This window comes from Apis mellifera, linkage group LG8 (assembly GCF_003254395.2).
Source record: "Apis mellifera strain DH4 linkage group LG8, Amel_HAv3.1, whole genome shotgun sequence".
In the NCBI taxonomy this organism is placed as follows: Eukaryota; Metazoa; Arthropoda; class Insecta; order Hymenoptera; family Apidae; genus Apis; species Apis mellifera.
This window is the reverse complement of record NC_037645.1, coordinates 8,191,506-8,313,401: the sequence shown is the minus strand read 5'-3', so window position 1 is coordinate 8,313,401 and position 121,896 is coordinate 8,191,506. Positions and strand designations below refer to the sequence as shown.

General features: G+C 29.3%; 16 protein-coding genes across 28 annotated transcripts; 8 read left to right on the top strand and 8 right to left on the bottom strand.

The window, feature by feature from the left end:
- The first annotated feature begins 994 nt into the window (after positions 1 to 994).
- LOC408970 (flocculation protein FLO11) lies at positions 995 to 11,860 on the top strand. 2 transcript variants are annotated; one of them, XM_006564615.2, is made up of 10 exons: positions 995 to 1,706; positions 5,527 to 5,597; positions 5,683 to 6,046; positions 7,105 to 7,285; positions 7,484 to 7,521; positions 7,612 to 7,800; positions 7,906 to 8,224; positions 8,638 to 9,227; positions 9,363 to 10,014; positions 10,611 to 11,860. In XM_006564615.2, exons 1-10 carry the CDS (start codon positions 1,684 to 1,686, stop codon positions 10,980 to 10,982), a joined length of 2,799 nt encoding a protein of 932 aa, XP_006564678.2. In that variant the 5' UTR covers positions 995 to 1,683; the 3' UTR covers positions 10,983 to 11,860. The 2 variants fall into 2 exon arrangements, with proteins under 2 accessions (XP_006564678.2, XP_392499.4); XM_392499.5 differs by having other exon boundaries at positions 7,484 to 7,800.
- A 5,051-nt stretch (positions 11,861 to 16,911) lies between these two features.
- Positions 16,912 to 35,239, bottom strand: LOC411276 (hybrid signal transduction histidine kinase D). Of its 4 annotated transcripts, XM_016913724.2 has the most exons (5): positions 34,216 to 35,235; positions 28,993 to 29,161; positions 19,908 to 20,211; positions 18,912 to 19,769; positions 16,912 to 18,329 (listed from the first exon to the last, which is right to left on the bottom strand). In XM_016913724.2, exons 3-5 carry the CDS (start codon positions 20,201 to 20,203, stop codon positions 17,660 to 17,662), a joined length of 1,824 nt encoding a protein of 607 aa, XP_016769213.2. In that variant the 5' UTR covers positions 20,204 to 20,211; positions 28,993 to 29,161; positions 34,216 to 35,235; the 3' UTR covers positions 16,912 to 17,659. The 4 variants fall into 4 exon arrangements, with proteins under 4 accessions (XP_016769213.2, XP_026297935.1, XP_016769212.2 ...); XM_026442150.1 differs by lacking the exon at positions 28,993 to 29,161 and having other exon boundaries at positions 18,912 to 19,748; positions 34,216 to 35,239; XM_016913723.2 differs by lacking the exon at positions 28,993 to 29,161.
- Positions 35,240 to 35,464: 225 nt separating this feature from the next.
- Positions 35,465 to 38,984, bottom strand: LOC408969 (aminoacylase-1). The gene is made up of 5 exons (XM_392498.7): positions 38,826 to 38,984; positions 37,647 to 37,816; positions 36,820 to 37,323; positions 36,218 to 36,508; positions 35,465 to 36,147 (listed from the first exon to the last, which is right to left on the bottom strand). Exons 1-5 carry the CDS (start codon positions 38,920 to 38,922, stop codon positions 36,004 to 36,006), a joined length of 1,206 nt encoding a protein of 401 aa, XP_392498.1. The 5' UTR covers positions 38,923 to 38,984; the 3' UTR covers positions 35,465 to 36,003.
- A 2,417-nt stretch (positions 38,985 to 41,401) lies between these two features.
- Positions 41,402 to 63,870, bottom strand: LOC100577280. The gene is made up of 13 exons (XM_026442522.1): positions 63,622 to 63,870; positions 51,617 to 54,155; positions 51,403 to 51,490; positions 51,121 to 51,271; positions 50,898 to 51,042; positions 50,785 to 50,832; positions 50,061 to 50,709; positions 48,027 to 49,979; positions 46,994 to 47,939; positions 46,152 to 46,756; positions 45,824 to 46,064; positions 45,589 to 45,726; positions 41,402 to 45,521 (listed from the first exon to the last, which is right to left on the bottom strand). Exons 2-13 carry the CDS (start codon positions 53,845 to 53,847, stop codon positions 45,064 to 45,066), a joined length of 7,653 nt encoding a protein of 2,550 aa, XP_026298307.1. The 5' UTR covers positions 53,848 to 54,155; positions 63,622 to 63,870; the 3' UTR covers positions 41,402 to 45,063.
- Positions 63,871 to 64,174: 304 nt separating this feature from the next.
- On the top strand, positions 64,175 to 65,384 carry LOC100577727 (protein MANBAL). Of its 3 annotated transcripts, none has more exons than XM_006564613.3 (3): positions 64,175 to 64,231; positions 64,964 to 65,143; positions 65,228 to 65,384. In XM_006564613.3, the coding sequence occupies exons 2-3, from the start codon at positions 64,973 to 64,975 to the stop codon at positions 65,324 to 65,326; spliced, it is 270 nt and encodes an 89-aa protein (XP_006564676.1). In that variant the 5' UTR covers positions 64,175 to 64,231; positions 64,964 to 64,972; the 3' UTR covers positions 65,327 to 65,384. The 3 variants fall into 3 exon arrangements, with proteins under 3 accessions (XP_006564676.1, XP_006564675.1, XP_003250487.1); XM_006564612.3 differs by having other exon boundaries at positions 64,210 to 64,443; XM_003250439.4 differs by lacking the exon at positions 64,175 to 64,231 and adding an exon at positions 64,238 to 64,554.
- Positions 65,385 to 65,931: 547 nt separating this feature from the next.
- Positions 65,932 to 69,851, top strand: LOC413625 (integrator complex subunit 5). Of its 2 annotated transcripts, none has more exons than XM_006564610.2 (11): positions 65,932 to 66,446; positions 66,526 to 66,655; positions 66,717 to 67,126; positions 67,213 to 67,348; positions 67,408 to 68,077; positions 68,140 to 68,387; positions 68,457 to 68,662; positions 68,737 to 68,883; positions 68,956 to 69,096; positions 69,184 to 69,444; positions 69,518 to 69,851. In XM_006564610.2, the coding sequence occupies exons 1-11, from the start codon at positions 66,225 to 66,227 to the stop codon at positions 69,737 to 69,739; spliced, it is 2,793 nt and encodes a 930-aa protein (XP_006564673.2). In that variant the 5' UTR covers positions 65,932 to 66,224; the 3' UTR covers positions 69,740 to 69,851. The 2 variants fall into 2 exon arrangements, with proteins under 2 accessions (XP_006564673.2, XP_006564674.2); XM_006564611.2 differs by having other exon boundaries at positions 65,959 to 66,450.
- Positions 69,852 to 69,909: 58 nt separating this feature from the next.
- On the bottom strand, positions 69,910 to 73,552 carry LOC725571 (protein transport protein Sec61 subunit alpha). Its single transcript, XM_006564609.3, has 8 exons — positions 73,361 to 73,552; positions 73,094 to 73,161; positions 72,819 to 72,884; positions 72,514 to 72,724; positions 72,176 to 72,433; positions 71,943 to 72,109; positions 71,459 to 71,848; positions 69,910 to 71,392 (listed from the first exon to the last, which is right to left on the bottom strand). Exons 1-8 carry the CDS (start codon positions 73,365 to 73,367, stop codon positions 71,129 to 71,131), a joined length of 1,431 nt encoding a protein of 476 aa, XP_006564672.2. The 5' UTR covers positions 73,368 to 73,552; the 3' UTR covers positions 69,910 to 71,128.
- Positions 73,553 to 74,530: 978 nt separating this feature from the next.
- On the top strand, positions 74,531 to 78,360 carry LOC413627. Its single transcript, XM_026442253.1, has 12 exons — positions 74,531 to 74,741; positions 75,044 to 75,228; positions 75,317 to 75,526; positions 75,618 to 75,830; positions 75,913 to 76,025; positions 76,100 to 76,327; positions 76,846 to 76,853; positions 77,040 to 77,203; positions 77,287 to 77,496; positions 77,594 to 77,806; positions 77,880 to 77,992; positions 78,103 to 78,360. The coding sequence occupies exons 1-12, from the start codon at positions 74,680 to 74,682 to the stop codon at positions 78,346 to 78,348; spliced, it is 1,965 nt and encodes a 654-aa protein (XP_026298038.1). The 5' UTR covers positions 74,531 to 74,679; the 3' UTR covers positions 78,349 to 78,360.
- Positions 78,361 to 79,114: 754 nt separating this feature from the next.
- Positions 79,115 to 92,919, bottom strand: LOC412746 (calcineurin-binding protein cabin-1). The gene is made up of 14 exons (XM_006564606.3): positions 92,822 to 92,919; positions 90,512 to 90,609; positions 88,581 to 90,103; positions 88,326 to 88,490; positions 88,076 to 88,264; positions 87,863 to 88,003; positions 87,607 to 87,787; positions 86,155 to 87,539; positions 85,707 to 86,082; positions 84,212 to 85,633; positions 81,682 to 81,845; positions 81,276 to 81,543; positions 81,048 to 81,191; positions 79,115 to 80,966 (listed from the first exon to the last, which is right to left on the bottom strand). The coding sequence occupies exons 2-14, from the start codon at positions 90,593 to 90,595 to the stop codon at positions 79,296 to 79,298; spliced, it is 7,713 nt and encodes a 2,570-aa protein (XP_006564669.2). The 5' UTR covers positions 90,596 to 90,609; positions 92,822 to 92,919; the 3' UTR covers positions 79,115 to 79,295.
- LOC107964838 (probable uridine nucleosidase 2) lies at positions 81,801 to 84,221 on the top strand. The gene is made up of 6 exons (XM_016913496.2): positions 81,801 to 81,961; positions 82,045 to 82,123; positions 83,014 to 83,200; positions 83,266 to 83,440; positions 83,517 to 83,770; positions 83,832 to 84,221. Exons 2-6 carry the CDS (start codon positions 82,053 to 82,055, stop codon positions 84,141 to 84,143), a joined length of 999 nt encoding a protein of 332 aa, XP_016768985.2. The 5' UTR covers positions 81,801 to 81,961; positions 82,045 to 82,052; the 3' UTR covers positions 84,144 to 84,221.
- Positions 91,081 to 92,793, top strand: LOC725370. Of its 2 annotated transcripts, XM_006564608.2 has the most exons (4): positions 91,081 to 91,284; positions 92,042 to 92,176; positions 92,299 to 92,387; positions 92,471 to 92,793. In XM_006564608.2, the coding sequence occupies exons 1-4, from the start codon at positions 91,269 to 91,271 to the stop codon at positions 92,582 to 92,584; spliced, it is 354 nt and encodes a 117-aa protein (XP_006564671.1). In that variant the 5' UTR covers positions 91,081 to 91,268; the 3' UTR covers positions 92,585 to 92,793. The 2 variants fall into 2 exon arrangements, with proteins under 2 accessions (XP_006564671.1, XP_006564670.1); XM_006564607.1 differs by lacking the exon at positions 91,081 to 91,284 and having other exon boundaries at positions 91,923 to 92,176.
- LOC725332 (nuclear pore complex protein Nup160 homolog) lies at positions 92,480 to 98,689 on the bottom strand. Its single transcript, XM_026442376.1, has 9 exons — positions 98,471 to 98,689; positions 97,913 to 98,226; positions 97,701 to 97,830; positions 97,089 to 97,615; positions 95,555 to 97,014; positions 94,745 to 95,427; positions 93,978 to 94,675; positions 93,676 to 93,909; positions 92,480 to 92,925 (listed from the first exon to the last, which is right to left on the bottom strand). Exons 1-9 carry the CDS (start codon positions 98,553 to 98,555, stop codon positions 92,824 to 92,826), a joined length of 4,233 nt encoding a protein of 1,410 aa, XP_026298161.1. The 5' UTR covers positions 98,556 to 98,689; the 3' UTR covers positions 92,480 to 92,823.
- A 1,412-nt stretch (positions 98,690 to 100,101) lies between these two features.
- On the top strand, positions 100,102 to 101,849 carry LOC409544 (ruvB-like 1). Its single transcript, XM_393051.7, has 3 exons — positions 100,102 to 100,351; positions 100,523 to 101,198; positions 101,295 to 101,849. The coding sequence occupies exons 1-3, from the start codon at positions 100,211 to 100,213 to the stop codon at positions 101,846 to 101,848; spliced, it is 1,371 nt and encodes a 456-aa protein (XP_393051.1). The 5' UTR covers positions 100,102 to 100,210; the 3' UTR covers position 101,849.
- A 472-nt stretch (positions 101,850 to 102,321) lies between these two features.
- LOC100577053 (glycine dehydrogenase (decarboxylating), mitochondrial) lies at positions 102,322 to 106,469 on the top strand. 3 transcript variants are annotated; one of them, XM_026442311.1, is made up of 10 exons: positions 102,322 to 102,539; positions 102,630 to 102,708; positions 103,164 to 103,299; positions 103,367 to 103,757; positions 103,822 to 104,342; positions 104,413 to 104,692; positions 104,773 to 105,422; positions 105,504 to 105,967; positions 106,045 to 106,190; positions 106,256 to 106,469. In XM_026442311.1, the coding sequence occupies exons 1-10, from the start codon at positions 102,339 to 102,341 to the stop codon at positions 106,364 to 106,366; spliced, it is 2,979 nt and encodes a 992-aa protein (XP_026298096.1). In that variant the 5' UTR covers positions 102,322 to 102,338; the 3' UTR covers positions 106,367 to 106,469. The 3 variants fall into 3 exon arrangements, with proteins under 3 accessions (XP_026298096.1, XP_026298097.1, XP_026298098.1); XM_026442312.1 differs by lacking the exon at positions 102,322 to 102,539 and having other exon boundaries at positions 103,136 to 103,299; XM_026442313.1 differs by lacking the exons at positions 102,322 to 102,539; positions 102,630 to 102,708 and adding an exon at positions 103,054 to 103,077.
- Positions 106,345 to 109,240, bottom strand: LOC409240 (HMG box-containing protein 4). Of its 3 annotated transcripts, none has more exons than XM_392763.6 (5): positions 108,978 to 109,240; positions 107,732 to 108,273; positions 107,599 to 107,674; positions 107,326 to 107,511; positions 106,345 to 107,060 (listed from the first exon to the last, which is right to left on the bottom strand). In XM_392763.6, exons 1-5 carry the CDS (start codon positions 109,096 to 109,098, stop codon positions 106,648 to 106,650), a joined length of 1,338 nt encoding a protein of 445 aa, XP_392763.3. In that variant the 5' UTR covers positions 109,099 to 109,240; the 3' UTR covers positions 106,345 to 106,647. The 3 variants fall into 3 exon arrangements, with proteins under 3 accessions (XP_392763.3, XP_006564665.1, XP_006564664.1); XM_006564602.3 differs by having other exon boundaries at positions 106,345 to 106,991; XM_006564601.3 differs by having other exon boundaries at positions 107,732 to 108,267; positions 108,978 to 109,239.
- Positions 109,224 to 110,549, bottom strand: LOC411856 (U3 small nucleolar ribonucleoprotein protein IMP4). Its single transcript, XM_395323.6, has 2 exons — positions 109,409 to 110,549; positions 109,224 to 109,330 (listed from the first exon to the last, which is right to left on the bottom strand). Exon 1 carries the CDS (start codon positions 110,388 to 110,390, stop codon positions 109,455 to 109,457), a length of 936 nt encoding a protein of 311 aa, XP_395323.2. The 5' UTR covers positions 110,391 to 110,549; the 3' UTR covers positions 109,224 to 109,330; positions 109,409 to 109,454.
- Positions 110,550 to 121,896: the final 11,347 nt, after the last annotated feature.

Below are 121,896 nucleotides of genomic sequence, written 5' to 3'. Positions count from 1 at the left end.
TTACGGAACTCGAAGCAGGGCCTTGACACCTACGATACGCCAATCTCGTGCCATCGACTTCGATCGCAAAGTTTGGACAAAGAAGAAAATATGATCTGATATGGATCGATCGATCCTCGAAATTTCTGTCAACGTTTCTCGATCGAAAAAAATCGATCGATTCGAAGCAAAAGAAGATGCAAGTTTAAGAAAATTTATTATTTTTTTTGTATTTTACGAAGAAAATCATTGTTGTGGATCAATAGCGCGGACGGTATGCGTGATTCACGCGATTCGTGAAAGCGAAGTTACGAGAACAAAAAAAAGAAAAAATCGATTCCTTGGAATTCCCGCGCGATTTCCGATCCTCGAAACGTGAGAAATTCTGAATCTGATGAATCCTTGCGAGAATGGACTTGGGAAAATGAACTTGAACGAAAATGAAAGGAGAGAGGGGTGGAGGGAGGAGAAATGAAAGTCAATGGTCTTTCTTTCTTCCTTTCTTTTCTTTTCTTTCCTTCTCGAGAGAAAGATCTATGAATGACTAACTCCTCCACTGACAACGCTTCCTTCCTTTCCATCGTTCACTAATTACTTCTTCGTGACTGTACAATTACTTCCCATCTACCTCTCTCTCTCTCTCTCTAACAGCAAGTAACATAACTCTTATCGTCTCTCTTTAAAATTCCATTTCGAAAATAACCATAAATTCTAAATAAAAATATATATATATATATTCATAAAAATCTACATTTAAATCCAAAATAATTTAATTTACCATTTCACGAATCGCAATTTGTGATTGAATTTGAACCTAAGAAAAGGAAAGAAGAATAAAGATCGAAAGCATCGAGCAGCTCAACCGATTCTCTGTAATAGAATGGCAAACTGGGTGAACCAACGGCAGCTACAGCAGCAGAAGAAGAAGAAGAAGAAGAAGAAGAAAGAACTGGAGGGAGCGACGAAATAGCAGTCGGAGTATATCTCGAGTTGCTCGAGAGCCGGCATACGTATATCGAGTCGGGTTCGACTACGTGGTGTCCAGTTTTCCACGGGCTGGTGGGGTGTGCTCCAGGTGGCCGTGGTGGGTGGCGTATAAGTAGAGGCCTGCATTCGCCGCCGTTCTCATACCCTCACCACGTCCTTCGACTACCTCTTACTTTTACTACAAACCGGTGTGTGCGTCTTTTCCGCTTCTCTCTCTCTCTTTCCTTTCCTTTTCTTTCTTTCTTTTTTTTTTTCTTCTTCTTCTTCTTCTCTCTTTCACGTCCCTCCGGAGAGTCGGAGAGCAGAGAGAGTTGGCCGCTCGAACGGGGAAGAGAGGGAAGAAAGGGAGCAAAAGGAAATCGATTCGTGATCGCGCGTGAAACTCGCGAAACTGTCGAAGGTAGGAATCAGTGATTCGAGCCCCGGCTCCAGCCTCCTTTCTCGAGCATCGGCCGCAGCTGGAAGAGGACGTGTGTCGCCCCTGAGAGGAGAGGGCGACGATGATCGCGAGTGTCCGGTGACGAAACGTGTATAATAACGCAGAAATATATTCGTACTTTATACTCGTCCTTTGTATAACGCAACACCCTCCTTCGAGGAACGAGGTTGAGTCAACGGAGCTTGGACCGTCCAGCTGTTCGTATCCCTTCGTATCTTGGAGGAGGAGGAGGAGAAAGAGGAAGAAGAAGAAAGAGGAAGAAGAGAGGAGTCGTCGACATGTGGTTGAAAGTCGCCTTGTTGTAAGTAATATCTTAAGTACATCGATTTGTAAGGATTCTTTACTAGGAGGATGAGCAAAGATTTGGCGTTTTCTGAGGAAAAAAATAAAAATATGCATAATTTTTATCCATTTGTGTAATTTTCTTTTTTTTTTGATAATTGGAGCGAGATAGGATCGTGTGGATAAAAGATCGAGGATATTTTTAAAGAAATTTTTATCGACGATCGATAATATTGATTAATTTTGGAGTCTATTGCAAATTGAAAAAAATTTCATTTTTCTTGAAAGTAGAGTTGGATGTAGATTGTTGAGAAAAGAATCATCCCGGTTACTTTCATTTTTTTTTTTTTTTTTTTTTTCCTTTAACGATGTCCCCGAGGAACGATAATTAACGTTGAATCGTGGCCTGGAAAGAATCTGCATTGCGATGCACAATTTAAATGGCAGATTTCTCTTTCTCAATCGTGACAAACTTCTCCTATCTAAAATTATCTTTCAACGTTAAACGAAGGGGGAAAAAAAATTTCTTTCGTCGCAAATTTAAACTCAAATTCGAATTTCGATCGATGCTCGTAGAATTATTATATATCGAAGATAATCGAAACTATTATTCTTATCGAATAATTAGAATTACGCATTCAAAAATTCGATCGGAATGAAAGCGGTGTGAAACACAATTGCATCGTAACAATCTCATCCATAAAAAATTCAAATTTTCGACTCTCACCTTCGATCTAATCGAAGGGAGTGGGAGAGTGAAGATGGTCGATGAATCGAGATAGGAGTGAAGATGCTCGAGCGTGGGGACCGTAAACTTTCGCAAACAGATTTTTACAAAATCCGTTGTAAATGTTAAAACATTTCCTCTTCTTTTTTATCTTTATCCTCTGCATCGTATATTTCGCATCCCGCGCAATCATATTTGCGCAACGGAGGGGGGAACAGGTTAAATAGAAAGTTTTCTCGAGATTGCATCTTCGCACATTTGCGAATATACTTAACAAGCTTCGTAAAGTTACGTTGTTTTAGGTAAGACAAAAAAAAAATAATATATATATATATACGTATATATACATATACACGTATGTATATTTGCTTATATTTTCGAATAGGCTTTCACGGTAATGTTGTGAGGTTATGTAACGGCGAGTGTCTGTCTCGTGCCAGTGGAGATACACCCTGTATATGTACACGCTTACGTAGATACGGTTGTGAGCCGAGACAGCTTTCTCCATATGGAATCACGATAAATTCCATCATTATGCTTGCGTATCGAGACTCAACCTTCGAATTCCTTGGGCGAAAATTTATCTTGATCGTTCGTTGCTTCTGTTCTGTACGTATATTTTCATCTTCATTGCTTTCTTTCTTTTTTTCTCTCTTTCGTATAACCTCTGAGAAATAAGTTTCAGTACAATGTGTATAGACTTTAGAAATCTTCTCGAATGTTTTTTCTAAGTTAAGCAGCACCTTTTTTTTTGTCTAATATTTAAATAATTTGAAATTTCTCATTCTTTTCTAATCGAGGTAAAGAAAAATTTATAAAATTAATGAGGCATTGTTTTTGAACGAAGCAGTGTGAAGATCATCGTGTGATATACGTTGTAGAAAGTGATAATGCAATTACGTTAAAATAAATAAGTGTTAGACATCGTTATAACGAATAGATTAGAAATTATTGTCTACTTTTTTATATGCCATTAACCTTCATAAGTTATATGGAATATCTATAGAAAAATCTTTCGAATTATTGTAACTATTTTCAAAAGATAGAATTACGATCCTTTCGTGCTTAAAGTATTAACCTCTTAAAGGAAAAATTTATTAAGGTTAAGGAAAGATAATTAAATAAAGATAATTTCCATTTTTATAAATATAAAATGCGTGAAAATACCATCCAGCTTCGTCTTTTAAGAAAATTGAGGTTAAATATTGGCCAAATGCACTTCGATCGAATAATTTCACAAAGCAAAAATAAATCGAATACGAAATATAATTTTTTTTTTGTTCTTTCTTTTTTGAAAAATTGAGTTTAAATCGACAGACATTCATTTTTCGTGATAAATTATCTGAATTCACAAACTTTCGAATTCGAAAACAAAGCTTCAAACGAGAAAATGTTATTCCACATTTTTTTATTTATTATCTCTATTCATTCTATCTCACAATTTTCTGTTTCACTTCTATTCATTCATTAGGAATCGAATAAGTGTATATATAGTACAAAAAAAATTATTCAAAAAAAAATGGTATTTTTCTTTTCCATGTTTCGATTTATATAATCTTGTACATCCATATATATATTATTCCTTTCAATCGAAAATGTCGCCATGTGGTGTAAAGCCTTTCGACTTTCTATCGGACTGCGCACAATAAAAAAAATATCGCCAACATTTCGCACGATCACGGCTCATTTTGCTCCGTGAAAAGACAGGATATGAAATCGTCGTGTATATCTTCCGATGTGCAACAAGCCCCCGATACCTGCTTTTAATTTTACAGTAGCCGGTCTCCTTCATCGACAGAGGTAATCGATCGTAACCGATCGACCTTGCTGGACAACTCGTTTCCTCGTATAACTGCTCCTCCATCTTTTCTTTTCTTCTCCTCTTTTTCTCCCTCGTCTCTCGCGTGAAATTCTCACGCAAAAATCGATCGACTCGTACAAATCGTATATATTATTACATATTCGTGGAATATCATTAAAAATCAAAACAAATTAATATATACACAAATTGGTATACAAAAATATGTTGATCGGTTGATGATAATTTAAGTTTAATCTTTTTTGCATAAAGAGATATATATATATATATATATATATATATATATAATTATAAATTTAAATCGCTCACAATTCAATAAATAAACTTCAACATTCTTGCGTACACCAATACTTTTGCTTTGCCATCTAGAATCAAATCAACAAAACTATTTCTCAGATACGTTGATACATTTTGCGATCGTTTGAAGAAAATCGCAATGGCGTCGCGTAGGTTTTTCATCTTCCTCAATTTTCGGATCTTTCCCTGAATCTGATCGAACAACCTTGAGCCAAAGGAGGACGAGGTCGCGCTCGTATTCCCAAGCACGCTAGTAGACGGCCTTGACTTTTTCTTTCGAGATTAAATTATTCTCGCGTCACGAAAAAAAAAAAATCGATCCCCTCGAAAATATCGATTTTTGGGATCGGTTTTTTCGAAATCGGTTAAGAGGAAAAAAATTTTTTTTCTCCTCTTTCCTTTCCTCGAACCTCGACCACCATTTGACTTTTATGGAAACCCATAAGTTGGAAAAAAAAAAAAGGGAAAGAGGGGGCGAAAATTTAACGGGTGCGAATTTTGGACAAATGGAATGCCGTCCAAGTCTTCTTCGCGGTTGAATTAATCATCGGGCGCGAGCTTAGCTCGAAAGTTTTTAAACATCGAATATGATCACCGCTTGAAAGAGAACGCGAGGCAAGTTGTTTGTGGCGGGTCGCAGCTTCCAGCTCACCGGTCAGACACGAACTTTCACCATACAGCGTTTGCTCGCGGTAGAATCTGTGCACACGTTTCTCGACGAGAGATAATTTCGTTGCTATTTTAATTCTACTCTCGTTTCCCTCCCTTTTTTTTTTTTTCATGCAATGAATATCAAAATTCAATTCGATACCATTAATCATTAATATAAAAAAAAAAGAGAGAAACATAGAAATTAATTAGATAATGAAAAATATTTCTTTCACTTTCATCAGATTCTCAGAAAAAACTCATCCATATAGAAAGCACATAATTTTTTATATTCTTGATAATAACGATGAAAATAAATAAATAATAATAATTCAATTTTTTTATCAGGATATCTTGCGCTGTAGCAAATATACTCGCAGACGATGATGCAACCGGAAGTAAAGCCTTGTCGAAGGAAGGTAAACTATCTATCTCCCTTTAAACCCTTCAAATTTCTCTCTTTCTCTTTATTTTTCCTTTTTTAAATAATCGTATTTCACGCAGAATTTGTCACGTCTCACAAAGTGCCGGAGGACGTAGCCCGGCCGTCCGACTACGATGATGATGGGGACGACGACGTTGTGGACGTGGAGAGAAAGGCCATCACGAAGAATGGGAAACACGGGAAGAAGGTTGTGGCGAAGTTCGAGAGTTTTGACAAAAAGTTGACCGACCTCGACCCGATCAGACGTTTCGATTTCGTGGACGAAGACAAAACGGGTGACACGGCGAAGCGGCAGGTCCGCGTCGAATTGGAAAACTTTGGGGATATCGGGATCCTTCAAGAAGACGGGGTTCGAAGAAGCGACACGCACAAATCCCGCGTCGAGAGCCACAAAGACTCGGTGATTCCCGGGGTGCACGTTAGGTAGAAACGTCTTCAGAGCTTTAAGAAAAGTGGAGAGTTTAGACAGAGTTTGAAACTAAGAAAGAACCGTTAAGAAAGTAGCTGGTTAAAATTATTTTACCAAGTAATAATTTAAAAACGTTTGTTCGTAACATTATGATGATTGATTGGTTCTTCGTATAATCTCAGATTATCTTACAATTATTTGTATTGTTTAGTTAAAGTATTTTTTAAATTGCATTGAAACATTTTAAATTAGAAAGTCAAGTCTATGTGATTTGTAAAACTATAAAAAACTATATTATAATTCAAAGTCCGGGTACTTTCTTATTTTCTATGAAGTGTAATTTGAATTTGGAAAAAAAAATTATGTTAATTTCATTATTTTCTCTATTTTAATTGTTAATTGTTATGTGTATATAAAAGTGACACGATAAAATTTATTTTTAAGTAAAAATATCTAAAAATTATCTTTTATGAATGAAAATATAATAATATAATTTCATACAAATGCTCGATGCTGTTTGAGAAACTTTTGTGAAAGTGTTAAGAAGAAATGTGAAAAGAAATTATCATAAAAAATAAGGAAACTAATCGAAAGATTATTACATTTCAAATTTAATTAATAATAAACGTATATGTGTAGCTAATAAGTAATTTTGAAAAAGTAATTTTTAAAAAAATAATAAAAAATTAATATTAGTTACGATAATAAATATTTAAATAATATTTATGCATATTAAATTTCCCAAGTATCCGGATACTTTTGAACGATAATGTAGATCTGATTTATTTTTTAACGTAGTTATTTTTAATTCAAGCCAAAAAAAATGAAATAAAAAAAACTACTTGCTTCGCTTTTTATCTTATATAATTTTAAATATAATATAAATATTTTTACAAAAATAATTTAAATTAAACCTTAATTGTTAACTGTTTAATAAACACAATATATGTATATATGTATATATGTATTATTAATACATAATTTAATTCTCTCACAGACGTTAAATGAAAATTAAATGATCTTGGTATATTGAATATAGAGAGAAACGAGAAAATTTCTTCCATTGTTTCAGTAACGAGTATCCGACAACCATGATGCCAGTTCTGACGACACCACGTGAGGCGCGTTCTTTTGATTTTGTTCCTGTTAATATAATCCACGACGACGGCAAAGAAACATCTTTTCGAGAACGCAATTTTGGCGATTTCAGCGACGTCAGTTTAATCCCTGCCGGCACAAATTCGCGTATCCAGGTAAAAATTAACTATATATTTCTCATTTAATAGACGGATATCTTCTTTTAATTCCCATATTATTATTTGTTTCTACTTAAATGAACATAAAAATTTCCAAATAATTATAATAGTTTAAACGAGAAATACTATTATTGTTAAAAATTTTTTTATCCGTTAAAAAATGATCGGAAATTTATTTACACAATTGAATAACAGGTAAAGAAAGGGCCAAACGGGAAGGATTACGAATACGAGTACGTATATTATTACTATGACGAGGAGGATGAGAATAAGGCGGGTTCAGCGGACTCGGCGGTCACCAATTCTTACGACGTTCCTTCTAGAACCACGTCCGCTCCTAAGCGTGGCTCCAACAGAAACAAGTACAACACCGTGGAAAGATCGAGCACCGTGGAACCAGCCAGCAACGAAGTGATTCCAAACAGAAATGGCAACAACAGAGGCAGACAATTGGTCGAAGCTGAAGACGTATCCGAGGAAAGGTTACCGACCAATACCAGATTTCCACCAAGGTGCACATCACACGTAACATTTTACTCTTCCTTTTTTTTTTCCATCTCGCTTCTTTCTGCCGCTTCTATTCGAGTAATATAGCTATTAAATTCGTCCAACGACAGGTCACGATCGAATCACAACACTGGAACCACGGAATCAACTCGAACTCGTGGAAATCGTCCAAGACCTGGTTTGGATCTGGTCGATTCCAGCAGCTTTCGTACCCATCAAGAGGGACCTGAATTTCCCCAAGTATTGCCCAAAGGGCCTGTCCGATTTTTGGGTGTCACACCGAATGAAGAAAATGGGGAAGAGAGAACGGTGAACAGAGGAAGAGGAAGGCCGCAACGTGTTCAAGAACCTGCTCCTGTTGAAGAGATAATTGAAGAAGTGCCCATTCCTACGACCAGGAGAAGACCTATCACTGCCCTTTCGACAGAAGTAATTATCCTTTTAAAATAATGTAATAATGATTGTATAAGAATTCTTGGATAAATTTCGATTAACTTGTGCATTCATTAACATAACATAATTTATGATTTATATTAATCTTTATATTAATATGCAAATATGTTTTTTGTATGTTTTTTTAAAAGATTGATTGTCATTGGTTAATTAATTTATAATTTCAAGATTAGAATTTTATTAGGAAACGTTATTGAAATCAGAAGATCAGAAAATAAGTTGATATAAAGAATGATATCATATTTAATAACACTACAATGTGTTAAATTCAATCATAATATGGATAAATTGTTTACAAAATCAAAATCTACATTTAATATGATAAATTATCAGGGCGATGAACAAAAGATCTTTAATTGAAATGATTTTCTTTTTATCATTTGTTTTAGATTCCTCCTGAATCGAACAAAGGTCAATCCTTGCATGTAAGCGAGGAAAAAGATGATTCCAAAGAAGAAAGTTCATTATCGGAGAAGAACAAAGATAAGCAAACATTTTTGGAGAACAAACAAGACTATGAAGAATCGGATTCATCTTCCACAACATCAGCTAGTATTGCTTCGACCACGACTGAAAGTGCAACGACGGAATATCCATGTTCGATGGACAAAGTCGCGTTAGATTTGTATGCTTTTGTGCAACAGGGTCAAAATAATTTGGTAGATGCATCGAGCGAAGCTACAGATTCCTCTTCAGATAGAACGACACTTTCCAGTGACGAAGCTATTACCGATTTGACAGCGACGACTGAATTGTCAGCAACTACTCTGGAATCAACGACGATAACCAATGTAGCAAGTCTTGCAACAGAACCAGTAATTACCACAACTGCTGCAACCACTACTACTAGCACTACTACTACTACTACCACAACTACGACTACGGAACCACCTACCACTACTACTCAAGCTCCAGCTGGAAGAGGAAAATTCAGAAGACCTGGTATTGGTGGAACTGGTAATGGAGGTACTCGAAACAGGTAAAAATAGATTTATTGAAAAAATGTTACAAAAAATTCAATAAAAAATTTTTGAATTTCTTAAGTATCATTATTATGTTTATGTTATTCTATCTCTTAATTAATATTCATTTAAAAAAAAAAATTTTTTTGAAGATTCAAATCAAATGGAAGTACAACGACGACCGAAGCACCTGCGGAACCTACACAACGCACGCGAAACCGTTTCGGTAGCAACGGTTCTAACGGTGGTGGTTTCAAAAGAAGTCGACCTGGACAAAAGCAATCCAATCCAATTGAGGAGGACGCGGTACAAAAAGAGAGTTCGAGCTCTGTTCACGCAGAACGGCCTTCTTCCACTACTCGCGGCAGATTCCGTGGATCTGGAGCAACGAGATCCATCTCAACGACAACATCGGCACCGTCGAACGGTGGTTCAACTGCATCTTCTAATGGGCCGTCAGGAATATCGAGACCGTCTTTCAATAAATTGAATATCAACCGACGACGTGGAAGACCGACCACCACCGCTCCGAACGGTAGCGAGGAGAGCCAAGAGTTTATTCGTTCAGAGACACCTAAGGAAACTAGTCAAGAACCCAGTACATCAGCACCGAAATCGACCGTTCGTTCAAGACTTCCGACAACAGGGACAAGACCGGTTATTAAACCTGGAGCTAGAATAAATTTGAGACCGAAACCGGGTCAATCGACGACCACAACTACGACACCGCTTCCTTCGGAAAACGCAGAGGAATCGTCAATAGATGAACCAGCTGGAGAAGGAACTGAGGAAGAAACTCATGAGGTAAAATTTTTTAAATAAAAGAATTATAAAATTACGGATTTGAAAAAATGGATGAGATCGATCAATATCATAGTATTTCAATTTATCTTTGATGCTTAATTAATGCTAAATATTTATACATTTTTGAGGTTATTCAAAAATAAATTAGAACATTATTCTATATTTAAATAATGTACGTATAAATATATATAAAATAAGCATCTATATTTGAAAATCAGTTATTTATAAAGCATTTAAAATCAATCATTTTCGAATATTATCAAGATGAGTCAAAGTCATGATCAAATATATAATTCTCGTTCCGAAATAATACAACACTATGTATGTCTCATATTCTGATTGAATTCACTTTAAAATTCTCAAGTTATAGAATGCGATCCCATGATTCCTTACGAAATCTCGTGTCTTTATAACGCATTTTTCAAAACGTATGGCCTCAGTAAAGCTTCTCTTTGGACTTCGCTTTCACTTTCATTTGCCCTTTTGCAAAATGTCACATGCCAGACATGCTTTGACACTAACTCGCGTCTATTTCTCGTCTTTCGACAACCGTGTTGTCACGTACACGCGACTTTCACGCAAAATGTTCATTTCAGGCACCTGCAGAAACTAGCCCGCCTCCGGCACGTTCCACAACTGTCAATCCTCTGAATAAATTACGTAATCGAAATAGACTACAGGTGCATCCTAAAACAACCACTAGAACACCAGTGCCTCTAGCATCTAGAAGATCGCCGTTGTTACCGCGTCGTAAAGTGACTGAGGCACCGATTGCCCAAACTAGCCAAGAAGAAATATCTGAAGAACCAGATGTTTCCAGCGAAACAGAACCGTCCGAAACAGCTTCCGCAGAGACTAGTACAGCCGCAAGCACGAAACATGAAGAAACTAGAGGTCTCAGTGGACTTTTGGCCCCAAGGCGTAGGATAGCACCGCGGCGACCTGGACAAATAATTTCGAGGGAATAGAGTGAATAAAAAAAATCTCTTAAAAAAAATCTTTCGATCCATCAAATCCCGTTTGTATTCCTCGTCGAGAAAGATCAAAGTGATTTTAGAAACGTGTATTAAAGAGAAATCGAGAGAAGGGGCGCTTTCGTCGAGAAAGTAAGGCGAAAATTCGACAAGAAAGAGGTTCTACAAAACGCGTGACCAATGGTCGGAATTGCATCGTTCTTGAACTTTGAATTATTCGTGCTCGATAGTTGCATGAATCTTTTATTTTAGATTTTCGAGAAAATATTTAAATAGATCATCAAGCCACGTGTCGATTGATTTTTTAATCGGGAACGAATAATTGGAACAATGAATGACAAACGGCGTGAAAGTAAACATGTTATTATCGCGATTATTAGAATTAAATTGCAGAAGTATGTGTGCATATCTGTGTGTAATTAAACGAATATATGTATATTCACGGTGAAAGTTGCTAATATCTTTTGAATGTTACTTCTAAACCGCGTTTCTACATATGTATTGCAACACGTATCGGTTATAATCGCGATGCCATAGTCGTCTGAAAACATATCCTATGCCCGTTCTATATGTATGTATATATCAATGTTTTCGAAAATTTTTATTAAACGTGAGTGCGAGAATATTTATACGAGCACACAATTGGAAATACGATATGATTTCTTGCAGTTATTTAATAATTACGCGACTCTTGTAGAAAGATATCACAAGATACTATTTGCGAACGATAATACGAATCGTATTTTACTATTTACTTGTAGAACGAAATACGACTCTATATCGTATCGTAAAATAATATTTTTGTAATTACAATGTTCCATAATATGCTGTAAATATGTTATTGCAATTAAAGATGTATAAATTTAATCATATTCTCTTTGACTTATGTTTCTAATTTTGATTAATATCTATTTAAGTAATTAGTATTATGAAATATTTAACGTAATTTATGATTAACGATTATAATTGAAATATATTTTAATACTAATAGTGATTAATAATTATATTTTCATTGAAAAAAAATATAAATTACATAAAAGAATAGAAGTTTTGTGATTGCTATTTTTTATAAAAAGTTACTAAACCATTGATAAATTAGATCATATATTTATCCATCTATAATAAAATTACTTAAATTCGCTACTTTTAAAATTATTTAATTATCATATATATCTGAAATATTTTTTTAATATTATTATAAATGAATGATATATATTATTAAATGATTCATTTTCTTTTTAAATTTTTAAACTCTCTAGAATTACAAAAATTATAAAAAAAATATTCATGTTATCGATAAAGATAATAATAAAAAAAAGTGATAGAAAAAAGATAAATATATAAAATATATATGTAAAATTAAGAAATTGCTAAAAAAAATGTTCAAAAGATAAAAAAGTAAAATCTACAACAAATATGCAAATAATTTCGTAGATATATGTAAAATTTCATAAAAATTTACAAATATATAGTAGACCAGAAAAACAAATAATGCGAAGAGAGATATAAATAAGCTAAAAATTGAACAATTAGTGCCATCTTTAGAATATCATAGGTAAAATATAAATTATATTAATAAACAAGGATAGTAAATAGGGAAGGATAAACATAAAATAAGAATTGATGGTTAACGCCATCTTTTGAATATCACAAATATCTCTTTAAAAATAAGATAAAGTAATTGAAAATTAGTACCATCTCTTGAGTATTTTTAGAATAATGTTTTTTCCTAATCTTTTCCAAAAGATGACGCTAAGAGTCTAATTCTTATTTTGTTTCTATTTGCTTTGTCAATCTAGTTTCATTTATAACAACATTTTAATGATCTCTCAAAAAAAAACACATAATTAAATATTAGATCTTTTCTGTATCTAATCTATGATATAATATTTATTTATATATAATAATTTATTACAATAATAAAACATAATGATTGATAGATGATTTTTGCTAATGGCATGAAAAATGATTTTTATATCATATTTACATTATATTTTAAAATTTTATAAAAATATAATAAATATATAATAATCCATGCACAAGAAAGACTTATCGTTTGTAGATAAAACACTGATATAATTTCTTTTCTATTCATAATGAAAAAATATATTTACAAATAAATGCATAATATAAACATATTTTAAATTATACCCATAATCAAAAATATATAACATATCATATATCTTATTTATATTAGCATCTGCATTCGTTAGAAAATCAAGTGAAAAATATAATATACATCAATATTATTATAAACTTTGTAGAAATAGAAAATAATAATTTATATATTAATTAAATATTTATTTTACAAAAATAAATATATAGATAAAAAATATTTCTTATTTTATATATTTTTGGATATTTTATGATCAAGGCATCCATAAAAAGAAATAATAAAAATAAATATAATAAGTTAGTATAAAAATATTTAAAATGAGTATTAATATTAATATAATATAAGAATAAATAATTTTATTTCAAATATAGTAATAATATAAAAAATTTAACATTAGATATTTAGAGAAAGAAAAATCTTTAGAATAAGATAAAATTATTATTACAAGGACTTTATTTCAATTATTCAGTTTAAGATCAATTTCAATATTATATTATTATTTAGGAAAATGTAAAAAAAAAAGGATACTTATTTGTAAGTATACTATTATTTGTAAAATATACTATAAACTGTAAAATGCATTTCTCAACATGTTATTATTGAATCTTCTCATTGCACATATACATTATTGTTACAAATTACTCTGCATCTACACGAGTGTTACATGTACTAATAATATCGTATAGAAATATTACAAACAGGTACAAAAGCTAAACTACTTTCTTAACATATGTTTCCTTAGTTAATTTTTTATGGATTATAAATATAATCATTCACTAGAATTTAATTCTTTATTCATAAATAACTTTTAAAATTAAAAAATACTATTATGTTATTTAATTATTTTGTTTCATTATATGGAAAAGTGGAAGAAATTTCCTAAATTAAGAGAATAGTCATTGTAATTTTTAATAACTTTAAAATGCTTTTATATATTTTATATTTTTTTTATGAAAAATAAAGGATTAGAAATTTTTTCAAATGGAATGCAGATTCTGCACAAATAATTTTTTAATAATAGGATTATTATATATTCATCACAATGGATATATTATTTGTATGTATGTACAGTGTTCGTTTCATTTTTTAATTTAAAAATTTCATTATTATTCTCCAGCTGTTAGAAATAATTAATTTTTTTAAAAATTTATTTTAGGGGTAAAATATTTTATTATTTTTATAAATTTGCTACTCAGCTGGTGAATCATAATACTTTCTAAGTTATGTAAAAAAAACTTGATCAATCAGATCTCTAATTTATCATATATGTATATATAAATATATATATATTATCAATTGTGCAAAGAGATCGTTAAAACAGTGGTTAAGATTCTGTAATACTTTAACCACTAATTGGCAGTGATATTTTGGATTTTTTATATTTCTCACTGATCGCAAAAAGAATAATACAATATAAATTTTAAAGAAAATTATTTTTCACAACCAAAAACGCGCAAGCACAATTTTTATACTACAAATATTAATTTATGTCATATTACAATGTATTTTTATTTGTATTATAAAGATTTTACATTTCAACTGAAGTTTAATTAAAGTTTAAGAAAAAAATAAAAATTTACAATTTTTATTTTTAATTTCCTCATATAAAAAACTTAAATTATTGATTTTACCATCATTAAAAATTTTTCTACTAAAAATTTGATGATAAAATAATTTCTATTCAATTTAAAAAAATATTGAACAATTCTGTTATATAAAGTTTAACCATATACTATTTCTTACAATCAATGAGAATACTTTTGCAATAATACTAAGTTTTTTAAATGTGGATTAGTTCAAGAAGATTATATTATTTATATGCGCGTGTACAAAGTTTAATTACAAAGAGTCTAAAAAACTGACTTATAGATGTTTTTATTTATATCATTCGATTCTCACAGCACCTACCGCTGAAAATGCATTAAAAAAATACATCCATTGTTATTATGGCATTCTTCAAGGTGTACATGAGCCAAAAAATAATATTTAACATAAGATTTTTTTTTTTTTTAAGAGTAATATTTACCCGTCTGTCGAGATCAGATTGTGTATTAAATTAGATCATTTAACTTTAGTTAAATGATTAACTAAAATAACGAAATAATTCTATATTGACTTAAAGTATTAAGTCTATATAAGACTTAAAAATATTGAAAAAATGAAGTGATGAATTTATATTAAATATTTTAATATTAATTTCTACAAAACGTTCATTTTCTTGTTAAAAACTTAGAAATCTATTTTCTATTATGTTTTTCTCTCTTTAAGGAAATTCATGCTGTTATAAATCATGTAGCTCGATCGAAATCCATTCAATAATCATTTGTTACAAATAAAAAGAAAAATATTTACAGTAACTGTACAAAAATATGTTCATGAAGTAAATTTTTTACAATCAACAGAAAAAAGTACATACAAGTTAAATATAAGTTTAGATAGATTCTAATACGATTGGTCCCATGTATCGAATTCTTATCGTTTTTTCTTTTTTCTCTTTTATTTTCTTTTTTTTTTTTTTTTTTTGCAGAAAAAAAATAAAGCCTTTGTACACCTTAAAGTAACATCTTACAATATCTTCGTGAGACGAAGCCATTTGTGTAAAACTAGTTTGTAAAAAGACGATATTCGTCATTATTTACAGGTTTCGATCGAATCTACTTGAAACATTTAAGACTTATATAAATAAAATTTTTTAATTTGTTATACGTTTATATCATTTTTTTTTTATAAATTCATAAAAATGTAAAAACAAATTTCTGTATTTATAAAACACACCTGAGATAAACGTAAATTTTATAAATCACTTACTAATATCATTTAACTGGATATTAGTTCAAAGATATATTAAAATTCAAAGAATACATCAAATGAAACACACATGATAATATTATCTAATTAATGCTAATTAGATTTACAAACCTAAATTATTTTAATATATTTTACTAATTTTTTAATGTAGCTATATATATATATATGAAATATATATGTCCTAAATATAATTTATATTCCATCTTTTATATTTTCTCTGGTGTGTTTTTATAATCATATAATATCAAAATTTAGTGACTTGCGCGCAATACTTAAAACAACGAATGATAGAAATATGTTTTGTATATTAAATTTTACAGAGAAAAAAAGAAACGAGCACAATTAAGTAAGATATTTCCCTTTCTATTCTTGAATGACTAAAAAATATATATATAGTCATTACTTAAAAAAATAATTACACGTTCGACGTGAAAGTTACCTAGTTCCACTGGCCTAAAACTGAATATCAAGGAACGTTTCAATACTAAACTTAGATTAAAAAAAAAAAATACATATATATATATATATGTACATATATATATACATATATATATATATATAGAAGCAATGAATAAGATGAAAGAAAAAACACGATATTTTGTCGAGAAACTTAAGATACTGAATCAGGTATACGATTTCCAACTGTTTCTACATATGCTACAAAATTTTACAAATCCAAATCCTCCTATAGCTGTCTCATCTTTGTACTCTACCTGGTTATGCGAATCTAAGTAACTTCATATTTGTCAGGTATACAATTGCGTAAAAATTTACAATTATTACTTAGTCCAGCAATGTATAAAAAAGTATAATACATCAGTCTGGCCACTTGCTGACCAAAATACTTATCGATCTATACTGTTATCTAACGCCTTATTTTTTCTTTCTTTTTTCTCTCCCTTTCTCTCTATTTGCTTGTATTTACTCATTTGTATTTACTCACAAATCAATTATACATATTATTAAAATTGTTCGAAAAATCATACATATTTGTATCTACTTCGCATATTAACAAAAAAAAAAAAAAAAAAAAAAAAAAAATATTATATACTACGAGTCATCAAATTCTACAATTGTGATGAATGTAATTGTCATCGATCGCTATCAGTAGAAAATATTTGAAGTTATTTTTCAAAAATTTTTCTTTGTTTCAAAACACTGAGAAAATTTTAGATATTATTAAATATTATTAAATTAGGTGAAATAACGTAAGAAAAACCAGATAATGTATAAATGAATATATAGAAAGTATTATTTATTTTTAAAGGGCTTGTGTATTATCGATCTAGGGAATTGTCTAGAAGTGAAGATTTTTAATGTAAAAATTATGATCATGATTGTTACATAATAGCAATCGAGCATTAGTAGAAAAATAGAAAAAGATGTGACTTATAAAATAAATTCTTTAGATCATAGGACTTCTCGACAATTCCCTTAATAATCATTATTATAATACAAAAGTCATTTAATCTTATAGTATTATTTAACCCTAATATTCTATTGAAAATCTATTTTCACTCATTTATAAACTTATTTTATAAATAAATGAAAACATTTACATAAAATAGAATATCAGGGTTATTAAAGGTCTTAAGAAAAATTATACAAAAATAAAATAAGTTAAATAGAGAATTTTTTGTGACTTTTTGTCAAATATTTTCTCTCTGAAGCATTATATTTGTCGATTTATCTATAGCTATAGATACGTATAAAATTGGTAATTTATAATTAGATGATAAATCTAAACTTAATCGATTTTAAGAAATGAGCTGTTTCCTGCACCAGCTCGTACAAGAAGAGGTGTTTTTCTTCGTGAAGTAGTCACAGGTTGGTACACGTAATTTCCTTGTATTGCACCGGTTAACGTTTTTTGTCTTTTCGTACCGGAATTAAGCTCGTATTCAAATGGTTCTTGTTTTGAAATGTTTAAATGCATGTGTAATGCTTCTTTATTGTCCTCGATATCTATCTCATCATATAAATGCTCATGAATGTCTATATCACAATCCTGACTGCTCTCATCATAACTATCTGTCACTGAATTCGCAGTTATGTGACCGTGAATAGATTCTTCATACGTTGTGCTTTCTTCAACTGCTTCATCACCTGAACTTTCTGTTTCTTCAGATACATCACCACTGCCTGCATATTTCATCTCACCTCTTTCAAGCAATTCCAAATGGTCTGGATATATCATTGCTTTTTTGATAGCTAAAGGATCTTTTCTGGACCATTTTTGTACTTCTTCATCCATCTTTGCTACTTTTGCTGGATTAATAGCCCACAAGCATCCTTTTCTCTGATTTCCATTTCCAGCAGGCTTTTCGATTTTTTCAAAGCACTTGTTTAATGATAAATTGTGTCTAACTGAATTCTTCCAACCATTTGGTGCAGTCTTGAAATATGGAAAATGCTCGCTGAAATGAAATATAGACTAAATTATTATAAGTAATTTTGTAATTTCTTTAAAAACATTTTTAAATGATTTTATTATTATATTTTATTATTAATATTATAAATAAAATAAATATTTGAAAAAAAAATTGTTAACATCAAAGTATTATTATAACAATAATATAATACACGAATTAGAAGAAGGAAGAATAAAAACTTGTTAAACAAGGAACAAAATTTACATTTTCTATGGGGACTGTACCCTAGCACGCACCTGGTGCTCCAGGGGCCCCATACAAAATGGCAGCTTCCCCCTTGTGTAACCTGGGAATAAAGAAGGGAGGACAATTCTTTTTCCCCTCATGGGTTAAGCACCAGAGGGGTTTCAACCAGCCCTTATCCTTCCGGCCAAATGGTCGAAAATAAGCGGCTGGCGATACATCGTTTGTTACAAAAAAAAATCTATTCTATTATATTTTACAAAAAAAAAATGTTAATGCTCGAATTTTATCAAACCAGTCTCCTTCTTTTTTTTTTTATAAATCTCTCCCTCTCTCCAAATTTATTTTATTGAGTAAAATAATATAGTCCCAATTTTAACTTACCACATAAAATTGTAAATTTCTGAGACCGGTAGAGAGCCTGTCTGGCTATTTTTTAACGCCATCGCAATCAGGCAAGAGTAAGAGTAAGCCGGTTTAGGATACGGTTTGTCATCATAGTCTGATAGATCGAATTCTTTCTCCCTTTTCACTGTACCGATAGTGGTGGATCCTTGATTGATGTGCACGTTGTTATTGTAGATCTGTTTCCGCACGTGTTGCGGCATCTGGTTGGAACTCTGTAACACTTTGAAGTTCTGGATCCTGATGCCAGACATACCGTTTATTTTCGGGGTGGTCTGTGCCTTCGTATATTGCGGGGATGTCATTTTAGCAGCTGATATTGAGATCGTTTTCGACTTGGACGGTGTCACCGACTTCGACACTTCCTGCTCATCCTCGGAATCCTCCTCGTCGGTTTCCGTTATATCGTTTTCATATTGTTCCGTCTCGGTATCGTTCTCGATTTCGTTCTCTTGTTCATTTTCATTTTCGTTTTCATTCTCGTTCTCATTCTCATTTTCGATCTCATTCTCATTCTCGTTCTCGTTCTCGTTCTCGTTCTCATTCTCGTTCTCATTCTCGTTCTCGTTCTCGTTCTCATTCTCGTTCTCGTTCTCATTCTCGTTCTCGTTCTCGTTCTCGTTCTCATTCTCGTTCTCGTTCCTTCTGTAACGTCCTCTACCTTCTATCTCTTCTTCGAAATCAATTTTCTCTTTCATATCTCTTTTCGGTGAAAATGAAAAGAGTCGTTTGTTATTATTCGGAGTAGGACTTCGAAGCGCCATGTGCGGCATCACCGAGTTAGGATTTACCATAATGGAGGCAGCGTCGCTCCCGCTAAGGTCAAGATTGAAATTACTGAAATTAAGAAGAAAGTCATACCAATCTTTTAGAAAAAATTGTTTCTCTTTTTTTTTTTTTTTTTTTTTTTCTTGAAAGAAACGTTATCACATTCTTATATTATATCTCTGACTTGACTATAGAAAATTACAACACCTGTTCGAGCTATTGCTGTTCCCGTTAAGCAAACTGGTGGATCCGAACCATCCGCTAAGATCATTTTGACACCCAATAGGATCATCGTCCATTTCCAGAGCGGACATGTCGGTGAAATTGAAGCCCAGCTCCGTGTGCCCGCCGATAACGCCCTCGATTTCGCATTTGATATCGACATCGAGCATCTCTTGCAACGATAAACTATCCGTACCGAGATAGTAATCCATCGTGAGCCAAGGGTCCCGCGTCGGTCCCTGAACCAGCTCAGTACCGTGTCTGCTCTCCGTATCCAACATTCACCTGACTAAAATATAAAAAAAAATTACTAATTTTTATAATTGATAACATGCTTATGAATATCATTCAATCAATTTTTCTTCGAGAAGAGAAAAATCGAGAATTAATCGATCATAAAAAATTGCTTTATATCGATTTCATCCTGATGAATGCCCGTCTTAATTCCATCGATATCCTTTACATATATATTATATTTAATAAAATTATATTTCAAATGAAAAGCTCGTCGAAAAATAAATCAAGAGGGTACATTCATCTTTAGTTTTTTCTAGAACGACGAGAATGAATCCAAAATACCGTGGATAATATTTTGACAAAAGAAGCGAATAAATAAATTTCGACGATTTTATCAGATCTAAGGATCATCCTCACGATCTGTTGTGAGCAAGGCCAATAGATTCTCGACCGTGTCCGTACCCGCGTGACCTCGCGTGTGCGCGTTTGTGTGTGTGTGTGTGTGCTATGGTGTACACAGTGTGTACGAGCGTGCAACGAGGATCTTGAACCCACAACCGGCTTGTGGGTGTGACTGACTCATAGTACTATAGTCGATTTACTATAGAACGCGTGGACTCGTAGTATATGTCCCCTGTGCCCGCTGCTCTCTTCACCCAGCCCCACTCTTGCTCATTTAACTATTCCACTCACAATCAACCCCTCTTTGTTAGCTTCGTTCCGCGCCGTCGAGCTCTCTCTCTCTCTCTCTCTCTCCCTCTCCCTATTCTCGTCCATTCTTTCTCTGTCCCTCAGTTCTCTATCCTCCTCAATTAACTCGTTCTATCTCTATCTAGTTCGAGACTCGAAGGAACCCGGTTCGTTGTAGTATTTGATCCTTCTTCGTTCACCAGTTCTCTCATTTCATTTATTTATTTAGGATCCTAACCTTTCCTCGATTATTATTAATTATTTTTTTTTATATAATTTTAAACTAATTTTCCTAATGAAATTATGCATTTCAATGTATATATATGTATTATTAATGTTTGTGTTAATTATCATCAATATCTTCATTTCCTTTTCCTTCCCGTGTATTTAATATTTCTTTACCGAGAACTTTCATCCTCCTCTACTCGCACGTCTCTTTTCAATCTGTGCTGCCTCGACGAGCAACAAAGAAACAAAGCTCGAACGTGGCCCAACGAACAAACTAAGTAAGTATTTATATTAACTCGAGTTCGCGTGCAAAATTCTTCAATCCACTGCTCTAAAAGTAACCAAATTATCGTCGGTTAACGACAGTTAACGAACTGTACGAGTAAATCGATATATATAATACGAGGAGTATCTGTTAAAATAAGGAAAGATTATAAAATAATTAAATTTTGAACGCGTTTACAAATTGGTCGAATCGAATCGAAAAATTCGTTTCGAAAAAAATACTTTCTGCGCGCAAAGTGAAAAGAGTTGGCCGGTTGGATTATCGGCCGTGGGTAAAAAAGAAAAGAAGCGAAAAGAAAAACAAACAGAGAACTGACCCTGCTCGATGTAACTCCCATCGTGGAGTGGCCTTTACGCGGCACGAGACATTCAAGTCTCTACGTGACTGAACGATATATTCTTAGACGTGGAAGTGTAATGGAACTTTGCTCGATATATACTTTATATACGCCGCGGCTCGCGGGTATAAAGAAGCTTCTGAACCAACACCTACATTTTCCTATTAATAATCCGTTCGCTCGCTCGCGTGGAAATAAATATACAAAAAAATCGAAAATATTCAAGAGAGAAAAATTAGAGGAATAGAGGAACGTTCGTTCTTCAACTTTCTCGTTCTTCTGTGAACTGAAGAAATCGAATGCATGAGAAAATACTGTAAATACCGCGATCCATTTATAAACGTTATTACGAACGTTTACGTTTTCGAACGTTTGGAATTCCATAAAATCTAAAATATAATCACGATATTTGAGAAATTCCTCGAACCGAAAACGAATTGTTATTTTTATCGTTTTATTATTTTCTTGTTGAAGAGTATAATTTCTTCAAGTATATCGCTATAAATATGAGAAAAATACTTAAAGGAAAAAAAAAAACGTTAAATTTTGCAACGATTGCGAGCGAAAGAATTTCAACAGCACTATATATATATGTGTTCGCGGTCTGGTAACAAAATTTCCACGTATCTCGCGGTTCTGAAGCTAGTCTGGTCGATGAGAAAATGGAGCTGGGAAATGGGAAAAGAAGATGAGCAAACGTCAGACGTAGGTCATCGACCTGTCGAGAGCAACAAACGGCAGCATTTATAAAACGATAAGTTAATCTCTCTCTCTGAATGAGAGTTATTTCGAGGAAAAAAAAAGTTTTAAAATTCTAAAACAAGAGGAGATTTATTGCACAGCGTTCCACACATCTGTTCGAGATTGAAACGAGTTTTCATTCAAAAAACTCTTGTTTTAAAATTAGCTTACAAAAAGGAATTCTTTTGTAAATGCAAATGAAAAAAAAAAAATGTTAATTTTACTTAATTACACGAGATATCTTATCGAGGAGATACGCATTACACGCGATAATCGTTCGGATCGTAGTCTTTTTTAACGCGCCGGAGATAAATTAATTTCTGAATGGAAATTCCTGAGAGAGGGGGGGAGAGGGAGAGGAAAAAGAGGAGAAATCATGAAAGAGACGGAAAGAAAAACGAGGCAGACACGTTTGACACGCAATCAGACGATGGCGATGGGCGCCACATGTCGAGTGCATCGAACATTTTAGGCAGTAACACAACAGACTTCAAAATCGACGAGATTAAAACGGTCAAGGACCCAAGATTATTACGCGTCGAGGTCGTAAGGGTAAAAAGATCGATTTCTCTCAAATGTTATCTTCTCATCTTTAAATTTTTATCATTATAAATATAGAATAAAATCGATGACGTTTTACAGAAGAAAAAAAAAAAACAACTAAAGACAAATTTGATTGAGAGATTGAGAGATGGGTTAAAATTAATGGTAAATATCTCGATCGTTAATAAATATAATCTTGGTCACTCCTCAGTGTCCCTGATATAAAAAGAAAGATATAATGGAAATATAATCTTGAAAAAAAAAACGCTTGCTTGCGTAATAATAACATCAAGTATCAAATAATCGTTCCACTAACAGTTGAACAACAGAAAGAATTCGACGATTAATCATCATATGTTTTAAGAAATAAATATACCGGTGTGTGCAGAGATATAACGTGGACATAAATTATCATATTATATTATAGCGGAACAAATGATGCCACGATAACATTTTTTTTTTTTTTTTTATTTTTCACCGACATTCTGCATTCGAAACATTTTTAATTTTTGAGAGATTGAATTTGCTAGATTTGAATTTATAATCTATAATATATTTCTTTCTAGACTATTTTAATTTACTATTATACCGATAAGGAAGATAAAGCAAAATTTAGAATGGGGGAGTTTTGTAATTGTTTTTGAATGGCTAAAATCTGGAATTTCAAAAGAAATGTAAAAGATAAAGCAAAATTAAGAATGAGGGAATTTTGTAATCACTTTTGAATGGCTAAAATGTAACTGTAAAACCTGAAGAAACTAAAATGAATGAATTTAATAATGGAATTTCTATTGGATTAAAAAATTTAATATCTTTTGATGGTCATATTATATTAATTTCAATATTTGGAGAAATTGATGAATGAAAAAGTGTTCAGAAGAATGAGATAAAAAAATATTAATTCTGAGATGATAAATAAAATTCTAAATTTTAAAAAATTAACAATAAAGAATGTACTTGTATACTTTGAAATGTTCTTTCTCAAATAATATCTTGAAATCATAATCTTATAATTAACGTTGAATTAATTATATTTAAAATTATTAATATTGAAATTGATCTATAAATTTCAAATTGCTGTTCTGACTAATAAATTTATTAATCTAAATGATAAAATAATTGGTCTATTTGTAATTATATGAAATGAAATTTCAAAAGAAATGTAAAAAAAATCCTTAGAATTTTGGCACATTGATTAAGACCAAATCTGCAGAACAGCAGTCATAATCTTATAATTAATGTTGAATTAATTATGTTTAAAATTATTAATATTGAAATTAATTTATAAATTCAAATTGCTATTTTGACCAATAAATTTATTAATCTAAATGATAAAATATTTGGTCAAGGTCTATTTTTAACTGTATGAAATGAAATTTCAAAAGAAATGTAAAAAAAATCCTTAAGATTTTGGCAGATTGATTAAGACTATTGAAATTAATCTATAAATTTCAAATTGCTATTCTGACCAATAAATTTATCAATCTAAATGATAAAATAATTGGTCAAGGTCTATTTGAAATAATTGTATGAAATGGAATTTCAAAAGAAATGTAAAAAAAATCCTTAGAATTTTGGCACATTAATTAAGACTATTGAAATTGATCTATAAATTCAAATTGCTGTCCTGACCAATAAATTTATCAATCTAAATGATAAAATAATTGGTCAAGGTCTATTTGAAATAACTATATGAAATGGAATTTCAAAAAAAATGTAAAAAAAATCCTTAGAATTTTGGCACACATTGATTAAGACTATTGAAATTGATCTATAAATTCAAATTGCTATAAATTTATCAATCTAAATGATAAAATAATTGGTCAAGGTCTATTTGAAATAATTGTATGAAATGGAATTTCAAAAGAAATGTAAAAAAAAATCCTTAGGATTTTGGCACACATTGATTAAGACCAAATCCGCAGAACGGCAGTATTATAATTTTATGCGTGGCCATTTGCGGTAAAAGAAGGGTCCTCGAAAATTGTATCTTGTTCGTGCAACAGGATAATCTTTCTCCCTCGTTGCCTCTTAAAGCTCAAGTTCCGAGAAGGGTCCTCCAGCGATAGACGATCCTAAGACCCTGGAGCTATTCAACCTGAAATCCTTCGCAGGTCGTAAAGGGCTCCTTCTACACATCTACCTCTATTTCTTTCTAGTCAAACGATCCACGAGATTTTCCTCCCTTGATGAGTTAACTTATCTCTCGCTCTCGATTTAGAAGATCCTCTAAAATTATATCGAGTTTTATAACTTTTCAACATTTCCCTGCACAATCCTCGCATGTAAGTAAATGAACATGGACGTAACTTGAAACTTTCTAAAAATGATTATGATCCAATCCTTCCGCAAAGGTAACGAGGACTATTACGCATCACGTCCACTTGGCAATAAAATAAATATTTCTAAAAGTATCCATTTTCCAATAGTCAAGATCAACAAACTTTTCTCCATTATATACATATACATACATTTCTCTTAATCATAATAAATTAATCTGAAATCAAAGCAACCGTTAAATTACAAATGTACAATTCCAGAAAAAGAAAAGAATGAAGAAGATATATTAAAAATCAGAGACATATTTTTACATCTTCCTAATCTTCGTTAATTAAAGTGCTTAGGGTGCATATATTTGCAAGGAAGATGTGACAGTGGTGGGTGTGAGCGTGCAGCGTTGGTGGTTAAAAGGGTTAAAAGAGCGGCAGCGACGTTGGAACGACGTAACAACGCTATAAAACTCAACTCGAGCACGATAACTCCTCCGCGTTACAACAATCGACGAGATTTCCCTTTCACCAGCCTTTCTGTAACTGTGTGCGCGTGCACACAGCCGCGCACTGTGTTTATGTATTGCCTGGAACACACCTGACGAAATGTCTGTGTGGCAAGGCGTTGCAATTGATAAACTCAAAGGAGGGGCAGCAGGAGGAAGATGATCGGAGGGGAAGAGAAGATCTGGATCTATCTCTCCCTCTGGAAAACTCGAATGAATTACGAGAAGAACGAGCTCGTCAAGTTTTACATACTCGATTCGTATCTCTTCTGATATCTGCAAAAAATAATCATCGATATAAGAAACCGGACTTCGATGCTCATAAATAAGTTATATGGAAGGAAAAAAAAATGGTGTAGTTCGAATTCGACTAGTCGAACGAGTTTGATGAACTTTCTTTTGGAACCAGCGTCGTTAAAAAGAAGTCAATGTCTAACAGGTGAAGAAGAGAGAGAGAGAGAGAGATATCTTTCCGAAAAGGATTTCTCCAAAAACAGTTTCCTGTTAGTGATATAAGAAACTGGTTGAGCAAATATTGACCTTAAGATGTAAACGTGCCGTCGACGAGATACATATTTCTTATCGCAGAAAGCGGCCATAACTACGCTGCTTAATCGTAAGAATATCATAAATATTCCGCGAAACCGTTTATCACGATAAAATGTATTACAAATAAAGTATCAAAGTATTAATATTATTTTTAAAAATAAAACCCAATGGAAATTTTTCTAATATTTTCTAAATATCGTAAAAAAGGAAATGGGGGGGAAGAAAAAAAAAATTTTGATTTTTAACGCGATATTTATATCTTTAACGCGAAATAGGAGGGAAAAATAATTTTTATAAATATTGAGAGGAGGCAAAGTCGGCCAATTGACGGTGTAGGCTTGCGTGCACGTAAAACGGCGGGATTCTTTGTGATCGCTTCTCGAGAACCGGTTTGAATCGTGCAGAAGAGGGCTTATGAAGTGAGTCGAATGTGAATCGTGTTCGTCTAATAAATGAACTTTTGTCGACCAGTTCGATAACAACGATGTACGAGTTTTCAGTCTGATGTGACAAACCGATAATATATATATATATATATATATATTATATTAATTATATTACACGCACAGAAAATTTCCAAAACTTTGAATTAACAATTTTTTTTTAACAATAATTCTTTTACGTGATTTTTACGTGACATCAAAAATTATAAATAAATTTAAACTGAGACTAACTGTATGTTTATGATCGGTCAGAAAATTTCCAAAATTTTGAATTAACAATTTTTTTTTAACAATAATTCTTTTACGATTTTTACGCGACATCAAAAATTATAAATAAATTTGAACCGAGACAAACTGTATGTTTATGATCGGTCAGAAAATTTCCAAAATTTTGAATTAACAATTTTTTTTTAACAATAATTCTTTTACGTGATTTTTACGTGACATCAAAAATTATAAATAAATTTGAACCGAGACAAACTGTATGTTTATGATCGGTCAGAAAATTTCCAAAATTTTGAATTAACAATTTTTTTTTAACAATAATTCTTTTACAATTTTTACGTGACATCAAAAATTATAAATAAATTTGAACCGAGACAAACTGTATGTTTATGATCGGTCAAAGCGAGGATAGGATTAATTTATGAAATATGAAATCAAATATCAAATGATTTATAATGAATAAATCATTTTACAACTCGATTCTAATCTTCTTCGTCCGTTCTTTCATTATTTTATGTACGTATCACGAGATTTTATTAATCGTATATTTTATCATTACACTTTAATTCGTATTTCGTCCATTCTACATTAAGTAGTGGTAGATATCGTTCCTCTCTCTCTCTGTCTCTCTGTCAACAAGTTCGTTCGAACGAAAAGACGATGTATTAACATCGTCTATAAATTTACAATGCCAAATACAGTTCGGCATGTTTTTATTCTTGCCTGGTATTACTTCACAACGGCAGCCAGCTGCCGAGAACAGTCAATTTCATTACGTGTCGTCGAACTCTGCAGCTGTATTTTCTTGCTGTATGCTCTCGCGCCCTTCTCATCGAGCTTTCTCCCCTTGCTGTTGGCGAAAATTCGACCTTCAACTTTTCCACTCATCCTAATCTTCATTCCAACTTTTAAACTTTGCTCTCAATGATGGAAAAAGAAAAAAAAGTTATTAATTTGTGATAAAAAAAATATAAATTATAAAAGAAAGAATCTCAAAGAATCGTTTCGAACACTGAGAAAATTACTATACCATCTTCAAATTTGTATTGCAATAAGAATTCTAAATCTCGAAAACAAATCCTCTGGACGAAGGAATACGATTCGATCCAGGGAAAAGGATTGGAAAAAAATCGCCGATTTTTGTGGTATTAAAAATATAAATTATAAAAGAAAGAATCTCAAAGAATCGTTTCGAACACTGAGAAAATTTTACTATACCATCTTCAAATTTGTATTGCAATAAGAATTCTAAATCTCGAAAACAAATCCTCTGGACGAAGGAATACGATTCGATCCAGGGAAAAGGATTGGAAAAAAATCGCCGATTTTTGTGGTATTAAAAATATAAATTATAAAAGAAAGAATCTCAAAGAATCGTTTCGAACACTGAGAAAATTTTACTATACCATCTTCAAATTTGTATTGCAATAAGAATTCTAAATCTCGAAAACAAATCCTCTGGACGAAGGAATACGATTCGATCCAGGGAAAAAAGGATTGGAAAAAAATCGCCGATTTTTGTGGTATTTGCAGAGGTACAGGTGTAAAGGCTGGATATCCCTTTGTTCTCGAAACTACCATTACAGACAGGTAAGAGAAAAGAGTCGAAGCGTGTCGGACGGCGGAAGTCTTTCCTGGCAGGTAGCTACGAATTTTTAGCACTGGTTCAATTCCTCGGGCTTTCTCATGCTTCGATACCCCATCCTTTCTCTCTATTATTCTTCATTAATTTCTTTTTTTTTCCTCATTCTCTTATCGATGAACTTTTGAAAATTTCAGCGAAAGAAATTTTACATTAATTTTATTACAGTGAGCGTGAAAAAGAATTTTTTCTTCTAAACAGTGTAAATAAGGGGGAGGAAGGGAGGGAACATTGATAACACGTTTAACAGAAAAACGAAGAAGAAACCGTCGATCTTTCTTTTAACGTTTGTACGCGTGAATTTCACGGCCGTGAAAACGCAAGACATCTCGCAAGGATCTCGGATCTTTTTTCCCATGGCCGCGGTGCTTACCGGCTACTTCCTCAACGGGCCACACTTCCGCCGATAATGTTCATGACCTGGACTCCCCGAGTCTCCCCGAGACGACGTTACATTTTTTTCTCTCCTCTCCGCCGTTGTATGCAAATAGGTCACGCAATTTCTCTCCCCTTCTCATATGCGTCTGTGCAACCTGATGACCCTGATGGAATTATTATTCGAGTAAGTTTTCGAAGTCATCATCTTTAAAAAGGATACAAAAAAATGAATTTTTTTTTTTTTAAATGCTTCGAGCTCAGCCATCACTATCCGAAGCTTCTTTAAGCGACGTTTTTCTTATTTTTAGGAGAGATTTTTATCGCTACATCGAAGTAATGCGGGATAGCCAGATTAATTAAATATTCTTAATAAGCAAAATATCGACGTTTAGGAAAGAAAATTCATCAACGAATCGCATTGTTTTGAGTAATTTCGTCTTTTTCTTTTTTACGATCTTTCTTCCATCAATCAACGCGACGATCTTTTCGAGGGAAAGTTTATTTTTTTAATTCGCGCGGTTGTTGATGGATAATTTTAAAAAAAAAATAAGGTATCGAGTAAAGGTCATCGATTAAATAATCCGTAAGTGTTTCTTTCTAATGATCTTGATGATTCGTCGATTACCAAGACCGCTTAATAAAACACTTGAGAAAGTGATGCTCTTTCCTTCGAGCTCTCTATTCGTTATATAAGACGTAAAAAAAAAATTTAAACAAGGCCATATATAAACCGAGAGCAATAATGCTCGACGCGTGAACGAGTATTATACGAGCAGCTTCAATAATGCTTCTTCTCGGTCACACGTAGCCGAAATATATATATTTTATAATGAAAGGTCGGGTCTAGCTTACCAGATACGAAACAGTTTACAAAAACATCCAAAGTTGGGTTCACGAAATTTTTGACCTACGAAATTACCGTTAAAATTTTTCTATTTCCTCGAGCAATGGGATTCGTGATTTCGTCGAACGTGACGAGAATATCAGTCGAAGAAACGAACAACAGCATTTGGAATCCTGTGAAAATTATCGTGGACAATTTTCTTATTACTCGGAGATTCAATTTAATTCGAAATTCAATATTATGGAAGAAAAAAAAAAAAATATGAAACTTATTGAAAAATAATAAATGCTGCGAGTATTCAATGTAGCATATAGTTTAAAGATTAAAGATAAAAATATTTTATTCGAAGAAAAATGTGAAAAGAAATTACAAAATAATTCATAGGGAAATGTTATAAACAAATTACGAATAAACTATTATTGCAAATAGCACGAGGCAGCGAGGAACATTGGTTTCCGGTGACATCATTTTCAAGGCTGTGAAATAAATACACGCGAATGCATGCTTGATATCGAGTGAAACAACACGAAAGTGTTCTAAAGAAACGAAGATGCGTATACCGATCTGACCTCTACTGTGTTTCCTCCTCATACGATTTTCGCGCTATAAAGTTAGAAGAAACGAGAGCACAGCTGGCTTCTTTTTCCTCTCGACTCTAGAGAGACTAACCAACGAGGTCAATCAGACCAGTAAAAAGAGAGTAACGCGAAAAACTTTACACCGAGACGAGAAGATGAACTGCTTCCTTCTGCGCAACATAATCTTCGCTTTCCTTATCTATTTGCAAAAAAGATATCTTCTAAATAAAACTAAATCATCGTTTGGTTATAACATTAATATTTATGTTCGAGATATTTAAATTATTTCATTTTTTGCATTGATTATATTTTATTATATAATTACAACAATTTATCTTCCATAAGAATCGGTAATAAATGTTGAGTCAACGATTAAAAGAATTTAATTGCTTTTTTCTTTTTTTTATTTCCTCTCCGTTTACTAAAAACTACGTATTACTTAAATTAATAAAATAAAAAAAATTAAAGAGAAAATAAACAAACATTGGATGTTTTTCGCGAACGTTTGTCGACTATTCTAAATAATGTCAAGATTAACAGAGTGAATTTGGCTGGTATTAAAATGGAGGGGCGTATCCGAGTGCATAGAGAGAGAGCCCATAGTCTGGATCTTGCGATGGACCAACCGTAGAGATACGTATAGCTGTGTGCTCTCCTCTCCTACCCGCGCTTTTCGCCGAGTATCGATCTGATATCCCTGCCGCCAGTCGACCAGTGTTTGCGAGAGAGCTACGAGCGTGTCTGCACCCCCCTCCCTATCCCTACAGCCGTGTGCGTGTGCACGCTCACAAACGAACGATGAAGTTGGCGGTAGTAGTAGTGTATGGCTCGGTTCTTGCTTGCTGCAAGACAGTTTGAAAATGCATCAAGCCAGTCTTTCTTTCAGATACACTTTTTATTTCTGTCAATTGCCGTCATTTGACTTTAATCATTGGCATCAAATCATTCCTACGAGAGATTGATAATGAGATTAGATTATAATGTAATTTTCACTTATTCTGCGTTATAATATTACGAAGAGATTTATTAATAGTTCGAATATTGGTTAGAAATAGACGTCTGCGCGGTTGGAAATCCAATTTCGTACTATATACGTCATATATACGTTTTGCACAGAATCGACAGAAAAACAGATCGAACGCGGGAACGTCACGTACACGTGGACGTGTACCAATGGCAAATTGGCGCGAAAAAAATATCATTCTTATATTTATTGTTGCAATTATGCTCACGGTTAATCTTTTCTCAATCTTACAGACAGGTTAAAAATTACATTGAACGTGAATCGAAGAACGTAAATATAGGTTAAAAAAATAATAATTGAAAATAATAATACTAATAATATATACAAATGATGTGACAAATTATTCATCGATATAAACTTTAAGCGCTTTTAATTTAATTCGAATTACTTTCTATTTTACTTTCACCGAAGAGAACCGATTTAGTTTTCTGAAAAATTTCGCGTGTTACGTCGAATGGCACGCAATCTGCATTCGACAAAACGAATTTCTCTATATACGTTCACGACCTACAAATTGTTGTGTGTCATAATAACTACCGAAACGCAAGATCGATCCTTGATTTCGATTAAATAATTATTAGAAGAGATATAAGGACGCTGAAAATCAAAATATTCGAATCGAGCAAATATCTCATATTGATAATATTTGACCGTTTTTTCATAATATTTACCAAAGGTAATATAAACGTAAACGTAAAATTTGATATGTTAACATTGCTTAAAAAAAAAAAAAAAAACCAATGTAAACATAAGCGTAAAATCCGTCACGTTATCATTATTCTAAAAAATTGTATTACAAGTGTTTCACATGATAATAACAAAGGATCGAGATTATAAACATCACGTAAAAGAATAGTTCACGAACTATTTTTATAGTTATCTTTTCACATTTTTTTAATATGACTTTTTAATGTGTTTGAAAAAAGACTCGTTTCGTTTCTAAACAATCGAATCAAATGTTCATCTCAAACGAGTAAACAGAAAAAAAAATGAGATAAAAAAAAGATATTGAAATATATAATTACAATATTCTTATTAATTTACAAATAAAAATTCGTATTTATCAATTTCCTATTTTCCATATATCTCATTTAAAATATTTCTTTCGCTGTTTGGAAAATAAAATAATTACTAATATTTTTTTAAAATTTAAAATTAAAAAAAGAAATAAAAAAAAAAGTAGAGAAAAAAATATTAAATAAACAAAAAGCATTTGATAATATATGTTTCTTAATGACAAATAATCATTCGTGAATATGAAACATGGCGAGGTAAATTTCGGTTGAGCCTGTAGGATATTTCCTGCGGTGGGCATATGGCGAGGGGTAGGGTTCCCAGAAGGTTCCCACGGTCAATAGCTTTCGTGGCGGTGAGGCTTGAAAGTGCTCGAGGGGCCTTCCTTACTACTCGTTATTTGCAATATTTTCAAAAAAATCTTTTTTTCTAAAGACGATTCAATGAAAAACTGATAATTCATTTATGAACTATTTTTATGCATATTTATAGAAACAAAATTTATACAACAATATAACAATATATTTTTATAATAATATCATAAATATCTTTGCTTTACTTGAAAATTCATAGCTTATTTCTTATAGATGTTAATCTCCATTGAAAATGACCATTTTTAATTGCTATCCATGTTATTGATTATCTTGCAGTCAAGACGAGGGAAACTTTGGGTTAGCTTCGTTAATTATTTTAAGCGTACATTGCTTGTTACATTTATGAAAAACAATTTATTTTATTTTAATTAATAAATTTTAATTAATAAAAAGTCAACAACTGTTTATCATTAAATTTGTTTTATTATATTTTTGTTTAATTATTTTTGGTAATATTTTTTCAGAAATTCATACATAAAACGATATTATGTAATAAATAAATAATGATAAAAATAATAAACAGTATGTTAACCTGATTTGATATCCAATTGAAAATCAATAATAATTTATGTAGATTTCGTTCGAAATGAATATTAGAAATTATAAGTTGCTTAAATAGTAATTGAATTAATTTTTTTTTTTAATAAAAATGATTTATTAAATTAGAAAATCATTTTTGTGCACAATTATTTCCTTATATCATTCATGAATACAACAGTAAATCAAAATGATACGTAGTATAAGTGCAAACATGACATTGCGTACAGTGTATTGCGCGGCAAAACAATAGCTTTCATCACCGGAAATTCATATTATATCAGTAAGGTTTCCCGGTAATGCACTCTCTTCCCGCCGAAAGTTATATAGAGATCCATTAGGTCTATGATGAATCACTCATTGAGTTCGATTTGACATACAAGCCAAGTGATTGTTTATTTTTATGGAGCATTGTACGCTTAATAAATAATTGCCATGGTGATATGATCACGGCCGCCTACGCTACGAAATCGACGGAGCGCGGCAAATGTATGAATCTTGTGACCGATCATGAATTTATCGTATCTAAATGGCCTAAAAATACCGGTTACAGAGGTAAAAAAAATTCTCGAATCATCGAATTATTGGCAAATTAAGCGGACATTATTAATCGTCATTAATTAAATACGAATGTAAATATAGATATATCATAAAGCATGATAAACTCTATACAATGAAAAGTAGAAGAAAAAAAATTGGCGTTGAAAGCGTCATGACTGCCCCCTTGTACCTTGACACTCGAAAGCTACGATGGCTCGGCGGGCCGGCAAAGAACACAAAATATTTTTTCGTGATTTTTCGACAAGATTTGTATGAACGGCACATGATAAAACATAACAAGACCTACCGTATGTTTGACAATCCTTAAATCACGTCGTCCTCGCGGCCAAGCACCACTTTCACACATATATTTACAAGAGAATTATGCGATTTTTGGCAGCGACCATGTATAAACGGACACCGACACAAGGCCCCCTTTACGGAACTGAAGTAACGTTGACGGGAGGATAGTGAACAAAGACCACGCACGATTTCAAATTTCGTCCTGACGATTGGCCAGTAACGGTCACGTGGTTTTACCGCCCTCTCCTTATTGGTTGTTCAGTATGGGTTGTGAAGACATTTTAAACGATGTGCTTATACACATGGCCGACCAAGGGATATGTACAAGGAAATTTTATTTCTTATTTTTATATAGAATTATTATTTTTGTTGAAAATAACTATTTTTTGGAAATAGTTATTTATTAAATTATTAATGATAACGATAGATAACTGCAGTATATATATTATGAATGATAACAATTACACATTTTCTCCCTTACCTTCCTCACTTCAAAATGGCCGAATCCAAACAATATATGAAAAATCAGTTACTGTTATTATGTTTATTTCAATATATTTTAATTTCATATGTAACTTAAAAAAAAATTCCTATTTTTTGTCATTCTTTGAAAACAAAATATTTTACAACATATACTGATTGCACGAAAATTTTTTATGATGAGAGATGAAAACATTGGACGAGCCCATCATTCTAATAGAGAGGGGAGGGCGGTAGTTATCTTAAAAATGAAAAATAGCAATAATAGCACGAATACATACATACATACATACATACATACATACATATATACATACATATATATGTATATATATATGATTTTAACATGAAAAAAATTTAATACAACATTGTTATCCCGTAGAATGGATTTTTAACTTACTGTCTCAAATTAAATAATAATAAAATATATTAGTACAGATATATTTTTATAAAATTTCAATTAAAATAAAATTTTCGATACCATTAAGATTAATAGACGACTTTTTCAATATATTTACTCTATTATACATAAAAATATATTATTGTAATGTAAATACGGTTTTTGTTATAAGTTTTAAAATGGAAAAATATATTAATATAAAATGATAAATGATTATTTAAACTATAATATATATGTATTATAGTTTAAATAATCATTTATCATTTTATTAAATAATATATATTATTGTTATATATGTAATAAAAATTTTTAAAGTAAATTTTATGTGAAAAAAATTTAACACCTTTACAGAAATCATCAATTATAAAATATGTTATATACAATTACAAAAAATATTTTGTGTACTATATTTCTTGTACTATTTTGTACTTGATTTATAAAAAGATTTCATAATAAATATTAAGTTATACAAACTCATTAGAAAAATCCATAAATACACTTTTTAATACCTGATTTAAATCAGTTTTGTTCCTCTTGATGAGATTTTCTTTTCCATATTGTTAGAATATATCATTCGCATTGATATTCTTTTAAAAACTTGTTTTCAATTATTTTCTAACTACCAGAATTGACCAGAATGTGTTGAAATAATGAATTTCATTGAGCCATCATATGATTATATTAATTTTTCATTTATATATTAAACATTTTTCTTTTATAGTTATTATTTAGTAATTTTATATATTTATATAAATATATATAACATATATATAAATTATATTTTTATAACAATTATAAATTTTAAAATTTATGTAACATTTTTAAACTTATGCATTATTGCACTAGATTGTTTATTTAGTTTACCATATTTTTATATATTATTAAAATATTTTTTAAATTTAATATGTTGACTTAGACATTTGCTACTGCTGCTATTATTTTCATATATATTTCAATACCTTTTAAGAAAATGTCTTTATTCAAATATTCATCATGATCATGAAGGAGTATTTTAGTTTTATTCATGGGTGAAAAACCAATAGCAGGAATTCCAACCTGGAATAAAAAATAATTCTTAAAAAAATAATGTATTTAAAAATAATTTGTAAAAATAGAAAATTGTTACCTGTCTTATATATCGACTATCAGTTCCACCTGGAAAAATTCCTATTTGTAATTGTATTGCAAGATCATCACAAGCTTTTTTAAAAGCAATCCAAAAAAGATTAGAATCATCAAGTTTTGTATTTTCAACTTTAGGATTTTTTTGTTCAAATGAATATGTAACATCAGAACCAGCTTCTTCACACCATTTTTTAATCATAGCTTCAAATTCATTATGATCAACAGAAGGATCAAGTCGACAATCGAAAATTGCTGTCAAGCAAGGAGGTATAACATTTGGTTGTACGCCACCCTGAAATAAATTATTTTTTGTATATATAATTAATATAATATTATAATATATAAGTGTAACAGTATAAATTTTTGTTTTAATGTTTTTACAATTTACAATAGTAAAATAATTAATATTTAAAATAATAATTATGATACTACTATATTTAATTATTATTAAAATACTTACTGTGTATATTTTCCTATATGAACAGCCATGTAATTTTTTAAATAAAGTTAATTATATTTTTTCAATAATTTAATTAAAATGTTTAAAATAATATAATATATAATAATTATGAATTAAATAATAAATTTCAAAAGTTTATATACCTTCAATAATGTTAAATTTATACTTGTAATATCACCAAGCTGTATTTTTGGATCTTCCAATTTTGCTTTCTCCTTAGCTCTAAAATCCATAAAACGATCAATTATGACTCTTATTTTTTCTCCAGCTGTATTATCTAATAGAAGAGATCCATGACCTGGATTGCCTGAACATTCTATTACAACATGCCAAATTGATCTCTCTCCATAAAACATAAAAAAACTTTCTTCAGGCGAAGCTACACCTTCATCTAATGCAAAACCAATATTTAAAGCTTGGAAGTCTTTTGTATGTACAAAATCTTCCATGCCAAGAACTCCTCCTATTTCTTCATCTGGTACAAAAGAAATATGAATTGTTCTTTTAAAACGTTGTCCAGTAAGTTTCATACGGCGAATTGCTTCCAAATATTGAATTCCAACACATTTCATGTCTTGACTACCACGTGCATATATGTTTCCTTTTTCATCTATATGAGCATCAAAAGGAGGATAAGTCCATTTATCCTAAAAATTTTTCTTTATTAATTATATATATTATAGATTTATTAATTTTTTTCCTTCAATTCAACTCCTCAGATTTGACTGTGTTATGTTAACTTATATTGTTTCATTTATCGGTGAAAATCATTTTACTTTTTTTTTTCAAAAAATTTTTTGATACTTTTACTTTTCAAGATATTTTTTTATATCATTTAGAATTATATTAAAGACATTTAAAATAAACAATTTATAGGATACTATATTAATATCAATTTTGCAATCTTTCAATTTAAAATTTGTCATGTCTAAGGAGTTAACTAATAAATATGAATAATTATGATATATACTTCAAAAACAGGTACAACATCCATATGACTATTTAATAAAATAGTTGGTATTGATGGATCTATGCCTATCCATGTGAGAACCACAATTGGTTTTTTTGGGTCAACATAGTATATTTTGAAAGGTAAATCAAGAGACTTTGCCTGTTTCTCAAGAAAAGCGACACAACCATCTGTAAAATAAAAATATTAAATTAATATTGGTAATATATATTAATTATAATAATTTTAAAATTCTTTTTTTTAATAATATATAGATTTCTATATTTTTTTAATCCAAATATAAGTTACTTCATTATTTTTGAAATTTTCAAAACTGTTTTCTGATTTTTTGTTGTTCTGGTTTTAATGTTTCATATAAAAAATAATTTTATTTTTTGCAATGATTAACATCTTCTATAAAAAAACTACTATTATTACTATTATACCTATTAGAGAATAACAATCATTACAATATAACTATACTAATATATTATGCAATAAATTATTTATAGCAAAAATATCATTTTTTAATAATTGTTTATTATTAGTAAACTCAACTAATTCAAATAGATATAAAAAATGAATAAGGCAACAAAGTTTAAGAGAAATTACTAATTATGTACAATTTAGGTCAATCAAGAATCATGCTTAAATAACGATTAAGTCATTAAATTTTCATTTTTTCGGGAAATACAACAAAGTAGAAAAAATAATTTCGCAGAAGCTTAAAATGCCTATTGTCATCTCAATGAAAAAATATAAAAATAGAAATAACATTCCATACAGGGTGGGGCATGCAATGGCTGGGTAGCGTCTCCGACGCTTCAAACTTGGATCGTGGTTGAGCTAACTAAAAGATTCTCTGTCCTTCTGCAGAAACGTGCGAGCATTGTGAATTAATCAATTAAGATTAATATGTAAAAATAGGGGTTCTATATTGCATGAAAAATGAATGATTTGTTTAAAAAGGAAATGATCAATTTCGTCCCGGTATGCAATATGTGTGCACGATTTTTATGTACGATAATCACATCCTTAAAGATATATATATATATATATATATATATATATATCTATCTATGTATATATATATATATATATATATATATATATATCATGTGAAATTCAAAAACTATTCGCATTGTTTATCATAGCAAATGAATTAGAAATGCTAAAAATTTAATATCTCAAATTGCTTACCATAATTAACGTTTGGTTGAACCGATGGTATACGTAAGTATTCACGAAAATTTTCTACAGCTGTTGCATCCAACTGAACTTGGGACGACAAAGACATTGCGCCGTCTGCTGATCGTCGCGTCGGACGCCGCTGAGTCGACTGTCATAGCAGACGCCTGCCGCTTGTGCTTGTCTCGACCAATTGCGGTGATTATTAGCGATGACGTAGACGAGAATCGATCAATCGAAACGCGCGAACAGAGATAGCGGGTTTGCGAGCGTTTCTTTGAAAAAATAGACAGTAGATTAGAGATTACAAGTTCTGGAAAATTTTCGACCGTGATAAGAAAACTGACAATTAATTTATGATAACGTCTGTATACGAAAATAGGTTGACTCCGGTATCAGATAATAACGAATAAAATAAATAAGAAATAATTGGGAGACAATTTTTTTTAGAATCATGTAGATATATGAATACAAAAGAAAAAGGTACACAGAATAAAAGAATTTTAAGACTTGTTAATTCGTAAAATGTATTCCGATTTATTAAATTTCATGTATGCCTAAATATGAGCTCTTTACACGTTACGCCATAATATTATATTCATATAGAGTTTGATATCGAAGAACTTGTTACATTCATTAATCGATAGTACGAATTAAATTATTATACAATATAGAATATAATGCAACGTGGCTAATAACTAGGCACATACATGTAACAGTGAATTGCAAATAAAAAAATTATGTATTTCGATACTATTATAAAGACGAACTCTTTTTTATATATATATAATTATATATCTACATATAATTATATATATATATGTATATATGTACATACAATAATATAATAATAATAATAAAAATAAGAAATAATAATAATACTAATAATAATAATAAAATAATATTAATAATAATGGTAATAATGTTAATAATAATAATAATAATAATAATAGTAGTAGTAGTAGTAATAGTAGTAGTAGAAGTAGTAGTAGTGATAGTAATAGAAGTAATAGTAGTAATAGTAGTAGCAATAGTAATAGCAGCAGCAGCAGCAGTAGTAGTAGTAGTAATAGTAATAGCAGTAGGAGTAATGGTGGTAGTAGTAGTAATACTAATAGTAATAATAGTTAATAATAATAATAATAATAAAAATAATAATAATAATAATGGTGATAATGATAATGATGAAGAAGAAGATCAAGAAGAAGATGATAGTAGCAGTAGTAGTAGTAGTAGCAGCAGCAGCAACAGCAGCAGGAGTAGTAATAGTAGTAGTAGTAGAAGTTATAGTAGTAGTAGTACTACTAATAATAATAATTAATATAATAATAATAATAATAATAAAAATAAGAAATAATAATAGTACTAATAAAATAATAATAATAATGATAATAATAATAATAATAATAATAATAATAATAATAATAATAATAATAATAATAATAATAATAATAATAATAATAGTAATAGTAGTAGTAGTAGTAGTAGTAGTAGTAGTAGTAGTAGTAGTAGTAGTAGTAATAATAATACGTAATAATAATAATAATAATAATAATAATATAAATAATAATAGTAATAATGATGACAATGATTATGATAGTGACAATGTTAATGATTATGACAATAATAATACTAATAACAACAACAACAACAACAACAACAACAATGATAATAATAATAAATAATAGTAATAATAATAAAAAATAATAATGATAATGATGATGATGATGTTGATGATAATAATAATTGTAACACTACTAATAATAACAATAATAATAATAACAATAATAGTAGTATTAGCAGTAGCAGTAGTAATAGTAGTAGTAGCAGTAGTAGTAATATTAATAGTAATAGTATTATTAGAAGTAGTAATAATAGTAGTAGAAATAATAGTAATAATAGCAGCAGCTGCAATAATAGTAATAGCAATAAAATAATAATAAAATAATAATAATAATAATTGTAATAAGAATAGCAATAATTGTAATAACAATAATAATAATAATAATAATAATAATAATAGTAGTAGAAATAATAACAGCAGCAGCAGCAGTAGCAGGAGCAACAGCAGCAGCAGCAGCAGTAGTAATAGTAATAATAATAGTAATAATAATAATAATAAAATAATGTTAATAATAATAATAATAATTATAATAATAATAATTGTAATAATTATAATAGTAATAAAAGTAGTAATAGTAGTAATAGTAGCAGTAGCAGTAGTAATAGTAGTAGTAGTAGTAGTAGTAGTAGTAGTACTAGTAATAGCAGTAGTAGTAGTAGCAGCAATAGTAGCAGAAGTAATAGTAGTAGCAGCAGTAGTAGCAGCAGTAGTAGTAGTAGTAATAGTAGTAGTAGTAGTAGTAGTAGTAGTAGTAGTAGTAGTAGTAGTAGTAGTAGTAGTAGTAGTAGTAGTAGTAGTAGTAGTAGTAGTAGTAGTAGTAGTAGTAGTAGTAGTAGTAGTAGTAGTAGTAATAGTAATAGTAATAATAATAATAATAATAATAATAATAATAATAATAATAATAATAATAATAATAATAATAATAATAATAATAATTATAATAATAATTATAATAATAATAATATTAATCACTATTGATCTGTTTTATTTACAACATTGAAACTATTGTACTAACGAATTTTTTACTAAGTTTTGCCGTCTCACCTCTCTAACTCACGTCTTACTTATATTTTCTTTATGTAATAACAGAACGCCTTTTGTCGCTTTAGAATGTCATAATACAGATACCATAGAGCAACCAGAGAGAATTATTGTACAACGAATAGAATACATTACAAAGCTGAACGCATGTGTGTGTAACTTCAAAAAGCAATCGTATTACTGCTGTTTTGTTTTTTGTTATTATCCTTTTCAATTTTCATTCTATATTTATTCTTTTATCTATTCGTAAAGAATGTTTGTTTTTTCTTTTGAAAGATTTCAAGGAGACGTCCATACTTAAATTTATCTTACAAAAATATGTACAAGTTTCACAGTATCGCCAATCAGGTAGTGAACGTAAGCTGTACACACATTTATCTCACGTATACATTACCTGATCAACACAAGTAACTTACACTAGTATACATGTTTATTACAAAATATCGGCTAAAGTATATAAAGGAATACCAAATGCCAAAAATATCGCTCGTTTAGTTTTCCAAGTTTCAAGTATCTTTTTTTTTCAGGTTTCAAGTATTTTTGCTTTTTGTTAGTATATTTATATTGATTTTTTTTTATAGAAGCTGTAGCCGAATAAACATAAGTTAAATAAGAGGTGGTTGGAGAGTCTAACATATGATGCTTTTATACCTTATATTATTATTAATAAGATTTATAGAATGTATCAGAAATTCTGTAATTTTTAATAATTCATTCCTTTGTATTTTCTTTTCTTTAATATCTTATTCCCTAGTCACAGATCTCTCTAAATCTTTGATACCATATTTAAACCATATTTTTCCTTCCAATAAAACATGTCAGAACGATATAAACGTGGCTTTGTCGCGTGTTAAAATTCCACTGATCATTTCTTTTCAAATATAAAATTTTACTGATTGAAAACTCTTTATTCGCATTTAAAACTGAAAAAATATAATATTATAAAAATGTAACAAATAAATCTTTAAAGAACAATGTTCATTAAACGTAACTTTTCGTTTATCCAGAATATTGTTATCGAAATCTTAAGTTTTACATGTAATTTATCTTTTTTTAACATTAGAAAATATTTTTTTTTTTTTTTTTTTGCCTGTACGAATAATTGTTTATATTTTGTAATTTCGTGCAATTTTTTTTTTTTTTTTACAAGTCAAAAATGTCAAAATAGTTTTTCTTTCTTTTTTTCGCTTTTAATATTTGATTGAACAATTGCTTATATGATTTTTTTTTTTTTATTATAATTATTATTGCACATGATGGAAATAGAATGGAAATTAAGAAATATTTATGGCCTTTAGATTCGGTATAATTTAAATTTTTCAGTTAAAAAAAATTTCCCTTTGAATCGAGAGATGTAATTCGTTGTGTGTATTGTAATTCGTTTTGAATAGAAGATTTAATTGTGAGTTTAAAATCTGCGAAGATATACAAGAGCCGAATAATCATAACTCATATTACAACGAGGAACTCCGAATAAGAAATATCGTAATTAATTAACGTATTTAATATTTATATATGTACACACGACAAATACGCAACGATTTCGATATGAAATCTTTGTACAACACTGTACACTGGGCGAATTGTCCTTAATTAAACATTTACACTTAAGTAGAAAAAAAAAAGAAAAATAAGAGAAATCATCGATCACCGGGTTAAAAAGGAAGAAAAGAAAATAACTAAATTTACAATGCAAATAAATAAATTTTTAAAAAAAATTTGACATCCTTCTTAGTACGGAACAATTAGAAGAATCTACAAATTCCGAGAACGAAAAAAAAAATGCAAACAACTTACGCATTCGTTAATTCGTTTTCTCATTTTTTTTTCTTTACAAAAAATAGCCTACAATTCTCCTGCCATACTAATTTCTTTTTTTTCTTATTGCAGTTTATTTTTTTTCTCTCTCTCTCTCTCTCTCTCTCCCTCCCTCTCTCTCCCTCTCTTTCTCTCTTTTAATACATTCTTTCTCTATATCGCCTCTTAAAGAGCTTTGTACTTCAGAATGAATGTTTAGTTTCAGGATTTCCAAGGATCGTCAAATAAAAAATATTTGTCGCGGAGACGCCTCTCAATATCAACTAAAATCATGTTGTACTATCGATCGTGTTTAGGAAAAAAACAATGAAGGGAAATTTGAAAATTTGAGCGCAAAAAAACAATTCTTAAAAGAAAAGATGTGTCAGACTCTTAGCAGGAGGTACAGAGCGATGAAATCGATGATATTTGGGAAATTCAGTCTAGATTTACATTTTTCTCTTTTCAACTGTACAATTTTAGCCTAAACAGACTTATTTTCTTCCCAAATGAAATCGATCTTCATCATCACGATGGAATCGAAAAGCGGTAATAATTCCAATTTTCGATAATGAATCTGTCACTGTGCAGTGATATTGTTATTTGGATTCTCTTCTGTGAAAATTCTTTCTTTTATTATTATAAGTTATTTTTTTTTTTTTTTTTTTCTTTAAGATTCCGATCATGCCGATACTCTTTTCTTTTTTGTTCTTTTTTTTTAAAAAAGAAAAGAAAAAGAAAAGAAAAAGAAAAAAAAAAAGGAGAAAAAAAGAAATCAAATAAAAAAACATAAAAAAATAAAAATAAAAATTGCAACTCACAGCACAGTGTTTTAACTTTTTCTGTATCTCTCCTTCTATCCTTAACTAAGGTTAAATGTACATTTTAATATCGTTATATTATGCATATATGCAAATGATATTTACAGAAAAATCGTATTACAATGTAAGTATGCACGTTTGTGTATCTGTTTCTGTGTATTTGTGTATACATATATAATATATATATATAACTGTAGAGCTTCCGAAACAATGTATATCACCATTATCATTTCGGATTAATTCCAACTTTGTTATAGTTTCGTCAAAATTGGACTAATGCTACATATAAATGATTTTTAGGGCACCATTTCACCGATATTAAAAGTGTACAATGTTCAATATACACTTTTGGCCATAGTAATTAGATGCCAATAATTTTCTTAAACACGGTCATTATACATAATACACAAGAACACTACGTTTTGTTTTCTTTCATTTTTTCTCTGTTTCTTTTTCAGTTCAAAATACTTTTAATTGTCATTTTAGGCCACGCGAATTCCATCGAGTGCGTCTCCGAAACCATCAGAAGCATTAATATTTTTTTATGTTTCTTCCTTCGCAGTCAACGGTGTACGCATAATGTTTTTTTTTTTTTTTTTATATAAGCGAGAACAGTGTAGCACCTGGTATCACGAATCTCTTTCCACATGCCTGTCGTGTGCATGAATTCATATCATTTTGTCATATATAATCTAAATACCTTTTTTGCTATAACACGAACGACATAAGAAAGAAAAGATCGTGAATTTATTTTCTGTTCCACACTCAAAATATCTTGTTTTACTCCCTTTCATTTTAAACTACAAAGGATAACTTAATATTTTAATCTAATGGAATTAAGCAACCAGCCATAAATCTGGTGTTTATTCTGGTGTTATGAATTAATTATTTTAATTCATAATCCGGCCAAGTGTAATAAAAAATTTCCCAACTAATAACTTTTCGATAGCACTACCTTTTATGTGGGTTAAGATCTTGATGCCGGATGATTGTAAAATTGCTTTTGCGATTGGCCAGTTGTAGGGTATATTTGATTTCCAGATGGCGGAGTCACAGATGTATACTTGGAGATCGATACTGCAGTGGTAGATGGTGGAATAAATTGAGGAGGATATGGATTCGAGCCCGGCGGTGCTTGTGACGCTTGAGGTATTAAGAATTGTTGTGCCTGTTTGTTTGCAGAAGTCTGAGGCGTAGCATTCGCATAGACAGGTTGTGAAGTGTTCTGCGGGACTGTGAAATTTGGATATTGAACGGAGCAAGGTTTAGCTTGGAATTGAGGATAATGAATGGGTGCGGATCCTGGAGGAGGAATATAAGGCTGAGGAGGCAATTGCGGTAGCGGATAACCTGGTGGAGTATTTGATACATTGGGATGAGGTGGAGACGCTTTCCGCGCTTTTAATATTGCCTCTGCTGTTAGACCTGTAATAATATTTACAATAGGAGCATAATATTAAGAATATAAAAATCTAATATATAGAATATTTACCGTGTTTACGAGCTCTTTCTTCTTCGTCGTCGCTAAGAAATAATCCAAATTCTCGTTTTAATCTTTCTGTAAGATTTTCTCTTTGACGTTCAACTAAAGTTGGTGCTGCAGACCAACCAATTGTTCCCTCCTCACCACCTACAAAAATATTAATGAAATATATTATATTATTTTTAACATAAATAATCTAAATCTCTCACTATTATCTATTATTGTATATTATATTTATATTAACCTTTTTTTTCTTCTCCTTCCGCATTATTGAAAAGCGGTAATGTGGTTAAAGTTGGTATGTCGAGAGATAATGAGATTTTTGAACCTTCTTCATCAGAGCTAAGTGATGAAGTTCCGCTACTTGCACTGTCTGATCTACCTCTAGCTCCGCTTTTATCTGTTGTAGAATCACTCGATGGTTCAGGTTCTGGAGGTGTTCCAGACGATTGTTGTTTTCGTTTACGATATTCTGATATGGATAACTAAAACGACAAATTACTTTTGAATAAACAAGAAACACATAGTTAAATAACTTCGAAAATAAGATTTTATTCTATAGTTATTCTAACCTTTCGTTTAACGGGAGGAATTGTTTCAGGTTTAAATGTAGGAGCTGGCATACTATTTGGAACGACCGTTCTCGGATCCTTTAATCGTTTGATTTCTTTGGGTGGAACTTCCTCTTCTTTTATTGGAATTTCTTCATTGTGAACATTATGAATATTTTGAGAAGATTTTAATACAGATTCTTGTATTTCTATATTTTGTTCCGAATTCTCAGATTTTGATTCGATATACGTAATATTATTTTCTTCGGTATTAGCTATTTCTTCTTTAGCATCATTAGGCGTCAGATCATCCAATTTGGCTTCCAGCAATTCTCTTAAAGCCGTTGAAAGCATAGACTTTTCTTCACCATTTTTCGATTCATCTTCTGTCTCCATGTTAATAGTGGATTCGATTATAGCTGCTTCAAAATTCAATTGACTTTTTGAAGCATTTGTAGTTTCTGTTTTTTTACGAATACGTTCACTTAATGGTGGAATGGAATGAAAAATCTTTGGTGGTTCTACAATAGATTCTGTATCCATATTAGACGATGCAGACTCGAAAATGGATTCTTCTGATGATGTAACAAATGTGGACGGCTGTTCTATTTTCTGAGATTCCTGAATCTGTTCAATTTCTTTAATACTATTCTCCATTGAAGGATCAGGATCAGGATCAGGATCAGGATCAGGATCTGGATCTGGATCAGGATCAGGATCGGGATCGGGATCAGGATCGGGATCTGGATCAGGATCAGGATCAGGATCTGGATCGGGATCTGGATCGGGATCTGGATCTGGATCACGATCAGGATCAGGATCGGGATCAGGATCAGGATCTGGATCTGGATCGGGATCAGGATCGGGTTCAGGATCAGGATCAGGATTAGGATCTGGATCTGGATCTGGATCTGGATCTGGATCAGGTTTGCTTTCAAATTCTTTAAACAATTTTTCTTCATGATTTAAGTTAAATGATTTGAATGATGATTCATATTTTACATCATCCATCTCTTTATCCTCAGATTCTGAATCTTCCTTAGAACTTTCCATTAAACCCTCGATACCATCCATACTTTTATCTTTTTCGGAACTAGTATCCACTTTTTCTTTATAATCATTTCCATCATCGCCAGTGATTTTTTTCATCTGAGCTTCAACATCAAATTCATCGATTGACATGTTATCGTCGGATTTTATTTCACATTTTATATCCTCAGATCTTTTATCATCGTCACATTTATCATCCTCAACTTTAACTATTTCATTTATACCACCTCCATATTCAAGTCGCATTTCAGCTACTCGTTGCTTTAGAATTGCATCTGATTCCATAACAGCAATTGGAGAGCTGAAATCTTCCATTTCTGTATCACCTTCATTCTGATCGATTATCTCAACTGTACCCTTTTCTATGTTTGAATTTTCTTCCTTTTTAATAATGTATTCTTCTTTACTCTTATCCTTTTGATTGTTGACAAATTCGTTTTTAATAGATCGTAATTCATCTTTAACAAAAGGTTTTGATTCCAAATGCATGTAAGTGTCGCAATCCATTTCTATACTCTTTTCCTTTTTTATTCCAATGTTCTCTTCCTTCACCAACGAAGTGTTCATCTGCATTATATGTTTCTCAGATTTTATAGTTTTAACTTGAAAATCCTGTGGAATATCTATCGAAAGTTTTTGCCGTACAGTCTCATCCGAATTTACATGTGAAACAATTTCCTGTTTTATAGATTCTGTTGTCATATGACGTTCATCATTCTGTACAATTAATGACGATTGTAAATGTTCGATAAAATCATCCTGGAAAAAAAAATTCAATTGAAAGATGATAAATTTTAATTTATTTATAAACAATATTTCAATATACATGTATTAATAATAACTTACTTCATTAGGACACAAAGATCTATTATTCGGAGTAGATTCAGGAATTAACATAGTAGGTGTTGTTGGTGGAGTATAATTATCTGATGACAAACTTTCTCTGGCTATTCTTCTTTTCTTTGGTGGAGCTACCATTTCACTAGTCGGCGGACTATCTGGTCGACTATTTGGTGAATCACATTCTTCGGATATAGCTTGACGTAACCATCTTTTTTTTGCAGATCCTGTGGAGACAGGGCATACCGTATTGCCACTAATCGCCTGTTTGCGTTGCGGTGGTGAATCGCAAATTCCAGAGACGGAGTTTGCTGCTTGCACAAGAGTTGCCAAACTCTTAGCTGCATAACTCTGTGTTAAAAACTCTGCGGATGTGTCTGTTGGTAAAGAAAAATCTGATCTACAAAGAGAATTTATCGAATTCGAAGTGGAAGCTGGTGGTAATGCTGGTAATGGTGACATTTGAGATATATTGCTTTGTGATGGATCAGGCGACTCTTTTAACCATTCATTCATTAGAACTTTTTTGGTTTTTGGAAATTTAAAGCCAGGAGCTAAAGGACCAACTGCTGCTGCGACTAGCAAACAAGCCGAAGATAAAGGAGTAGATGGAGTTGAACTTTGAGAACTGCTGCTTGCACCACTATCGCAAGTTGGACTCTTAACTGGTGTTGGTTGCTGTAGAGGTGGCGAATTAGGTCCAGGTGCATTAGAGTTTGCTAAAGCTAAGAGTAGACCAGCAGCTGTTGGAATTCCCTGATGAGCAGGTGTTGTCACATTTTCATTCGTGTTTTTGGCAGGCGTATTTAAATAAGAAGAATAAGGAGTATCTCGATTTTGCGAATGATTTTGACTCAATAAAGGTGGTGATTGCATCGAATTACTTTCTTCTCCAGACGATTCGTCGGAATCCGCAGAATTTAATCTTGTTCTTCGGCTAGTACCTTGTGATTGAGAAGTACTAGTAGTTCTTGCTCTACCTTTTTTTCTTTTCCGTCTCAAAGGTCTGTCAGAATTTTGTTGTTTCTGTTTAGACTGCATCGTTAAACTATGACTATCTTCATTATCACTATGCGTACCACCAGATTCCTTTCTTTGTGCATTTCGTGCTTGAACTTCTTGCTTCCTTTGTTCCGCTTTTTCCAATCTTTCAAAAGCTTTCATAATGGCTTCCATTTTTCTTTCTTCTCTGGTCATTTTCTTTTTGTCTTTTTTAATTTCCGAAGGTATAGATTGACTTAAATTTGGAGAAGTCTGTGGTTGTTGAACTACTGTCAACGATTCTTCCTTAGACAGTTGACGCATTGTATTTGACGCTATAGTGGTTGTAACGGTTCTTCTCGGTGGTGCAGATACTGATGATACTGTCGTTGGTGGTGGTGCAGGTTGTGCAATAATAGTACTATTAGACATCACAGTCGAAGAATCGCTATCCTCACAAATTGTATTTCGTCTACCCCTTCGTCTTCGTTCTCGACCATCAGCATTTTCAGCCAATGCTCCGTTACTTCCTCTTCTGTTCAACTGATTTAGAGACACTATTTGGCATTCTCTTGGATTATTACACGCACAGACAATAGGCATCATAGAGCTATTTGGATTAGGTGATAACAGGAGATCGTGTTGTTCATGTCTGATTGTAATTTCAGCATTTTTCTCAATCGCGGTTGTGGTCACAATATATAAATGTAATGTTCCTTTTTCTATACAGTGTTTCACTTCCGCATTAGGTTTACAACTACGTCGCACAAATCTAGCATCGTTTCCATACGTTCTGGTATCTACACAAACTTCTGTACCATCTCGTGGTAATCGATAAAAGAATACAAAAGGTCCAGGTCTCTGGGTATGTTGTCTTCCTTGAGGATAGGATGGTCGATGTTGTGTACTCAACATATACTTTCCACGTAATTCGACAACAGGTGTATTCGGTGGAAGATACATTGTTGCCACCAAAAACTATATAAAAAATAAAATTTCTTATTGTTTATTTTAAATAAAAAATAATTAAAATAAATTATAAAATATATTCATACTTACCCTAACATTATTACTGTGAACATTGAGTCTATATTTTCCAGTGGCAATAACATTCATATTATTTTGTCTCAAATCGCTATGTGTGCCATTCACTTTAATAGATGATATCCTAGCTCTTAATTCTGGACTATAATGATTCGTTACAGCTTCTTCGTAACGTTCAATCCATTGTCTTAATGGTGCAACATTGGAACTCCATGTATCTTGAGCTTCTTCTTCTTTATCTTCTAAACTCATTCTTCGTTTTGCTTTACGTTTTCCCGGACCACGTTTTGTAGTTTCTTTTTTACGAACAGTACTAGATTGTCTTGGATGTGAATCTCTTCTTTGTCTTTTTGCGACATTATTATTATTGTTGTTATTATTGTTATTCAGTCGCCTTACTTGTGGTGGTTCGGATTTTCGTCGAGGAATTTGCTGTTGTATAGTTCGCTTTTTTGGAATTGTGTTTACACCAACATCAGTATCTGCTGAACTGGTAGATGATGTATCAGATGATGTATCTGAATTTAACAATTCTTCTCGTTTACGCATTTGTAAAGCACGTGCTCTTTGTCTATCTACACGCCGTGGTCGACAAATTTCACAAAGATACTCATCAGGAATGTTAGAACGATCTATACCCATGCAATCAACATGTTGCCATACTCTGTAATCATATATTTGTTAGTATAATATTATATAAAATTTTATTTTACATTTTGATAATTTTATTTAAACTTACAAACATCGATCACAGCAAATCATGTATCCATCATCATGTTCAAAATCACTAAAAATAAATATTGAATTTTATTAAGTATTTTTTATCGATTAATTTTTAAATTTAATATTTACCATATACATCTAGTAACACTGTCTTCATCGTCTCCTTCTCCTTCAGGAGCCGTTTCTGTTTCTTCACCTTCTAATTCAGCATCTCTACCTGTTTCACTACTAATAACACTGGCTGCATCATCATCCACGTTAGTGCCAGTAACAACTATAATGAAAAATAACATTAAAAATATTTTTTCTTGCATTATTATGAATTGGATTGTTACAGATTACAAAAATATACCTTTTCCATAAATATAAGAATGCTGAGAAGTTGCAGTCGAATTTCCACCACCATTGATGGGTTGTTTTGGATGAGATGGTGGTGATGGAGGTGATGGTGTTCGTGGAGGTGGTGCCCCATAATTGTGATCCTGTAGGACGTACTGAAGACACTATAATCAAGAATTAAGTGTTCTAGGAACAACTATATATGACTACAAAATGCAACAGTGCACACTGCAAAAATGATTCTGAAGATTCATTATTAAATTTTGTATATTATGTTTACTATAGTATATGTTACCTCGTAAGGAGGGGGTATTCTTATAATTGGGGTTGTAGGACGTTGTTGACGTTCATCTTCCTTCGATTCACGCAATTCAGATTCGGTTCTAAAAATATTGATATTTATTAACAAATTTATTTTTCACAAATATAAATATATATAAATTTATTAAGAACAACAATTTTTTTTAATCATTAATTAATTAACAACTTTATCTATTAAAAATACTAACTTGTTCTCTATATCCTTGCGAATATCCATACTAGTTACTGGTAATAATGTCTTCACTTGTCCAGATTGCTGCCTAATTTGTTGAGGAAACTGCGATGATGTGATAAGCTGTTTTTGTTGTATCGTTTGCTGTTGAATTTTAATTGGTTGATTTTTATGCAATAACATATTCGTAGCAACAGTCTGTTGAGGAAGCAATGTTTTGATGCTTGCCTTTTGTGCGACTGCAGTTGTTGATCCTTGATTTTTTACAGAAGCTACATTTGTATTTAAAGAAGTCTTAATACCAGCTACTTTCTGTGTATGATTCCTTTGAGCTGGTTTTTGTGGCGGTATTGTTTTGATACATCCAGGTTGTTTTTGAGCATTCTGCGGTCCTATAACATTCTGTTGTTGCTGGATTATTTTTACTGGCTGCACATTCGTATTTCTGTGCAATGATTGTTGCACGACATTCTGTGAGTTTGAATTTTTAACCGTATTCGTAATTTTTTGAGGTACGTTTTTCAAATTGCTTTGTAAGTTTTGCGTTTGATTCTTTGGTACGCCTACTCTCATTACCATCTGTTGCTGTTGTATTTTAGAATTTACTACTTGGGTTCGTTGGTTATTCGGAATTGTCGCAATCGTCGCAACTTTTTGATGGACATTTGTAATATTGTGACTTCTTTGTGTTTGTAAATTCGTATTCGTTTGTTGTTGTTGTGGCTGTTTTTGCACCATTTGTTGCTGCGATTGTTGCTGTGAAGTTTGTTGTAACAACTGTTGTTGTAATTGGGACGAGTTTTGGATATGTACTTGCTGCGATTGTTGCGGCTGTGAGATTATTGGTTGCTTGTTCACAGTTAATAAATTGGCATTTTGCGATGTTTTGGTAATATTCGGAACGCTATTACTTTTGCAAACATTGCTAATAGATTGCACTCTATTAGAATTGACTGTGGCTACAGTCTGAGATTTTTGCAAGGCTGCTGTAGATTGTGATCTTTGATGTTGTGATGGTTGAACCTGTTGCACATGTTTTTGGACTTGTGGTAATTGCTGTTGACATTGTACTTGTCCTACTACTTGTACTTTCTGTATCCCAGCTACAGAATTGTTAGATTTTTGAACATTATTTCCTGCTGTAGTGTTTGATTGTTGTCTTGGCACAGTTACCGTCTTCTGTGATTGAACTTGTATTTTTTGTAATCCCTGCTGTTGATTACTCGTTATTTGTTGTAATTGTGCTTTATGATTCGGATGGCTATTTAACATCTGTGATGACATCTTTTGGTTATTATAGATCTGGGCTACTTTCTGTGTGCTCACGGTATTCGTTTGTGCTTTTTGGAGCGTCGGATTGCCTTGTTGAGCTCTCTGTACATTGGCATTGTTCGTGACTTGATTAACAGCGAACTGGGTAGATTGGGATGTAACAGTTGACACTTGAGTCTTCTGTACAGTTTGTATCCTGGGTACGGAATTTCTTTGAACAGTTACCCCTTGACTGACATTAGTCACGGCTTTCACTTTCTGCAAGTTAACTGTCTGAGCCTGTCCGACGATATTTTGCGCCTTCACATGTATCCTTTGAATATTGGGCAACGAAGTAGCGGTAGTAATGGCTCTAACTGCATTGTTGCTTACAACTAATTGCGAAGATACTGGTTGAACCTTCAAGGGCATGTTAGTTTGCAAACTAGATATCGTCGTCTGTTGTTGTTGTTGTTGTTGTTGTTTATTCTCACAGGTGACAGTTTGATTTCTAGTTTGCTGTTTGCTCTGTGTAGACACCGCGTGCTGCAAAGGATATACATGTGCCATTCCGCTGCCTGGCGATGGCAAAGACTGAGCGTTTACCGGGATATGGGTAACGTTGGAAGATGCGTTTAGCGTTAAAGGTGCGGATTGCGTCTGATGGATAGACGACGGTACTTTCTGTGAGATCACGCGAGTCGACAATACCTGGGTGGTATTTGTTTGAGAACCAGTAATTCTCTGCACTTCCCTAACGGCTTTCGCCATCGGGTAAGTAACGCTAACTGATTTTACAGTTGAGAAGGAGATAACATGACCGGCTGAAATTTCGGCGCTGCTTTCTAAACATTGAAGAATCTGAGGTTTGCCAGTATCATCGTTTCCAGTAACCGCTATGTTTGAAGTTTCCTGATTCATCGACGAAGATGGCGAATTATCAGAGTTCTTTTCAAGGGATGTTTCTACCGTGCCCAATTGCAGGACAAAGCTCATGGTGGTTTCAGCGTTCTGTGGAAAGCTGTCAACGCATTTCGACGTAGCGACATCATTCTCGTTAGTATCGGTATGCTCGGCTGGGGATACCGGGGGAGGTGGGTCAGACCCTGGGGACAATTGCTCCCCACCCCCACCTGTTCCACCCCCCGATAACTTGATCACCGACGGGGTCGACGTTTTGGAGGCCTTTCGATCACGCCAATTGGAAACTCGAGCAAATTAAGATCGAATGGCTATCCTCGCCCGGCAGCTTGACGGGATACCACGCTCTTCAATTCCGCTATTTGAGGATTCTGAACCATAGGCTGTAACATACGATCGATTGTCATTAGTTTCACTTAAATTTTTGAAAATTTTATAAAGATAAATTTATAATAAAAAAAAACGAAATAAAGAAAATTATTACGATAATATTCGAAGAAAAATATTTTTGAAAATTGGTCGATTAGTTACGTACTTTAACCGAAATATCTTACAAGATCTATTAATTATTTAATGTCCATGATAATAATACAATACTCAAAGCTATTGATTCTGAAAAATGTTTCTTTCCAGTACTTCGATAAAATAATTAGTTATATTTAAAATAAATCATCACATTTTTGCAAATTCATATAAATATCAGGTAAACATTTGTTAATCGATTCATAACTCATATTTCAGTGTCATATACTGAAATGTTTATCAACAAGAAAACGAAAAGAAAAAAAAGAAATTAAGAAAATATGCATTTAATATTTAAAGTATTTAATTATGATAAAATTGAGACGAATAATGATAGAAACAATACTTCTTGTTTGCATTAATAATATTGCTAGTTCAGAATCACGCAATAAAATAAAATTTAATTTAAAGAGATTAAATTATGGATAGATTGTAAATGTTTAACATATTTAATTACTATGATTCTTGTCGTCTATAATTAAAATTATTTAATGTGAATTATTGAAAGAAAATTTTGTAAATATTGTGGTAAAAAAATTTAAAAAAATTGGAAAGAGATCAACTTATTACAGTTTACTAAAGTGTCCGCCATTGCTAAAATATCGCTGCCATCTAACAGCATCAAGTTGAAACAAATAAAAATGCAAGCTATAGAAATTCATATATATTTATATTTTTTTTTACATCTTATAATCATCGAACTTTGATGATTCATTTTGTATTATAATTTTATCGCATATATAAAATTCTAAATCGCATATTGTTATGTTATTTAGAAAAATAGGAATATAATGAGCCATACATATATATATATGTGTGTGTGTATATATATATATATATATATATACCATTACTTTCAATTTCGAAAATGATAAAAAAATACTTCGGAGAAAAACGTAACAAATCGTACGTTACGATAAGCATTCGCCAGCATGTCAAGTCCGCACGTGCGGCTGGATTCGCGCCAAGTGTGCCTGCGTATTTTACTACCTCGTCTGTACGTCGTGCGCTCCTAATAAATTAGTATTATCAATTTCCTCGACTAAACTCAAACTGCTTGATGTAAACAACCGGCTGAATATAAAAATATAAAGTACTGGCCAGTCACAGTTATGGAAGTTATCGCAAGCTTAATTCGCTTCGTGTAACTATCGATAAGAGAGAAAATATAACGTAACTAGCAAAACAAATCTAAATAATATAGAAATACTTTCAAATGTGAGAGGTGAACATAGTCTAAGTAAGAATAATTATGCGAATTCTTTCATTTCTACTATTTCTTGCTGCAAGTTTAAAAATCTTATTTTATCTTATCTTACAAGATGCATTTTATATAAAAATGAATGTTATAGTTAATATTGATCAAAGATTAAAATAATAAATAAATAATTCAATACGATTTGTAATCGTAAAAAGAATAGATTATATCATAGCTAAAAATAATTATTTATTGCAAAATAAAATCGAAAATACAAATCGATTTAAGTTATAAAAGATAATCTATGAATTAAAATTAATATCGTCTTATATAATTACAAATATTGTTTTCCTATTCGTGGTTATTTAATTTACAAACCAAATGTCATCATAATAACATCAATCGTTAAGGTAAGGCGAATTTAAAGATATCGCGAAATGAAAAATTCCACGGCAAACGAAACTGGAGTCAGAATCACGTGACGAATACGTGAATAGAAGACAAGTTTGTCGATGCGTACACTACCTTTTCCACTGCACTCATTGTCAGTGGCACGTGCTGCTACTATTAAAAACCATCAACGATTGTATGGTCGTTTCTCAAATTTTTATTCCAGACAAACATTTTCAAAAGAGGCAGTGTTAATTGGATGAAATATATTATTTTATAGAAATATAAAAAATCCTCATTAATTAGGATCGTAAGAAAAAAATATTGAATTTTATATTGAGAATATATTGAGATATCTGTTATCCTAGTTATATATGATTGAAGAAACTTTGTTAATAATTAGTAATATATATTTTTAAGTAAAATTTGCTACCATCTCGCTTAGATGTTTAGATTTATTTATATGAAATTGAATTGAATTTTTGATCAACAATTTGGCGGGCGTTGTGACCGATTCAAGAAAAGTGTATGATATGTTACACAACTGCATCACTATCACGTGACTGGTTGCAGTGTAATGACGTTATCGGCACTGTCAAAACGCCAATGGCAGAGATTCAGCTTCCATCGTGCGACCACGCAAGCGTCTGTTAACCGAGGTTATGCACCGTTCCGTACTGCGTTGGATTTAATTTTAATCAAACCATACGAAAATCCATCGCTAATTAATTTTTATTATTTTATCTTTTTTCTAAAAAAATAATGCAGTTTTTTAAGATTTGTTTATTTGAATATTTGAGTATGTCTGGATGTAATATTATTTCAGATGGCATGAAATCAGGAAAACTGCCAGAAGTAACTGTATACTTTGTAACAGAAACAAAACTATATTCCTGCGGCTAAATATAAACTTCGTTTCAGCTGTTACACATGCCATTCCAAGCTGGCTAATAAACGTTCCATGATGCATTTTCGTAAAATGTAATTTTTACGCTCTTGTAATGAAACGATCTTATAAAAAAAATTTAATTATAAAATAATATCTTAGCAAAGAATGTAATATGTTAACAAAAATAGATTCTCAACTATAATCCTTGACAATTTCCTAAAAATATCATATCAATAAATATATTTCCGGCACTAATCAAACTAGATGATTAAAATGATTATCATAGACGATAACTTATTCAAAATATAACTTATTATTAGGGGAAAAAAATCTATATTTGGTACTATATTTCTAAGAATAACTTTATCTTTAAGAGGATTAATCGGCACAAGAAACTATCGGCTATATTTATAATAACATCAAAATCTGACTAGTTTTGTCGTAATCATTCCAATAGTCGCGAAGTTAACAAGGTTTCGCACGCGACTCGCCGCGGAGTAAAACGCGCTCGAGCGTGGAGCGTTGCACGGGTTAGTTTGTCACGTTGGCAGCAATGGGATTTGTGGCGACCTACTTGGCGTACCTCGACCCTTGCATTGATTCGATACGAACCAAAATTATTCCTGAACGATTATCGCTTGATGCTTTCCTATTCCATCTCCTTGCCTCTTTTCCATTTCTGATCATTCCTATGATAGATAGATTTGCATTCTAATTTTGTTTCGTGCAAATGAATTTCATTATTCTTCGAATAAGTTTTACCAATCAAATATCATCAATGAAAAACTATTTTTTACTATATAATTGTCATAGAATAAATTTACAAATCATAGAATTTATGTATTAACGCATAAAAGTGGAAAAAAATTCATTTAAAAGATTATTAGGTCGTATACAATACTATCAATCGAGCATTGTTACTTGACATAGGTCGACGTCTCCAACAAGTTGTTTGACGCTTCCGCTGACCCCTTCTCACCACAGGGCTATTCGACGTTGCAGGAAAACGGTGTTGCTCTCACTAGCTACCCGTGCGCAGCTGAAACGCGCATTCTACTGCCATGTAACAAGCTCGATTGTAAGCAATCGTGCGAATGGAACTGGCAATGATACCCAGATTCTCTTTTTTTAATTTAATTTAATTCAAAGAACAATTCTCATATTATAATTAACTAGTTTGAAAAATTCAATCTATAAAAATATATATAAAAAATGTAGATACCATTATGTTTTGTTTACATCCATCGATATATTTTCTCTCATGTTTTTTCTAAAAAACTAGATTAATTTTATTTATTTTCTTTTCGTTTATTCAAATCATTTAAAATATATATATATAAAATTAAAGAAAATCAGCAAGATTATAACGTGATCTTTTATTATCAATGATATTATCTATATCTACGATTACTTCTTTGTTAAATAAACGTTCGAATTGTCTTTCTCTCCCTATCACCCCTCTCTTTCTTTTTTTTCCAGTCAACATCGTTTTTCTTCAAGCATATCTTTTGCTCTGCTTTCTTTTTCTTCATGACGAGAGAGAGTATGAGCATATAACCATACAGTGAGTCGTATACAAAAGTATACTGATTACTGGACACTCGGTGAAATATGCCAGTTCCCCGCCAATAACCGGTATCATGTTGTCCTTTCTTTACATTTGCGCTGTCTTCGCTTATGGCAGAATGATGCAGAAGAAGGATCACTATATCAGATAGAACGAGAGAGGTAATAGAAAATGGCGAACTGTTAGTGGAAATAAATCGAGATACAAAACAATAATATGTGTGGGATAATTATCACTGTATACAGAGATTTTCCTTTGCGATCGAATATTTCCACGATTATTTGTTCCTGAAAATCTTTTTTTCTTCTATATCAAATATATTAGACTTTGCGTAGATAATTCTACAAAGTTAAAAAGATCCAAAAGACAGAAAAGCAAGGAAGGATTTAAACGGTACTCGTGAAGATGGTTGTTGCGCGGAGAACAAGCACTCCATTCCACGAGAGTTTCGTGCCACTCCGCTCGATCATGCATGTAAATGAATGGGAGCGTCACGAAGCCTGCGAATGTGCTCGTGCGCGCCGCAGTTTTGCAATCCCTTTTCGTACTTTCGCGACGGTCGATATGCAACACCACGAGAATCACAGTCGTTCAGTAAACTTCTAAAAGATGGCTTGTATTATTTACACGAAACATATTTTTTTATTTTTCTAAAAAAAACTTTATAAAATGCAAAATATACTTTCAACAATTTAACTTGTAAATGAATGGGTTATAACAAGAATATGTCATGAGTATAGGATTGTTAGAAGTCTGTTTAATTTCGTTCTACTTATCAACAACTACAATAGTACAGAGAGCTTCGCGATATAATTCTATAGATTAATCACTTAGGAATGTAATCATATGATGAAGAAAGATCGAAATACCTATAAACTGATTAGAAAACATCCCATTAATTAATAATCAAGTTTTATTTGAAACTTTATTGTTTTGAGATTACGATAAATTATGATTTGATTAATATTGCTAATAAGAAATAATAAAAATTTAATAGATAAAAATATATATATACATATAAAATAAATAAATATAATATAAATCTTTGAAAAAAGAAAAAAGGAAAAAGAATGAAAATAGACATTCTCGTTAGATATAATTTAAACAATTCTATGCATTGTATGGAAGTATGAGAGAACGAGAGATGAAGATCCAGCATTGTGCACCTCCTCTATTATAACCAAGGTTACCAAAGCGTGCATATCACACACACACACCACATACACACGCACACGCCTCCGCGCACACACATATGCTGCACACGCGCGCACACACACCCTAAGTTTGAAACTCTTTCAAACTGGACTACATTTTGTTTGTATTTAATTATATTCCTAATCAGAATATGTAAATTATATTTACACATGTATTTTTTATTGTACCTTCACTTTTACAATCATGTAATTTTTTTCTCATGCAAATATAATTATCTCTATATAAAAACCATTAACATTTATGATTTGATAAATTATTATTTGATTATATACGATATTATGATCTTTTATTAATAATTAATATTTCTGTCTAATGTTCGAAATAAATTTATCATGTATGCGGAATAATCTTATCATAGCGATTTATTGAACGGAAGTTCACGTAATTCTGTAATATGCAATGAACTTTCTTCCCGAATATAAAAGAGAAAAGAAATGTTTGATTTGGTTGGTCAGAAAAAATATAGTATATGATTCATTTTTGTAGGATATTATTTTATAGCTGATCTAGCGGCACACGTGTATTTCTTTGTCAGCAAAGAGTTAGCCACGATACACGCTCTTTCGTTTATTCTGGATATTGTAACCCATAGTAACCGCAAGCACCATTAATATACTCTGATGTCATCCCGAAGAAATGCATCGGTTCTTTGCGGCGTAAATCTTGCGAAATCGTCTCTGGTTTCTCTACCACGTTTGATTTTCTATCGAAATTAACCAGGAAAGCATGATAATATAATTTATCAAAATATTTGTTTTAAATGAATTTAAAAATATATTCTGATCATTGGACGACAAAATATTATAAATAAAAAAATTATTACACATAGTATTAAGTAACTTAATTTCATCCTATAGTATCTTTTACAAAGCATTTTAATTTTATATACTGCTTTATGCTCAATGCGGAAATAAATAACTTTGAAATGAATCACGATTAAATAGTAATATCTCGTAAATATTTACTCATTTTATTCTTCATTAAAAATAAACGAAAATGAAAAGTAAACAAAATATCATAATTAATAACATATTATATATAATCTAAATATACTAATTTAAACTTATAGAGTTTATTTAGACTATATAAATAATTTATTAAATTAGCAAATATTTATTGATAATTGATATAATCTTAACTATCATTTTATAATGACAGGAATTCATCTATATATCAAATATATAGTACATCATGAACAAATTGAAGCATAGTCGTATATGCACATTCGATCTTTTTCGATAACGTTAATAAAATCGATTAATGATAATAATCACGGAAAAGAGATAATCAATAAATTCGAATAAATCCGAATACTTTTACTGTTATGTTAATAAAAAAAAAAAAAGAACAATAGTTGAATTATTATATATTACGTAACTCAAATTTAAAAAGCAATCCGATTTATTATTATCAAAAAGATTAAATTAAGAAGCATTGAAAATTAATATTAATATGAATATATATTCATAATATATAGATTTATTTAATTTTTTAGAAGATATGAAAATAAGGAATAAAATTTATTTATTAGAATCATAAATTTTAGTTTGAGTATTAGAAATTAAATATTGTAAGATATAATAGATTTTTCTGAACAATTTTCTTCAGGTTATCTTGTATAAATCGAGTATGTATCGCGCGTGCTCCTCACTGCGCGCGAACTTCCCTTGCGGTCGATACGATTTCACCTCGTAGCCAGCAAATGCTACCACCAAAGGCATACTCTACCAAATTAAATTTTGAGTTCGAATATTTAAATTTTGTTTTCTTCCATTTGCATGTTTTTTTTATTCACATTCAATCATTTTAGTTTTAATTTATTTAAATAATTGTACTTTCATGTTTTATATTTATTATATCATGTACACGAATTTTAAATTATAAACAATTTTTTCTTAAAGATTTATCTTTGAATTATGTTAAAATATATGTTAGAAAAAAAAAATATATTTGAAAGAAGAAAAAATATAATTTAGAATATAATTTTAATTATAATTAATAATAATAAATTAATCAACAATTTTATAACATAAAGGAAAAACTAAAGAAAATTATTATAATCGATTAGTAATAATTCGTAGAGAAAATTCGTGGCGACGCCTTTGATTATCGACAACCACCCACGAACACCATATCTGCACATATATCTCACTACAAGTATTGTAAATGACTTTACAAGCAACTTAAGGTACAAATAGTTATTGATCTATTAAATAAAAATCATTTTTTTTTTAAATATAAGATATTTAAAGAAAAGATCTATAAATTTTAAACATTTTTTTACACAGTATTTTATTATGCAATTATAAAAGTATATATATATTTTGATGTAACAAAATCTAAGATATTTAATTTCAAAGGATTAATGAAAGATTTTATATTTTTGGATATTTTTTTCTTTTTAAAATTATTAAAAATCAAGAAAAAAAAATAGACAAAGAATCATTGAAAATTGATAAATTTTATATTCTTGTGATCAAAATATCATATAATAATATATATGAAAAAGAATTTAATTTAACAGAAAAAAAAGATATGCGGAATTTCACAAAAGAAACGACAAGAGAAAAGTAGGATTGGGATCATGAAAGAATCAAGAAAAAAAAAATAACGAGAAAAGTCGATGAAAGTAAATGCAGAGACAAGACGAATGATAGATAATTATACTACATATGCACGCACACACACATCTATATATGTTAAAGAAAGGAATGGAAAGGGAAGAAAGAAAAAGAGAGTACTAACAATATGGCCACCTTACAGAGAAACTAGCGCCGCCTAGCAGATTTTTCTATTCCCGCCGTGAAATAGTTGCAATATATAAATTTTTTTATTCGTTTAAAAATGTTAGATAAATTTATAAAAACTTATATATTTAAAAATTATAAAAATTTTAAAAATTATTTCATAATTTATGAGAAATATATAAAATTTGTGATTATTAAGTATTATATATTTAATAATTAATAATTTAGTTTTGATCATAATATTTTATAGTATAGTTCAATGATTATTTTATTAATTAGAAAATGTTTAAAACATATATAATATTATTAATTGATATTATTGATCTTTGAATGAAATATATATTATTGTTAGTAAAAATAAATACTATATGAATTTATATACAAATTAATTTTATATTTCATATTATTAAAATAAATATGATATAGAACAATTATTTTCAAGAATCTTATTATTTATTTACTTATTTTTCTTATTTTTTCTGTAGTAATTGCACAGATATAATTGCAAAATAAAATCATCGATTTATTAATCAATAAATCTGAAGAATAAAATAAACAAGAATTCAAATTCATTTTTTATATAGTTATAAAAATTTTTTTGATGAATTAGAATAGATATAATTATAAAATACATTATTAACATTATATATTTAAATAAAATCGAATTTGCTTGCTTACAAATAATGTAAAAAAGAAATTCAATAATTTAATTTATAATTAATACAAGAAATTAAAAAATAATCATTCAAAAAATTTTAAAAGCGTATGAAAAAAGAAAATAAAAAAATATGGAATAAATGTTTAAATATTCCAGGAAAGTTAATCACATAATTTTAAAGTAGTATGTGTATGATGTGGTTGACCTGTACTCACTCACCATTTTACTAATCATTGTTGCCACCATTCAGAAACAAAAATTGCAATTGTAACAAATACGTTTTAAACTTTGTATTATTATAAAAAGACAATAAAAAAAATGCAATCAAAATCAATTTAAGATGCCGAAATCGAAGTTTCGCGACATTAAAATTTTTTTTTATTAAATGCGATATAATAATATGTCATGAAATTAATAAATATCAATAAAATTATAAAAAATTTTTTAACAATAATACTATTTTATATTTTTAAAAACAATTTGTAAAAAAAACACAAAATACATAATAATTTGAATGTCAAAAACGATTCATAATATGAACAGAATGTAACATTACACCTATCTATCGTATTACAATTCTATTAAATTTTTAATACTTGTCATTCCAACTAAAACTTTCTGATTGTTTAAAGTAATAGAAATTGATAAAAATGTATTGCTTACCTTAATATGACAGGAATACAGAAGCTCACTTTAAACTTGGATGTAAACACAAGCATTTTTTAGTGGAATTGACACCAGGGCAGCTTAAATAATATACGAAAAAACACTCTTTACATCGCGGAAAACGTTATTTCACTATTCGAGATTTTATTACGTTATTAAATACCACAATAAATATGAGAATTCACGATCTCTTCGGAAAACATCCATCGAAAACTAAAGATGGCAGCCATTCTTCTGTACAAAACAAAGGTTCACATCCACGGACTCGCAAGCAATGAAGCCTCGAACCCAGATAACTTCCGGCGCTGCCATCAACCCGCCATTTTCAATTATTCGAAAATACATAGACTTGTTTTCGATAAATGCATAATACGATTCAATTTAAAACTTTAATTATGTTACTTGATCTCTATATATTTATCGTTTTAACATTTATTTATGAAAATTAAAAATATATCCTTTTTTTTGTTGAAATAATAAATTTGTGATATTAATATGAAATACTACTGGTAGCTGGCGCTTATATCGAATCTTCAATGCAAAATGCCATCTAGTTTAAAGTATATGAATAAACTTTCTGCTGCCAACTTCAAGAGAAGTAGAATAAGTATTTTATGTTCACCTCTTTTGCTTAATTAAAAAAAAAAAATAAATAAATAAAAATTAAAAGATTTATTTCGTGCCAATTAGAATATATTTTTTAATAGATCATTTAATATTCGATTGTTTTAACTTTCTTTGAATATTAGTTTTAACATAATATTTCGATAGAAATCGACTGACATTTAAATAATTATTGACATAAACGTCAGTGAGAAAGTTGGTAGTATTTGTCAAGCTTGTATGATATAAAAATTCTATGATCGCTGTAGCTTAGATTATTGATTTCTAAATATATAACATATGTTTTAAGAAGATAATATTTGAAATGTAATTTGTAAAAATATTTAAATAAAAAATATTTTGTGTGTAACGATAATTTTTGAATTTTTATGAAATTTTTTAGAAATATTATATTTATATTTTATAAATACAAATATCATTATTTATTACATACTTAATAACAAAATAAAAAGATAAAAAATAAGATAAATAAAAAGAAAAATTTTTATATTGATAATATAGAAATAAATTAGATTTTTATTTCATGGAATATCATTTTAATATATCAAAATAAATTAATAGAAATGCCATTTCTTTTTAATTTGTTAATTAAAAGTTGTTAATTATTTATATATTTATGTATTTATCAATGAAAAACAAAAAATTGTTAAAATTAGAATTCTATAGATGACAATATTAAAAATTATTATAAATACAGAATTATTTTTTTTTTTAGTATTTGGAAATGGCAGACACTGATCCACAATTAAAACGGCTTTTACTTCCAGCAGAAGAAACTTTATTTGAACAATTATTAAGATTTGGACTATATATTGGTGCAATATTTCAAGTTATATGTTTATTAGCAATAATAGTTTATCAAGTAGGCCCTTCTGATGGTATAGGTGCTTTAAAGGTATTTAATGTTTTATATAGTAAATTTTATGAATAATGAATTTAATTGATTTACAAATATTATTATATTGTAAATTAATTACAGGATGATCCAAGTGATGTTGAATGCTCAGAAAATAGTCCTCAGGTTACCCCAAGAAGACCTCATAGACCACGAAAACAAGAAAAAAAGAAAAGACGTTGAATTTTCTTGTTTATAAAATATATTATTTAATAATTTTAAAAACTAATATTAAATATTAAATATTATTTGTATAATTTATTATTTAAATTAAATATGTATCAATAATATTTTAAATATTTAACAATATATTATAGTATAAATCATATATAATCAATTATAATTGTTTTTGAAAAAATGTATATTATTTTAATAAAAATTTATTGATATAATTTCATCTATTTTTAATTTTTCTAAAATCGTAAATATAATATTTAAAAATTTTTTTAATACATGTAGATATACTAGTAAATATTAGTATATATTCATTTATTATCATAAAACCATTTTTATTGAAAAAAATTAGAAAAAAAGGTTAGTTATAAAATAAATAAATATAATATTATTTTCCGAAAAAAATATACTTATAATAAGAAATAAATATAAATAATTTAATTACATTTCATTTTTTTTCATATTAAAATATGTTACAATTATATACAATTATAAACTGATATATGATTTTTTATATTTTTTATGAATTATTTTTCTATTTATCTAAATTTAAAATTTTAACAAAAAATCGATCATTTTATTTCATAATATGCGCGATCTATAGGCAACAAGTAGAAACATTATTTGAAGAATGAAAAAACGTGTATTATATTTTAAGTTTATTATATATTATCACACATTTAAATATTTTAATTCTTAATTTTTTTAATGTATTATAACAACAACAACAATAATACTACTTATAACAACAATAATAATAATACTACTACTAATAATAATGATGATAATGATTATAAGAAATGTTGCAACTGCAATGAATTAATTTTACGTTTATATTTAACCTAAAATTTAAGAAAAGAAAATGCTATATTTTTTAAATTACGTTTATTAACAGACCAAAATTAAAATGTTACATCCAACCGGAACATTATCGCCACAAGATATTTTGGCAGAAGTTAGAAAATTTATTTCTGGAGCAGTTCGTCCAACTCATAGCACAAGCACACTTGATGTAACGCGAACAGCTTTATCTTTACTTCGAAATGTACCTGCTGCAAGAGATGCAGTACTTGAATATTTTTGCAACGTGTTTTTTGTTGCAGTTACCAAATATGTTCGCCAAATCGAAGTAAGTAAGTATTTAATAATATATCATAAAATATATGATTTAATTAAAAGTTCTAATATAAATTTTCTTATATTTTTAGACAAATCAAAATTTAGCAATATGTGAAGAAACTATAATAGCAGAAATTCACAATGTTTTAAGTAGCTTTATTAATGGAAATCCAGAAGCATGGGCACCAATTATTTCAGCATGGTCATTAGAATTATTAGGTATGTGATTATTAAGATATTATAAATCAAATTGTTATAATAAATATTAAATTTTTTATAGGTAAACTTTCTTCAGATTATGCAAAACGTGGAAATTTACCTGTGAATGCTGGAATTAATGATTTTCTTCAACAATGGATGTCTTGTTGTGCCACACGTACTTTGATTGATATCACAGCACAATGTCTTCAATGTCTTATGCATTCAGATACAGAATCTTGTATTAAAGCACTATTAGATACTAGTGTATTACATAGCCCTCATTTTGATTGGGTAGTAGCTCATGTTGGAAGTTGTTTTCCAAATACAGTTATTACCAGAGTATTATCATGTGGTCTAAAAGATTTTTGTACAATAGAACATGAACATAACGTTAAAAATCCTAAATTGAATTCAGTAGTTGGAATTTTGGGACATTTAGCTGGTAGTCATTTTCAAGATATTACAAGAGCTTTATTAGATTTATTCAAAGTAAAAATTATGTTAAGTGTTAATATTAACTGAAAAATTTTTTCTCAAAATATATCTAATAATATTAATAATAATATTATTTTTAGTGGAGTTTAGAAGAAGATGTAAATATTGATGAGGATACAAAAAATCAAAAATTGGCTACTGTTCCATTTCTTCTAAATCTAGCATCTCTTTCACAAACTCTTTTAAAAGCAATAACAAATGATATATTACAAACGTGTAAGTAAATATATTTTATGATAAAAGAAATAAAATTTAATTCATCTATTTTGTTACAGTAAAACCAGATATAATTCCACAATTAGCATTATTTGCATTAGATTGGTGTAAATATTTTGATAATCAACCAGAAGCTTTGATAGATTTAACTGTTCATTTGATATTAGGATGTGAACAAGGAGCATCTCAGATAATAAATATTTTACTAGATACTAGTTTAAATACAAGCAATGTTGGGTATCATAGCATTAATGCTGCTCAAAGTGTAAAAAACGTATGTTCTGAAATATTAGAATTGGTATTACAAGAAATCGATTTACGTTTGAGAACACATGGACCACAATGTGCAAATATTTCCTTATTAAATTCTATGAAACAAGAATTGCCAGTGATATTACCATTATTATTAAATCAAAATTCATTACGTGTTCAAACCGCTGTACGATTACTATGTTTTCTTGGAAGTCAAAGTCCTAATATTTTAATATCTGCAGCATCATATATGTTAGTCAAAGCTGTAACTACTTTTCATCTTGCGGCTTTGATACGGTTAGTTTCTAATAATATCGTATTATTTTCCTCTAATAAATCTGAAACAGAGAATGTATTAGCTAGTTATAGCTATTTTACACAAGTTGTAGAACAAGCACTTCGAGAAATAAATTACAAAAATGTTATAGAGAAACAAGAAACAAGACAGCTCTTTCAAAATCTTACAATATTGCTAAAGTAAGTATATAATTTAAAAAAAGTTATAGTTTTTATATATTTATATGATTTTTCTTTTATAGATGGGAAAAATCTAATAAGGTAGTAGTATTTCGATCAAAAATGATAACTCACGCTATAAAATCCAATTTACACCAAATTTCCACTCTATTAACTAAAACAACGGATTTCAATTTAGCTAATGACATTGCTAAAATGTTAGATTTATTTAGTATGTCTGAAAAAGATAATTTTATGCCAAATGTAGAACTTACTTTAAAATTAACAAGAGCTATAATTCAATATTTCTTTTTATGTATAGCAGAAAATGGTAATTAAAAAATAATTATTTTTTTTTTTTAAATTTCAGATAAAGATTTGATAAATTTTTTTATTTTAGATATTACAAAAAAACAGCAGGGTATGAAAATCATTTGTCATTTATTAAAAGATTTAACTTTTTATTCATCTTGTGCCCGAGTTTTAGCTTTAAGAGAAATTTTGGGACATTGTATCAATAATGATCCTGCAAAATATTTTGGAGCAAAAGAAAAATTCGAACCAAAATTTGAGGAAATATTACTTTTACATCAAAACCATAAACAAGTAAAAAAAAAAACTTAAAAATTTAAAAAATTATTAATAGTTATTAAGAATTACACAAGTTTTATTTTATTTAGGTTACAAGTACGATGTTAGCTCAAAAACATTCTTCGGTATTTCACGCTGGCGTCATTGGACATGGTCCTAGAAGACCACCACCAGAAAATACAATTGATAAAGAAATTATTGCTTTAAATAAAATATTGCTGGTTGATGTAATAAAGGTAAAATTTCTAAAATATTACATAGTTATTGAATAAAAGTATTAAGATTCATTCAATATCTAAATTTAATAGGCTTGTTGTAGCAATCGTGAATCAGAACGATATCCTGTGAACTTAGATGCTTTAACAATGGTCAGTTTATTATTAGTTGAATTAGTTTCACCTGATGTCATGTATAATGGACTACCATGGCCTGATGAAGAATTTACAAAGGTATTTTGTTAAAATCTTAAAATATTATAGGTTTAATCTTAAGAATTAACAAATTAATTTTAATATATTTTTTAATTATTATATTAGGTTACTATAGAAAGAGATTTACAAATCCGTCGAACATTTAAAGATGTACCATTATTATGGACATTGTTAGAATTAACAGCTTGGTACAGACCAGCTTTAGCTTATTGTTCAGTTTTATTGAGAGGTATTGCTGCCACAGTTATGGCCAACTGGAATATAGAAGAAGGTACTTTACTCGTAAGTGTTATGGCACTTGGTCAATTATTGCCACCTCCATTGGCAAGTATAAGAGATATTTTACCAATTTTAGAACCGCATCAGGTGGGTTTTTGTAATTATATAATTATCTGATACATATTATTTTGAAGTTAAAATAAAATATATATTATTATAGATAAATACTATAATGAAAGAATGTGTATGGGCTTATATGCGTGAAAATGTTCCATCACCAGCTCTTTTCACGCGCAGCGAAGGAGCTAATATTGCTTGGAGAGATACAGATACTTCTACTCCAAATTTACGATTTACAGAAACACTCCGTTTAGTTCTGTTAGCCAATATCCATATATTGGGTCCACTTTATGCTGCCCTCTTTTATAATGAAAATAAATAATTGTACTTTTTACAATGTATACATAATCTTGTGGATAAAATGACAAAAATTTAACAAATTAATTGTTAAATTGTATTAAAGTTTTTAATTATTAATATATTTTTTAAATGTCCACACATTTTTATAATATTTTTTGATTATTTTATTAAATTACTATAAAACATCTTCAATTAATATTGCATTAATTCTTTATTTATTTAAAATGATTTTGGATTAATATTTAAACATGGGTTTTTCATTTACTATTCTGGACAATAAATATATTTTCAGTCATGTTTTAATAACAATTCTACATATAAAATAAAAGATATCATTTATATTATATAAAATAGGAGTTAAGTTTACTAATTTTTGAATATAACTAAGTAATATACAATATAATACGATATACAAATACAATGCACATAATTTATAAATAATTTCCACCATTTTTATCTATTTCCATCATTTTTGCTATTTTCAAACGCTAAAAACAAATTAATACAAGTTGGAGCAAGAAGGAAAACAAAACAAATAACAAGTTTTACTTTTTATAAAAGCATATTCACTTAAATACATAAGAAACAAATATTACTTTACTTTTATTATTATTAATATAGGAATGATATCTATGATGAGCGAACATTGTACGAATTAGTTGATTGTACGAATACCCTAGGTGGGTGTCTCGTCCTGACGAAATGATTATACATTATGCAATGATTCGATTCGCATAAACGTCACGATCTTAATCGCGCGTTTTGAGAGTCTTTTATATGACTCCGTATTACTCGGAGTATAAAACACTAGTAAAAAAAAAAATGTTGAAAATATTTAATTACTTTCTTCCTATGTACACTGCTCGTTGTATATAACATTTTGTGTATAAATTCAGAGCATTCAAATTGAATATCTCTTTTTACATTCGAGCATTTTACATATTACACGTTCAAGTACGAACTTCTACGCTTTGTCAACATTATATTATTCAAAATCTCTTTTGATATTTATTGACACAGTGCAGAATTATTATTAATATTTCATATATAAAAAAAAATATTCTTTATCACGATACATAAATAAAAAATTGCAAAATCTACAGATTGATACATAATAAGTATGAAAAAATATTTAATTAAATATTTCTTAAGTATGAGATGATCATGCGTAGAAAACTATTTTGAAAAAAAAAAAAAAATTATCATGTAATACGTATATGTATTTATATATGCAATTTTTTAAACGACAAACAAAAAATAAAAATGTGCTTGATTCATATTGAAGACTTTCTATTACTCTATTGAGTAATTAATAGTATTTGACATCGCGAGTGGACATATTTTATAATAAATTATTATTCAGTTCTTCAGAATTAAAAAAGTTCACTTTTAAAGTCTATGTAAATTAAATTTAGAAAAGTAGTGTACTCATACCACCCATTTCACTTTGTTCTTTAACGAAGATCTCAAAGTACTGGTATATAATTGTAACTGCAAGTAAAATACCAGTACCTGAACCAATTGCACCAAGAAAATCAGCTAATACAGATAAAGCACCAATACACAATCCACCAAATGCTGCTGCAGTTGGAATATATCTATTCAATTCATGGATCATAGAATTATCTCTATGACCTCTCATTACCATTTGTTGTTCTTTTAATTGTTTTGCAACCTGCAAGATATTTTGCTTAAAATACAAAATTCATTAAAAAGCAATGTAAATAAAACAAATACTTACAGCTTTTGCTGAGCTACCAGAAATCTCAATCCATGTTTTCGAAAAGAAAGCACAAGATCCAAGCATAAATAAAATATAAAGAATAGCGTGAATGGGATCTTGAAGAATATGTCCTACAGATTCTGGTGGCGATAAATAATAACATAATCCTCCAACAGGATAAGATCGTGCAGGACCACCGCCACCAATGTCAGACCATACTCCCAATAGGTTCACAATAATATTTCCTTGAAATTTGACAGCCAACATTTGTGAAATAACATATAAATTAGATATCAAAGCAGATTGAAGAATTATAGGAATATTGCTCGTATAGAACAGTTTGATAGGATAACTGCTGTATTGTCCTCTGTATCTAGCAGATTTGATTGGTAAATCAACATGGAAACCCTACAAATGAAATATATATATAATTTTATCTTTCATTGAAATTGTTATATATATATATATATATTTTAAATTAAAATAATTCCATTATATATACCTGGAAATAAATTACAATGGCAAATACTAGAATTGTAGCAAGTAAATTCATAAGATTAGGAAGATTTTGTCTATAAAATGCCTCACGAAGAGCTCGAACTTTATCTTGCCTTGTAGCCAATAAGTGAAATAGTGCAATTACAGCACCTTCAAATTCTGTACCACGTCCTATTTAAATAAAAATGCTATTTTAATTACAGTTTTTACAAATATCGATAGAAAATAAAATTATACCTGTATTAACAGTAGTTGGAGAAAATGCTTTCCATACAATTGTTTCACAAATATTTGTAGCAATAAAAAGTGAAATTCCACTTCCTAATCCATATCCTTTTTGAAGTAATTCATCTAATAATAATACAATTAATCCAGCAACAAATAATTGAATAATAATTAATAAACAAACACCAGCTCCAATTTCTGTTGGATCACCATACATTCCAGTCATTACATATACAATGGCTTGACCAACAGTAATAACCATTCCAAATACTGAAAAACAAAAAATAAATTATATATTATAACTATAAAAAAAATCAATAATTTTGAAAAATGCATTATATTTTTCTTACATTTTTGAGCACCATTAAAAAGAGCTCTATCTTTTGGAGTATCTCCAACTTCAATTATTTTCGTACCACTCAATAGTTGCATGATTAAACCAGATGTAACAATAGGAGAAATTCCTAATTCCATAAGAGTTCCTCTATTTGATGCAAGTATAACTCGAATCCAATAAAAAGGATCTGCACTATCCGAAGACATAATTCCAAATAAAGGAATCTGTAAAAATAAAATATGTTTCATTATACAAACAAATTTTATATTTTATACAAATAATATTAATGCAAAATAATTATTATAAAAGTATTCTTACCTGACAACATACTAAGAAAATAAACAATGTAATTGCAGTCCATAATACTTTTTCTCGAAATTGTATCTATAAAAATATTTAAATTCTTAAATCATTATTAAAAAGATTCTAAAAATATTCTAAATAAACATTTAAATGAAATTGAATTTAATTAATAAATAATAAAGAATTCATTTTTAGAAATCACAAACAAAAAATAATTATAAAAAGTAACAAAATAGCATATGATACTATAAATATAAAACAGAAATAGAAATAGTTTGATATAAACTTACTTTTCGTTTCGGCTTCTCTATTTCTGGGAGTATACTACAAAACGGCTTTATTACTTCTAAAAATTTAACTGCAAAATATATATAAAAAAATTAGATCTCATGTTAACAGAATTATCAAATAAAAAATAAAATATTTAAAATTCAATGAAGTGAACAATATGTTTTAAAAGAAAAGAAATTAAATCAGGTTACGATCTTAGTTAATTGCAATGATTGTAGTTTTAAATAAAATATTTTTGAATTTTTGACTGGAAGTAGTATACTTACATCCCATTTTGAATCCGAGGTATAACTATTCTAAGGATCACGATGTTAGAACACTTCCTACTCACTTTAGAATTGACAATGCTGCAAAGATACTAGTTTAAAACAAGAATCCGAGAAAACTTGGCTGCGTATGCTCGATTGGCAAACTGTAGCGAGTCGTGGCTCCCTTTGTCGACACGTATCAATATGCTATTGTCACGTGACCTGATGATGTTGGCCGGCACGAGGGAGAGATTCTTAAAAATGATGTTAGATGACGCCATAGTCAAATTTGCACGTGCGCATTGCAAATTTAAAAAATTTTTTTTTTATTTAAAATCGAATTTAATATTAAATTAGATATGAAATGAAAAAAATTCTTAGTATATAATAATATAAATATTTATGTAAAATGCACAAATAAATTTTATATAAAAAATTTTTTTTATATAAAATTTATATAAATATATATATGAAAATTTATATGAAAATTTGCAATGAAAGCATTAAAATATCAATAATTTACATATAGAAAATTTTTATTACAAGTTAAAAAAAAATGTAATCATAAATTTAGAAAAGTTTCAAAATTATTTTTTAAAAATTTTCATTATCATATACGATAACTGATATAAATAATTTTACATTATCTATATCATTATTTATTAACATAAATTTTACATTAAAAAAATTTGATACTTTCCAGCTAGAATTCATTTATATTACACGTAAATATATTATTATGTTAAGTCTATGTTAATTAATGAATTTCTACGCATCTAGTGTTAAGCATATTATATACTTATAATATTAAAAAACATTTTCGAATATAATAATAATTTTAAAAAATATAAAAATGTAAATTATTAAGAAAATTATACTTTCTGCAGAAATGTATACATTTATATAAATAAAAATTTTAATTTACGAAATAATATAGATAGATTTCTATTATTTTGAAATTGTATAACAATTCTTTATTAATTTCATTTAAAATAAAACTTCTATTATAATGCTAATAAATTCATATTATGTGAAAAATATTAAATCGCGAATAAAAAGTTAATTTTATTTTTCTATATAATTAAATATTATATATCTAAATATCAATTATAATATTAATTTTGTCATCAATTTTGTCAAGCTATTACCTTTAATTATATACTGTCAGTTATACATATTTTGCAATTATCAGTAAGGTCGGTGAATGGAGAAATACTATATAAAGAGCAAAGTAAATTATTTAAACTAAGTAGTTATTTTTCTTCTGAAAAGTATTTTTTAAATTATTAATTTTTGCTTATTACATATTTTATAATTATAGCATCATCTCATATACAATGCAAAATATTTGTATAATATTATTTCTCGGATTATATTTTGATTTCTTCGTTCATGGCATGTAAGTGAAAGGATTTGCTATAATTCACTATATATTAAGTTTTTTTTATATAATATAAATAAAACAATATTAATATAAATAATGTTTTTCATTTATTTTCTATTTTCTCAATAATGTGACTTTTAGTATAAAAAGAAATACTATAATATTTATTTTGTACAAAATACGAAATTTTAATAACTATATATATAAATAAAAATCTTGAATTGCAAAATATTTATCATAATTAAAAAGGTTTATTAATTCATGAAAATTAATTTTTCTTATTATTAAAAATATTTATATTTTTTTATCATTTATAGAGAAGTTGATATAAATCTCAAACATAATTCTGATTTAGTTATTGAACCAATAATAGGCAGATTTGATCATAGTGAAGGTCCTCATTGGGATTCACATATTCAAAAACTTTATTTTGTTGATATAGAAGCACAAAAAATATATAGATTTGATCCTGTAACAAAAGATCTTTCCTGTATATTTATAGGTAAATTATTAGTATATTCCTATAAAAAAGACATCAATATATTTTTTCACAAATTAATATTAATGAACAATTATTTATAAATGATTAGAGAATGGACCTATTGGATTTGTTATTCCTGTTGAAGGAGAACCTCATAAGTTTGTTGCCGGTTGTGGTACAGATTTCATTTTAGTTACGTGGGATGAACATAGAAATGCTACCAAATCTATTCCTCAAGTACTTAGTATTGTTGATAATGATCGAAATGGAACAAGATGGAATGATGGAAAAGCAGATTCTTTAGGAAGATTTTGGGGTGGTTAGTTAGAAATGATCGATTTTTCTCTTTTTCACTCTCTCTATTAAATGAAAATACTAATTCATATAATATATATCTATTATCTCTATAGGAACAATAGGACCAGAAATAAATGATGTTGTTATTCCTAATCAAGCATCTTTATATCGTATTGATTCAGATCTTAAACCAAAAAAAGAATTATCTCCTGTTACTAATAGTAATGGATTAGCTTGGAATCTTCAAGATAATACATTTTATTATATTGATACTCCTACACTTCAAGTAGCAGCATTTGATTTTGAACCTATTAATGGAACTATATGTAGAAATCATTTGAAGTATATTGCATATAAAATATAAAATTCATATTGACTTAAATTTATAATAAATATAATTCATTTCAGCTAATAAAAGAATTGCATTTGATCTTCAAAAAAATAATATTTCTGGAATACCTGATGGTATGACTATAGATAAAAATGGAAATCTTTGGATAGCTTTATATGGTGGAGGTGGTGTAAGTGTTTAAAAAAAATTCTTTTGCATATCATTAATAATATTTATAAAATATTAACATAATTAAATAAATAGGTGATCAATGTCAATCCTTATACTGGTGAAATAATACGTCTTATCGAGCTTCCTGTTACAAAAGTAACTAGTTGCACATTTGGAGGACCTCTATTAGATACTTTATTTGTAACAACATCTAGTCGTGATTTAACTAAAAAGGAATTGACAGAAAAACCATATTCTGGTTATGTTTTTGCTATAAAAGGTTTAGGAGTATATGGTCTTGTAGCAAATTCATTTAAAATTTAATAATTTTTAAAAATAAATATTCTCATGCACTTTATATTTAGTATGCACAAATGATATTAAAACAGAGATAACAATAAAAATAAATAAAACTTTATATTTTTTTTTCCTGAAATATTATTTTACTATTGAAAAACAATAAAATTTTTGAATTAATATAAAAAATAATGTATTATTAATAATACACTTTAATCACTATATTTGCAAAAATTGTAAAAATATTTCATCTTCGTTCTTCTATCAATATATTTATAGTTTTTTTTATGATAAAATAAAATTATTTTTAAATTTGATAACCCTACCATGCTCTACGTCGTAATAGATCATTATATATATGTATTATTAAGAGTGATTATTAAGCACAAAATCTTATCTACTTAAATTATGATATATAAAGAAAAATTTTATTCTCATTTCTATTAGTATTATTTATTCTTTAAATCTTATTGAATTAGATAAATTGTTAAGTTTAATTATTCGATATTGAGTGAAAATCATATTGTTTTATAACGAAAATAATAATAAAGTAAGTATCATATAATCGAATAAATGAATTTTGAATACTTGAATAAACAATATTACAACAATAATTTTTATATGCATTTTTTTTTTTATTTACATTTCGTGCGCTAAAAACACTTGTCGTTGCATATATTATATATCATGATTATAAATCGATGAAAATGTATGCAATTTATAATTATTAAATTAGAAAAATGTCAGAAATAACTCTTGAACCACTCGTTGGACCATATGATCTTGGTGAAGGTCCTCATTGGGATCCTATTTCTCAAAAACTTTATTATGTTGATATATATGCCCAAAAAGTATTCAGATTCGATCCTGCATCTGGTATTGTTACCTCTGTATTTATTGGTAAATAATTAAAAATATTTTCTAATTCTAAAAATTTATTAATTTTAATATATTTTATAAATATATTATATATTTATAATTAGAAAATGGACCAGTTGGATTTGTTGTTCCTCTTGAAGGATGCACTGATAAATTTGTTGCTGGCTGTGGTATAGATTTTGTACTTTTTTCTTGGAATAGTGAGAAAAGCCTTGAAAATTGTACAGCTCAAGTATTAGTTAGTGCAGATAGTGATAGAATAGAGACAAGATTGAATGATGGAAAAGTAGATTCCTCTGGAAGATTATGGGCTGGTTAGTTAAAAATATGAATTATTTTATATGACTCTGTGAGTGTGTATATATAATTCAAAGTATACATTTTTATACAATATAACTTCTCTTTTATTAGGAACTATGGGTCATGAGAAAAATGGAATTTTTCCACCTAATATAGGATCTCTTTATTCAATTGGTAATGATTTTATGTTGAAAAAACAAATATCTCCTGTATCTATAAGTAATGGATTAGCCTGGAATCCTAATAATGATATATTTTATTATATTGATTCACTCAGTTATCAGATTGTAGCATATAATTACAATTCTCAAACAGGAATCATATGTAAGAAATTTATAATATATCAATATGATATATTTTATGTTAAATTTACATTTTTAATTCTTTTTTTTTATAGCAAATAAAAAGATTGTGTTTGATTTCTTGAAAAATAATATTCCTGGATTACCAGATGGTATGACTATAGATACAAATGGAAATCTTTGGGTTGCTGTATATGGTGGAGGTGGTGTAAGTATTATTACATACAATTTCTATTATAATTAATAATTATTATAAAATACATTGTAAGGAAATAATTGATATTTATTTTTTGAAAAAATGAAATTTTTAATGTTTAGATTCTCAACATAAATCCGAAAACGGGTGAATTGTTGCGTTTTGTTAAGATTAACAATGCTAAGAACATAACTAGTGTTGCTTTTGGTGGTCCTAATCTCGATATTTTATATGTAACATCAGCGCGAACTGGATTAAATGAGAATCAATTAAAAGAGCAATTACATGCTGGTTATTTATTTGCCATTAAAGGTTTAGGTGTTTGTGGTTTTCCTGCCAATTCATTTAAACTACCAAAAATAAATTAAGATAGATATACATATAAATATTTAAAATATATACAAATATATATAAAACATATTTTTTTTAATATTAAATTACTAAAATAACAAAATTTATAGATTGTATATAAAAATTCTCTGTAGCAATTTTTGCAAAGAAATAAACATTTTAAACTAAAAAAAAAAGATTGATTTAAATTTCTTATTCAATAAAAGTAAATAGCATTATATATATATATATATATATATATATATACATATATATATATATTTTTTTTTAACGAGAAAACTTTTATAAATTATTCATTAGAAAATATACACATGTTACTAATATCTAATTACATTTACCTATTCTCTTTTTTACATACAAAAAAAATTGTATTGGTTGCTGAATGTACATAGTAGAAAAATAATTGTATTGTTTTATTAATATGCAAAAATGTTTCCTTGGAATTATTGTGAAATTATATTCGCGATTGCATTACTGTTACGATTATTAGAACTTCGTAAAAAGTAGTGATATTCAAGCATTGTCATCCTGAGGCTTGTCATCCTAACTTGTGAAAAGTTAAATTTTCACTACTTTTTTCATGGAATATAATTTCTTGAATATATGTATATTTTATTAAGAATTTCATTTTAATTATTTTCATAGTTTAGAATACGTTTATTATTATCTATTTTCATGTGAGATAATTAAATGTTCATATATAGAATGACTCCATTAGGCACAGAAGTGAGAAGGCTAGCGAACTATTTCAGTCGTTCTTGATTAAAACAAAACTAGACTGCAAAAATGTTAAAAAATATTATTTGTATGATTATTTTATCTTATAATTTACATTATAATCATTTCAAATTATGGATGACAATTGCATTCAGCATGAACAATACATTAATAAACAAAAGTCAAAAAATGAGATGTAAAAATTAAAAAACAAGGGATGAAATACTAATATTCTTGTAATGGACATTCAATCATCTAATGTTATAATTTCAACACTATCATTGATTTTTTCTCCTTTTTTGCTAGAAACACTACTCGATTTCCCTCTCGATAAATCATACATAGTTTTGCTACAGTCCGATGGCCTTAGAGATTCTGACACTTTTTGTGAAACTACACTCACACCCGAAGACAAGTTTTTTGTGTATTCTAGAGTTGACTTTATTTGCTGAGGCTTTTGCTGAGGTATGATCTCTAAATGCGAATGCTGTTTCAATTGGGAAAGCATCGAGAAAGCTTCAACAGAATTTCCTTGAGAATATGAATTTGGCAAAGAATTGGAAATATCCATTGTTGGTTTCGTTTTTGTAGACGATTTTTTATATTGTGAATATTTTGTACTTGGACCTTTCAAACCAGCTTGAGGATTTACCGGACTTACGGAAATTCCACTTAATTCTGGTGGTATGTACGGTGCCATTGACGAGTTCCCAGGCATTGTACTTAATATATTTGATAAATTATTCGGCAATGCAGACATTGTTTTAACTGGTTTTGCTTTTCTAACTAAATTTTGCACATTTGTTTGTGAATACGATCTTTGTGAATTTTTCTTTGATAATAATTTGTGTTGTAATGACGTTCCTGAATGAGAAGTAGATACGTTTATAGGTAATGTTTGTTTCATGGTTATTGATGGACTCAATGCTGCATGTGCAACTTGAGGAACTGCAGGTGGGTTTGTTGTCGCACTATTTTTCAAAGGAGAATGCGATAAAGACGGATTGTGTGCTGGCTGAGGCTCAGTCAATGACTTTGATACTCGAATTTGAGGTGCGCTTATTTGTTTTGGTGGACTAGTTTTAACTTGTGTGTGAACAATAGATGGTTTTAGCAAAGAAACTTGTGTAGTTGGTGGTTGTAAAATAGTTTTTGATGGTTGTGATATTTGTAAAGATTTTGAAAGTTGGACTGCTACAGATTCACTTTGTGGACTTTGTTTTGATGATTTACTTTTGGGTAATACTGTATTTACTGGAGTTATTGATATACTAGGTCTATCTTTAGTTAAAGATGCAGTGGTCGTAGTTTTTGTTGTTACTGCTTGTTGATACATGGGTGTAGAACGTGAAGTTGTTGCTGAAGCATTACTTAAATTTAATAACTGTTGTACTGTTAAATTATTTAAGTTACCCAAATTATTTATATTAGAAGCAGCATTCATATTAGAAGTAGATGTACTCATTGTAGGTACACTGCTAATGTTGGATGCAGTAGCAATGGTACTATTTAATCCACTAGCTAGACTTGATAAAGAAGAAAGATTATTTTGATATTGTCTCAAAATATCTTGATAATTACCCATTTGATTTAAATAATTCATAGCTGATAAAGGATCCATCATACTATTGCTTAATCCACTTGTTAATAAAGCGGATAATATATTTGGATCAACTAATGGATGCATAAAATAAGGATTCATTAAAGATCGATTTCCCGATGCTCCCATATAATTAGCGAAAGTAGCTTTCGCACTGAATTGATTCATTGCGTTACTACTTTGCATTGCTTGTAGATATTTATTCACATTGGGTGGACGTCCTCTTGGTCGACCAGTGGATGTTAAATTTCTGTATGGTTTTCGACTTTGAGAAGATTGCGGTGATGTAGAAGTGATTTGTGGTTGGGATGTAGTTACCTATACAAACACATTGAAAATGAAATTTGTATTAATATAAAAAGTACAAGTGATTTTAAATAATAATATTATAAAACTTACAGGAATTGGAGATGTAGCTTGAGGCTGTGTTTGATTTTCTGTAGGTTTATCAAGACTAGAGAAAAACTTGCTTAAAACTTTTCGATTATAATTATAATCATTACAATATTTTGTAGCAATTTCTAAAACATTTCCTTCCAAATTCTATAAAAAAAAATTTAAAAAATAAAATAATTATGAATATTTATGAGATATTCTCAAAATATTTTATTCAAAAAATTAACTTACTTTATTGCCGATATATGTTTTATACGTATCTACCAATAAAGAAGCAAGTACTTGTATAGTTTGTTCTTTAGTTTGAAAACTTTTTAAAGCTCTCTGATATACCCAATATGTATCAAGAAGTACTTGAGTTCTAGCATCTGCATTTTTGTTAATTGCAAGATCAGAAGTGCTTGTTCCCATTAATTGTACCTTAGTTCTAAGAGATTGCAAACACAGAGTCAATGCTTGACAAGATAATTGCTCTCTTTCTGAATCACGTAAATATTTTCTAAAAAAAAATAACATACAATTTTAGAAATAAATATTTTTCATATTTTGAAGTATCAAATCATTGTATTTATATAAATTTATATTAATAAAAGAAAAGATATGTAGAAAATAAAATATTTTTTTATTTAAACTGTACTTGTCTGATTCTGGTATTTTTCCAAGTTGCACACTTAATTGCATTAACATTCGACCATCATTCGTTTCTTTAAGTACTTGCATTAATAAAGTTACGCAACGAGACATATGAAAAGCGAAACTTCCCGGTCTATCAACTTCTCTGTTTGGTATATGCCATACGCCCTGTAAAGATAAGCGATATATTTACATTGAGATAAAAAAGTTGAATAAACCATGATTATTTGATCATAATAGTATTCGAATATAAAATTAAATTTATTAATCCAAAAAATAAATAGGTATGTGCAATTTTTATTTTCTTTTATTATTGCAATTTTATTGCAATTTTTATTTTATGTAAATAATATTTATATTTGTTTAGAAAAAAAAATGAAGATACATATGTTTTATTGTAAGCTTTTAGCTACAATCTCATTATGTGTGATATTATATAATATCAGGTAAAAATTTAAAAATTTAAAAATTTAATAAAAAATTGTTCAATACAATTGTAATGAAATCATGATATAATAAATTAAATAAATTTTTAATATGAATGTTAAAATAAGTTGATATAAAGATTGATATTAATTATTGTATTATTTATTAATCAACGAAATAAAAAGTTTTAATTCTTGATTATATGAAGATTGTGTAATGTCAATTCGGAATTGCATTGTCTCTTTTAATATGTTTCTGAATTTTTAATAATTTTTAATAATTATTGCTATTGCTATTATCCAATAGCAATTAAATAAAATAAAATATTATATATTGGATAAAATATTATAAAATTAAATTGCTGTAAAATATAATATATCAATTTATAAATAATTTTTATAGTCTAAAATTTAAAATATTTCATAACTTCGAATGGCTACATTACAAGCATTACAATTTAATTGATGCCATTTACGATTTCGTTATATTAATTGGATTAACTTACAGAATAATTCACACAATTAGAGCAAATCATATCTTCTAATTAAAAAATATATTTAAGAAACAGAAGAAAAAGAATTATATCTTTATAATTATATTTTTCTTGTATAACACTTTTACAATAATCCTTTAAATAAAAATTTAAATTTTTTAATAGATTCAATCATTTTACCATTCGACATAAAAAAATATTATGCATACTCGAAAAATTATTAATTTGAAATATATAAAAAAAATATTGTGAAAATATAATTTTTCTTTTAAGGTTTTTTTATACTAGAAAAAGAGATATAATTTTTCTAATTGCATAAATTAACTTATATAAATTAAAAAAAATTTTAAAAATGTAAAACATATAAATTCATTTATATTTTTTAAATAAGATAATTATTATTAAATCTTTTATAAGGTTTATCAATGCATTGGAAAAAATTATAATAGATACAGATGCTGGGGCAGATGATGCAGTAGCTATATTTTTAATTCTTAAGTCTACAAATAATATTTTAGCAATTACTTGCTCTTATGGAAATACATATGTGGAAAATGTAGTTATTAATGTACTTAAAATCTTAACCATTGCCAATAGAAGTGACGTAAGTATATTAATAACTTATTTAAATATTATTATTATATAATTATATATTATTATATCTTATAGATACCGGTATATAAAGGAGCACAAAAGGCATTAATAAATGAATATAAACATGATGATAGTTTTTTTGGTTCTGATGGTCTTGGAGATTTTAATTTTACCGAAAATATAATTGCTAAAGTAGATGAAAGTAAACATGCAGCTGTAGCTCTCATAGACATAGTAAAACAATATCCAAGTAATTGACTTATATAATATAATATAAATTAATTTGTTAAGAAGTTATGATTAATTATATTTATTATAAATTATAGATCAAATAACTTTATTAAGTATTGGTCCATTAACAAATATTGCCACAGCAATTGCATTGGAACCTTTATTTTTAAAGTATTTAAAAAATCATATTATATTAGGTTCCAGTATTTCTGGAATTGGTAATATTCTACCTAATGTTGAATTTAATTTTTATCAAGATCCAGAAAGTAATTATATGGTTTTGAATAAAACCACTAACACAACTATTTTATTTCCATGGGAGACAGCAATTCAAAGTTATATATCTATGGTAATTATTTAAAAATAATATAAAAAAATTATGAAATAATAAAACTTCAATTTTTTAACAGGATTGGCGTAAAAATGTATTGGGAAAGATAAATTCTACTATTATAAATTTTTTAAATAAAGCGGAACGAATAAATTTGTCGAACTCTAATTCGTGGTATGCTTCTGATGCAATGGCTGCTGCAACTATGTTATGGCCACAACTTATAATAAAATCCATAGAAACCAATGTACAACCTGTAATTGACGGACTCGCAAGAGGTTCAATACTTGTGGATTATACTAATTTAACTAAGAAATCAAAAAATGCAAGAATTATACAATCATTTGATACAGCTACTTTCCAACAATTCTTATTGGAAAAATTTTCTTAAATTTATCAAAATTTATTTTATCTATTTTGCAAATATATATGTAATTAAATATAATATAAAATACTTACATTGAAAAAATTTGTGCTTTTTCTATCAGCAAACAATCCTTGAAAATTTTCGCCTCGATAAAATTGACAATTATAATTGTCTAACAAAAGATTTCTGCATTTTATTATATCTTTAGCAGTCTTGTTATTGAAGAAAAAATGAGATAGTCTGTAAAATGATTTGTAGTGTTCTGAAAATCTTAAGATGCATTGTTCTAGACCAGCTAAACAATATGCTATTAAAGTAGCAACTTCTTCTTCTGACATATTTTCTTCTTTTTGTGCAAAATCTGAATCTTCTTTCTTTTTTTCACTTTCACTTTCACCAGAATCGGTTTCAGTATCAGTTGAACTATCGCTATCAGAACTATCGTCACTGCTACTTGATTCATCGCTGCTACTAGAACTAGAATTATTTGTTTCCGTTGTCGTAGTTGTTTGTGTGGTTGTTGTACTTTCTTGTGAACCTCTCCTACTTAAAGTTGTTTCTTCCTTCGTAGCACTAGCAGGCTTCTTTTTATCGAGAATTTTATCTTTCATTTCTTTATTATTTAATTGAAAATCTTCATTTTGTAACCATTTTCCATCAAATTTTCTTGTATCTTCGTCTTCAGGTGAAGACTGTCGTGTTTCTTGACTAATTTCCATTGCTTGTTTCATGAGTGCATCCATTAAATCTTGAACATTCTCCGACTTCGTTTCATTTTCGAATATGGTACCAATCTTTACAGACGTTAATGAATTTTTTTTAGCATCATCTGATTTTAATATCTTTGTTTTTTCAATAGTTTTCTTTGCTTTCTTTTTTTGTGATTTTGATTCATTGCTTTCATCACTCGATAATACCATAATATCATCGATTTTTTCTTTTTGTGAAACCATATCGCAAACTTTCGTGATTACATCATCTATTAAAGCTACGACATCATGCATTAATTGCAAATGAGATACATTGCTTAATTTTATTTTCTTTATATTATCTTGAGGTAATTCAGTAGGAGATCTTTTACGTGTTTCAGTTTTTTCTTGTTCATTACGTTGATTTGTTCCAAATCCTGTATTTGTTCTGTCTATAATTTCAATTTCCTCGATACTATTTGAACGTTGAGCAATGGTGACAACATTTCTGTCACTTTCAGTTGTAAATTCCATTTCTTTTCCAATAATTTTATTACTTGTGAAAAGATTTTCTTCCTTAGTTTTCTCATTTAATTTTGAAGTATATTTCATAAAAGGCCCTTTAGCACATTTCTCAAGATGAAATTGAAGCAATTGACCTAAAGATTTTTTCAAGGGTTTTCCTTCGTGCTGCTCAAGATATTTTAATATGCTTGCATGAATTCGATAATGGACTTCTAATGCTTCTATTGAAAGATGCTGTGGATATTTATGATTTATTCTGCGTGGATATTGTGCATTATTGTGATATAATAATTCACTAGCCTATAATCAGATATAAAAAAAAATTAGAATATTTTAAGTATAATTAAAATAAATAGAATATAGATTTGTAAACCTTTGCATAATGTTCTAAATATATAGGAGGATCTTGATTTTTTTTTTCTGCAATTTTACCAAGCATATATTGATATAACCATCTTTCATCATGTGGTATTGTTCCATCCTTATCACCAATAAATAAACGAGCACAAGATTGAAAACATTTATATGCTATTTCTAACATTTCTTCTTTCCTAGTTTCTAGGATTTCAAATCGTCCCATACTTAATGTATGTGTCTCTTGTTTTAATAATCGTGAACAAAATGAATGAACAGTATATGCAAATGATCCATATTCAGTCCAAATAATATGATTACAGGAATCTAATTCGACAGCATGTCGATAACTAGATTGAGTTAATTTTGCTTTTGCTAAAAGTTTGTCTTCATTTCTAAACATGAAATGAATAATTGACATTATTAATTTGTTTTATATCATATTAATGATTTAAATTAGTACTTACATTGGAGTATACTTATTTAACCAAGTGTCTATTACAGTGGCTGATGACATTGCTAATCCAGTCCAAGAGCTCAATCTTGTTGGATGAAAACATAAATCCAATAAATAATATCGAATAGCTGCACTCCACTTACCGTTTTTAAAATAAAAATCTGCTAGCAGATAATAAATAGTGGACATAGAATGTGGTAGAAGTTTTTTGACAGTTGGCATTGTTTCTCGTTCACCCATGATATAAGCCATCATTTCATCAATTACTTGATTTGGATCACTTTCTGGAGGAATTAACTTTATTATACGTTTAAATAAATCTTCTGTATCTGCACTAATTGTTAAAGATTTAGGTGAACAAAATTCTGGTATTTGCTTGGGTTTATAGAAATCGAACAATAATTGTGCTCCTTCCCAAGTCACTTTCATTTGAGGTACTCCATGTTCCTCTATATGTTTTGGTCGACTCTTATTTACTTTATTATAATGACCATACAAACAATAAAATATTTGTTCTAAATATTTTGAAACTTTGCTTTTTATGCTAGAAAATTGAGGTGTTTCCAATTTTGGAATAACTAAATTTAAAGTAAAAAATAATAGTTTTGCTTCATTATAACAACACCATGAATGTCTTCCCATAAAATCATGAGCAATAAATAAAATCATAATGGATGCTGGAACACCTTCATCTTCATCATCTGATTCAGAATAATTAGAGTTATGTTTATTTTTATATGATGATTCAGCCTTTGCTCTCTCTTTATCTTCTTTATATTGCAAAATATAATGCAATAAAATCCAAGGTAAAACAGTTTCAAGTGGCATTTCTACAGTTGTTTCTGATACATCTAATTGATTGCAAACAATATGAACCAAATTTTGTACTAATCTTGAAAGACGTGTTTCCGGCAAATATTTCACAACAAAAGTGCTAACTTCAATTGTACAAGCTTTTAATTTTTCAAGTGCCATTAAAATAGAAGTTGTCCATTTTTTTTGTTCGATTTCATCAGAAGCATTTAAATAATTTTGCCATGCCTCATTAAGACAAGCTTCTGCCCACACATAACATTCCTCATATTGTTGTAATTGCCATAAACTATCTAATAACATAGATAATTGTTGTACCCTATCAACAATATTATCATTTACAGATAAAAATTTATTTCCTTGTTTTGCAAATTTAAATGTATCCTGTAATATATAAGCTAGTTCAGCATATTTTTTTTCATCATACAGATTTTGTATCTCTCCTAATTTTTGTCCTCTATGAATAGATTTAAGTTTTTTCTCTACTATTTTAATACTGATTTGAGAATTATATTTACAATTAGGCAGTTTCAAAAAAATGTTTTGATTTTGTTTTTCCAATTCTTGCATGTGATTTAATAACTAAAAAAACAATTTTTGATTATATAAATTATAAAATATGTTTTTATGTTGGAATTGAACTACTTACCAATTCTAAAGTTTCAATGACAATATCTGTATCTCCTTGGCACAAAAAAATATTAGCTTTGAGCCATAAAACCCTTAATAATATGAAAATATTTTCTTCATTTATAATATCTCTTCTAACGCTTGTAAAAATTATATGCCCTAATTCTTCAGATGGCAATCCTGTACCAAGTTTATCTAATCTAAAATAAATGATATATTTTCATTATTTTTTTAATGCAAAATGATTGATAAAAAAAAAAAAAAATAAAACATACGTTGAAGAAGGTAATATATCTGGTTTATTGCTTAACCATTTATCTGTGTGAAGTTCACCAAATAATAAAGTCATTTCAGCATCTAATTTTAAAACATCATCATTTATATCTTCAAATGGTGATGGATGAGGAATGTGTTCTCTGCATAAAAAAGAAAACAAATTTTATGGTTGGTATCATATTTATATAGAAAAATATATTTATTTGATATACCTCATAAATGTATATGCTTGCAAATATATGTCTAATATTCCTTTAGACCATTGTTGATTCCATTTAGTACATAAAAATTCTGTATATTTTGCTATAATTATCATTAAATTATTCTTATTACTGTGTTCATTAATAAATATATTTACATCAGCTATTTCACATTCTGTGCCGAAATAATTTTGTTGTTGACTATAGACAAAAAAAAGTTATTATCAAATTTTTATTAACAAATTTTATATTAAATAAATACCTCATATCGGGACTCGGTGATTTCGAACTCTCAGAACTTTTAACTGTTTCTATAATATTGCTATTATTTTCTTGATTAGCAAACAATTGATATAAATCCATTGTATCCATAGAATCATCCATATTTTTAGAAGGATCATCTTTGGTTAATTTTACAGTATCTGGTCTAAAATATTAAACATATGATTTATGTATAATAAGAGTATTATAGATTATATAAAAATAAATATATAAGTATAAATATATTTTTACATACAATAATGTGCTAGGAAATATTCTTCTAAGAGTTTCTTCTAGTTGAACATCATCTCTTTCAGCTTCTCTTCTATTTGAACTTCTAACTCTTGCTGAACGTCTCATGCTATTACAACTCCAAGCCCATTGTTGTAGAAAACATAAAGCACTTCTTCTTCTCTTCTTCACCTTTTGTACTTCTTCTTTTCCTTCAATTTTCTCAGATAATTTTTCTTCTGTCTTACACTGTGGTTTGTCTTCTTTTTTTAAATTTTTTTCATCAGATTTGTTACTATCTTTATCACTAATATTATCATTTTGTGCTTCATTATCAGCATCATCCATTATTTTATCTAATTGTAATTTATCTTCACTTTCATGTACTTCAAAATTTTGTTCATCTAAATCATTTTTTATTTGACTTTGTTCTTCAAACTGTACAGCATCTGTATCTAAAATTCTTAAAGGATCTTCATCTTCTATTATTTGTACATCAGTGGAACATGATTTTTTGTCATCTTCTATTTCAATTTCCATTAGAGATTCAGTACCAGCACATACTTGATTGTCATCAGATGTTTCAAATGGAGAATTTGTTTCATCCGTTTCCATCTTCATTGATTTTTCAATATCATTTTCATTTTTTATCATGGCACTTTGTAATATTTCTTGATCAGTGTTAGCATCATTTTCTGTCTCAGTATATGTTTTAGATATCTCTTCAGAATTTTGAACAATTAAATTAATTCTACTAACGAAACTTAAGTTATTTTCTGCAATGTATCTGTGCATATCTAATAAACATTCTCCTAAATCTAACCAAGTATAATTTTTTATAGGTTTCCTTAATGTCAAATCTGGCAATGGTTTAGGACAAAATTCTTTTTTACAAGCTTCTGCCCATTTTTTGGCAATATCTTTTGCTTCTGCTATTAACTTATCTCCTATTAAATGATCATATTGAGTATATAATGGTGGATCTAACTGCCAATCATTATTATATAATTTATAGCATTCTTCAAGGCATGGAATGTCTTTAAATATTTTATCACGAAAAGCTAAACCTTTCACATAAGTAGGGTCACGTTCTAATGCCATAGAAATATATAAAAGACAATTCATATAATCAGGAACTGCATATAAGGCAGTTATCATATTATCTAAACATGGCCAATGATTTGCATTACATTTTAAACCTTGCTTAAATGATGAACATGCTAATTCTAAATTTGAAATTTTCAAAGCTAAAGTGCCTATTCTATACCACAGTGTTACATCTGAATCATCTAAATTAGCTGCTTCCCAATAATTTTCTATAGCTTCATCATAATTTCCTAATATGGCCTGTATAGCTCCAATATTTTTAAAACAAGAATATTTTAATGACAACATTGGTCTAGATTTACCATCGGGTATTTCAGGTTTTTGAACTTCATCCAACAATTCAGTTTCTAAAAGATCTTTAAAAATATTAAGTGCATCTTCTTGTTTATTTTCTTTTAATAATACTAAAGCTTTATTATATTCAGTAAAAGCTATTTGTTCCTGAAACAGATATATATGAAATAATTTTTTATATTTTAATGAAGCATATGTCAGTAATAATGAACAATCTGTATAAAAAATTAATTTTAATTTTTCTGTATAAAAAACAAAAATTAAAAAAAATGATAATAAATGAATTGAATATGCATATCATATATCTAATTAAATAATGTGTTCTTTGAATATAAATAATTTATAATATATAATTTAAAATAGTGCGAAATAAAAGATAATCAAATATAAAATATTAAATTATTGTAAATAGATATCAATAAAAATAGTTCTTATAATTTGATGTTTTATTATTTTATATAAAATTTCTATCATATAAAAATCAAGTTTTCATAAATGACAAGTTTATAGGTTAAGTTTTATAAGTAGTAAAAAGTTAACAATTCCGACACATACTTGAGCTTCTTTTGTAATAGTTGGTACATCTTCTTCTTCACTTTCTTCACTAGATTCTTCGTTTAATGCCGATATCTTTATCATTTTTAGGATTTTTCCTTAAAAATTGAGATTTATATATAAAATATCAACAAATCAACCGGTTTTTTTTAACGCCGCCATGCTACTAAGCATACAACGTGCTAGTTTGTATTTATATATTTATATAGGGTGGTTAAAAAATATATATATTCGTTTCTTATAATTTTAAAATGTTCTACATTTTTTTGATAGAAATGTAATTCATGCATATCTTTATTTTTTACATGTATTATATACTGTTTATATAAAATAATTAAAATGAAATTATTGTTTAAACACCTTATATATGCATTATCTATGAACTTTCGAGATAATTTTATGCACACGTTTCGCACATATTGTAACGTGTATTTTTATTTTATATTAATAATATAATTGTTTTATATGATTTATTTAAAATTTTATATTTATATTAAATTTTGTAAAAATTTTATTATTATGTAAATATATCAATTTTTTATTTTGTATTTTTTTATCAATTTTTATCAATTACTATTATTATTTTATTGAAATTATTAATTTATTTTCTCTATTTATGAAAATAAATGAAATACATACAATTTTCTTAGATAAAATAGAAATAAAAATTTTTACTGAAATAAAAAAAGTAAAAAATTTTATAAGAGGAATTAAAAAGTATATTGGGTCATTGAACTATTGTATTTAACATGCTACAATGTTTATGATTTGGGGTAAGTATTATTAACAAATTTTCTTGTATGTACTAGTTTATAAGATGATAAATTTAGTTATTAAAAATTTAAAATTGTGTACAAAACATAAATAAAAAAATCAAATATAAGATTTAGCACAAATACATACAGGATTAATATAAAATTGTCTATAAATTAATGCTTTTTTAAGTATTTGATAATAAAAAATTAAAAGAAAAAATTAACAAGAAATTTAATAATTAAAATACAATGGTATATATAAAAACACCAGTTTTAAAAAATTTAACTACATTATTTTTAACATGTTAAATACATTTCCATTATAAATCATATAAAAACATTTTATTTTATGGTAGACTATAGATAATAACTATTATAAACTATTATTTACTATTTACTTCCTAATAATATTAAAATCACTGAAATGACAACAAATTAAATAAAAATATTAATAGAAATAGAAATTGTTAAAATAATAAATAGAATAAAATTATTCTTATAAATATATAGAAGTCATTTTTATAGAAAGTTTATGTTAACATTTTTTGTTAAAATAAATTTTGTTAAAGTATATCCTAATAAAAATTAAAATACATAATAATTATGTTGGCACTTTTACTTTATGCTATAAATAATGATTTTTTACTAACTGAAAATAATATTAATTGAAATTGTTGTATACAAATTTAAACTTATTTTCCAAATACAATTAAAGTTTAAAGTACATAATGAAATAGTTATTAGAAACTTATTATGATAAATATATACATTGTAGGAGATTGGATCGCAGATGGAGTGCAATCTGTAGACATGCGAAGTTTCCTTGATTCTGTAGTTATAACAAATAAAAGTATTGTAAGGAGAATTCGCGTGTCTCCCTATGAAATATATAAAACGCATTGGCGTAATGGTGAGATATCTTTAGATAAGATAAAGATTATTAATTTCTGATATTGTATCTTTATGCAGTCTTATAAAATTTGTTTCTATTTCATAATTTTCTTACCATAAATTATCAATATTTGTTTTTAGATCCCGAAATACAAAAACATTATTGGGCAGCATCTTTTCTTTTACCCATTGGAACAATTTTTATTCTGGCTTTGATAGTTCTTTTAATGGTAACATTTTCTTCATAACTTTTCAATAAAATAATCAATTACATTTAGAAATAATGATTAATTTAATTTTACGATCGTTTCAGGTATTGTTCAAAAGATGTCCACAAATGATTGCCGCGATTGTCACATCAATTCTTGGTGTGATTATTATATTTACAGTACTGGTATCAATTAATCATGCTCCAATTTACGCTTGATATTTTCTAATATTTCTTCTTACAAAATACAAAATGTAATATTTTATCTTTTCTAATATGTTCAAAATTTTACAGACCAAGATTAATATAAGGATTACTGTGCCATCAATGCAAACAGTTACACATGCATGCACATACTGAATATTTTTATATTCTGTATATTCTTATAATAGAAAAACAAAATATATTATCAAACAATTTTCACATAATTTTTACTAGTATAAATGTTTTACTTACTACTAGTGATTTTTTTTACTTAATTTTATTTCAATCATATCCTTTGATACGTTTATTACTTTTTCTTTGTATTTATCTAATGCTTGTTGTAATCTCTGGTAATTCTAAAATTAGTATTTTTATTAATATTTTTATGAATGTAATATATAGACTGAGATTTAAATGGGAAAACGTAAATATCTTCATTATAAAAAATTCATTTTATGAAAAAAATATTCAGGACAAAAGTGAAAAAATTAAAAGATATAATATCATCAAGATACAATCATAATAAACAATATAATATGAATATAAGATATATAATTTTAAAGAGAATATAGAGAATATAAAATAAATGATTGTAGAAAGCACATATATAATAGGAAATTTTTTAAAAATGATCTATTCGTATCTTTTAATTTCTATTTATTAAAATAAAAAATTAATTTTCCATAAAAATCCAATTGAGATTTAAAAAACAGATTCGCTACTCTATAATCCTATTAACTCATAGTCTAAATATTTGATTAACACTGATTATGTATCTTAACATGAATATATGTTTTAATAAAAATTCAATATTATAAGCCCATTAATAAAAGTGATATTATTGGAAATATGTAATGTAAACTTTTTTAGATTAAATTATCGGAACAGAACAATTATCAAACTCATTTCATTTTTTATGAAATCTCCATAAGGATAAAAAAAAAAAAAAGAATGTCTTGAAAAAAAATTTTTTTAAATATAAAATTTTCCCTTTGAAATAGTACAACTTAATCCTGAATATTTTTTTTATAAAATTAAAAATAACAGAAATATTTAGTTTTTTTTATTTGGATGCTGCATCCTATATAAAGTAAAAAAATGCATACCTCGGAAAAAATAGGTTTCTCACTAATTTCTTTTAATTCGTATAAAAGTACTTCTAATGTATTAAGTGGTAACCAAACTGCCATTTGAGTTACAGATGTTAAATATGTTTCAAGACCAAAATTTTCTATACCATTACCCAAAACAGCATTAATGTATTCAATTCCTAAATCACTAGCTTCTAATATTCTACCAGTATTTAACATAAGACGAAGAAGTTCTGCAGCATTTCGTTTCTATAATAATAATAAAAAAAAGTTTTAATTATATAAATATGAGTAAAAATTTCTAAAAATTTATTCACCTTATATGATATTAATAACCATTGAGGTATGAACGCTCTTTCTTGAAGTAATTTTCGGGCTACAGCTTTATGTAATTCGCTACATCTATCTTTTTCATGTTCTAATGTCAAATATTCTAATAATCTCCAAGCAGTATTTGTAATATTTGTATTAGATAAACCAATATCAAATATATCATTTTGAATAAGCCAATCCCATGCATTTGAATCTTCTCCTCGACTTAATCGTATACATTGTGAAGTTAAACTTTCAAGTATAGAGCTTTTATTAATATTAAATTCATCACATAAATGCAATGCTGTCGTGTATAATCCAATAGTTGATAGAATAATAATAAGCTCTGAAGGTCCAGCATGTGAAACAATATCTGAATTCATTTTTGATACTTTCAATCTTGCATCCACTACATAGTATTCTTTTTTTATATCATTTAATTCGAGAACTTCAACTTGTTTCTTTATTTTATAGTGCAAAATATCTTCATTGCTGATACTTTTTCTTGTTTGAGAAATTTCATAATCCATCTCCTCTAAATAATTTTGATCAATTACAGGTCTAACAATCCATCTATACTTTTCAGAAACAAGATGTAATGCATTAATACATGCTAATAAGCATTGAGCTTGTCTTGATACGATTACAACAGATTGTGATTCTTGGCTCAAACGCATAGCTTGTTCATACATCACTGATGCAGCTAAAACAAATTAATTATAATATAAAAAATGTTTATTTGTTAATATCATAATAGATCAAAGTTTAATACCTTTCCGCATATTTCCTTTATTTATATGGAAGCTATATAAAAAATTGTAATAATTATTTTCCATGAGATCCACGCTTCGGGCTCTACCTTCTACTATTCTTTCTAAATCTTCGTACATATCAACATATGGAAATGAAATTAAATCTATTAATTTTTTTCGTTCAAACAGAGTTACTACTAATTGTCTCAAACAATCTACTCTACGCGCAGCATCTGGATTCGAATTTAAACAATTATAAGCTTTGGTATGATGACCCAAGTTTAAATGTTGCACAAATACTATTGAATGCAATGTTGGTAAATTAGGATCATCTTTATCAGCTATTAATATAGCTGTTTCAGCGAGTTCTATGATGCAGTCAAAAGCATTATGTTCTTCAAATAATCTGATAACTTTTAAATAATATTGAATTAACGAACTATTTTCAGACAGTACACTGGATTCAAGTAATGCATCTGCTAAAAATTCATCTGTTAAAATTCCTCCAGAAGCTCGGAGAAAATGATCGCATGCTTTTTGCGCTTCTCCCATTTCAAGTAATGCGACTGCTAAAATAAATTTTCTCGATGCAATGTTCCATTCACACCATGTATTCAAGAGTCTTACATATTCTTGAACCAATAAAAATTGACAACTAGACAGTAGCCATTCAGGAAAGATAAAATTTCCCGATCTTGGCCAACTAATTAATTATTATTAAGTAAACATATAATAATTTAAAAATATATATATAATATATATATATAAAATAAATTTTAAAATATTATAATTTTTAATTATAATTTAAAATAAATTTTAAAAAAGGATACATAAGTTGAGCGATAAATGTAATATGTGTTAACATGCCATAATGCCAAGGAATTAAAGTAGTTGCATCTAAATTTGTATGAGCCATTAAATTATGAGCATGTTTTGCACCACTGTTTTGTATAAATAATTCTAATAATAACAAAGATCGATGTTGTTTAAATACTATATTCGTTCTTGAATCAGCAAGCTTCAATAGTGCTAAACGCTGAACATTAGAATCTAATAATGACTGCACAGGCATTGGTAATGCTGTAGATTCACATATCCATGTTACAACGTAATAAGCTTGCATTAACACTACTGTTCTGGGTGCTAATGATGATTTTATAGAATGTAAAGATCGCGAATCAAACAATTCTGGTCGCAACAGTATTATTTGTTGCAAAATTAATAAATTCCTGCAGATTGCGAATCTTAATTGTGTTATTTGTGTTACACTTTTCGATATTGCCGAGATACCCAAATGACTACTAAAAAAGTGATTTATATTAAGTAATAATTTTGAAGCATCATGATCTTCATTAAGTTGTAATTTATTTGGTTGACCAAGATCATATGTTAATGTTTCCAATAACATTGCCATAGCACTGGATATATCTCTAACATTTGATAATCTATGAGAGCTAGGATGATGTGTAATAAAATTACTAATTGGTTCTTCTGATTCTAACATTAATTTTGATAATAAATCATCAATAATGATATCTGGACTTCTTAAATGATACATTTCTCTCTTTATCGCTATTTTAGTTTCTTCAGATAATTGTTCTTCTATTAATACCAATGCTGACATTATTATAATAAGATCTTGACATATATCCTCATCTTGCGACAAAATTGGTGATATTTTGAATCGCGATGTATATGATTTCTCATTGCAGAACATTAAATATTCCAAAGCTTCCATTGGTCTCAAAAGTGAAAAGCATGATTTTTTAAGTAAAACTACTCCATAAACGGTTGGTAGTAACAACAATCCCACTGGTCTCGTACTATTAGCATGATACTGTATAACACAAGAATAAAATTTTGACCAACATCGATTGGCGATTTCCAAGTAATCTTCGTCCATAAGTTCGTAATCCATAATTTCAGCCTGTATTTCAGCTTCTACTGCTTTTTCAGCTTCTATTTTCAATTCAGTGGCAGAAAGAATTTTATTCTCTATACAATTAGATCTTCGATATATATTCAAGGCTTTTGTTATATCTGTCAAAGAAAATTGTCCAGGATAAAAAATATAATTAATATATGCTTGTCTTGGATCAGTATCAGCATCATTAAGGATATAATCTCTATCTGGTGTTTGTTCTAAGATTGCTGTTTCCCATTCAGAATTAACACGCATACCACTCGATAATGATAATTGGGCATGAGTTACTTCAACTGTATCCATGTCAGTAGTTCTCCATACAGCCCATAATCGAGTAATAGTAAAAAAAAAATCGACTAAATGTTGCTGTAAAGATTGATATAAAAATTATTAACATAATGTATGTATAATTAATATAAATATATATAAAAAATACATACATCTGGTGCAAATTTTGTACATAATCTCTTAAATTTAAATACACCATTATCTTGAATCGGTTTTAAAATACAAAATTCACATCTGGAATTAAATTTTAAAAAAGTCGCCAAGTATAATTCATTATTAGGACTCAACGTTTTTTTTAATATATGTCCTTGTGCACCTTCAGATGCAACGTGATTATCTATTGTTATATCACTTACTGCCACACATTGAGCTTTATTACAAGACCACATACGAATATTACCTTCACGGCATAAAGCAAAAAGATATGTATCATTTTCACAATTATGTATAGTTAATGACATAGCCACATGAGCTTCAGAATTACGACCTCTGAAAGCAGTTGCAATACCACTAAGAAATCTTGGTACTATTGAATCTTGTTTTAATTCATTACTATGCACAAGGCCAGTTTTAATGTCTAGCCTTAAAAGAAGTATAGTTCCAGAATTATAAGCAAAAGCAAATAATGCTTCTTGTGGTGGAATAAACCATGATGCAGCTGCATGAGGAACTGGAGAATCTATAAAAAAAATCATAGCATTATAGTAATAGATATATATAAATATTGTTTTCTATATTTTTATATTCTATCATAAGTTATTAACTTGTAGTTCCTGCATTTGTAATAACATGAAACATATGAGGATCTTCCATTGTTTTTTTTATATTCTGAGTAGATGTTTCACTAAATATTGACTGTGTACCTAAATCTTTATATGTATTTAATGAATGTTCCTAAAAAATAATAATACATCAATATATTAAAAACTTAATATTTGTATAATATTCATATATTTAACTCTTAAAAAGTACTTACATTTTTATGAATTCGTTCAGGATGAGGAAATGATAATTTATGAACACTAGAAACAGTTGCTATTAATATAATTACTGAATTAATTGTTTCATGTATAGAAATTCCATCCAAAATAGGTGTGTCTGTAAATTTATATCTTACTCTACAATTAGCCAAATTAATATCTAAACTGTGTTCAACCAATTCAAGTACATCATGACAAATACGCCAATAAATAAATCGATTCCGTGTAAAATATTTTGAACCATCATTATAAGAATAACCACCAGCTCGCTCTGGAACTTTTATATCTTGCAAAGTACTTTGACTACCACCTATGAAATAATATAATTATTGAATTATATATATAGAATTATATTTCATTTGAAAAGTACAAATATAGGAATTAATTAGAAATTTTATTTATATTCATTTATAAAGTTATGTTTTTATTTTAAAAGTGATATATGCTTTTATAAATAAAAAATAATCACTTATACAGTAAAAATATTTCTTTTAAATTATTTTTTAAAATGTAATATTATTTATCTAATAAAAATAAAGGTTATGATTATCTACCTGTATTCAACTTGATTTCATTCCACTTTTCTGGTACAGTTTGATCAGGTACAACTTCCCGGTAACCCAACAGAAATTCTTCCATTTCTTTACTGTATTTTTGAATAAATAATATGTCAGTTTAACTTGTAAATTACATTACAACGATGCTCAAAATTTTAGCGGGCATCGAACATTGCGTGTTAGCATCACGCTTTACGCTTCGCGCTTTGCACTTTGGCGCCCTCAATTTTACCTTCTGTTGCTAACTTGTATGATTTATTCAATATTCTTTTAGTTGAAACTAAAATGATTTTTCTTTAAAAAATTCTTTAATTTCTTTTTTGTGATTTAAAAAATTATTTTTAAAATCATGTTTATAAAAAATAAATAAAAAATATTTAATTAAGAAATTATATTTATAAAAAAATAAGTAAAAAATGAAACAAATATATATATGTATTTAATGAATGATATACTAATTGATATTTGATTTTTTTTTATATTTCTTTAAATTATTATTATAAGTTATTTGTATAAAATACATAAAATTTTTAAATTAGTCATAAAAAGTTATAAAAAATATAAGTTAAACAAAAATAAAAATAAAAAAAAACCAAAAGGAGGGTCGACGTCAACACCTAGGATCTGTGGTGTGGAAGAAAAACCACTCAAATGTTGTCAAATTAATGGGAATTAGTTTAAATTATATTGAATACCGTTGCTCAAATACTTTGCCAGGTGCATCGGACCCGAAAATATGTTTTTTAAAACGTACTTATATACAAACATACAATTGTGCGAGCACTTTGGAGAAAATCATATGTTTATGAGACATCTATTATTAGAAAGATGAATTACTTATAAATTTTATAAAACTTATTAAACAAAACAAATATAGGCAAAATTCATAATAAATAAAATATAAATGAGGAAATAGTACATAAAATTCTTACAATTTAAATTTTAATTTGGACTTATAAAAGATTAAAAATTTAATTTAGATATTTGGATTTTTTAATTTTGTTATATAATTCATTATTTAATTCTAATTATTTAATTCTAATATTTACAACTAGGTAGATGGTATTTCAATTTATAAATTTTTAAAAATTAGTTATAGATTATAACTATATATTAAAAAAAAGAAAATATATTAGATAAAATTAGATTTAATATTAATTTCTAAAAATCTAAAAACTTAAGATTAAATTTGATAGAAATTAATAAAAATTTAATCTAATTTAATCTAAAATTAATCTTTAAAAATTTAATCTTAAATTTAAAAAAAATTCAAATTGCAAAATAAAAGTTTAATTTTTATTTTAATTTAGAAAAAATAAAATTTAGAAAATTAATTTAGAAAATTTAGATTAAAGTTTGTTGAATAAAAAAAAATCATATTCATTAAAATAATAATTTCAAATATTTATTTATGCAGAAATATTACTATTGAAACAGTATAATAAATTTCTTTCAAAATTAATATTCTAATGAAATCCTACTTTTTTTATATTTCATGATATATTTTTTCATTCATTTATAATGAATGAATGATATTATTAATTGATTCAATATTTCATTATTATTTTATTTATTAATTCAATCAAGATTAAGAAAAAATTTAATTTTCGCGGGAAATATTATGAACTAAGTTGCCATAACAATTCAATATGGAAGAAATAGAAGTTATATCAATCAAATAAATATTTATACAACGTGTTATTTAGAAGTAAGATTTTTCTATATACTAAAAAAAGAATGAAAATCGAAGAGGTAAAAAGTACTGCAAAGACTCAAAGAATATCAGCTCATACACATATAAAAGGCCTAGGTCTTGATGAAAATGGTGCAGCAATACAAGCTGCAGCCGGTCTTGTTGGTCAAGAAATGGCTCGTGAGGTTAGAATTATTTATTTAGAATTATACTAATAAATTATAATTATTTCTAATATTCATCTATTGAAATATGTCTTTAATTATCAATATTATCTTTTTTAATTATTTTTTTCTATATAAAGATTTTTATTGAAATTAGAAAAATAATTAGATTTTTTTTTTCAAATATTTTAGGCAGCTGGAATAGTTGTTGATATGATAAAATCAAAAAAAATGGCTGGGAGAGCTGTATTATTAGCTGGTCCACCTGGTACTGGAAAAACTGCAATTGCATTAGCTATTGCTCAAGAATTAGGCAATAAAGTACCATTTTGTCCTATGGTAGGCTCAGAAGTTTATAGTTCTGAAATAAAAAAAACAGAAGTTTTAATGGAAAATTTTAGAAGAGCTATTGGGCTTAGAATCAAAGAGACTAAAGAAGTATTTGAAGGAGAAGTTACAGAATTAACTCCAATTGAAACAGAAAATCCAATGGGTGGATATGGAAAAACAGTATCTCATGTAGTAATTGGATTAAAAACTGCTAAAGGTACTAAGCAGTTAAAGTTAGATCCTTCCATATATGAATCATTGCAAAAGGAAAAGGTAGAAACAGGAGATGTAATTTACATTGAAGCAAATAATGGTGCTGTAAAAAGACAGGGTAGAAGTGATAATTTTGCAACCGAATTTGACTTAGAAGCAGAAGAATATGTTCCTTTACCTAAAGGTGATGTACACAAGAAAAAAGAAGTCATTCAAGATGTAACATTACATGATCTAGATGTTGCTAATGCTAAACCACAAGGTGGTCAAGATATTATGTCTATGATGGGTCAATTAATGAAACCTAAAAAAACAGAAATTACAGGTAAAAGAATTTGAAATTGATTAAAAAAATTTATATATTATTGGTAATAAAAATTTTAATTTGAAACTAAAAATATATTTATATTGTGCATTATAGATAAATTGCGTAAAGAAATAAACAAAGTAGTAAATAAATATATTGATCAAGGAATTGCAGAATTAGTACCAGGAGTTTTATTTATAGATGAGGTACACATGTTAGATATAGAAACATTTACGTATCTTCATCGTGCATTGGAAAGCGCAATTGCACCAATAGTTATCTTTGCAACAAATCGAGGTCGCTGCATAATCAGAGGAACAGAAGATATTATATCACCTCATGGAATACCTCTTGATCTTTTAGATAGACTATTAATTATACGAACGCTTCCTTATTCTAGATCGGAAATAGAACAAATCGTCAAATTAAGAGCTACAACAGAAGGATTACAAATCGAAGATGAAGCTTTATCAGCTCTTGGTGAAGTAGGTACAAAAACGACGCTTAGATATGTAGTACAACTTTTAACTCCCGCGGCATTAACAGCCAAAGTTAACGAAAGAACAATAATAAAGAAAGAAGATATTGAAGAAGTAGCATCATTGTTCTTAGATGCAAAGTCTTCTGCTAAAATTCTTACACAAAATAAAGATAAATTTATGAAATGAATGGGTTCGATTCGATTCGATTGTTACTTGGTTACAATTAATATTTAAGTTTTTATGTAGCTTAAATATAAGAAATTCAGTTGTATTATAAAATTAAAATTTTAAAAATAAAGCTAATTTTGTGTGAAATGCATTCGTTTTTTTTTTTAATCTTATCTGTTTAAATAGCTAATTATGAAAACAAAAAATAAATATATATATCATATATACATATACATATACATATATATATATATATATATATGATGCGTGCAAAGGTACTTAATTTCCCAATATTGTCTAAGATATTTTACAACTTAGGGTTACTAAAGATCAAGTTGTAATCAAGAATTGTGACATCACAACATGATACGTTCTAGGGTATAAAATCTCTGTTTATGTTAATAAACACTTTAGTTTTCTAGATACTCTGTCTTTATTAAGTAAATAACTTTTAGACTTATTATTAGAAATTTAATTATTATTAAGTTTTAATACTTTGTAATTTATAATGTTGTATATTTTTAAATTAAGAGAATGTACGATATTGAATAAATATAATATATTTCGATACACACATGGACTAACGTTAAACAACATACGAAAAGAAAAAGTTAATGAAATTTTCCCACAAAAACATGAATTTCAAATTAGACATATTGGTCCCCGACAATATGAACAATTGGAAATGTTAAAAACTATAGGATACAAGGTAATATATATAATAATAATTTTATTTGATAATGAAAATATTAATTTTTTAAAAATAATTTTCAATTTATTTAATTAATTTAATTTGAAGAATTTGGAAGAATTAACAAAAGCGGCTATTCCAGAAAAAATTCTTTATAAAGAAAAATTGAAGATCGAACAACCGATTAGTAAGTAAAATGAATAATTTATTTGAAATAGTATATTGAAACGTAATTAAAAGAGAAATGTATATACACAAGACTAGATATGAAACACGTGCAAACTGATAACCCTGTGATACTAAAATAAACACAATATGATTATAAATATTTAATTAAAGTATCTTTATTAATAATTTTGCACATTAAATGTTTTAATAAAAATTAAATATTTATAAATTAATTGTTAAAGAAAAGAAAACAATATCTTTATTTGTTAAAATATTTATTAATTTTATTGTAGAATAAATAAGATGATCTTTTATTTCGAGAAGATTATATCTTGAATCAAAGGTCAATCTCGTGCAGTTAAATTTATTCACGTGATTTTCTAAGGCTGTAAATTAATTATAATTTTGTTTAAAATAACAAATATATTCTCCCATCATGATTGCAGATTGTGTAAAATAGCAATTGTATTTTAGCTGAATACGAACTTTTGAAGAGGATTACACAAATTTCAAAAAAAAATGATATATGGCGTTCGTATATTGGAATGGGATATAATAATTGTTGTGTGCCTCATACTATCATGAGAAATATGTTTGAAAATCCAGGATGGTATATTATTTTAAAATATAATTCATAATGATTTTGACATAATTAAAATAATTAATAAAAATTATAGGACGACGCAGTATACACCATATCAACCAGAAATTTCACAAGGCAGACTTGAAGGTCTATTGAATTACCAAACAATGATATGTGACTTAACTGGAATGGAAATAGCGAACGCATCTCTTTTAGATGAAGGCACTGCAGCAGCAGAGGCTTTAGCACTTACTCATAGGAGCAATAAAAGAAAAAAATTGTTCGTTTCTGATAAAGTTCATCCTCAAACAATTAGCGTGATTGCAACACGTGCCACTTCTTTAGGTCTTGATCTTGAAATTGGAGACGTTTTCAAAATTGATACCAGCGCAAAAGATGTTTCTGGAATTCTTTTCCAATATCCTGATACAACTGGATCTATCTACGCATTTGAAGATGTTGTGAAGAAAGCGCATGCAGATGGTGTATGTTTTACTTAAAAGAAAAATTTAAAAAATATTTAATTATGATCAGTATTTTCTATTTTAGACTCTTGTTTGTGTTGCTACTGATTTATTAGCATTAGCTATACTTAAACCTCCAAGTAAATTTGAAGTTGATATATGTGTTGGTACTAGTCAACGTTTCGGAGTTCCACTTGGATACGGAGGACCACATGCTGGATTCTTCGCTTGCCGTAAAAAATTGGTTCGTTTAATGCCTGGAAGAATGATCGGTGTTACGAAAGATTTGAACGGGCAAGATGCATATCGCTTAGCTCTTCAAACACGAGAACAGCATATTAGAAGAGACAAAGCTACTAGCAATATTTGTACCGCACAAGCATTACTGGCAAATATGTCTGCAATGTATGCTGTATATCATGGACCTGAAGGAATAAAAAATATTGCAAATAGAGTACATTTTCTGACACTGATCCTGGCAAGAGGTTTAGAAAAATCAGGGAATAGAATAAACAATGAATATTTTTTCGATACTATAAAAATATCACCTTCAATATCCTTAAAAACTATAAAGGAAAATGCGGTTTCATTTAAAATAAATTTTAGGTAATTAATTGAAATATATATATATTAGTATATATAATAACTGAAAAAATAAAAATATTATCTTTTCCAGATATTACGAGGATGGAATCGGGATATCTCTAGATGAAACTACTATGGAACAAGATGTAAATGATATTTTTAAAATATTTTCTACAGAAATAACCGTTAAAGAAATATATAACGAAAAGGCATATTTTAATAAAAATTTAAACAAATCTCATTTTGCGCGTTGTACGCCATACTTACAACATCCTGTATTTAATAGTCATCAATCCGAAACAAGAATAGTTCGTTATATGAAATCTTTAGAAAATAAAGATGTATCTCTCGTACATAGTATGATACCATTGGTAAAGATCATATGAAGAAGAATTTTATATACTATTTATGAAATAACTATATTCTTTTGAATTTTCAATTATTTCAACAGGGATCTTGTACAATGAAACTGAATTCAACTACGGAAATGATGCCTTGTAGCTTACATGGATTTACAGACATACATCCATTCGTTCCTATTGAACAAACCAAAGGATATCATCAATTATTTGCCGAATTAGAACAAGATCTTTGCGCTATAACAGGTTACGATAACATAAGTTTTCAACCAAATAGTGGAGCTCAAGGCGAATATGCTGGTCTAAGAGCTATACAACGTTATCACGAATCGAATAAAAATAATCATCGACAAGTCTGTTTGATTCCTATTTCTGCTCATGGTACTAATCCTGCTTCTGCCCAAATGGCTGGTATGCAAGTGAAACCTATTCTTGTACAGAAAGATGGTTCTATAGATATTTCACATTTGGCAGAAATGATAGATAAATATCGAGATACATTATCTTGTTTAATGATAACATATCCATCAACAAATGGAGTGTTTGAAGAGACTATCGCCGATATTTGTACTATGATTCATAAAGCTGGTGGTCAAGTGTATTTAGATGGAGCTAACATGAATGCTCAAGTTGGATTATGTCGTCCAGGTGATTACGGTAGTGACGTTTCACATCTTAACTTGCATAAAACATTTTGTATACCTCACGGTGGTGGAGGACCTGGAATGGGACCTATTGGAGTGTAAGTAATAATTTTGATTTAGTATTTTAATTTAATAATTTAGTATTTGCAAATATAATAAAAATAATTTTTTGGATACAGTAAACGGCATCTTACACCTTTTCTTCCATCTCATCCTGTGATTAATTGTTCGAGTAATAATAATAACAATATAAAACAATTTGGTGCAGTATCAGCTGCTCCTTTCGGATCATCAGCTATTTTACCAATTTCTTGGGCTTACATTAAAATGATGGGTCCAGAAGGATTAAGAAAAGCTACGCAAGTTGCTATCCTAAATGCTAATTACATGAGTAAAAGATTGGAAAAATATTATAAAACTTTATACAAAGGAAAGACAGGATTAGTAGCACATGAATTCATTTTGGATATACGGGATTTTAAAAAAACGGCGAATATCGAAGCTGTAGATATCGCTAAAAGATTAATGGATTATGGTTTTCACGCTCCGACAATGAGTTGGCCTGTGGCAGGTACATTAATGATCGAACCAACTGAATCTGAAGACAAAAAAGAATTGGATAGATTTTGTAATGCTCTAATATGTAAGAATATTATATTTCTTAAAGACTTTTTTTATTTGTGAAATCATTAACAAATATTAATAAGTTTTATTTTTTAGATATACGAGAAGAAATTAATGATATAGAAAATGGTAAATTAGACATTGTTAAAAATCCATTGAAAATGGCACCACACACTCAAGAGCAAGTAATCTCAAGTACGTGGAATAGACCGTACTCACGAGAACTGGCAGCATTTCCAGCTGTAAGTATTCATATTCAATATTTATAATAAAATAGAACGATAAATAAGTTATTTATTATTTACAGCCGTTTGTAAAGGGAAATAACAAGATTTGGCCAAGTGTTGGGAGAATAGATGATACATATGGAGATAAAAATCTATTCTGTACATGTCCTCCTATTTTATCAGATCAGTAATAAGTTTTACTTGTTTATCTTGTACAGTTAGTTATAGAATTATTTAAATATTTATTATAATTTTTTGTACAAACATATTATTTATATAAAATTTCATATTTTCATAAGCAGACAAAATATAACAAATATTTGACTCTAAACTCTTTTTTTAGCAAACAAAACTATATGACTTAACTTCTATTATTCATTCATTTTATAATTTTAATGACTATGTTTATCTATTCAATTTTTATATTTACATTATGTATTACTAAATTATTTTATGAGTATTTATACATATATTACAAACCAGGCATAAGATATGCAATATTGTCAAGCATTTGCGAAAGTGTTTCGTGTTTAGCTCCATTAGTTTCTGGTACCTGTTGCGTTAGACAAATTAAAGGACCCAGTGCACAAAGCAGAGAATCCAGTAAAACCGATAGACTGCCTGATACTGCTATTTGGCCATCATGTTCCTTCAATCGTTCACCGATGATTGTTAAACTCTCACCGAGAAGTTTTAGATGCGCAGCTACATCGATAGGTTGAGTTCCAACAACTTTATACATTCCTGTTCCTATCATTGGTTCATTAACCAAATCTTTACCACTTCGATTCGATGGCGGTGATACCGGAACATTTCCTACAACGGAGGGTAGACCTAGTTGAATAGTTTTTTTGGAAGTAGCGGGCTTTTGATCTTTTCCATTACCTATAAGACAAAAAAAGAGAAAACATAAAACATTACAATGTCATCGTGTTATTCAGTTTGCCTATTTCTATACGAGATGCATGCATATAAAACAAATGATAATGAGACATCTACCATATAATTCTTAGGCATAAAAACAATATTATCTGAGAGACTTTTGACTAATACGCGTGCACGAGAAGCAAATTAAGATGAATAAACTACCACATAATTTTTAGAGATATACTTGTAAAAATGATGTATACATGAGAACCAACAAACCCACCAATTTTATTAATGAATTTTTTTCGCGAAGCAGGTGGCGGCATTTTCCAAACAGGCTCATCTTTACTCGCAGGTAAAGAATGAGGTTTTGCTGCCAAGCGTTTTGCGCGTCTGCGCCAATTATATTTTTCCAGATTTGGTACTGTAGCCCATAGTTCTCCTAACCGTTTAGAAATTGCTGCAAAATCTACAAAAAGCAATGTTTCACGAGTAACATTAGCGTCGAATTTCTAATCTAGATTTTAATATGGAGAAACAAGTGAAGCTTATATACCCATATAAGGACATTGCTCTAGTAATTCTTGCCTAATTTCTTTAGCCCACAACATGTACGCGGTAAATCTCGTTTTCTGAAAACATCATCGAATTGTGAAATAATCCCCTTAGTAACTTTCATGTGTACATACCCCTTTGTCTTTACGTTGTGCCTTCATTCTACCTATTATTTTGCCATCTTTAATAATTAATTTTTTCTTACATTTCTCAAGCATATATAAACTATTTGCTTGTGAAGGTGTTTCTTGGCCAGGTGGTTCAAGTTTTCTAAACCCTGCTTCTCTATCATCTATCATAAGAGGATCTACATCATCATCGCTTCCAGAATCCATACTATATCTGTCATCTTCATTGAACCCAGAAGGATCATCTGATTCTGATGCTGAAGATTGCCCTTCATCTGATAATGTCTCTTGTTTAATTCTTTGTTGTCCAGAATTAGAATTAGAATTAGAATTTTTCCTTTGTCTTCCAGTACTTCCATGTTGAATCGATTGATTTGATGATATATGTTGGGATTCATATCTGTCCAACAATTGTTGATTTTGTAATTGCTGTGCTTTTTGGCGTTTGTACTTGTTATCCGTAAAATCATCTGGTGATTCAAAGTCAACGAGTTTGGAAGATTTCTTTCTCACACGGCCACTTCGGGAGATACCCGTGACCTCTAGATCTGAAAGATAAAGCGGACTGCACCTTGCCAAGAAAGAGAAAGAGACCAAAATACTTGTAAGGTCTAACTACCACTCTTATTAATTTTTTAGGATTCAAAATCATTGTTTTTATACAAAATTTTATGTAAAAAGTGTGCATAGGTATCAGAACATAGTTTATTGTGTATTGATTGAGCTATAATATTCCTAATATATCTTAAAATTCTCTTAAATCAATATAATAATCAATCATTAAATCTCGTGGACGCGTATTATGTGTCACATAAATTTTATTACATATCCATACAAAGAAGTCTCTGTATGTTTATAATATATAAGTATAAAACATTTTGAAACGAACATGACGAGTTTTACAACTACTTGAAATTATGAGTATTACAACAATTATGATTCATTCGAATAATATTTTATTTTAATCATAGAATTTGTTTTGCCATCAAAACCTGTTTATATTTGCATGAAATTTCTTAAATTTAAAATACCTAATCACGAATGAATTGTACACATCATTAGTTTAATGATTCTCCGCTACGGACAAAAGCGCTAGTAACCAAAACGCAAATTGTAAGGAGTAAATATTGCAAGGAAATTGATAAATTTGCTACGAACGCGCGCAAATCATGCGGAATACTGCAAGCGATACGAGCAAACAAGCAACTGATCTACCAAATGTGTTTCCCTATGAAATAAAAACTGATCTCACCGTCATTTTTCTGACGTTTTGGTGTCACGAACATATCCATAGCGTTGCTTTGTTGCTCTACGAGCTTCTTGCGCCGCGGCGTCTTCTCAGATTTCGCGGGCTTACGAACATTGGCGTGCATCACGCGCTAATAAGTTTTCGTTCTTTCGATGCAAATGCATTTGTAAAAGTTTTAACACTTTTCCCAATAGAAATTCTCGTCCAAAAGCCAAATTTGGTTTATTTCCAAGACGTTTTTAAAAACAACTGCCACGAAGAATACCAGAATGCATTGCGCAATAACGGTGACGCATTTAGAATGCAACGCGCGAAATTTAAAAATATTGTATTTTATTCGCAGTACATGGACTCATCTGCAAAATTTACGAGGTAATATTATTATTAAAGAATAAATAAAAATAAAATATTTTGTATAAAGATTTATTATTTACATTGTTAGAACATTTGTTGGAACTGATAGAAAAATAAATAAAAATTTTATATATCATCTTCTTGTTGCCATCCATCTTCATCAGAAAGAAATCTTCTTTTATGGCTAGTATTCATGTAAGGTCTCAGTGCCCATTCTATATCAGCTGCTGCTTCTGCATCTAAAGTGCCTAATTTAATTTCATATAATCTCAATTGAAACCTGGGTCCAACTTCTGACAATTCAATATCTTTTCCATAAATTTTTTTATATGTGTGATGGCGAAATGATATATAATCATCATGATTGGCAAAAGTGATTATTCTTTTGCTATCTTCCTTTGGTACTGGGAATAAATATTTTAAAATATTCATAACACGTTCACCTAACTTTGTTTTAAAATTATGAAATATAAGATGAGGATATTGTTCAGACATTGTTCCAATATTGGGAATATCATGTCTCATAATAACATCTGACATTGTAAAGTATGCAGTTGGTCCATAGGGTAAATGACATATAATTATAGAATCAGGAATACCTCTATGTTCATGTACAATTATAAAATCTGTAACATCATTTGCTCTACAGGCATGTATTAATTGTTTCATTTCATAATTTCCTCGATTCATTCTTTGAGAATTGGGAAATATCAATCTTAATTCTTTAACAAACATTTTTAATCTAGAACTTGGATCACGAGAAGTAGTAATCACAATTTTTGGATCTTCAACTCCAGCCCATCTATATTCATCATCTTCGTGAGATGCCAAAGTTCCACCCATCTCGGTTCCAATAGCAATAGCCATTTCTGGTCCAGCATCTTCCCAAGCTAACTGCTTTTGTATGTTTAAAGCGTCTTTTTTTAAATCTGGATGTATCGGTATATTTTGTTCTAGACTACGTTTGAGTTTCTCCTTCTTTTCTTGGATATTTTTTAATTTATCTTGAACTGATTTTCTGTACAAATATTCTCTACGAAGTCTTGCTTGTCTTCGTAACATTTTTCAACATATATATTTTATTTTTTACTTTTTTAAATATTAAAAAACGAGAAATTATAAATTAGGTTATAAGAAATACACGTGTATGCGATATCAACAATAACTATAGCACACAATAAATTGAATAAATTGTATCATGATAAAATTTAATAATATTGATTAAATTTTATCATAATTTAATTTTATTAAATTAAAATTAAGTAAAAAAAAAATTATTAAATATTCTATTATATTAACTTTATATATGTATATATATATAAATTTGAAAATATGATTGGTTCTACTGACGTATGATGGCAAGCCAATCATACGTATTTACCTATATAACCTATAATATGATTGGATTTGGTGGCGTTGGTAAACGAATCACAAATATTTAATCTGTAACCTGATTGGTTTTGCTAGATACGGCGAGCGAATCATAAATATTTAATCCGTAACGTGATTGGTTTTGCTAGATACAGCGAACGAATCACAAATATTTAACCCGTAATCTGATTGGTTTTACTAAATATGGCGAACCAATCAGAAAGCTAAAATAATATGTCTTTAACAAGTAACATTTCGAAATTAGTTTATTATTTTTAATCCGGAAGAAAAGATCGTGTGCATATGTTAAATTGTAAAAATGAAATTTGTGCTTGAATTTGTGTTTGAATTTGCATCATTGGTGAATTTCAACAATGGTAAGTGTTTTCTTCTTCATTATAAATAATAATTATCATAATAAATAATTATTATTAATCAATCAAACGGTTTAAAAAATTTTTAATATATACACTTTATACATACAATAAATTTTCGTATATCATTTTAAGAATCTAAAAAAGAGAAGAAAAATTCTCTTTTAGAGGATTTATTAATAATTGAAATAATTAAATTTTTTAAAAAAATACGAATAAATATCGTATAAAATCAGAATAATTTCTAAAAAAATATTTTATAATTGTAATTTATTATAATAAATTTATATTATAATAATTTATTATTATAATATAATTTATTTGTATTATAATAATAAGATGATGTATTTAAAACGTTACAATGTGGAAAACATGTTGAAACTACCATTGAAGCAAAATTTATTATACAAAGAAAATTATTTATTTATTTTTATTTAATATGTCTTTGAAATCTTAATAATAAAAATATATATTAAGATAAAATTGTTAAAAGATATAATTGAGTATAATTTTTTTTAATTGAGTATATTTCTGATAATTATCAGAATCATAAAAATTTTAGAGAATTATATTCGTAATAATACGATTTTTCAATTGATTGATTATGATTGATATTTAATTATTGTGAAATTATATATTTGCGTAATATAACACGGAAGAAATTATATTTTTTATTTTAATAATTATAAATAATAATAAAATCAAAAGATTACGATGCAAATTTAAATTTAAATTTAAACAGCAAATGCCATCTATCGTTACTTTTTGATATTCATTATAACAAAGTTGATAATTTCATCGATCAATAATTTTTCCCGTGGGTAACTAATCATGGTTGTAGTCGGTAACTGTAGCAATCGGTAACAAGTTATCGATTATCGATATTTAAAAGGTAATTAGTTACAAATATTCACGATAGATATCGTATTAGTTGTTTCTTTTGAAATTTTTCGAGAAAAAAGTCAAGCAACGAAGAATTGATAGATTTTATAATCATTCAATCAGTATTATTATTTTATAGATCGTTAAATTTATAAATTAAAGAATAGCGAGATAAATGCATTTTGAAAGCGTCACAATCTCGTTTGCTGGAAATTTATTAGAGGATTGTCGAGAAGCAACCTTTTTTCCCCTCTGGTTAATTGCAACCAGCTTGCGATTTCCTTCGTCTCTTTGATAAAGCCGCCCACTTGCTATTCCTCTTCGCGGAAGATATGATTTTTCAGGCTGTACTTAATTAGCGACGAACTGTGAATCATAATTACAAAGGCATTCTTTGTACCGCTTAACATTCGCGAGAGCCTCGAATTTTTTCCTAATGAAATGAAGCTTGGAAGAAAAAAATGACACGGAATATACACGGAAAAAAAGACGCGTCGTTTGCTTCGATTGATTCGAAGTCGTCGTCGATTTCCGAAAAAAGTCGAACGATTCCGAAGGGAAGGCTCGTGCCGTGCACGGCGCCTCGTAATTCATTTAAATGGTAGCTCGACGAGACAGGCTCAATTACAGCCGCGACAAAAAACCGTACGGGAACGAGCAGCTTCTTCGTACGACGTGCGTGGTCTATGCCCGTTGCTCGTTCGTACCGTCGACGTACTCACGCGTGCTCGTTTTCTCGTCTTTTTAAAGGAGAGAGAAGAAGGGCTGCGGGCTCGTGTCCTGCGTCACTCAACCGAGCACATCGCGGACATAGTTAAAGCCTCTTTGTTATCCCGTTCTGCCCGCCGCGTCGCCATTAAAACTCCTTGTCGTTCGTACGTGCAAAACGTTCACAATTCTTCGTGCAGATTTTTCTCTTATGAAAAATCTCTCTTTTTTTTTTCTTCTTCTCTCTCTATTACTCTCGTATAATTCTCTCGATAATTGTCAATATGATCAAATACAAAATTCATTTTATTTTTCAATTAAAAATACGAATGCTAATAATCAACATAAGTAAATAAAAATATTTTTATTACGACTACGATTAAATCGAACATTAATTTTCTCTATGTATCCTTCTTATTCGTTATATTATTTTATCACGAATAAAATTATCCTCGGATAATCTTTCGGTCTCGCAAAGAAAGAAAGGAAAGGAAAATTATATCGAATCATTTCGCGAGATAATTTCAGGGAATCGATATAGAACGCGGATAGCGATGGATGCATCGATGGAGTTTTTTGCGCCACGGGTAAAGAAAATACGGCTACTGTTCTGAACGGAACGATGGCGGCCAGCCTTAATCGGCCCGTTAAGCTCCGAGACAATGGGGCCCGGTGTTGATGGCAATATTTTAATGAAGTTAGCAAGTTCCTGGTAACGGGTCGCCGTCGCGATTCCAGGAGCGTGAACGAGAGGAGCCCTTAAAGGGCGGAGGCGCCACCCGCTCACTGATTTCCACTTAGCGATATCGTTCTACAAAGCGGCCTTCATATAGCTTCTCCCTCTCTCTCTCTCGAATCCTTCCTTGGAAAAAGTTCCTTGGAGAAAAAGAAGAAGAGAGAGAGAGGGAAAAAAAAAAAAGAAAAATGGCTTTCGTTTCAACGATCGAAACGAAAGCACCTCGTCGCGTTAGTGACAGACAGGTTTTCGAATCGACAAAGATGTTTGATCGGATTAGGGGCTCTCGATCATTCCCTCCGTTCTCGATTTGCATACGGGCGAATGAAGCGGATGGCAGGATGGATCGCGATGATCGGCGCGCGTCACTCGGAAATGGCGCGGGCAAACAACAAGCATTCGCATGGGCCGGGATTAATTTGATCGATGCCTGGCAAGGGTGTAACGTCGCAGGGAACCCTATTTATACACGTATTTTCCCATTTGCATATATTTTCGACGAATTTTTTCCATCCTTTTCCATTCATCATTTCCTCAATTCTGCCCCTCTTCTCGCATTTATTGATTATGAATTCGATAATTCGATTCGATTAATCGAAGAGATATTTCGAGATATTAACAATTCTTTTCTTTTGGTTTATACAAATTTATTTGTTGTTCCTCCTCGATATTTAATTTTAAATTTTAAATTTAAAGATAAATAGATAGATGCTTTATTTTTAAATGGTCAAATCATTTCATATACAATAGTTTCATATACATCGGTGTAATAATAACGGTCGATGGATTTTCTCGAAATTCTCGAGTTTAACGAATTCGATCCTTTTTTCTTCTCCCCTTCCTCGGTTACCAACTCACTTTCCGTCGAACTTGTTCACCAACCGCTAACAAAACCAACCGAGCTCTCCGGTTTCTTAATTAGTCGAGCAGAGCAATTAATGCGAATCAGAAACTGTGAAGTTAATTTAGCGGTCGCGGTTTTCGCGGCCACGCTACACCAAATCCATCCTCGGACGGATTATTCGGAGAAAAATGTTTGAAAACGAATATACGGGAGAGAGAGACGCGGATAAATATATTTGAGATAAGTGTATTTAAAGTATTTAGTTTCGAAGGTTTAGGATTTAGGCGGCTTTTATTATCGTCAGGGAGAAATCACATGCAAAAGCTGAGACGTTAAGATCGCCCTGCTCGGCCGTAAACTTTCGTAGATTCTAATCGAGCGCGCGTAATTAGAGCGGGAGCAATTGTCGGTAATTAATTGGAGGTAAATTAATTAGCTCAGATCGAATAGAAAGTGGAAAATTACAAGGTATTCAAGGTGCGAGGCGGGGGCTCGGTTCTCTCTCGATCGGTTTAAACCGATTCCTCGAGTTCGAGGCTTCGAATAAATACGAAATATCGAAAGATCCCTCCTTTAAATGAAATTATAGCAGGTATGTGGATGGACATGTATATGGACAATGTGTTATATATTTTTGAAATAAAAATAAAATACAGTAAAGAAAAAAAAAATTTTTTAGAGTAGAATGTAATATGTACTTATTTTCACTTCATTTTTCTTATCTATTGATTACGAAATGCGTAGTTTACCGTCGGTCGGTACACTTTTACTTTTTATCCTATCTTTGTCCTGGAACGAAATGAAAATTTAGTTTCGTTTTCGAGTTCCTATTCGAGTCCCCATTTCAAAGTATATTTTTTGAAGTTTTCCTAATATATAGGACAAGTTTTGTACATCTTTCTCGAGAAAAGAGGCGTTGTGAGCAAAATGTTTGACAGCGACGAAATTATAAATTTTAGGTTAGGTTTAATAACAACTTGCACGTTCATCCTTTATCATCATGCGATTATACTTTCTTACTTATTTTTCTTCGTAATTTATGAAAGAATAATTAGAATTATATTGATCTGATCTTGAATTGAATTATATCTATCATCTGACTTTAATAAAATATTTTTTCGGACGGCAAACAAAGCGTATCTTTTACGTTAACTCCTCTTCTCTCTTTTCTTTCCTTCATCTTTTTCAATCGAAGGATAAAAATTTTACGAATAACGAAAAAAGAGTCAAGAATAGAGAGAAAGAAACGAGAAAATTTTCATTTTCGAGCTCGAAATCCTTCTTCTCTCCGCAATCTGGAATTGTCGCTCTTCTTCCATTCGAAAGAAATTCGGATCTATCAACCGCGCTTTACGACTCCTCGATAGTTACAACTATGTATCCGCAGATTCGAGCTTCTCGTCAAGTTTTCGCGAAGGGAAATAATTTCTTCCCTCCCTCGTCAAAAACTCCGATAGATAAGGTATCGTGGTTACTGGATACAGTTTACGACGGGAATCATGAGTGGTTTACGAGCATTTTCTGCAGGTTTTTTTGCAACACAATTCTTCCTTTTTTTTTTTTTTACGACCGTATTTTCTTTCATCGCAAAGGGTTGAAAAATCTCCGCTCCACTCGTTCAATCTTCTCGAATCCCTTCTCCTCTTCGACCAGTTTCACGGAGATTGAAAGAAATCAAGCTCCATATATACCAATATCTTCATACACTCTTCAAAACTCTCATCGAGAGATTGATAAAAATTTAATTGTTGGAGAATAGCTTCGAGCTTTTTCCTTTCCTTTCCTTTACTTTCCTTCAAATTCCTCCACGGAATTGGAATTTTCTCTAATCAAAGGGGAGATCCTGCTCTTCTATCAATTCGAATCGAGTTGTTCTCTCTCGAATGCTTCCAAGTTCCTCCCAAGTTTATTATATTCTCCCTAAACAGGGAGAGAGGAAAAAAAAGGAAAGTTTCTCCATTCTTTGGGCCGTTAGCGGGATCGTTCCGGAGGAGAACTCTTTTCGTATCAGATGATATCGTAAATACTCGACGAGGGGCGAGTTTATTCGTGAAAATTAATTTCTCGGGTCCCTGCCTCTCTCTCTCTCTCTCTCTCTTCTGTAATTTCGCCAAGTTTGCCAGGTGTGAATTTGTTGGAACGTGGAGGAGGGAGAGGGAGAGAGAGTAGAAACAGAGAGTAGATCGCTCGAGGCCGAGTTTTTGCGAATAACGTTAATAGTAACGGACGAAAGGGTAGATAATTTGGGATTATAGGTGTGTTACGCTGACACTAGCAAATTAAATTGCCCGGAAGAAATGAAGTCGATAGCGGGGGATGAATCGCCCGGAAGCTCGCTGTCGAACCGATCCCGATAACTTTCGATCCTCTTCCTCTTCTCTCTCTCTCTTTTCATTTCCCTCTCTCCCTCTCTTTCTCTCTTCCAATCGTTTTCGTTTTAAAATTTGTAGAAATTTTAACGATATAAAATAACGATGGTATTTTTCGTTGCTATTCTGATAATCTGGTTTATCTTATTGGTGGAAGATGAAGAAGATGAGAATCAAATTTTGAGAAATTTAATGATTTGGAATCTCTTTGAATTTTGATTTTTATTTTTTAATATTACCTTCCTATTTCGCGATTATGCGAGGAAAAGAAAGATCTGGTTTGATTATTGTTGTTTATTAAATTAAAATTTCAATTAAACAAAGGAATTGATAGAAAATATCGCGTTAGAATCTTCTGATTTCTTTTACAATTTTGTCTTTCGATAATTCTTCCCTCGTCTACTTTTCTCATTACTCAACAGGAGTAAAAATCTTTCTATTAATTTTCTTTTAAACTCATTCCTTCGAAAGTTCGAAAAGAACGACTCCAACAACTCTCATCGAATTGTGCAACAATACAATTGTCGCTCAATTATCCAAGAAAAAATCATTTAAGGAAGATTCTGATTTCATTTCTCCTCTTCTTCTCATCGAAAATGAAGAACAAGAAGAAGAACAAGAAGAAGAAGAAGAAGAAGCAGAAGAATAAGCAAAAGAAGAAGCAAAAGAAGAAGAAGCAGAAAAAGAAGGAAAAAGGAGAAGAAGAAGAAGAAGAAGAAGAAGAAAAAGAACAAGAACAAGAAGAAGAACAAGAAGAAGGAGAAGAACAAGAACAAGAAGAAGAACAAGAAGAAGAAGAAGAAGAAGAAGAAGAAGAAACAGAAGAAGAAGGAAAAAGGAGAAGAAGAAGAAGGCGATTCGAGAGTGAAAGAGAGAGAGAGAGAGAGAGAGAGAAAAGGAAAGGAAAGAAAAATCGATGGATCCTCGATGAATCCTCTCGCGGATTCACCTTGAGAAGCATCGATTTTCCCGTGGCATTTGCCCGAGAGCGCAAGTCCGCTCGCTTTTCCGCGGCTGGTGAACCGACGGCTAAAGCGACGAAAGATAGCTCGAACGCGTTGCCCTCCGGTAGGGTTTTGTAAGGAACAGGGGCAATCTCTGTCTGCGTTAGATAACGCCGACAACGCCGCCATAGGGGGATAGCTTTTCATCTTACTAAATCACCCTCCGCGCCCCCCCCTCCCCGCCCTCCCCGCCCTTGCCGCCGGAGGATCCATAAACAAGAAAACGCCGTGAAACGGCGCTCTCCACAATAATGTATCGTAATAACCAGCATCTTGATCCGATTAATCGATGAACGTTAACCTGTTATTCCTGTTAAGGCAATACGATGATAAATTACGCCACGAATTTCTTTTATCTAATTGAATTATCCGTCCATATATACATCACGTTTTGTCATTTTGTTATTCCATTACGATTACACGTATTAGAGGATCTGGATTTATTTTCAGAGACGAGAATTTTTGTACGTGATTAGAATTATGAGGAGATCGATTTGTTTTTTTTTTTTTGCGTAGGTCAAAGCCATCACTTTTTTTTTATTTAATCGAATTATTCATCCGTATATACATCACATTCGTTTCGTCATTTTTTAATTTCATTATGATTGCACAATTTGGACGGATATTAGAGGATCGAGAAGTGGAACTGGATTTGTTTTCAGAGACGAGAATTTTTGTACGTGATTAGAATTACGAGGAGGATCAAATGGAGTTCGATTTGTTTTTTTTTTTTGCGTAGGTCAAAGCCATCGCTTTTTTTTATTTAATTGAATTATCCATCCATCATACTCGTTTTGTCATTTTGTTATTTCATTACGATTACACATTTGTTTCATTACGATTACGATTTGTTTTCAGAGAATTTTTGTATATAATTAGAATTACGAGGATCAATTTGTTCAATTTGTTCGTTTATTTGTTTTTTTTGCGTAGATCAAAGCCATCACTTTTTTTTATTTAATTGAATTATCCATCCATCACACTCGTTTTGTAATTTTGTTATTTCATTACGATTACATTACGTATTAGAGGATCTGGATTTATTTTTAGAGACGAGAATTTTTGTACGTGATTAGAATTATGAGGAGATCGATTTGTTTTTTTTTTTTTTGCGTAGGTCAAAGCCATCACTTTTTTTTATTTAATTGAATTATTCATCTGTATATACATCACACTCGTTTCGTCATTTTTTAATTTCATTATGATTGCACGATTTGCACGGATATTAGAGCATCGAGAACTGGAACTGGATTTGTTTTCAGAGACGAGAATTTTTTTACGTGATTAGAATTACGAGGAGGATCAAATAGAGTTCGATTTGTTTTTTTTTTTTGCGTAGATCAAAGCCATCGCTTTTTTTTATTTAATTGAATTATCCATCCATCACACTCGTTTTGTAATTTTGTTATTTCATTACGATTACACATATTAGAAGATCAAGTGGATTTGTTTTCAGAGAATTTTTGTATATGATTAGAATTACGAGGAGGATCAATTTGTTCGATTTGCTATTTGTTTGTTTTTTTTTTTGCGTAGGTCAAAGCCATCGCTTTTTTTTATTTAATTGAATTATCCATTCATACATCACACTCGTTTTGTCATTTTTTATTTTATTACGATTTGCACGGATATTAGAGGAATTAAGAATTGGAATTGGATTTGTTTTCAGAGACGAGAGTTTTTGTACGTGATTAGAATTACGAGGAGGATCAATTTGTTCATTCGTTTGTTTTTTTTTTGCATAGGTCAAAGCCATCGCTTTTTTTTATTTAATTGAATTATCCATCCGTATATACATCACACTCATTTTGTCATTTTGTTATTTCATTACAATTACATTAGAGGATCGAGTGGATTTGTTTTCAGAGAATTTTTGTATATGATTAGAATTACGAGGATCAATTTGTTCAATTTGTTCGTTCGTTCGTTTTTTTTTTTTACGTAGGTCAAAGCCATCGCTTTTTTTTATTTAATTGAATTGTCCATTCGTATATACATCACATTCATTTTATCATTTTGTTATTTCATTACGATTACATATATTAGAGGATCGAGTGGATTTGTTTTCAGAGAATTTTTGTATATGATTAGAATTACGAGGAGGATCAATTTGTTCGATTTGCTATTTGTTTGTTTTTTTTTTGCGTAGGTCAAAGCCATCGCTTTTTTTATTTCATTGAATTATCCATTCATACATATATTAGACTCGTTTTGTCATTTTTTATTTTATTACGATTTGCACGGATAGTAGAGGATCGAGAATTGGATTTGTTTTCAGAGACGAGAATTTTTGTACGTGATTAGAATTACGAGGAGGATCAAGCGGAGTTCGATTTGTTCGTTCTTTTCTTTTTTCTTTTTGCGTAGGTCAAAGCCATCGCTGTTCGCTTAATATCTCGGATCGGATCGTTTTATATAAAATTTCTCTCTCAACTCTACTTCCTCTCGAGCATCCCTATTTCTGGACACATTCTTCCCACACACGATACTATCGATCGATCCTCTCGGATCCACCCCCTATTGTCTTCTCGCTCCTATCAATCCGTATCGGATACGATGAAAAGAGATCCCGTAATAAGGGAGTCGATATCTCAGACCTAATTATTCTCTCCATCTATCTAAACTAGGTTAGTGTTTGGAATAGAGGAGGAAGAATTCCTCCTTTTATTCTCGCGTACACGTGACGATAGATTCGAACACGAAAAAGTAGAAAAATTACAAAGGAAACGTTGCGATTCTCATTCTAAAATACCCTCAATAACTAAAAGGGAGTCGATATCTCAGCATTATTAATTAATTATTCTCTCCCCATCTCTCTATCTAAATTAAGCTAGAATTTAGAATAAAGAAGGAAGAATATGAATTTCTCCTAAATATAAATTGGAAAAATCAGAAAGGCAAGGAAAGCTCTTCATTTGCTTGAGAGATCATGTAATACTAAACTCACAAAAGAATATCTCAGCATTATTAATTAATTATTCTTTCCACATCCTTCTATTTAAATTATGTTGGAGTTTAAAATAAAGAAGGAACAATATGAATTCTTTCTAAATGCATATATAAATTGGAAAAATCAGAAAAACGAGGAAAGCTTGTGATTCTTACTCTTCACCTCGAGAGATCACGTAATAGCTCAGCATTATTAATTAATTATTCTCTCTTCGCATCCCTCTATTTAAATTATGTTGGAGTTTAGAATAAAGAAGGAAGAATATGAATTCTTTCTAAATACATATATAAATTGGAAAAATCAGAAAAGCAAAGAAAGCTTATGATTCTTACTCTCCATCTCTTTGAGAGATCACGTAATAGCTCAGCATTATTAATTAATTATTCTCTCTTCGCATCCCTCTATCTAAACTAGACCAGAATTTAGAATAAAGAAGGAAGAATATGAAATATATATAAATTGGAAAAATCAGAAAGGCGAGGAAAGCTTGTGATTCTTACTCTCTACCTCCTTGAGAGATCACATAATAGCTCAGCTTTATTAATTAATTATTCTCTCTTCGCATCCCTCTATTTAAATTATGTTGGAGTTTAGAATAAAGAAACAAGAATATGAATTCCTTCTAAATATATATATAAATTGGAAAAATCAGAAAAGCAAAGAAAGCTTGTGATTCTTACTCTCCACCTTCTTGAGAGACCACGTAATAACTCACAAAGGGAGTCAATATCTCAGCCCTAATTATTTTCTCTGCATCCCTCTATCTAAACTAGGCCAGAATTTAGAATAAAGAAGGAAGAATATGAAATATATATAAATTGGAAAAATCAGAAAGGCTTGTGAAGGAAAGCTTGTATGATTCTTACTTTAAAACCTCAATCTGCATTTCTACTATCTCCAGCAACGAAGAAGAAGAAGAAAAGGAAGAGGAAGAGGAAGTGGAAGAAGAAGGGTCCGAAGGTTCCGCCATAAATCGAAGATGGAGAGCGGCCCTCGAAACGTAAGCGCGAAGCACCTACGCCAAAGTCATTTCCTAGAGCTCTCCCGGAGCAAGTTACTGCAGCAACATCGGCAACTCCTCGGCGGAGGGTAATAAAGCCATCTTGCTAACGGGGTGGTTTCGCCTCTTCCACCCTCGCAGCCCGCCCCTCAGGAGGTGGCTGGATAGCGATCTATACTGCCGGGCACCCCTCTCGTCGTTGCCAGGCAACCGTCCCTCTCTCTGTCTCTTTCAACCCCTTCTACGCCGAGGGTTCTTCCACCCTCTCTAGACGGGGAGGAAGAGGGTGGAAGAGGGACCGAGGTGGCCACTCGATTTTCCTCCTCTGTT

Excerpts from the sequence above, each read along its gene's own strand:
- LOC411276 (XM_016913724.2), bottom strand. The coding sequence starts at position 20,203 with ATGTTGGATACGGAGAGCAGACACGGTACTGAGCTGGTTCAGGGACCG. Across the intron at positions 19,770-19,907 it reads AACAGCAATAGCTCGAACAG|TAATTTCAATCTTGACCTTA; the intron begins GTGTTGTAATTT and ends TCTTAATTTCAG. Across the intron at positions 18,330-18,911 it reads GAAATTTACAATTTTATGTG|CGAGCATTTTCCATATTTCA; the intron begins GTAAGTTAAAAT and ends ATTTCATTTCAG.
- LOC725571 (XM_006564609.3), bottom strand. Across the intron at positions 72,434-72,513 it reads TTTTAATGGTGCTCAAAAAT|TATTTGGAATGGTTATTACT; the intron begins GTAAGAAAAATA and ends TTTGTTTTTCAG. Across the intron at positions 72,110-72,175 it reads TCCAACTACTGTTAATACAG|GACGTGGTACAGAATTTGAA; the intron begins GTATAATTTTAT and ends TTATTTAAATAG.
- LOC408970 (XM_392499.5), top strand. The coding sequence starts at position 1,684 with ATGTGGTTGAAAGTCGCCTTGTT. Across the intron at positions 7,286-7,483 it reads GCACAAATTCGCGTATCCAG|GTAAAGAAAGGGCCAAACGG; the intron begins GTAAAAATTAAC and ends ATTGAATAACAG. Across the intron at positions 9,228-9,362 it reads AATGGAGGTACTCGAAACAG|ATTCAAATCAAATGGAAGTA; the intron begins GTAAAAATAGAT and ends ATTTTTTTGAAG.
- LOC408969 (XM_392498.7), bottom strand. The coding sequence starts at position 38,922 with ATGTCTTTGTCGTCCCAAGTTCAGTTGGATGCAACAGCTGTAGAAAAT. Across the intron at positions 37,817-38,825 it reads TCAACCAAACGTTAATTATG|ATGGTTGTGTCGCTTTTCTT; the intron begins GTAAGCAATTTG and ends TTTATTTTACAG. Across the intron at positions 36,509-36,819 it reads TAAATTTAACATTATTGAAG|GGTGGCGTACAACCAAATGT; the intron begins GTATATAAACTT and ends AATTTATTTCAG.
- LOC100577053 (XM_026442311.1), top strand. The coding sequence starts at position 102,339 with ATGTTGTATATTTTTAAATTAAGAGAATGTACGATATTGAATAAATAT. Across the intron at positions 103,300-103,366 it reads ATGTTTGAAAATCCAGGATG|GACGACGCAGTATACACCAT; the intron begins GTATATTATTTT and ends TAAAAATTATAG. Across the intron at positions 104,693-104,772 it reads TACATAGTATGATACCATTG|GGATCTTGTACAATGAAACT; the intron begins GTAAAGATCATA and ends TTATTTCAACAG.
- LOC412746 (XM_006564606.3), bottom strand. The coding sequence starts at position 90,595 with ATGATAAAGATATCGGCATTAAACGAAGAATCTAGTGAAGAAAGTGAA. Across the intron at positions 88,265-88,325 it reads TCACCGAGTCCCGATATGAG|TCAACAACAAAATTATTTCG; the intron begins GTATTTATTTAA and ends TTTTGTCTATAG. Across the intron at positions 85,634-85,706 it reads ATTTAGAACATTATGCAAAG|GCTAGTGAATTATTATATCA; the intron begins GTTTACAAATCT and ends ATCTGATTATAG.
- LOC725332 (XM_026442376.1), bottom strand. The coding sequence starts at position 98,555 with ATGGAAGAATTTCTGTTGGGTTACCGGGAAGTTGTACCTGATCAAACT. Across the intron at positions 97,616-97,700 it reads TACAAATGCAGGAACTACAA|ATTCTCCAGTTCCTCATGCA; the intron begins GTTAATAACTTA and ends TTTTTTTTATAG. Across the intron at positions 93,910-93,977 it reads GGTTATTAATATCATATAAG|AAACGAAATGCTGCAGAACT; the intron begins GTGAATAAATTT and ends TTATTATTATAG.
- LOC409240 (XM_392763.6), bottom strand. The coding sequence starts at position 109,098 with ATGCACGCCAATGTTCGTAAGCCCGCGAAATCTGAGAAGACGCCGCGG. Across the intron at positions 107,512-107,598 it reads AGAGCAATGTCCTTATATGG|ATTTTGCAGCAATTTCTAAA; the intron begins GTATATAAGCTT and ends TGCTTTTTGTAG. Across the intron at positions 107,061-107,325 it reads AAAATTCATTAATAAAATTG|GTAATGGAAAAGATCAAAAG; the intron begins GTGGGTTTGTTG and ends TTTGTCTTATAG.
- LOC100577280 (XM_026442522.1), bottom strand. The coding sequence starts at position 53,847 with ATGAGCTTTGTCCTGCAATTGGGCACGGTAGAAACATCCCTTGAAAAG. Across the intron at positions 50,833-50,897 it reads AGTGTTACTAGATGTATATG|TGATTTTGAACATGATGATG; the intron begins GTAAATATTAAA and ends ATTTATTTTTAG. Across the intron at positions 50,710-50,784 it reads ATTTGCTGTGATCGATGTTT|AGTATGGCAACATGTTGATT; the intron begins GTAAGTTTAAAT and ends ATATGATTACAG.
- LOC107964838 (XM_016913496.2), top strand. The coding sequence starts at position 82,053 with ATGAAGATACATATGTTTTATTGTAAGCTTTTAGCTACAATCTCATTA. Across the intron at positions 83,201-83,265 it reads CCATTGCCAATAGAAGTGAC|ATACCGGTATATAAAGGAGC; the intron begins GTAAGTATATTA and ends TATATCTTATAG. Across the intron at positions 83,771-83,831 it reads TTCAAAGTTATATATCTATG|GATTGGCGTAAAAATGTATT; the intron begins GTAATTATTTAA and ends ATTTTTTAACAG.
- LOC413625 (XM_006564610.2), top strand. The coding sequence starts at position 66,225 with ATGTTACATCCAACCGGAACATTATCGCCACAAGATATTTTGGCAGAA. Across the intron at positions 68,078-68,139 it reads AATCTTACAATATTGCTAAA|ATGGGAAAAATCTAATAAGG; the intron begins GTAAGTATATAA and ends TTTCTTTTATAG. Across the intron at positions 69,097-69,183 it reads CTGATGAAGAATTTACAAAG|GTTACTATAGAAAGAGATTT; the intron begins GTATTTTGTTAA and ends TTATTATATTAG.
- LOC725370 (XM_006564607.1), top strand. The coding sequence starts at position 92,020 with ATGATAAATATATACATTGTAGGAGATTGGATCGCAGATGGAGTGCAA. Across the intron at positions 92,177-92,298 it reads TAAAACGCATTGGCGTAATG|ATCCCGAAATACAAAAACAT; the intron begins GTGAGATATCTT and ends ATTTGTTTTTAG. Across the intron at positions 92,388-92,470 it reads CTTTGATAGTTCTTTTAATG|GTATTGTTCAAAAGATGTCC; the intron begins GTAACATTTTCT and ends CGATCGTTTCAG.
- LOC413627 (XM_026442253.1), top strand. The coding sequence starts at position 74,680 with ATGCAAAATATTTGTATAATATTATTTCTCGGATTATATTTTGATTTC. Across the intron at positions 74,742-75,043 it reads GATTTCTTCGTTCATGGCAT|AGAAGTTGATATAAATCTCA; the intron begins GTAAGTGAAAGG and ends TATCATTTATAG. Across the intron at positions 77,204-77,286 it reads TGTTACCTCTGTATTTATTG|AAAATGGACCAGTTGGATTT; the intron begins GTAAATAATTAA and ends ATTTATAATTAG.
- LOC100577727 (XM_006564613.3), top strand. The coding sequence starts at position 64,973 with ATGGCAGACACTGATCCACAATTAAAACGGCTTTTACTTCCAGCAGAA. Across the intron at positions 65,144-65,227 it reads ATGGTATAGGTGCTTTAAAG|GATGATCCAAGTGATGTTGA; the intron begins GTATTTAATGTT and ends AATTAATTACAG.
- LOC409544 (XM_393051.7), top strand. The coding sequence starts at position 100,211 with ATGAAAATCGAAGAGGTAAAAAGTACTGCAAAGACTCAAAGAATATCA. Across the intron at positions 100,352-100,522 it reads GTCAAGAAATGGCTCGTGAG|GCAGCTGGAATAGTTGTTGA; the intron begins GTTAGAATTATT and ends CAAATATTTTAG. Across the intron at positions 101,199-101,294 it reads TAAAAAAACAGAAATTACAG|ATAAATTGCGTAAAGAAATA; the intron begins GTAAAAGAATTT and ends TGTGCATTATAG.
- LOC411856 (XM_395323.6), bottom strand. The coding sequence starts at position 110,390 with ATGTTACGAAGACAAGCAAGACTTCGTAGAGAATATTTGTACAGAAAA.